Below are 144,179 nucleotides of genomic sequence, written 5' to 3'. Positions count from 1 at the left end.
CTTCTGATCTAAAAATTACATCTCATGATGATGACTGAGGATTTTTTTTATTAACTTGAGTATTTATTATTTACATTTCAAGTGTTATTCCCTTTCCTGGTTTCCGGGCAAACCTCCCCCTAATCCCTCCCCTTCCCCTTCTTTATGGGTGCTCCCCTCCCCATCCTCCCCCCATTGCCACCCTTCTCCCAACAATCAGGTTCACTAGGGGTTCAGTCTTAGCAGGACAAAGGGCTTCCCCTTCAACTGGTGATCTTACTAGGATATTCATTGCTACCTATGATGTCAGAGTCCAGGGTCAGTCCATGTATAGTCTTTAGGTAGTGGCTTAGTCCCTGGAAGCTCCGGTTGCTTGGCATTGTTGTTCATAAGGGGTCTCAAGATCCTTCAAGCACTTCCAGTTGTTTCTCTGATTCCTTCAACATGGGTCCCATTCTCAGTTCAGTGGTTTGCTGCTGGCATACGCCTCGGTGTTTGCTGTATTCTGGCTGTGTCTCTCGGGAGAGATCTACATCCGGCTCCTGTCGGCCTGTACTTCTTTGTTTCATCCATCTTGTCTAATTGGATGGCTGTATATGTATGGGCCACATGTGGGGCAGGCTCTGAATGGGTGTTCCTTCTGTGACTGTTTTAATCTTTTCCTCTCTATTCCCTGCCAAGGGTATTCTTGTTCCCCTTTTAAAGAAGGAGTGAAGCATTCACATTTTGATCATCCGTCTTGAGTTTCATGTGTTCTAGGCATCTAGGGTAATTCAAGCATTTGGGCTAATAGCCACTTATCAATGAGTGCATACCATGTGTGTTTTGCTGTGATTGGGTTACCTCACTCAGGATGATATTTTCCAGTTCCAACCATTTCCTACAAATTTCATAAAGTCATTGTTTTTGATAGCTGAGTAATATTCCATTGTATAGATGTACCATATTTTCTGTATCCATTCCCTGTTGAAGGGCATCTGTGTTCTTTCCAGCTTCTGGCTATTATAAATAAGGCTGCGATGAACATAGTGGAGCACGTGTCTTTTTTATGTGTTGGGGCATCTTTTGATTATATACCCAAGAGAGGTATAGCTGGATCCTCAGGCAGTTCAATGTCCAATTTTCTGAGGAACCTCCAGACTGATTTCCAGAATGGTTGTACCAGTCTGCAATCCCACCAACAATGGAGGAGTGTTCCTCTTTCTCTGCATCCTCGCCAGCATCTGCTGTCACCTGAGTTTTTGATCTTAGCCATTCTCACTGGTGTGAGGTGAAATCTCAGGGTTGTTTTGATTTGCATTTCCCTTATGACTAAAGATTTTGAACATTTCTTTAGGTGTTTCTCAGCCATTCAGCATTCCTCAGCTGTGAATTCTTTGTTTAGCTCTGAACCTCATTTTTAATAGGGTTATTTGTCTCCCTGCAGTCTAACTTCTTGAGTTCTTCTTATATTTTGGATATAAGGTCTCTATCTGTTGTACGATTGGTAAAGATCTTTTCCCAATCTGTTGCTTGTCGTTTTCTCCTAACCACAGTGTCCTTTGCCTTACAGAAGTTTTGCAGTTTCATGAGATCCCATTTGTCGATTCTTGATCTTAGAGCATAAGCCATTGGTGTTTCGTTCAGGAAATTTTTTTCCAGTGCCAGATGCTTCCCTAGTTTTTCTTCTATTAGTTAGAGTGTATCTGGTTTGATGTGGAGGTCCTAGATCCACTTGGACTTAAGCTTGGTACAGGGTGATAAGCATGGATCGATCTGCATTCTTCTACATGTTGACATCCAGTGGAACCAGCACCATTTGCTGAAAATGCTATCTTTTTTCCATTGGATGGTTTTGGCTCCTTTGTCAAAAATCAAGTGCCCATAGGTGTGTGGGTTCATTTCTGGGTCTTCAATTCTCTTCCACTGGTCTATCTGTATGTCTCTGTACCAATACCATGCAGTTTTTATGACTATTGCTCTGTAATACTGCTTGAGTTCAGGGATAGTGATTCCCCCTGAAGTCCTTTGATTGTTGAGGATAGTTTTAGCTATCCTGGGTTTTTTGTTATTCCTGATGAATTTGCAAATTGTTCTGTCTAACTCTTTGAAGAACTGGATTGGTATTTTGATGGGACTTGCATTGAATTTGTAGATTGCTTTTGGTGGAATGGCCATTTTTACTATATTAATCCTGCCAATCCATGAGCATGGGAGATCTTTCCATTTTCTGAGGTCTTCTTCAATTTCTTTCTTCAAAGTCTTGAAGTTCTTATTGTAAAGATCTTTTACTTGCTTGGTTAAAGTCACACCGAGGTACTTTATATTATTTAGTTATATTATGAAGGGTGTCGTTTCCCTAATTTCTTTCTCGGCTTGTTTCTCTTTTGTGTAGTGGAAGGCTACTGATTTATTTGAGTTAATTTTATACCCAGCCACTTTGCTGAAGTTGTTTATCAGCTTTGGTAGTTCTCTGGTGGAACTTTTGGGATCACTTAAATATACTATCATATCATCTGCAAATACTGATATTTTGACTTCTTCTTTTCCGATCTGTATCCCCTTGACCTCCTTTTGTTGACTGATTGCTCTGGCTAGAACTTCAAGAACTATATAGAATAAGTAGGGAGAGAGTGGGCAGCCTTGTCTAGTCCCTGATTTTAGTGGGATTGCTTCGAGTTTCTCTCCATTTAGTTTAATGTTAGCAACTGGCTTGCTCTATATGGCTTTTACTATGTTAAGGTATGGGCCTCTAATTCCTATTCTTTCCAGGACTTTTATCATGAAGTGGTGTTGAATTTTGTCAAATGCTTTCTCAGCATCTAATGAAATGATCACGTGGTTTTGTTCTTTCAGTTTGTTTATATAATGGATCACGTTGATGGTTTTCTGTATATTAAACCATCCCTGCATGCCTGGGATGAAGCCTACTTGATCATGGTGGATGATTGTTTTGATGTGCTCTTGGATTCGGTTTGCCAGAATTTTATTGAGTATTTTTGCATCGATATTCATAAGGGAAATTGGTCTGAAGTTCTCTTTCTTTGTTGGGTCTTTGTGTGGTTTAGGTATAAGAGTAATTGTGGCTTCATAGAAGGAATTCGGTAGTGCTCCATGTGTTTCAATTTTGTGGAATAGTTTGGAAAATATTGGTATGAGGTCTTCTATGAAGCTCTGATAGAATTCTGCACTAAACCCGTCTGGACCTGGCCTCTTTTTGGTTGGGAGACCTTTAATGACTGCTTCTATTTCCTTAGGAGTTATGGGGTTTTTTAACTGGTTTATCTGTTCCTGATTTAACTTCGGTACCTGGTATCTGTCTAGGAAATTGTTCATTCCCTCCAGATTTTCAAGTTTTGTTGAATATAGGCTTTTATAGTAAGATCTGATGAATTTTTGAATTTCCTCTGAATCTGTAGTTATGTCTCCCTTTTCTTTTCTGATTTTGTTAATTTAGACACACTCTCTGTGTCCTCTCATTAGTCTGGCTAAGGGTTTCTCTATCATGTTGATTTTCTCGAAGAACCAACTTTTGGTTCTGTTGATTCTTTCTATGGTCCTTTTTGTTTCTACTTGGTTGATTTCCGCTCTGAGTTTGATTATTTCCTGCCTTCTACTCCTCCTGGGTCTATTTGTTTCTTTTTGTTCTAGAGCTTTTAGGTGTGTTGTCAAGCTGCTGACATATGCTCTTTCCTGTTTCTTTCTGCAGACACTCAGACCTATGAGTTTTCCTCTTAGCACAGCTTTCATTGTGTCCCATAAGTTTGGGTATGTTTTACCTTCATTTTCATTAAATTCTAAAAAGTCTTTAATTTCTTTCTTTATTTCTTCCTGACCAGGTTATCATTGAGTAGAGCATTGTTCAATTTCCACGTATAGGTGGGCATTCTTCCCTTATTGTTATTGAAGACCAGCCTTAGGCCGTGATGGTCTGATAGCACGCATGGGATTATTTCTATCTTTCTGTACCTGTTGAGGCCCTTTTTGACCAATTATATGGTCAATTTTGGAGAAAGTACCTTGAGGAGCTGAGAAGAAGGTATATCCTTTTGCTTTAGGATAGAATGTACTATAAATATCTGTTAAGTCCATTTGGCTCATGACTTCTCTTAGTCTGTCTACATCTCTGTTTAATTTCTGTTTCCATGATCTGTCTATTGATGAGAGTGGGGTGTTGAAATCTCCTACTATTATTGTGTGAGGTGCAATATGTGTTTTGAGCTTTAGTAAGGTTTCTTTTACGGATGTAGGTGCCCTTGTATTTGGGGCATAGATATTTAGGATTGAGAGTTCATCTTGGTGGATTTTTCCTTTGAGGAATATGCAGTGTCTTTCCTTATCTTTTTTGATGACTTTTAGTTGAAAATTGATTTTATTTGATATTAGAATGGCTACTCCATCTTTCTACTTCCGACCATTTGTTTGGAAAGTTGTTTACCAGCCTTTCACTCTGAGGTAGTGTCTTTCTTTGTCTCTGAGGTGTGTTTCCTGTAGGCAGCAGAATGCAGGGTCCTTGTTGCATATCCAGGTTGTTAATCTATGTCCTTTTGTTGGGGAGTTGAGACCATTGATATTGAGAGATATTAAGGAGTAGTGATTATTGCTTCCTGTTTTATTCATATTTGGATGTGAGGTTATGTTTGTGTGCTTTTCTTCTCTTTGTTTTGTTGCCAAAACGATTAGTTTCTTGCTTCTTCTAGGGTATAGCTTGCCTCCTTATGTTGGGCTTTACCATTTATTATCCTTTGTAGTGCTGGATTTGTAGAAAGATATTGTGTAAATTTGGTTTTGTCATGGAATATCTTGGTTTCTCCATCTACGTTAATTGAGAGTTTTGCAGGTACAGTAACCTGGGCTGGCATTTGTGTTCTCTTAGGGTCTGTATGACATTTGTCCAGGATCTTCTGACTTTCATAGTTTCTGGCAAAAAGTCTGGTGTGATTCTGATAGGTCTGCCTTTATATGTTACTTGACCTTTTTCCCTTACTGTTTTTAATATTCTTTATTTTGTGCATTTGGTGTTTTGACTATTATGTGATGGGAGGAGTTTCTTTTCTGGTCCAATCTATTTGGAGTTCTGTAGGCTTCTTTTATGCTTATGGATATCTCTTTCCTTATGTTAGGGAAGTTTTCTTCTATGATTTTGTTGAAGATATTTACTGGTTCTTTGAGCTGGGAGTCTTCACTCTCTTCTATACCTATTATCCTTAGGTTTATTCTTCTCATTGAGTCCTGGATTTCCTGTATGTTTTGGACCAGTAGCTTTTTCCACTTTACATTATCTTTGACAGTTGAGTCCATGATTTCTATGGAATCTTCTGCTCCTGAGATTCTCTCTTCCATCTCTTGTATTCTGTTGGTGAAGCTCGTATCTACAGCTCCTTGTCTCTTCTTTTGGCTTTCTATATCAAGGGTTGTTTCCATGTGTTCTTTCTTGATGGCTTCTATTTCCATTTTTTAATTCCTTCAACTGTTTGATTGTGTTTTCCTGGAATTCTTCCAGGGATTTTTGTGACTCCTCTCTATGTGCTTCTACTTATTTATTTATGTTTTCCTGGAATTCTTTTTGGGATTTTTGTGATTCCTCTCTGTAGGCTTCTACTTGTTCTCTAAGGGAGTTCTTCTCGTCTTTCTTTAAGTTTTTCAGGATCATGATCAAATATGATTTTGAAACTAGATCTTGTTTTTCTGGTGTGTTTGGCTATTCCATGTTTGCATTGGTTGGAGAATTGGGCTCCGATGATGCCATGTAGTCTTCGTTTCTGTTGCTTTGGTTCCTGCGCTTCCATCTCGCCATCAGATTATCTCTTGTGTTACTTTGTTCTGCTATTTCTGACAGTGGCTAGACTGTCCTATAATCCTGCGTTTCAGGAGTGCTGTAGACCTGTTTTCCTGTTTCCTTTCAGCCAGTTATGGGGACAGAGTGTTCTGCTTTCGGGCGTGTAGTTTTTCCTATCTACAGGTCTTCAGCTGTTCCTGTGGGCCTGTGTCTTGAGTTCACCAGGCAGGTCGCTTGTAGCAGAAAAGTTGGTCTTACTTGTGGTCCGGAGGCTCAGGTTTGCCCATGGGGTGTTGCTTATAAGCTCTCTGCGGCCGCAGCAACCAGGAAGATCTGCGCCGCCCTGTCCGGGAGCTTCTGTGCACCAGGGTTCCAGATGGTGTTTGGTGTTTTCCTTTGGAATCAGTACAGTCTCTTCTGGTTTCCCAGGTGCGTCTGCCTCTCTGAAGGTTTAGTTCTCCCTCCCATGGGATTTGGGTACAGAGAACTGTTTATCTGGTCGTTCCCTTCAAGTTCCGGTGGTGTCTCAGGTGCAGTGGACCTGCTGCTCCTGGGCCCTCCTGTACGGGAACCCAGAGGCCGTATACAGTTTCCTCTTGGGCCAGGGATGTGGGCAGGGGTGGGCAGTGTTTGTGGTCTCTTCCGCTCTGCAGTCTCAGGAGTGCCCACCTGACCAGGCGGTGAGGGCTCTCTCCCATGGGGTTTGGGAGCAGACAGCTGCTGCGGGCAGGGATCCGCAGGTTTGGGACTCCTGCTAAATACTGGAAGTGTCCGGTCCTAGAGGAATTTTGCCTCTGTGTGTCCTGAGTTCACCAGGCAGGTCGCTCGCAGCAGAAAAGTTGGTCTTACCTGTGGTCCCGAGGCTCAAGTTTGCTCATGGTGTGTTGCTTGCTTCATGATTGAGGATTTAAAAATGACACAAATACTCCCTTTAAAGAATATATGAGAACACAGGTAGACAGATAGAATCCCTAAATAGCTTAAAGAAATACAGGAAAACACAAGCAAACAGGTGAAGGAATTGAATAAAATCATCCAGATTTAAAAATGAAAATAGAATCAATAAAGAAATCACAAAGGGGGAAACGCTGGAGATAGAAAACCAAGGAAACAGATTAGGAGTCACAGACACAAGCATCACCAACAGAATACAAGATATAGAACAGAGAATCTCAGGGGCAGAAGACACCATAAAAAACTTTGTCAGAGCCCTCATTGATAATGTAAAGCACAAAAAGCTCCTAGAACAAACATCCAGGGAATCCAGAACAATATAAAAAAACCAAACCTCAGAATACTAGTTATAGTGGAAAGCGAAGGTTCTCAACTCAAAAGGCCAGTAACTATCTCCAACAAAAGTATAGAAGAAAACTTCTGGAACCTAAAGAAAGAGATGCCCATCAAGATAAAGAAGCCTATACAACCCCAAATAGATTGGACCATGAAAGAAATTCCTCTACATAATAATTAAAACAACTGATACACAGTACAAAGAAAGAATATTAGAAGTGCTAAGGGAAAATGGTGAAGTAACATATGAAGGCAGACCGATCACGTCTGAACTAAGAATAAAGGCTAGAAGATTTGTGCAAATGTCATGTCATACCTGACAGAACAAAAATGGCAGCCAAGGCTACTTACAATACACTGCAAAACTCTCCAATAACATAGATGTAGAAACCAAGATATTCCATGAAAAAAATATTTACAGACTATCTTTCCAAAATCCAATTCTACAATAGATAAAAAATGGACAACTTCAACACAAGGAGGGAAACTATACAGAAGAAAAAGCAAAAAATTAATCTTCTTAAATGAAACCCAAAAGAAGATAATCACACAAACATAATTCTACCTCTCACAGTAAAAACATCAAGAAGCACAATAACTGGTCACTTCTATTTCTTAATGTCAATGGAATTATGTTCCTTATAAAAAGACTTACACTAACACAATGAATATGTAAACAGGACCCAGAATTTGCTGCATAGAGGAAACATACCTCAGTGACAAACACTAACTCAGAGTAAAGGGCTAGAAACAAATTCCAAGTAAATGTTTGCAAGAAACAAGCTAGAGTAGCCATTCTAATACTGAGTAAAGTTGACTTTCAACCTAAAGTTATCAAGAAAGATGAGGAAGGATTCTTTATACTCTTCAAAGGAAAAATCTTCCAAGTTGAATGCTCGGTTCTGAACATCTATGCACCAAATGCAAAAACAACCATGTTTGTTAAAAAACAATGGCTTTAAGACTCAAAGCACACATTGAACCTAACAGAACAATAGTGGGAAACATCCACAGCATATTATCACAAATGAACAGACACAGCAAAACTAAAAGAAGAAATGAACCAAATAGATATAACATATATATATATATATATATATATATATATATATATATATATACAATAAAATAAAAGAATATACCTCCTTTTCAATACCTCATGCAATGTTCTCCAAAATTGAACATATAATTGGTCACTAAACAGCTCTCAGTGAAACAAGAAGATTGAAAAATCCCTTGTACCCTGTCACGTCACCACAGATTAAGACTGATCTTCAATTAAAAAAAGAAAAACAACTGGGCTGGAGAGATGGCTCAGCGGTTAAGAGCACTGACTGCCCTTCCAGAGGCCCTGAGTTCGAATCCCAGCAACCACATGGTGGCTCACAACCATCTGTAATGAGATCTGATGCCTTCTTCTGGTGTGTCTGAAGACAGCTGCAGTGTACTCACATGCAATAAATCTCTTTAAAAAAAGAAAAAGTAGTTTCTTTCTTTCTAAAAAACAAAAGAAAGAAAAACATCAATAGAAAACAAATACACATGGAAGCTGAACAACTCTCTACTCAATGATAACTTGGTCAAGTAAAAAATAAAAAAAAGTTAAAGACTTCTTAGAATTTAATGAAAATGAAGATACAACATACCCAAATTTATATTACATGAGGGCTGCTAAGAGGAAAATTCATAGCTCTGGTTGCCTGCAGAAAATTGGAGAGAGCATACACTAGCAACTTAACAGCACATCTAAAATCTCTAGAAAAAAAAGAAGCAAAAATATCAATGAGGAGTAGATGGCAGGAAATAATCAACCAAGGTTGATACCAACCAAGTAGAAGAATTATACGAAGAATCAACAAAACCATGAGCTAGTTCTTTGAGAAAATCCACAAGATAGATAAACCCTTAGTCGGACTAACCAGAGGCCACAAAGACAGTAGCAAAATTATCAAAATTACAAATGCAAAGGGAGACTAAACCACAGAAACTGAAGAAATTTTAAAAAATCATCAAATCCTACTACAAAAGCTTATACTCAAAAAACCTGGAAACTCTTTATGAAATGGACAATTTTCTAGACAAATGCAAGGTACAAAAGTTGAACCATCTAAACAGTTTCATAATGCCTAAAGTAATAGAACCTGTCATTAAAAGTCTCCCACCCACCTACCCACCCCCCCAAAAAAAATCAGTGCCTAGACAAGGCTACCTACTCATTCCCTAGGTATTCAATGTAATACTTGAAGTTCTGGCCAGAGCAATTAGACAACAAAAGGTGGTCAAGGGGAAATAAATTGAAAATGAAGATGTAAAGTTATCATTATTTGCCAATGATATAATGGTTTACTTCTGTGATCACAACGATTCTACCAAAGAACTCCTGTAGCTGAAAAAAATCTCAGCAAAATGGCTTGAAATAAATAGGATGACAATAGCCTTCACAATAGTAACAAATAATATAAAGTATTTTGGTTTGACTCTAACAAAACAAGTGAAAGATCTGTATGTCAAGAACTATGTGTTCCTGAAGAAAGCAATAGAAGAAAACCTCAGAAGATGGAATGTTCTCCCATGCTCATGGATCAGCAGAATTAACATAGTAAAAATGCCTATCTTACCAAAAGCAATCTACAGAGTCAATGCAATCCCTATCCAAATTCTAAGTCAATTCTTCACACAGAGAGAAAAAACAATTATCAAATTTATTTGGAACAACGAAAAACCCAGGATACCAAAAAGTATTCTCAGTAATAAGAGAACTTCTGGGGGAATCACCATCCATGACCTCAAGCTGTATTACAGAGCAATACTGATAAATACTGAATGGTATTGGTAATGAGACAAGCATGGAAGATCAAAGTAATAGAATTGGAGACTCAGAATTAAACCCATACACCTATGGTCACCTTATCTTTGGCAAAGAAGCCAAAGCCCTCCAATGGAAAAAGGAGAGCATATTCAAGAAATGGTGCTACCTTAAGTGGTTGTTGGCATGGAGAAGAATGTAAATTGAACCATTTTTGACATTGTCAATGTTCAAGTCTAAGTGTATCAAAGACTTCCAAATAGATCCAGATACACTGAAAAGAAGAGGAAATAGTAAAGAGCCTTCAACACATTGGCACAGGGGAAAATTCCCTGAATAGAACAACAATGGCCCAGATTCTATGATCAAATATAGACAAATGAGATTTTATAAAATTGAAATTTTTTCTGTAAGCCAAAGGATACTGTCATCAGGACAAATTGGCAAACTACAAATTGGAAAAGTTCTTTACCAATTCTACATCTGAGAGAAGGCTAATATCCAATATATACAAAGAACTCAGGAAGTTAAACTCCAGAGAATTAAATAAACCTATTTAAAAATGGTAGATGGTGCTAACAAAAAATTCTCAACTACTGAATCTCAAATGGCCGAATAGTACCTAAGGAAATGTTCATCACTCTTACTCATCAGAGAAAGGCAAGTCAAATCGACCCTGAGGTTCCACCTCATAACAGTCAGAATGGCTAAGTTAAAAGCTCAGGTGAGCACAGATGTTGGGGAGGATGTGGAGAAAGAGGACCACTCCTCCATTGCTGTTGTGATTGCAAGTTGATGCAACTGTTCTGGAAATCAGTCTGGTGGTTCCTCAGAAAATTGGACATAGTACTACCTGAAGACCCAGCTACCCCACTTCTGGGTGTATACACAAAAGATGATCCAACATAAATCAAGGACACACGCCTCACTATGTTCATAGTAGCCTTATTCATAATAGCCAGAAACTGGAAACAATCCCAATGTCTCTCAACAAAAGAATGCATACAGAATATGTGGTACATTTACACAATGGAGTACTACTCAGCTATTAAAAATTGACTACATAAATTTCTTAGGCAAATTGATGGGACTAGAAAATAGCCTGAGTGAAGTAACCAAGTCACAAAAGAACACATAGGACAAAGTCACTGATAAGTGAATACTATGCATAAAGCTTGGAATACCCACCATACAACTCACAGCTCATATAAAGCTCAAGAAGAAGGAAGGCCAACATTTAGATGCTTCTTCAGTCCTTCTTAGAATGGAGAAGAAAATAATGCTGGGAGGCAGAGGAAGGGAGGTACTTGGGAGGGAGCGAGGTAGGGGATAGTAAATGGGGTAGGACATTGTGTGGGAGGAGCCACGGGAGATGCACAGAAGATCTGGAAATTGAAAAGTGCTGAATAACATTGGGTTGGGGAACTGGGTGCAGCTACCAGAAACTCCCATAAACCAGGAAAACAAGGACCCAATGGGGATAACATTAGCTGAAATATTCAAGAAAGAGGAGAGAGAACCTGTAGAGACCCTACCAGAAGTTAGGTATTGACCTCAGTTGAGGATTGGGGCCACCCACCCATTTCAAAAATGTTAATATAGACTTGTTAATAGTAATACATGGACAAAGAATAGAGAAGAGACTGAAGGAAAGGTCATCCAGAGACTTCCCCACCTTGAGATTTACTCCTTTGCAGACATCATTCCCAGATACTATTGCTGATGGCAAGAAGTTCTTGATTACAGGCACTCGATAAACTGTCTCCCAGGAGGTTCTACCAGAGCCTGACAAAAAAAGATATGGATCCTTGAACCCACACATCAGACTGAGCATGGGAACCCCAATGGAGGAGCTAGGATAAGGACTGAAGGAAGTGAAGGGGTTTGCATCCCCATAAGGAAGAACTACAATATCAACAAACCAGACACCCTAGAGCACCCAAAGACTAAACCACCAACCAAAGAGTACACATGAAGGGACCTATGGCTCCAGTTGCATCTGTAGAAGAGGATTGCCTTATCTCGAATCAATGGGAGGGTAGGCCATTGGTTCTGTAAAGGCTCATTGCTCCAGCATATGGGAATGCTAGAACAGTGAGGTAGGAGTGGATGGATGAGAGAGCACCCTCATAGTAGCAGGTTGATGAATGAGGTGATGAGGGTGCTGGAAAGAAACTGGGAAGCAGGATAACCTTTGATATGTAAATAAATAAAATATCCATTAAAAAGGGAAAAATAAAGAAGAAATGTATTGTTGGAAACAGGTCATCCAGTTAAATCAAAAGAAAACTGTTGAAGACAAATGACATCATAAGTCAAATGAACCTAGCAGATATCCACAAACATTTCAACTAAATACCAAAGCATGTACTTCATTGTCAGAAGTTCATGGAACTTTCTCATAAGTGAAGACTTAAGTGGAAACAAAGCATGTCTCAATAAATACAGAAAAAACAAGACAAAATCTGATTTCCATGGATTTCTTCATGAATACTAAAAACAACAGAAACCACAGGTTTACAAAATTAATAGAAATTTAAGTAGGCAATACCGAGGGGAAAAAAAACATGTTAAGCAAGAAATGTAAAAAATTAAATGATAATGAAAACTGAAACCAATGGCACATAATAAAGTCATTCCTAAGAGGCAAAGTCATAGACCTGTTTATTAAAACAAGGAGAGAAGGAGAGATGAACAGAGGTGGGAGAGTGGCAGGACTCATATTAACTTAATTTTATATATGAAAGCTCTATGCATAAATGAAAAAATAACATTCAGAAGATGTAAGTGGTAAGAAACAAATAAAGGTCTGAATTCAACAAATTGAAAAAAAACAGCAAAACAGTACAAGAATCAATAAAAGAAAGTGTTGATTCTTTGAGAAAACAAGATTGATAAACCATTGACAAAACTATCTAAATGATGAATAGATAAAATGGTAGTAAATAAAATTAGAGTTGAAAATTAGACATGAGAATAGAGTGAAGAAATCCAGAGAATTATAAAGGAATGCTATGAGGTGCTGTAGGGCACAGAAGAGAGGTACAGAGGATCAGGAAATCGAATTAAAATAAGTAGTGGTGGGGGGATGAGGAACTGGGGATAGCCACTGGAGTGTCCCAGATGCCAAGGAAATGAGAGGCTCCCAGGAACCAACACGGATGACTATAGCTGAAATGTGCAGAGATGGTGGGATAGAACCTGTTGAGATCACCACCAGTAGATAGGCATGGGCCCCAGTTGAGGGATGGGGAAATCCATCCATCTCAAAGTTTTTATCCCAGAAACCTTCCTGTCTAAAGGAAAGACAGGGACAAAAATGGAGCAGAGAACTAAAGGAAGGGCCATTCAGGGACTGTCCCACATGGGGATCCACCTTGTCTACAGACACCCACACAACACTGTTGCCTTTGCAAAGAATAGCCTACTTACAGGAACCTGGTGTGGCTGTTCCTTTGGAGGTTTGCATAGCAACTGACAAATGCATATGTGGATGCTTGGAGCTAACCATCAGACTGAGCCCAGGGACTCTAGTAGAGCAGTTGGCATGAGGACTGGAGGAGCTAAGGGGGACTGCAACATCATAGGAAGAACAACATCAGCTGGCCAGACCAACCAATGCTCTGAGGAACTAGACCACCAGCCAAGGTGTATACAGAAAGGGATCCATGGCTCAAGATACATATGTAACAGAGGATGGCCTTGACTGACCACAATGGGAAGGGAGGCCCTTGGTCCTGTGGAGTTTGATGCCCCAGCAGAGGAGAATGCTGGAGTGGTGGAGGAAAAGAGGGAGGGTGGGTCGAAGAGCACTCTCGTATAGGCAAAGAGGAGAGGGGAGATATGGGATGGGAGTAGTCACGGGGTAACTGTGAAGTGGAATAACATTTGAGATATAGATGAATGGAATGATTAATTTAAAAAATTATAAACCCTATCAAATTGTAAAAACTAAGAGAAAGTTATAAGATATATATACAAAAAGTTAAATCAAGCTTCCAATTTATTACTCAGAGTTAAAGAGGAGCAGTAATTTAAAGTCTGTGGTCAGAAGGATTCAGCAAGAAATTGTACCAGTTTCAAAGAAAATTAAAGGCAACAATAACAAAATTATTCTTCAAAATAGATACAAAAGAAACTTCCTAATTCATGTTACAAGGTCACAATTACCCAGATAATTAAACCACGTAAAGACCGAAATATAAAAGAGAATTATAAACCAAATTGTCTTACAATCATAGATGTAACAATTCTCAGTACAAATACTTCATAATAAAATACTAGAATACCCAAAAAGATTATCAAGTTGGCTTCATCCTAGAGATGAACAGATGGTTTGACATATATAAATCAATGTGATCCACAATTTAAGCATATTAAAAGACAAAAATATGATTTTCTCATTAGAAGAGGATTTTGCTGAAACACAGCATTCCTTCATGAGAAAAGTATGGAAAGATTATAAGCCGAAGGAACCTTATTCAAGATAACACAAGTTATTTTAGAGAAAACCTATACCTGAAATCAAATTAAACAGAATGTCTTAAAGCATTTTTACTAACAGAAACAAGAAAAGGATTTCCATTATCTCCATACTTATTCAATATAGTACTTGAATCTACATTACAGTAATGTGACAAGTGAAGGAGATTGAGGTAATACAAGTAGGAAAGAAATATTTCAAAATATTCTTAATTGTAGATAATAAAATTATATCTATAAAACCCTAAAATCTCTTCTAGGTAACTTCAGCAGTTGATACTTCTCTAAGGAAAGTATCATTATACAAAATTAACACAAAATAAACAGGCTTTCTATGTACAAATGACAACTGTACTGAGAGAGATGTCAGAGCAACAACGACTTCCACTTTTTTAACAACAAAAAAAATCTTAGGGTAACTCTGAAAAAGTAAGTGAAAGACTTAAAAGACAAAAAATTAAAATATTGAAGAAGAAATCAGAAGATGCAAAGAGATCATCAATGCTCATGGATCAGCAGGATTAACAGAGTGAAAAATGGTTAGTCTACCAAAAGCACTATAGAGATTCAGCACCATCCTTGTTGAAATTCCAACGTAATGAAGAATTTTCAGTTTAATATAAAATAAACACAAAATGCCATGATAGAACAAACAATTCTGAATGATTACAAAATGGACAGTGATGTAACTGTCACTGACCTTAAATTGTAATACAGTGCTATAGTAATAGGATCAGGATGGTATTGACACAAAATCAAACAGGATGAAAGAGTCAAGTTATGAGTTTTTTATCAAACTCAATTGATGACTGAACATGAATCCATCACCAGAACCTAAACTAACACTGTAGGTAAGGAGATGTGATACTCATAAAATATCCTCATTGATGGAGCAGTAGGGAAGCCCATGATCCAAGCCTAGTCTCCTGTCACAATTACAAGGTCTCAATGACCTTATTGGGACCTAGAAGTTTCTAATATCTAGACCTAGAAAGTATTGTATAACTGTGTTTCATTAACTTATTTATATAAATAAATGTGTATAGTGTTTGCATGTGTTGGTGAGTGAATGTCAAAGTTAGCTATTTAAGGGAGTTTAGAAGACTTCTCAAGGTCTACAGGAGGAGGAAATGCAGGTGGTCCTTAGCACCCAAGATAGGTGCTAGGCATTCAACTCAGGTTTATAGCAAGAGCTGCATGTTCTCTTAATTGCTGAGCCATCTATTAAGCCATTTATTAGCTTTGTCAGAATGTCAAACACCAGCCAAATTTCCAGTAATTGCTGGGAATGTACTCACAAATCCTAAATTCTAATGAAAAGTTACTGGTAACTGCAGGCTACTAAGAGAGGGAAAGACAGTTTTACTAATCTTAGGCCATTTGTGGGTTATTATTCTCCAGAGATGGTTAATAAACAAATGAACATATAAAAGTACAGCCTTCTGTACACGTACAAAGCTAAAACAATAAAAAAATGAGACCTTAAAATATTCTTTTATTTCCTTTTGTCTATCACTTATGTTCTTTGTGGCAGGTAGAAAATTCTCAATTATAATGTTGATTCACGTTTCCATTTTGATTTTGACATACTAAAGAGGAAAAATTATGGAGGATTTTATCAAGCAGCCTGCTTGTTCAGTGATATGTAATTCTCTCCAACCACAAGTCCAACTATATCAGCCCATTTGCTCATTGACTTCCCTCCATGAATATTATGCCTATTGAAGGTTTTTGGTCATTTTCTCTTATTTGTTTTATTTCAACTTTTTAATTTTTATGTATAGCTGAGCCTGAAGGAGAGAGACACAAAAAATTATGGTTGATTCTTTATCTTAATGGTGGTTGATCAAAGGCTAGTGGCACTTATTCTCTAGGATAATGTCTTTCCCTCCCCAAAATGTACATTAAGGAAAATTGCAAGTGTATAACCACTAGGATGGCTTGGAAAGAATGAACAAATTGAATTCTTAATGTTTGATTCAGTCATGGAGAAAGAGTCATTATTATCGATGACAAGGACACTGGAAGTAATGGTTCTGATCATGCACAAATTACAAGTCCACCAACAGTTGGGAGTCACTATAAACTTTCCCAGAGGACCTCACTCATGTAACTGGAGCCCTTGGAATGAGTTTCTATTACCTGCTGAGAAAGGCATGAAGTACTCACTTTTCTTAAAGTTTCCATTCTCATCTAGGAAGTGACGTGAGTCTAACATCTCTGGGTTTGGGAATTCCTTGCTGTCATGCAGCACTGATGTCAGTTATGTTATTACTATTGTTTGCTGCAAACTACACACAATAAAGGAAGCAATGAACAAATATAACAGAGTGCTAAAAGATAAGGGAACTAATATTGTTCACCTTCTCCTCCTTAGAGGAAGTACAAAGAATAAAAGGGTCATTTGAACACAGAACATGCAAGGAACAGGGAGGAGTCTGAGATTAGCCACAGTGGTGTGAGTAGGTGCCTTCAGTGACATTTGTAGTCAGCATTGGGGATTTGGTGACAATGCTGGTGACTCTTTTCTCTTTCCCTGCAGGTTTGTTTCATCACCTGCCACTCTTGTTTGTCAATGCTTTTCATAAGTCACATCAGTCATGATTTCAAATGAAGACTTGTTTTCTATGTGAGGCAAATAGGAATCATTCGTGCTGGCAAAAAACGTCTACTAAGAAAATTTCTTCTTATTTTTTCTCACACACATAATTAAGATCTTATATGTATGGATGGAAGAGTTTACTTTCACAAACAGAATTTATGTATATAAAGACAGATGCAAATATACAAATAGAAGGAAGACTGTGAAAGGAAAGAAAGTAATTAGAGGAAACAATAGGACCCATTTTACTATTTTTTCCTCGTATTTATTCTTTCATACAATAAATTCTGTCAGTATCCTCCCTCCTTCTACTCTTCCCATTCTACTCACTATCCTCCTCTTTACCCAAGGCCACTGCCCTGCTCTTTACCTTCACTAAATAAAGAAATATAAATAAATAAATGCAAACAATGCTCTACCAGTGAAATAAACTGAGCATGTCACAACAAGATCTATTAAGACAAGGCATAAGCCCTCATATCAAAGCAGGAAACTTAGTAAGAAGAAGTATTCATTTTACTAAGAAGAACAGGGAAAAGTGAGACACATCCCAGTCCCACTGTTAGAGGTCCCACTAGAACTCCAATCCAATCAACCATAATGTATTTTCAGAATACCTAGTCCAGACCCATTCTCGTTCTCAGGTTGTATCTATCTTTGTAAGTACCTATCAGCCCAGTTAGTTGATTCTGTGTGTCATGTTCTTCTGGTGTCTTCATTTCCTCTGTTTCCAACAATCTTATCTCACCTTCTTTTGTGGTGTTTCCCAAGCTGTACTTTAATTTTGGCTGTGGGTCTCTGTATCTGCCCCTAGTCACTGCCTTAATAATCATCTCTGATGACAACTAGTCTAGGTACTAACATAGCAGAATATAATTACAACTAATTTAATTGATTTATTTGCTGCAAATTGTGTTCATCTCTACTGTAGATACCCGAGATGTGCAACATTCAGTTTGGGCCATCTACACCGAGACAGTGTCCAGCCTATGCCCCCTGACTTGGCATGAGACTTAATTTACACCAGTCAGTGATTGGTTATTCTCACAAGTTCTGAGACTTGCCATTACTTCAGAACATTTCCAGGAAGGACAAATTTTAGATTGAAAGTCTTATAACTGGGTTGATTTCCTAATCCCACATGAACTGTCACTTATGCAATTGATCTTATGTACTCTGAGAGGTATAATGGAATCTCATAGTAGTTTTGATTTTTACTTTCATGATGGATAAGGATGATGAACATTTTTTACTCTTTGTTTCTCAGCCATTTAAGATTCCTCAACTGACAACTCTTCATTTAGATATGTACATTTTTAAATAATTTCATTCTTTGGTTTGTTAATGTCTAGTCTTTGCTTATATACTTTAGGTATTAGTATGCTGTCAGATGTGAAGTTGGTGAAAATCTTTTTCCCATTTGGAAGGCTGCCATTGTGTTATATTGACCATGTCTTTTGCCTTAAAGAATCTTTTTACTTTCACGAGATCTCATTTATTAATTGTCAGTATTAAGAACTGCAATATCAATATTCTGTTTAGGAAATTGTCTCTCATGCCAAGGCATACAGAGCTATTTCCTATTTCTTCTTCTATCAGGTTTACTGTGTCTGGTTGTGTGGTGATGTGAGTCCACATCTACCCTGTTGCTAGTCACAGCCTCTTGCGTAGGTGGAACATAGGCAGCTTGTCTGTGCTTGTCCCACACCACTGGTAGGTTATGTGCTGTGCTGTAGGGAAGCACCAAGACACTGCTCAATGGTGGAAAGCAGTCTGAGATGTGACAAACCTGGGGCCAAGGGGATTCTCTGACTCTTAGACTTCCAGGTGCAGCTAGGAGTTGCAGAGGAGCTGAGAACAGAGTCAGAGTCCACAGTCTGTGGACAGTGTCTATCCTTGGGACTGAGGAAAGAAGAGCTCTGACTTGTTCCAGTGTTGCCTATTCTTCGCCTGGTGGCAGTTATTGCTAGGAACACAGAGGAGCCTTCTCCTGGGGAATTAAGTTGAGGTTCTATAAGCAAATGCCTTCTCCAAGGCTGCCTGAGGAGGAACTTGATGAAAGAGACAGTCCATGGTTGTCAACTGATTATTGACTGTTCATTGTGTAGAATCCATGTATGCTGTTTGGTACCAACTGCTTAGAGTGGACCTGAGATTAAATAACTTTTGCAGGGAGGAAAGTTTATTGGATAAGCCCTCTGGACCACTAGGTACCTCACTAGCATGGAGAACTCTGTTCTGGACTATGTGACCATAGGTCACATTTCCTTCTGTGAGGAATATGGCATCTGTTACATGCCAAGAATCTGGCAGGGTGTAGGGATAAGCTAAGTCTCTGGTGTGTGCCCATTGAGACTCCAGGTCTCAACTTGCTCTAAAATATCAAGGTTCCTGGCATTTAGTTATCAGAGGCATTTTTCCTATATGAAGTTGATCATTGTACTTTTAAGGTCTGAGAAGAATAGAGTTAGAATTTTGATGGAGATTACATTGAATTTGTAGATTGATGTTTTTTTGTACACTGGGCATTTTTACTGTGTTAATTCTAGCAATCTGAAGGATGGAAGAAGATCTTTTCAACTTCTTATAGCTTCTATTCCTTTCTTCAAAGGCATGAAGTTTATCATAGAAAATTTATTTACTTGGTTACAGTTAGCCCAACGTTTTAATATTGTTGATAGCAATAGTAATAGATATTGCTTCCCTATTCTCTTTGTCGTTCAATTTACATTTGTATGAAGGAGGGTTACTGATTTTTCAAGTTAATCTCATATCACTTCTCTGAAGGATTATATTAGATGTAGGAGTTTCCTCATAGAATATCTAATGTTGCTTATGCATGCTATCGTATTAGCTTCAAATAAATGTAAACTGATTTCTTTTCCAAAATACACCCACTTGATTTCCTTCACTTATATTATTGTGCCTAAATCTAGTTCCTGATTCTAGTGGGATTTTTTTCCATTCTATTATTCTGGCTACTTTATCAAAAGTAAGTTAGCTATAGGTATGTAAATTTATGTCTGGCTTTTCAATTTTATTCCAATAATTAACATGTCTGTTATATATAATTACCATCAGTACTAATAATATTACTCTGTATTATAGGTTGAAGTAAGGAATGGTGATACCATTAGAACTTCTCTTTTTCAGGATTACTTTAGCTAATGGAGGCTTTTTGTTTTTCCATATGTAGGTGTTGATAATTGTACATTTAAGGACTGAGAAGAATTGAGTTGAAATTTTAATGGAGAGTGCATTAAATTTGTAGATATTTTGGTACATTGGGCGTTTTTACTATGTTAATTTTAGCAGTCTGTAAGCATGAGAGATCTTTTCTTCTTTTGATATCTTCTATTTCTTTCTTCAAAGACATGAATTTCATTATAGAAGATTTTCTATTCACTTGGTTAGGGTTAGCCCAAAGATTAATATTGTTAATAGCTATAGTGATGAATATTGTTTCCCTCTTTCCTTTCTCACTCCATTTTTATTTGTATGAAGGAGGGTTGCTGATTTTTTTTATCAAGTTAATCTCATATCACATCTCTGAAGGAATTTATTGGATGTAGGTGTTTCCTTGTAAAATATCTGGTGTTTCTTATGCATACTATCATATTAATGGCAAATAAATATAAATATAAACAGACTTCTTCTTTTTCAATATATACCAATTTCATTTCTTTCACTTCTTTTATTGTTGTGCCTATATCCATTTTCTGATTCTAGTGGTATTTCTTTGACACCCCTCCACTTTAATTTGAGAATAGCTATAGGCTTGAAATGAATTTCATTTATTTTTAAGTATGTGCCTTTGAAGTCTAATCTCTCCAAGACTTTAATATGGAAGGGGGTTCTTTTTTGTCAAAGGTTTTTCTAGTTTCAAATGGGATGATCATGGGATTTTGTCTTTCTATATGTAGGGTGGGTAATTTGTATGTTGGACCATGTTTACATCTCTAGTATGTAGCCATTCATAAAGGATTTTTTATTTGATTTTTAATATTTTGCAAAAACCTTTTTGAGTACTATTACATCTATGTTAAATTTTCATATAAAATTCTTTGTTGATTTTTCTGTGGATTTAATAACATTGTGATTGTGGCCTTATAACATGAACTTTTTGATGTTCCTTCTGTTTCATTTTTCTGAATAATTTGAGTATTATTGGCATTAATTCTTCTTTAAAAGACTTGTAAAATTCTGTGCTAAAAACAATTTTAATGACAGCCTCTATTACCTTTTTGCCATCTTATTTTCCTTGGATAATTTATGTATTTACATTTCAAATGTTTTCTTACTTCACCCCTCTCTATCCTCCCTTCCTCCGCCCCTGGAATCAATGAGGATGCTCCCACTTCCACCCTTCCACTCATAACTCAACACCTTGGCATTCCCTACATTGGGGAAATGACCCTTCATAGGACCAAGGGCTTTTCTTCCTTTTAATGTTGGATAATACCATCCTCTGCTACATATGTGGCTGGAGCCATGGGTCTCTCCACATTTACTCATTAGTTGTTAGTTTAGTTTCTGAGAGCTCTCGTGGGGTCCGATGATTTGATGACATTTTTCTTCCTATGGGCTTGCAAACCCTGTCAGGTCCTTTAGTCTGTCCTTGTGTTGTCAAATTATTAGTGGGAGATTACTCTTTTTTGTTAACTTTAGTCACTTAGTGCTATGAATTTTCCTTTTAGACTTCATTGTATCCAATACATTTAGGTATGTTGTGCATGCATCTTCACTGATATATAGAAAGACTTTAATTTTTATTTCTTTCCTTCATTTTTCCTTTCTTTCGTTTTTGTCTTGACACGGTTTTCAATCATGAGAGAGTTCCTCAGTTTTCATGAGTTTGTAGGTTTCTATTGTTTGTGCTGTTGTTGAAACCAAGTTTTAATTTGTAGTGGTCTCCATTAATTTAAATTGTTTGGTATCTTTTAAGACTTGCTGTAGGAAACAGTGTATGCTCAATTTTGGAGAATTTTCTATGGGTTTCTCAGAAGAAGAAATATTCTTTTGTGTTTTGGGTAAATGTTCTGTAGATATTTGTGATGATTGTTATTTGATAATATCTCTTAGCTTCACAATTTTCTGTTTAGTTTTCATCTGGATGGTCTGTTAGTTGGTAGAAGTTTAATATTAAACTCTCCTACTACCAATGTGTGAGTGTTGATGTGTTATTTAAACTTTAGTAATTTTCTGTTACAATAAAAGGTGCACTGGTGTTAGGGGCATAAAAGTTAAGAAGTAAAATACCATCTTGGTCCATTACTCCTTAATTGAATATGAAGTGTCCTTCCTCATTTTCATTGGAAGTCTAATTAATAGCTATTACAATGTCTGTAAGAGGTTGCTTCTTAGGTCCCTTTGCTTGGAAAACATTTTTCTGACCATTAACTCTGAAGCAATGCCCATCTTTGATGACAAAGTTTATTTATTGTTTGCCCCTACAGGATAGATACTGCTCTTTATTCATTCTGTTAGTTTCAGTCTTTTGCGGGAGGGTTGCATCCACTAATACTGAGAGATATCAGTGAACAATTCTTGTTATTGTATTGATTCATGTGGTGGTGGTGGTGGTAGTGATGGTGATGTGTGTGTGTGTGTGTGTGTGTGTATGTGTGTGTGTATGTGTGTAAGAGAGAGAGAGAGACATAGAGACAGAGATAGAGACAGAGACAGAGAGATGGGTGGTAGAAGTCTTTATTTTGATTTTGTTGATGTGAGTTTATATATTTTCTGTGTGTCCATAGGTATATTTAACCTTCTTGGCCTCAGGTTTTCTTTCTAATATCATCTGTAAGACTGGATTTGTATTTAGATTGTGTTTGAGTTCAAATTTATCATATAATAACTTGTTTTCTTTATGGTGACTGAAATATTTCCTGAATCTAGTAGTTTTGACTGATACCTTTGTTGCCTAAGCTCTGCAGTACATCTCCCCAGCCACTTCCTTTTTAGAATCTCCATTAAGAAGTCAGGTACAATTCTAATATATCTATATTTATAAGTAACTTGATTTCCCCCCTGCACCTCTTAATATTATTTCTTTGTTCTGCATGTTTAGTATTTCAATGATTATGTTGAGAATGAACTTTTATTTCTGGTGCAATGTTTCATGTCTGATTCCTTTTTATATTCTTATAAGCATCTTCTTTTTTAAGTTAGGAAAAATTTCCTGTATGATTTAGTAAAAAATAATTTGGGGTGTTATCTTTGCATTAATTTCCTCTCTTGTTCCTATTATTATTATTTAGTTAATTATATTTGGTCCCTTCATACTACTGCATAGTTCCTGAATATTTTATTTCAGGGTTTTTAATATTTAAAATTTAATATTTAAAAAATATTTACCTTTCTTTGACTGATGTATATATTTCTTCTATTGTATTGCCAATTCCTGAAGTTCATTTTCCTATCGTTGTTGGTGAGAACATCAAGAGCACAGAAGTATAGCAGAGAGAAAGAATCTTAATTTGGGTATGAAGTAGTCTCTTGGGTATTTAGTGTCACAGTTCACTTCACACACCACCCCATTTGGGGCAAGATCAATATATCTCTGAACCTCATGAACCATGGCATTTGTGTAGATCATATGGCTCCAGTCTAACATACTGGGGCTGTGGTGTCTCCAGATCACTTGGCCAATCTCTTCATTTATCCGGATATAAGAAATGGCAAATTTTGGACTAGGAAAAATGTAGCCTGTATCTCCCATTAATGCATGTATACCTATATCATGAAGAAAGTAGCCAATAAAGTTTTGAACATACATTTCATACTGAGGAGTAAACTTAGATACATAGAATGATTCTAATATAAATTTATAGCATTGTCCTATCACTTAGCTAATATGATTCATTACTATATGCTATTTGTTTTTATCCATTTTATCAAATAATATGAGTTATAATTAAATATTGATAACCATAAAACAGAGTTCAAATAATTTGACATTATACACATCAATAAAATATATCAGAAATCAATTATTAAATTAGAGAATATAGTATTGATCTTAAAATAATGTATGTGAAAGTCTTTGTGCAATTTTATTCTACCTGTCTTATTTTTAATTACAAGTGTGAGGGTCCATCACTAACAATTATTTAAAATATTATTGTATTCTAAACAATCCTATTTATGTACTTGATTGTTTATAATATATTTGACATATTGGTAGTAGAGCATAACAGTTATGCCCATATTTTATTTACAAATATGTATCCAAAAGTAAATAATGACCATACATACATAACATTTACACGTAAATGTACACACAATATTTACCATATTTAATAATATAGACAAGTTGTGTAATGAGTTGCAGATATATAAATATGACTCCTATCTCTGATATGAGTTAGTTTACATTATTGATATACTTTTAATTTATTTATTTAATTAATTGAATTAATGCATGCTGTTCATTTTAGTAATTTTCCTTTACATGATTTAGAATTCCCCCTATTCAAGTGTATGGTTCAGAGACTAAAATAAATGTGCATTTAATGAAGACATCAGAAGACACACTAATTCTGTGCTTTTCCTCATTCTCTATTTATTCCTGCAGTAACCCCAGGTAAGTATCAAATATGGGGATTTCTAATTCTAGTGTCCAGAAAACTCCTTGAAAATATCAGCTTCTGTTATAAATTATACAGGTATCTAGATTTAATTGCTTGCCAGAAATTTACTCTAGACAATTGGGTGGAAAACCTCCTACAGGGATTCATAAAAGAAGCAAATTTGGGAACAACATTTAAAATTGAAGATTGATCTTTACAATCTTGCCTTTTTCATGTATAATGCAATGACCACCTGCTCTTGAGAATTTTGGTGTAGTGTCTATATTTTAAACGAGATTGTCAGAGAACCTGAATATTTTTGTGGTCTCATTCCATTGTATACATCCTGGTATTTATATGGTTATATTTGAAGGCTATTTGGAAAAATGTCTATGCAAAATACAGAGCTGTTTTTACTGCATTACAGTCTGGGTGTTATACCAAGCATTTTATATTCATTTTTGTATTATTTTTATTGTTATTTATTTATATTTTATGTATTTACATTTCCCGCATTTCCCAGGCCTCTTACTGCCTCCCCCTACTTAAAGGAGGATGCTCCCACTCCCACCTACCCAATCCTACTTCAACACCTTGGAATTCCCCTACACTGGGGAAATAAGCCTTCACAGGACCAAGGAAATTTCCTTCTATTGATACTGGACAATGCCATCCTCTGCTACATATGTGGCTGGAGTGTTGGGTTCTTCCATGTGTACATATTGGATTTTGGTTTAGTTTCTGGAAACTCTGGTGAGATCTTGTTAGATGATATTGTTGTTCTTCTGTGGGGTGGCAAACCCCTTCAACTCCTTCAATCTTTTCTCTAATTCTGACATTGATGTTCGCTTGTTAATTCCAATGGTCAAGCATCCTCATCTGTATCAGTAGGGCTCTGACAGAGCCTCTAAAAAGAACCCCATCTGGCTCCTGTCAGCAAGCATTTCTTGGCATCAGCAATAGTGAATGAGTTTGCTGGCTGCATATGGGATGGATCCCCAGGTGGTACAGTCTATGGATGACCTTCTCTTCTGTCCCTAATCCACTCTTTGTCCCTGTCTTTCTTCTGGTTATTATTTTGTTCTTCCTACTAAGAAGGACTGAAGCATCTACATTTTGGTCTTCCTTCTTCTAGAGCTTCATATGATCTGTGAATTTATTCTTAAGTATTGCAATTTTGGGGCTAATATCCAAATTAACAAAATCAAAAATGAATGAGAGATATAACAACAAAAATCAAGGGTACCTAATAAAAACAAAACAAAACTGAACAAAAAATAAAAAATGCCCAAAACCATCAGAAGACCATCAGACCCTACTATAAAAGCCTATACCAGGTACAAAACTTAAATCAGGATCAGATAAATCATCTACACAGTTCCATAACACCTAAAAAAATAGGAGCAGCCATTAAAAGTCTCCCAATGGGGAAAAAATGGTCTTGCTATTCATGAAAGAGTGGAGTAAAGGGCTCTGAGACTCTCTATTCAACATTGCCCATACTCTACTTTCACCTTCTACATAATCCTTTCCCTGTCAAGACTTCAGTGCTCTTTTACATATGGATTTGTGGTTATTTTTTAAAGTAATTCTATTGGTATTTTGTTCAGGAAATTTCGCCCAGTGTCCATGTGATCAAGACTCTTTCCCACTTTTTCTTCTATTAGTTTGAGTATATCTGGTTTGATGTGGAGGTACTTGATCACTTGCATTAAAGCTTTGTAGAGGGCAATAAGAATGAGTCGATTTGCATTTTTCTACATGCTGGCCTCCAGTTGAACCAGCACCATTTGTTTAAAATGCTATCTTTTTTTCATTGGATGGATTTAACATTTGAAATGTAAATAAGGAAATACCCATTAAAAAAAGGAGCTATCTCTAACATTCATGTTGTTGCCTGTAAAAGAATTCATCTTTTTCTATTGATGTACATTATATTAAGCACAATATCATTTATATATCCTTTTAACTGTTGAGTAGCATCTGATTATATTATGAATATATAAATACTAATTCACTTGTGTATGACCAACAGTGATGTGGCTTGGTTACACATATATTGAGAAGGAGATTCTTAGCAATTTTTAAAAGGTTGTTATACAATTTTAAATTAATATCAATGATATATAATATACTTGTTCATATGTTGATCAACATTGTTTTTTGTCAGTCTTTTGTTTAAGCCATGTGGTAGAGATGGATCCCGTGTAACCAAGCACAAGATAGAAGCCAGGTCTCCATCTTACTTTTGGCTCTATATCCATTGTTTATTTTGCTTCTTATTACTGTTAATTATTTGTCTCTTTTCTCTTCTCCTTTTGTCTTTTCTGGGTCTTCCTAAATTTCCATTTTGAAAATAATTAAGTATGAAAAAACATAGAGTTAAAAAATTTGGGGCTTGTATATCATGAAAATTAAAATAATTCTGTTTTTTGTTTTAGAAACTCTCATCTGAAGGATAAAGTAATTACAGGATCAGTGAGCAGAGCATACACCAGTTCCAACCTGGTTCTATGTAAATTTGTAAGATAAAAGGAAAACCAGACACATTCAAACTAATAGAAGAAAAAGTGGGGAAGATTCTCAGACACATGGACATTGGGGAAAATTTCATGAACAAAACACCAACGGCTCATGCTCTAAGATCAAGAATCAACAAATGGGACCTCATAAAACTTCAAAGCTTTTATAAAGCAAAAGACACTGTCATTAGCGCAAAACAGCAACCAACAGATTGGGAAAAATCTTTTCCAATCCCACCTCTAACAGAGGGCTAATATCCAAAATACACAAAGAACTCAAGAAGTTAGACTCCAGAGAGCCAAATAACCCTATTAAAAATGGGGTACAGAGCTAAAAAAACATTCTCAGCTGAGGATTATCAAATGGCCAAAAAGAACCTAAAGAAATGTTCAAGACCCTTAGTCATCAGGGAAATGCAAATCCAAACAACCCTGAGATTCCACCTCAAACCAGTCTGAATGGCTAAGATAAAAACTCCTGTAACATCAGATGCTGGAGAATATGTGGAGAAAGAGGAACACTCCTCCATTGTTGTGAGACTGCAAACTGGTACAACCACTCTGGAAATCAGTCTGTCTAGAGGCTCCTCAGAAAATTGGACATTGAACTACCTGAGAACCCAGCTATACCTCTCTTGGGCATATACCCAAAAGATGCCCCAACATATAACAAAGACATATGCTCCACTATGTTCATAGAAGCCTTATTTATAATAGCCAGAAACTGGAAAGAGCCTAGATGCCCTTCAACAAAGGAATGGATTAAAAAATATGGTAAATCTACACAATGGAGTACTACTCAGCTATCAAAACAATGACTTCATGAAATTCATAGGCAAATCGAAGTAACTAGAAAATATCGTCCTCAGTGAGGTAACTCAGTCACAGAAAAACACACTTGGTATGCACTCCTTGATAAGTGGATACTAGCCAAAAAGCTTGAAGTACACATCCCTGGAAACTCAAGAAGAAGGAAGACCAAAATGCAGAAGTTCCCACTCTTTCTTAAAAGGGGAAAAATATCCATATGAGGGGATATGAGGGGATATGAGCAGTGACTCAAGGAACGGCCATTCAGTGCCTGCCCCACATGTGGCCCATATATGTGCAGCCACTAAAGTAGATAAGATTGATGAAGCTAAAAAATGGATGCTGAAAGTGACCAGATATAGATCTCTCATGAGAGACACATCCAGAGTATGTCCAACACAGAAGTCAATGCCCGCAGCAAACCACTGAACTGAGAACTGAGAACCACTACATTGAGAATTCGTTGTGGGGAATTAGAGGAAGTATTGAAGGAGCTGAAAGAGCTTGAAACCCCATAAAAACAAAAATGCCAACCAGCCAGATCTCCCAGGGACTGAAACATTCCTGAAAGACTATACATGAACTGATCCAGGGCTCCAACTGCATATGTAGCAGAGATTAGCCTTGTTGGGGCACCAGTCAGAGGGGAAGCCCTTGGTCCTGCCATGGTTAGTCCCCCCCAGTACAGGGAAATATGGGGGGCAGTAAGGGGGTGTATGGGGGAATACCTGTATGGGGGGGGGAGAAGAAAGGATGTGAGTTTATGGACATGAAACCGGGAAGGGGAATAACATTTGAAATTTTAGTAAGGAAATATATCTAATAAAATATTTTTATAAAGAGGGATTCTTAGGAAGACCGGTGAGGCACAGTATGCTTTTCCTATTATATAACATTTCTTCAAGCATATGTTACCCTATCATCTTCCACGACCTTTCCCCACTCACTCTTCACTACCACTACTACATTATTATAGTTATATTATGAAGGATTCTGCTGTTTATTGTTTTCTTCATTTGCTAGCCTAAATGAACTAATTCTGTTTCAAAATTTCTGCTATTGTGATTTCAGCAGATATTGACACAGGGTAAAATGTATGTTTAATGTTGAACACCTGTTTCTGTTTAAAAATAAAATTTTGCAATAATTATATTTGTAAAATGAAACTTTGTCACATATTTGGAAAAATATTACTCATGAGAATTTTTATTAGAAATGACAAAACTCTGTCTTTTATAAATTTGACATCATAACCTTGACCTTTAGTGCAATACAATTATGATGAACCAAACAATTTAAAATCCTTCACAGAAAAAAAAATTCCCACAAAAACACATTAAAAACTCGACTTTATTTTATGCTTTAATGAGCTGAGTATTCTTTTATCTAAACCAGAATTAAATTTATCACAGTGATTAAAGTAACTGCAAGAATTCATCTGCTCTGAAGGCCTGATTTAGGGGAAGACAACACTATGCAATCATGAACGAATGTATGCTCAAGGTACAGAGAACTCTGGCAAAGGACTACCCTTGATGCCTTTTTCAAAATCTAATGTCTCCTCAGTTAATTCAGTCATCATTCTCATTAAAGACAATGGAACAGAAAGATAAATATTGATATTTTGATTAACAACCTGCAGGCTATAAGCTGCATCTTCCCAGCAACCTCCATGTATGCTGTGCTTCAACACTGATGTCCTTACCTGTGGTGTATGGGTACTTCATCAAAAACAGAAACGCAAATCTCATCGTTGAGTTTAATGTCTCTCTTCCACCAAAATAACAGATCAGTCACCATGGTTGCCAGATGTTCTTGTGTATAGTTCATCTGCTGATTGCCATTTTCCTAAGAATGGATTGATACTATTTCCTGATAAATATTGTCCTTGAATAATCAACTATAATTGAATAGAAAAGACTGGACAAATCTATATTGTTGACAGCACAGAATCTAGAATCATCAGAGCCAAAACCTATTATAGCATTTTAGAGACTGGGGTGTGTATGATCTAAACTTCATTTTCCACACTCATTTTTTCTGTTTGTCAAACAGCATGCCCAAGGTCATGTTTAATGTTCTTGTGTGTGTGTGTGTGTGTGTGTGTGTGTGTGTGTGTGTGTACAATGCATAATAAGTCTACAAAAATATGAAGAGATGCTAATATTTTGTTGTTTCTTTCTATTAAAACACATATAAGGAAAGATTGAGGTTTCATCTTATCTAGGCATAAGGAGATGCATTTATTCAAAGAAAGCTTACACACTAAACATAGTAAGAATATTGAAAGGCACTTGACTCTAATGCTTTATATCTCCTTGTGGGTTATCAGTGGGTTACAATGAGTTTCTTTGTCCACTGATCCTTTATATTTTTAAGGCATCCATAGCTAGACTTCCCTTTATTTGTTAGGAAGCACAATTTGATTTAGTACAAATAAGAAGTTGGAGACATTATGCTAGCTGCACCAAGTTTGTATAAAGAGTTCGCTTTAAACATAATCTCAAAGTTTTTATCTACTAACAATAGCTAGCTGCACACTCTGAACAAAGTTCAAATTTTATAAATGAAGTGATGAATCAGTCCTAGCAAGATTAGATAGATTCACAGTCAGTGCAAACATGCTCCACTTTATGTGAACAACAATTAGGAATATAATCTATATAATTTGAAAGGTTTGATAATATAAATGACAAGATACTAAGTTGTGAAGACAAAACAAGACACATTTGTAACCTTCACAACATAAAGCAGAGAACAAGAGAAATACAGGTGACAAAGTTGCAAAGATCATGTGCTACAGAATTGTTAATAAGATTATAGATTTAAATGTTGATGCAGGATTATAAACAAAATATAGTTTCTTTTCTAATAGTCATCTTGATATCATCATAATCTCCAGAGTGTCTTCAGTCCCTCTAATATTGTATGACCAACACTATCAAAAGCACTAGCATTCTCTATTGATACCAACCAGAAAAAGATACTCAACTCCCTTTGTAATCCTTTGTGATGCAGCTTCATGGTTTTTTTTCTCTAACCATAAATGATGCAATTATGTCTTTAAGACATATTCAATAAATGGTGCTGATCTAACTATAGACCTGTATGTAGGAGGATGAATATAGATCCATATATATCACCTTGCACAAAGTCCAAATGGATCAAGCACCTCAACATAAAACCAGATATATTGAATCATTTTTATTAATAATTTCATTAATTAATAACATTTTAAATGTTATCACCACTTCTAGTCTTTTATTCACAAATTCTTCATGTCATTCCCCTGTACTTTGTCTTCATGAGTGTGTTCCCCAACCCATCCACTCACTCTTATCTCACCCCTCTGACATGCCCCTTCTCTGGGGGATCAAGTTTCCACAAGTCCAAGTGCCTCCTCTCCCACTGATGCCAGATGAGGCAGTCCTTAGGTACAAATGTAGTGGGAGCAATGGACCAGCTCATGTATACAGTTTGATTAATGGTTTAGTCCTTTAGAGCTCTGAGAGGTCCAGGTATTCGATACTGTTCCTTTTCTAATGACTTTGCAATTCCATTCATCTCCTTCTTCCCTCACTGAGACTCTTCCATTCTGGACCCAAGGCAAGGTACCATGATTGGCTATGAGCAACTGCTTTTGTTTTAGTAGGGTGATGGCAGAGCCTCTCAGAGGACAGCCATACCTGGTTCCTGTCTGTAAGCACATTTTGCACCCTCAGTAGTATTGGGGTTTGGTGTCTATAGATGGAATGATTGCTATGGTGAAGCAGTCTCTGAATGGTCTTTCCTGCAGTTTCTGCTCCATTTCTATCCATGCATTCCTTTCATACAGGAACAATTCTGGGTTGAAAAATTTGAGATAGGTGGTGGCCACATTCCTCAGCTGGGTACCATGTCTATCTAATGGAAGTAGTCTCTTCAACATCTATTTCTCTGTTGTTGGTATTTTGGTTAATATCATCCCCAATGGGTCCTAGGAGTCTCTTGCAACTCTAGCATCTTGGACTTTTTAATCTTCCCCAAGCTCCATGTTCCCACCCCAACATATTTCTATTTCTTCTCCTGGCACTCTGAACTTCTCTCCTGTCTCTTCCCATAACTGGTCCTGTCCCCAACCCATCCCCATTTTTTATTCCTCTTCCCTCTTCCAGCCAGCTCTGCCTTCTGTGATTATTTTATTCCCAATTTTAAATGGGTTTGAAGTATCTAAACTGTGGCCTTTGATTTTATTAAGCTTTATATGGTCTTGGAGTTGTATGATGAAAAATTTGAGTTTTGGGACTAATGTGCGCTTATCAGTGACTACAAACTATGTATGTCCTTTGAGGTCTGGGCTATCACACTCAAGGTGGTATTTTTAATAGATGTACTCTATTGATATATTTTATGGAATTGTACCCCACTTTCTGTATCAATTCTTCTGTGAAGAGACATCTGGGTTGATTCAAGCTTTTGGCTTCTTTGAACAAAGTGAAGCATGTATAATTGTTATATGTTGGAACATCAGTTGGCTATATACCCAGTACTGGGATATAGCTGTGTCTCCAGGAGAAACTATTTCTAATTTTCTGTGGAACCACCAGATTGTTTCACAAAGTGCTTTTACAAGCTTGCAATACTACCAAAATGAAAAAAAATGTACCTCTCTCTTTCTCCAAATCCTGATCTGCAGGTGTCGTCACCATCCCTTCTGATTGGTGTAAGGTGGAACCTCAGGGTCATATTAACTTGAATTTCTCCGATGACTAGGGACTTTGAACATTTCTTTTTTTTCTTTATTAACTTGAGTATTTCTTAATAACATTTCGATTGTTATTCCCTTTCCTGGTTTCTGGGACAACATCCCCCTAAATCCTCCCACTCCCCTTCTACATGGGTGTTCCCCTCACCCATTACCGCACTCCCACCGACAATCACGTTCACTGGGGGTTCAGTCTTAGCAGGACCAAGGGCTTCCCCTTCCACTGGTGCTCTTACTAAGCTATTCATTGCTACCTATGAGGTTGGAGCCCAGGGTCAGTTCATGTATAGTCTTTGGGTAGTGTCTTAGTCCCTGGAAGTTCTGGTTGGTTGGCATTGTTGTTCGTATGGGGTCTCGAGCCCCTTATATCTCTTCCAGTTCTTTCTGTGATTCCTTCAACGGGGGTCCCGTTCTCAGTTCAGTGGTTTCCTGCTGGCATTTGCTATATATTTGCTGTATTCTGGGTGTGTCTCTCAGGAGAGATCTACATCCAGTTCCTGTCTGGCTGCACTCATTTGCTTCATCCGTCTTGTCTAATTGGGTGGCTGTATATATATGGGCCACATGTGGGGCAGGCTCTGATTGGCTGTTCCTTCTGCCTCTGTTTTAATCTTTGAATCCCTATTCCCTGATAAGGGTATTCTTCTTCCCCTTTTAAAGAAGGAGTGAAGCATTCACATTTTGTTCATCCATCTTGAGTTTCATGTGTTCTGTGCATCTACGTCAATTCAAGCATTTGGGCTAATAGCCACTTATCAATAAGGGCATACCATGTGTGTTTTTTCTGTGATTGGGTTACCTCACTCAGGATGATATTTTCCAGTTCCGACCATTTGCCTATGAATTTCATAAGTCATGGTTTTGATAGCTGAGAAATATTCCATTGTGTAGATGTAAGACATTTTCTGTGTCCATTCATCTGTTAAAGGGCATCTGGGTTCTTTCCAGCTTCTGGCTATTATAAATAAGGCTGCTATGAACATAGTGGAGCATGTGTCTTTCTTATATGTTCGGCCATCTTTTGGGTATATGGCCAAGACAGGTATAGCTGGGTTCTCAGGTAGTTCAATGTCCAATTTTCTGAGGAACCTCCAGTCTGATTTCCAGAATGGTTGTACCAGTCTGCAATCCCACCAACAATGGAGGAGTGTTCCTCTTTCTCCACATCCTCACCAGCATTTGCTGTCACCTGAGTTTTTGATCTTAGCCATTCTCACTAGTGTGAGGTGAAATCTCAGGTTTGTTTTGATTTGCATTTCCCTTATGACTAAAGATGTTGAACATTTCTTTTGGTGTTTCTCAGCCATTCGGCATTCCTTTGCTGTGAATTCTTTGTTTAGCTCTGAACCCCATTTTTAATAGGGCTATTTGTCTCCCTGCGGTCTGACTTCTTGAGTTCTTTCTATATTTTGGATATAAGCCCTCCATCAGTTGAACAATTGCTAAAGATCTTTTCCCAATCTGTTGGTTGCCGTTTGGTCCTTAACACAGTGTCCTTTGTCTTACAGAAACTTTGCAGTTTTATGAGATCCCATTTGTCGTTTCTTGATCTTAAAGCATAAGCCATTGGTTTTTTATACAAAAAATTTTATCAAGTGCCCATGTGTTTGAGATATTTCCCCACCTTTTCTTCTATTAGTTTGAGTGTATCTGGCTTGATGTGGAGGTCCTTGATCCACTTAGACTTAAGCTTTGTACGGGGTGATAAGCATGGATCAATCTACATTCTTCTACCTGTTGACCTCCAGTTGAACCAGCACCATTTGCTGAAAATGCTCTTTTTTCCATTTGAAGATTTTGGATCCTTTGTCAAAAATCAAGTGACCATAGGTGTGTGGGTGAATTTCTGGGTCTTCAATTCTATTCCCCTGGTCTATCTGTATGTCTCTGTACCAATACCATGCAGTATTTATCACTATTGCTCTGTAATACTGCTTGAGTTCAGGGATAGTGATTCCCCCAGAAGTCCTTTTATTGTTGAGAATAGTTTTAGCTTCCTGGATTTTTTGTTATTCCAGATGAATTTGCAAATTGCTCTGTCTAACTCTTTGAAGAATTGGATTGGTTTTTTAATGGGGATTGCATTGAATCTGTAGATTGCTTTTGCTAAAATGGCCATTTTTACTATATTAATCCTGCCAATCCATGAGCATGGGAGATCTTTCCATCTTCTGAGGTCTCCTTCAGTTTTTTTCTTCAGAGTCTTGAAGTTCTTATTGTACAGATCTTTTACTTGCTTGGTTAATGTCACACAGAGGTACTTTATATTATTTGGGTATATTATGAAGGGTGTTGTTTCCCTAATTTCTTTCTCAGCTTGTTTCGCTTTTGTGTAGAACAAGGCTACTGATTTATTTGCATTAATTTTATAGCCTGCCATTTTGCTGAAGTTGTTTATCAGCTGTAGTAGTTCTCTGGTGGAACTTTTGGGATCACTTAAATATACTACCATATCATCTGCAAATAGTGATATTTTAACTTCTTTTCCAATCTGTATCCACTTGATCTCCTTTTGTTGTCTGATTGCTCTGGCTAGAACTTCAAGAACTATATTGAATAAGTAGGGAGATAGTGGGCAGCCTTGTCTAGTCCCTGATTTTACTGGGATTGCTTCAAGTTTCTCTCCATTTAGTTTAATGTTAGCAACTGGTTTGCTGTATATGGCTTTTACTATATTTAGGTATGGGCCTTGAATTCCTATTCTTTCCAGGACTTTTATCATGAAGGGGTGTTGAGTGTTTTCAAAGGATTTCTCGGCATCTAATGAAATGATCACGTAGTTTTGTTCTTTCAGTTTGTTTATATAATGGATCACGTTGATGGTTTTCTGTATATTAAACCATCCCTGCGTGCTTCGGATGAAGCCTACTTGATCATGCTGGATGACTGTTTTGATGTGCTCTTGGAATCGGTTTGCCAGAATTTTATTGAGTATTTTTGTGTCGATATTCATAAGGGTAATTGGACTGAACTTCTCTTTCTTTGTTGGGTTTTTGTGTGGCTTATGTATAAGTGTAATTGTGTCTTCATAAAAGGAATTCGGTAGTGCTCCGTCTGTTTCAATTTTGTGGAATAGTTTGGATAGTATTGATATAAGATCTTCTATGAAGGTCTTATAGAATTCTGCACTAAACCCATCTAGACCTGGTCTCTTTTTGGTTGAGAGACCTTTAATGACTACTTCTATTTCGTTAGGAATTATGTGGTTGTTTACCTGGTTTATCTGTTCCTGATTTAACTTCGGTACCTGGTATCTGTCTAGGTAATTGTCCATTTCCTGCAGATTTTCAAGTTTTGTTGAGTATACGCTTTTGTAGTCGGTTCTGATGTTTTTTTGATTTTCCTCTGATTCTGTAGTTATGTATCCCTTTTTATTTCTGATATTCTTAATTTGGACACACTCTCTGTGTCCTCTCGTTAGTCTGGCTAAGGGTTTATCTATCTTGCTGATTTTCTCAAAATCAACTTTTGGTTCTGTTGATTCTTTCTATGGTCTTTTTTGTTTCTACTTGGTTGATTTCAGCTCTGAGTTTGATTATTTCCTGCCTTCTACTCCTGTGTGTATTTGCTTCTTTTTGTTCTAGAGCTTTCAGGTGTGCTGTCAAGCTGCTGACATATGCTCTCTCCTGTTTCTTTCTGCAGGCACTCAGAGCTATGAGTTTTCCTCTTAGCACAGCTTTCATTGTGTTCCATAAGTTTGGGTACATTGTACCTTCATTTTCATTAAATTCTAAGAAGTCTTTAATTTTTGTCTTTATTTCTTCCTAGACCAGGTTATCATTGAGTAGAGCATTGTTCAACTTCCGTGTATATGTGGGCTTTCTTCACTTATTTTTATTGAAGACCAGCTTTAGCCTGTGGTGGTCAGATAGGACGCATGGGATTATTTCTATCTTTCTGTATCTGTTCAGGCCTGTTTTATGGCCAATTATATGGTCAGTTTTGGAGAAAGTACCATGAGGTGCTGAGAAGAATGTATATGCTTTTGCTGTAGGATAGAATGTTCTATAAATATCTGTTAAGGGCATTTGGCTCATGACTTCTCTTAGTCTATCTATGTCTCTGTTTAATTTCTGTTTCCATGACCTGTCCATTGATAAGAGTGGGGTGTTGAAATCTCCTACTATTATTGTTTGAGGTGCAATGTGTGTTCTGAAGTTTAGTAAGGTTTCTTTTATGTATGTAGGTTCCCTTGTATTTGAAGCATAGACATTTAGGATTGAGAGTTCATCTTGGTGGATTTTTCTTTTGCTGAATATGAAGTGTCCTTCCTTATCTTTTTTGATGATGTTTACTTGAAAATCGACTTTATTATATTAGAATGGCTACTCCAGCTTCCTTCTTCCAACCATTTGCTTGAAAAGTTGTTTTCCAGCCTTTCAATCTGAGGTAGTGTCTGTCTTTGTCTCTGAGGTGTGTTTCCTGTAGGCAGCAGAATGCAGGCTCCTCATTGCCTATCCAGTTTGTTAATCTATGTCTTTTTGTTGGTGAGTTGAGACCATTGATGTTGAGAGATATTAAGGAATAGTGATTATTGCTTCCTGTTATATTCCTATCTGGATGTGAGGTATGTATGTGTGCTTTTCTTCTCTTTGTTTTGTTGCGGAGATGATTAGTTTCTTCCTTTTTCTAGGGTGTAGCTTACCTCCTTAAGTTGGGCTTTACCATTTATTATCCTTTGTAGCACTGGATTTGTAGAAATATATTGTTAAATTTGGTTTTGTCATGGAATGTGTTGGTTTCTCCATCTATGTTAATGGAGAGTTTTGCAGGATACAGTAACCTGTGCTGGCATTTGAGTTCTCTTAGGGCCTGTATGACATCTGTCCAGGATCTTCTGGCTTTCATTGTCTCTGGCAAGAAGTCTGGTGTGATTCTGATAGGTCTGCCTCTATATGTTACTTTACCTTTTTCCCTTACTGCTTTTAATATTCATTCTTTATTTTGTGCATTTGGTGTTTTGAATATTATGTGACAGGAGGAGTTTCTTTTCTGGTCCAATCTATTTGGAGTTCTGTAGGCTTCTTCTATGTTATGGGCATCTCGTTCCTTAGGTTAGGGAAGTTTTCTTCTATGATTTTTTTGAAGATATTTACTGGTCCTTGGAGCTGGGAGTCTTCATTCTCTTCTATACCTGTTATCCTTAGGTTTCATCTTCTCCTGGATTTCTTGTATGTTTTTGACCAGTAGCTTTTTCTATTTTACATTATCTTTGGCAGATGTGTCGATGATTTCTATGGAATCTTCTTTTCCTGAGATTCTCTCTTCTATCTCTTGTATTATGTTGGTGATGCTTGTATCTACGGTTCCTTGTCTCTTCCTTTGGTTTTCTATATCCAGGGTTGTTTCCCTGCGTTCTTTCTTCATTGCTTCTGTTTCCCTTTTTAATTCCTTCACCTGTTTGTTTGTGTTTTCCTGGAATTCTTTCAGGGATTTCTGTGATTCCTCTCTATTGGCTTCTACTTTTTATTTATGTTTTCCTACATTTCACAAAGGGAGTTCTTCATGTCTTTCTTGAAGTCCTCCAGCATCATGATCAAATATGATTTTAAATCTAGATCTTACTTTTCTGGTGTGTTTGGATATTCAGTGTTTGGTTTGGTGGGAGAATTGTGCTCCGATGATGCCACGTAGTCTTGGTTTCTATTGCTTGAGTTCCTGTGCTTGCCTCTCGCCATCTCTGGTGTTACTTTGTTCTGCTATTTCTGACAGTGGCTAGACTGTCCTATAGGCCTGTGTGTCAGGAGTGCTGTTTTCCTGTTTTCTTTCAGCCAGTTATGGCAACAGAGTGTTCTGCTCTCGGGCGTGTAGTTTTTCCTGTCTACTTGTCTTCAGCTGTTCCTGTGGGCCTATGTCCTGAGTTCACCAGGCAGGTTGCTTGGAGCATTAAAGTTGTTCTTACCTGTGGTCCTACAACTCAAGTTTGCTTGTGAGGTGTTGCTTTTGAGCTCTCAGTGAGGGCAGCAACCAGGAGGGCCTGTGCTGCCTTTTCCGGGAGCCCCCATGCACAGGTATCCCAGATGGCACTAGGTGGTTTCCTCTGGAGTCAGAAATGTGGGCAGAGTGTAGTCTCTTCTAGCTTCCCAGGTGTGTCTGCCTTTCTGAAGGTTTAGCTCTCCCTCCCATGGGATTTGTGTACAGTGAACTGTTGATCTGGTCCCTTCAGGTCTGGGCAGTGTGTGGAGTGCTGGGGACCTGCAGTTCCAGTGCCCAAGAATTTGAACATTTCTTAAGGTGTTTCTTCCCCATTCGCAATTCCTCGGTAAATTATGTTTTGCTTACTTTTTTATTTATTTTTATTGAATATTCTATGTATTTACATTTCAAATGTTATCCTACTTTCTCTGTTTGTGTGTTCCACTCGCTCTCCTTCTGCTTCACTGAATATGCTCCCATTTCTACCTACCCACTCCCACATCAACAACCTGGGATTTTTCTACAGTAGTGAAATGTGCGTACACTGGATCAAGGACTTCTCACCCTACTGATTCCAGACAATGTCATCCTCTGCTATATAAGCAGCTGGAGCCATGGGTCCATCCTTTTGTACACTTTGGTTGGTGATTGAGTCCATGGGAGCTATGGGGGTCTAGTGGGTTGACATTGTTGTTCTTCCTATGGGATTGTAAACACCTCAGCTCCTTCAATCCTTTATCTAACTCCTCAATTGGGGTCCCCTTTATGAGTCTGATGTTTAGTTGCAAGCATAATCATCTGTATCAGTAAGGCTCTAGCAGACTCTCTCAAGAGATATCCACATTAGTCTATTTTCAGCAAGCACTTGTTGGCATCTGCATTAGTGACTGGTTTTGCTGGCTGCATATGCAATAGATCCCCAGATGGGGCAATCTCTAGATGACTTTTCTTCAGTGCCTAATCCACACTTTGTCTCTATCCTACTGTGAGCATTTTGTTCTCCCTTCTAAGATTGTCTGAAGTATCTACATTTTGGTCTTCTTTATTCTTGAGGTTTATATGATCTGTGCATTTTTTTCTGAAGTTTTCTAAGCTTTCTACTTATCACTGAGTGAATACTATGTGTATTCTTTTGTGATTGGGTTACCTCACTCAGGATGATATTTACTAGTTTCATCCATTTGCCTATGAATTTCATGAAATCATTGTTTATAATAGCTGAGTATTAATCCAGTGTGTTGATGTATTATATATTCTGTATCCATTCCTCTGTTGAGGACATTTGGGTTCTTTCCAGCTTTTGGCTTTTATAAATAAAGCTGCAATGAGCATAGTAGAGCATGTTTACTTGTTGTATATTAGAGATTACTTGAGTGTATGCCCAATAGTGGTATAGTGGGATTCTCAGGTAATATGGTGTCCAATTTTTTGAGGAATAACCAGACTGATTTCCAGAGTGGTCTGAGTACCATCTGAGTTTTTGATATTAGCCATTCTGAATGGTATGAAGAGGAATATCAGGGTTGTTTGGATTTGCATTTCCCTGATGACTAAGGATGTTGTACATTTCTTTAGGTGGCTCTTAGCCATTTGTTATTCCTCATTTATAATTCTTTGTTTAGCTCTGTAGCCCATTTTTTTATTAACTTGAGTATTTCTTATATATATTTCAAGTGTTATTCCCTTTCCCGGTTTCCGGACAAACATCCCCCTCCCCCCTCCCCTTCCTTATGGGTGTTCCCCTCCCAACCCTCCCCTCATTGCCGCCCTCCCCCCATAGTCTAGTTCACTGGGGGTTCAGTCTTAGCAGGACCCAGGGCTTCCCCTTCCACTGGTGCTCTTACTAGGATATTCATTGCTACCTATGGGGTCAGAGTCCAGGGTCAGTCCATGTATAGTCTTTAGGTAGTGGCTTAGTCCCTGGAAGCTCTGGTTGCTTGACATTGTTGTACTTTTGGGGTCTCGAGCCCCTTCAAGCTCTTCCAGTTCTTTCTCTGATTCCTTCAACGGGGGACCTATTCTCAGTTCAGTGGTTTGCTGCTGGCATTCGCCTCTGTATTTGCTGTATTCTGGCTGTGTCTCTCCGGAGCGATCAACATCCGGCTCCTGTCAGTCTGCACTTCTTTGCTTCATCCATCTTGTCTAATTGGGTGGCTGTATATGTATGGGCCATATGTGGGGCAGGCTCTGAATGGGTGTTCCTTCAGTCTCTGTTTTAATCTTTGCCTCTCCCTTCCCTGCCAAGGGTACTCTTTTTCCTCATTTAAAGAAGGAGTGAAGCATTCACATTTTGATCATCCGTCTTGAGTTTCGTTTGTTCTAGGGATCTCGGGTAATTCAAGCATTTGGGCTAATAGCCACTTATCAATGAGTGCATACCATGTATGTCTTTCTGTGATTGGGTTAGCTCACTCAGGATGATATTTTCCAGTTCCAACCATTTGCCTACGAATTTCATAAACTCGTTGTTTTTGATAGCTTAGTAATATTCCATTTTGTAGATGTACCACATTTTCTGTATCCATTCCTCTGTTGAAGGGGATCTGGGTTCTTTCCAGCTTCTGGCTATTATAAATAAGGCTACGATGAACATAGTGGAGCACGTGTCTCTTTTATATGTTGAGGCATCTTTTGGGTATATGCCCAAGAGAGGTATAGCTGGATCCTCAGGCAGTTCAATGTCCAATTTTCTGAGGAACCTCCAGACTGATTTCCAGAATGGTTTTACCAGTCTGCAATCCCACCAACAATGGAGGAGTGTTCCTCTTTCTCCACATCCTCGCCAGCATCTGCTGTCACCTGAGTTTTTGATCTTAGCCAATCGCACTGGTGTGAGGTGAAATCTCAGGGTTGTTTTGATTTGCATTTCCCTTATGACTAAAGATTTTGAACATTTCTTTAGGTATTTCTCAGCCATTCAGCATTCCTCAGCTGTGAATTCTTTGTTTAGCTCTGAACCCCATTTTTTAATAGGGTTATTTGTTTCCCTGTGGTCTAACTTCTTGAGTTCTTTGTATATTTTGGATAAAAGGCCTCTATCTGTTGTAGGATTGGTAAAGATCTTTTCCCAATCTGTTGGTTGCCGTTTTGTCCTAACCACAGTGTCCTTTGCCTTACAGAAGCTTTGCAGTTTTATGAGATCCCATTTGTCGATTCTTGATCTTAGAGCATAAGCCATTGGTGTTTTGTTCAGGAAATTTTTTCCAGTGCCCATGTGTTCCAGATGCTTCCCTAGTTTTTCTTCTATTAGTTTGAGGGTATATGGTTTGATGTGGAGGTCCTTGATCCACTTGGACTTAAGCTTTGTACAGGGTGATAAGGATGGATCGATCTGCATTCTTCTACATGTTGCCCTCCAGTTGAACCAGCACCATTTGCTGAAAATGCTATCTTTTTTCCATTGGATGGTTTTGGTTCCTTTGTCAAAAATCAAGTGACCATAGGTGTGTGGGTTCATTTCTGGGTCTTCAATTCTATTCCATTGGTCTATCTTTCTGTCTCTGTACCAATACCATGCAGTTTTTATCACTATTGCTCTGTAATACTGCTTGAGTTCAGGGATAGTGATTCCCCCTGAAGTCCTTTTATTGTTGAGGATAGCTTTAGCTATCCCGGGTCTTTTGTTATTCCAGATGAATTTGCAAATTGTTCTGTCTAACTCTTTGAAGAATTGGATTGGTATTTTGATTGGGATTGCATTGAATCTGTAGATTGCTTTTGATAAAATGGCCATTTTTACTATATTAATCCTGCCAATCCATGAGCATGGGAGATCTTTCCACCTTCTGAGGTCTTCTTCAATTTCTTTCCTCAGTGTCTTGAAGTTCTTATTGTACAGATCTTTTACTTGCTTGGTTAAAGTCACACCGAGGTACTTTATATTATTTGGCTCTATTATGAAGGGTGTCGTTTCCCTAATTTCTTTCTCGGCTTGTTTCTCTTTTGTATAGAGGAAGGCAACTGATTTATTTGAGTTAATTTTATACCCAGCCACTTTGCTGAAGTTGTTTATCAGCTTTAGTAGTTCTCTGGTGGAACTTTTGGGATCACTTAAATATACTATCATGTCGTCTGCAAATAGTGATATTTTGACCTCTTCTTTTCCGATCTGTATCCCCTTGATCTCCTTTTGTTGTCTGATTGCTCTGGCTAGAACTTCAAGAACTATATCGAATAAGTAGGGAGAGAGTGGGCAGCCTTGTCTAGTCCCTGATTTTAGTGGGATTGCTTCAAGTTTCTCTCCATTTAGTTTAATGTTAGCAACTGGTTTGCTGTATATGGCTTTTACTATGTTTAGGTATGGGCCTTAAATTCCTATTCTTTCCAGGACTTTTATCATGAAGGGGTGTTGAATTTTGTCAAATGCTTTCTCAGCATCTAATGAAATGATCATATGGTTCTGTTCTTTCAGTTTGTTTATATGATGGATCACATTGATGGTTTTCCGTATATTAAACCATCCCTGCATGCCTGGGATGAAGCCTACTTGATCATGGTGGATGATTGTTTTGATGTGCTCTTGAATTCGGTTTGCCAGAATTTTATTGAGTATTTTTGCGTCGATATTCATAAGGGAAATTGGTCTGAAGTTCTCTTTCTTTGTTGTGTCTTTGTGTGGTTTAGGTATAAGAGTAATTGTGGCTTCGTAGAAGGAATTCGGTAGGGCTCCATCTGTTTCAATTTTGTGGAATAGTTTGGATAATATTGGTATGAGGTCTTCTATGAAGGTTTGATAGAATTCTGCACTAAACCCGTCTGGACCTGGGCTCTTTTTGGTTGGGAGAACTTTAATGACTGCTTCTATTTCCTTAGGAGTTATGGGGTTGTTTAACTGGTTTATCTGTTCCTGATTTAACTTCGATACCTGGTATCTGTCTAGGATATTGTCCATTTCCTGAAGATTTTCAAGTTTTGTTGAATATAGGTTTTTATAGTAAGATCTGATGATTTTTTGAATTTCCTCTGAATCTGTAGTTATGTCTCCCTTTTCATTTCTGATTTTGTTAATTTGGACGCACTCTCTGTGTCCTCTCGTTAGTCTGGCTAAGGGTTTATCTATCTTGTTGATTTTCTCAAAGAACCAACTTTTGGTTCTGTTGATTCTTTCTATGGTCCTTTTTGTTTCTACTTGGTTGATTTCAGCTCTGAGTTTGATTATTTCCTGCCTTCTACTCCTCCTGGGTGTATTTGCTTCTTTTTGTTCTAGAGCTTTTAGGTGTGCTGTCAAGCTGCTGACATATGCTCTTTCCTGTTTTTTTCTGCAGGCACTCAGCGCTATGAGTTTTCCTCTTAGCACAGCTTTCATCGTGTCCCATAAGTTTGGGTATGTTGTACTTTCATTTTCATTAAATTCTAAAAAGTTTTTAATTTCTTTCTTTATTTCTTCCTTGACCAGGTTATCATTGAGTAGAGCATTGTTCAATTTCCACGTATATGTGGGCATTCTTCCCTTATTGTTATTGAAGACCAGTTTTAGGCCGTGGTGGTCCGATAGCACGCATGGGATTATTTCTATCTTTCTCTACCTGTTGAGGCCCTTTTTGACCAATTATATGGTCAATTTTGGAGAAAGTACCATGAGGAGCTGAGAAGAAGGTATATCCTTTTGGTTTAGGATAGAATGTTCTATAAATATCCGTTAAGTCCATTTGGCTCATGACTTCTCTTAGTCTGTCTACATCTCTGTTTAATTTCTGTTTCCATGATCTGTCCATTGATGAGAGTGGGGTGTTGAAATCTCCCACTAATATTGTGTGAGGTGCAATGTGTGTTTTGAGCTTTAGTAAGGTTTCTTTTACATATGTAGGTGCCCTTGTATTTGGGGCATAGATATTTAGGATTGAGACTTCATTCTGGTGGATTTTTCCTTTGATGAATATGAAGTGTCCTTCCTTATCTTTTTTGATGACTTTTAGTTGAAAATTGATTTTCTTTGATATTAGAATGGCTACTCCAGGTTGCTTCTTCTGACCATTTGCTTGGAAAGTGGTTTTCCAGCCTTTCACTCTGAGGTAGTGTCTTTCTTTGTCTCTGAGGTGTGTTTCCTGTAGGCAGCAGAATGCAGAGTCCTCGTTGCGTATCCAGTTTGTTAATCTATGTCTTTTTATTGGGGAGTTGAGGCCATTGATATTGAGAGATATTAAGGAATAGTGATTATTGCTTCCCGTTATATTCATATTTGGAACTGAGGTTATGTTTGTGTGCTTTCATTCTCTTTGTTTTGTTGCCAACACGATTAGTTTCTTGCTTCTTCTAGGGTATAGCTTGCCTCCTTATGTTGGGCTTTACCATTTATTATCCTTCGTAGTGCTGGATTTGTAGAAAGATATTGTATAAATTTGGTTTTGTCATGGAATATCTTGGTTTCTCCATCAATGTTAATTAAGAGTTTTGCTGGATACAGTAACCTGGGCTGGCATTTGTGTTCTCTTAGGGTCTGTATGACATCAGTCCAGGATCTTCTGGCCTTCATAGTTTCTGGCGAGAAGTCTGGTGTGATTCTGATAGGTCTGCCTTTATATGTTACTTGACCTTTTTCCCTTACTGCTTTTAATATTCTTTCTTTATTTTGTGCGTTTGGTGTTTTGACAATTATGTGACGGGAGGTGTTTCTTTTCTGGTCCAATCTATTTGGAGTTCTGTAGGCTTCTTGTATGTCTATGGGCATCTCTTTTTTTAGGTTAGGGGAGTTTTCTTCTATGATTTTGTTGAAGATATTTACTGGTCCTTTGAGCTGGGAGTCTTCACTCTTTTCTATTCCTATTATCCTTAGGTTTGATCTTCTCATTGAGTGCTGTATTTCCTGTATGTTTTGGACCAGTAGCTTTTTCCGCTTTACATTATCTTTGACAGTTGAGTCAATGATTTCTATGGAATCTTCTGCTCCTGAGATTCTCTCTTCCATCTCTTGTATTCTGTTGGTGAAGCTTGTATCTACAGCTCCTTGGATCTTCTTTTGGTTTTCTATATCCAGGGTTGTTTCCATGTGTTCTTTCTTGATTGCTTCTATTTCCATTTTTAATTCCTTCAACTGTTTGATTGTGTTTTCCTGGAATTCTTTCAGGGATTTTTGTGTCTCCTCTCTATGGCCTTCTACTTGTTTATTTATGTTTTCCTGGAATTCTTTCAGGCATTTTTGCGATTCCTCTCTGTAGGCTTCTACTTGTTCTCTAAGGGAGTTCTTCACGTCTTTCTTGAAGTCCTCCAGCATCATGATCAAAAATGATTTTGAAAATAGATCTTGCTTTTCTGGTGTGTTTGGATATTCCATGTTTGTTTTGATGGGAGAATTGGGCTCCGATGGTGCCATGTAGTCTTGGTTTCTGTTGCTTTGGTTCCTGCGCTTGCCTCTCGCCATCAGATTATCTCTAGTGTTACTTTGTTCTGCTATTTCTGACAGTGGCTAGACTGTCCTATAAGCCTGTGTGTCAGGAGTGCTGTAGACCTGTTTTCCTCTCTTTCAGTCAGTTATGGGGACAGAGTGTTCTGCTTTCGGGCGTGTAGTTTTTCCTCTCTACAGGTCTTCAGCTGCTCCTGTGGGCCTGTGTCTTGAGTTCACCAGGCAGCTTTCTTGCAGCAGAAAATTTGGTCTTACCTGTGGTCCCGAGGCTCAAGTTCGCTCGTGGGGTGCTGCCCACGGGCTCTCTGCAGCGGCAGCAACCAGGAAGACCTATGCCGCCCCTTCCGGGAGCTTCAGTGCACCAGGGTTGCAGATGGTCTTTGGCTTTTTCCTCTGGCGTCCGAGATGTGTGCGCAGAGTGCAGTCTCTTCTTGTTTCCCAGGCTTGTCTGCCTCTCTGAAGGTTTAGCTCTCCCTCCCACGGGATTTGGGTGCAGAGAACTGTTTATCCGGCCTGTTTCCTTCAATTCCGGCGGTGTCTCAGCTCTGTAGCCCATTTTTAATGGGATGCTTTTATTCTCTGGAGTCTAACTTCTTGAGTTTTTTGAATATATTAGATACTAGCTCTCTTTCCAAGGTAGGAATAGTAAAGATTTTTCTCCATTTTTGGTTGACATTTTGTCCTATTGACAGTGTCTTTTGCCTTACATAAGAAGCTTTTCTATTTTATGAGGTTCCATTTGTCATTTTTTTTATGTTAGAGCATAAGCCATTGGTGTTTTGTTCAGGAAATCTTCCTCTGAGCCTATGTGTTAAAGGCTCTTCCCCACTTTGTCTTCTGTAAGTTTCAGTGTATCTGGTGTTATGTGGAGGTCCTTGATTCACTTGTATTTGAGCTTTATATAAAGAGATAAGATTGTGTCAGTTTGCAATCTTCTACATGCTGTCTTCCACTTTAACTAGCACCATTTGTTGAAATTGCTTTTTTCCACAAGAAGGTTTTAGTTCCTTTGTCAAAAATCAAGCAATCATATGTTTGTATGTTTATTTCTGGTCATTCAATTCTATTCCATTGATCTACCTGCCTAAATCTATACCAACACCATGGAGCTTTTGTCATGATTACTCTGTAATACAGCTTGAAGTCAGGGATGGTGATTTCCCCTGAAGTTCTGTTATTGTTGAAGATAGTTTTCACTACCCTCAGCTATTTCTTATTCCTCATCAATTTGTAAATTGCTCTTTCTAACTCTATGAAGAATTTTGAAGGGGATTGCATTGAATCTTTAGACTGCTTTTGGCCAGAAGGCCATTTTTAGTATGCTAATCCTGGCAATCCATGAGCATGGGAGATTTTTTCATCTTCTGAGATCATCTTCAATTTCTTTCTTGAGAGACTTGAAGTTCTTGTCATACAGATCTTTCACTTGCTTGGTTAGAGTCACACCAAGGTATTTTATATTATCTGTGGCCATTATGAAGGGGTTTATTTCTCTCATTTCTTTTTCGGTCTGTTTATCCTTTGAGTAAAGGAAGGCTACTCATTATTTTTTTGTTTTAGTTAATTTTGTATCCAGCCACTTAGCTGTGTTATCAGCTGTAGAACTTCTCTGGTGGAATTTTTGGGTCACTTATGTATACTATTATATCATATGCAAAGGGGGATATTTTGACTTTTTCATTTCCAATTTGTGTACCTTTGACCTCTTTTTGTTGTTTAACTGCTCTGGCTAGGACCTCAAGTCCTATATTGAATAGGTAGAGAAACTTGTAAATTTGTGAAGCATCTTAGTCCTCTGGAAAATGCAAATCAAAGTGACCCTGAGATTCTACTTCACACCAGTCAGAATGGGTAAGATCAAAACTCAGATGCCAGATAATCATAATGACGATGTGGAGAAAGATGAAGATTCCTTCCTTATTGGTGGGATTGTGAGCTGGTACAACCACTCTGGAAATCATTCTGTCATATCATCAGAAAGGTGTAAATAGTTTTTTATCACTTAAAAAGCCAAGCCTGGAAGTTGGAATACTCTTTGTTTCCTATTGGTCTCCAAACAAATAGAAATATTCCCAAATATCTCTTTTTCCAGGAAACCCTCCATCCATGTTTCATTTGTTTGTTTCTGAAGAGGAATAAAACTCAGTTAATTAACATACCACTGTTTTTCTATTCATTTCATTGATCAATAGTCTTCCATGACACTACAATGCTCACCAAACCAAGGACATGTTCCTAACAATAGCAGTTCATTATAACTCCAGGTCATCTGATGATCCTGGATCCCTGAAAGCAGTCAGTATGAACCTAGGACTTGCTTACTACATTGCCACGTTCTTTATCTGAGAGAGCCTCCATCCAACACTGTTTCCTCCATGTATGATGACTTCATACATATCTCTACTCTTTCAAGTCATCCTTCTACTGACAGATGAATGGATAATTAATGGTATTACATAGAGACAATTGAATATGATTTCAGCTTTAAAAGGACAGAAAGGTCTAATGTGATGGTTCAGAGGGTAAGCCTGAGAACAAACCCCAGGCCCCATGTGGTAGAAGGGGAGAACCAAATTCCACAAATTGTCTTCTGACTTCTATATGTCAACTGTTGCATATAAGCACCCCAGAAACACACACACACACACACACACACACACACACACACACACACACACACACACAAAGACACACATACAAACACTAAATAAATAAATAAATGTGAATAAATAAATATAAGTGAATAAATAAATAAATAAATAAATCTGACTTAAATTTTTAAGGAAAGGTATTCTGAGGTATACTTCAGCATGAATAGATGAAGTACTAAGAGAAAAATCCCATCAAAAAAGAAGAAAGAGAAAATTAGCTTTCCAGTTTTCATCTGTGCCCAGACGATAGACCTTGGACACAAAGCCTGCCCCAAAGAGGGAGATGAGATAGCAGAACAAATAAAAGAGCAGTGCATGCTGACAGGAACCTGATATAACTGTCTCCTCAGAGTCTCTTCCTGTGCCTGACAAATACAGAGGTAGATGCTCACAGCCAACAATTAAGCTGAAAATGGGATCCCCAGTGGAGGCTTTAGAGTAATGGCTAAAGGATATGAAGGGTTTTGAAACCCCATAAGAAAAACAATAGTATACACACCCCTCCTCAAAGGTTCTAGGGACTAAACCACGATCCAAAGAATCAACAGGGATGGACCTATGGTTTCAGTCGCATATGTAGCAAATAACTGACTTGTTGAGTGTCAATAGGAGAGGATCTTGGCCTTGTTAAGGTTCCATGCCCCAGTGGAGGAGAATGTCAGGGCAGGTAAGGAGGAGGGATTCGGTGGGTAGGTGTGGGAGCACCCTCTTTGTGTAAGTCATGGTCTTCCCCTTTGGCTAGGAGGATTGGTGATAGACTATGTCGAATGAATACCATTTTAAAATTTCTGGCTCAGTACATTGCCTTGATTTTTTTAATGTTGGTTCTAATTTTGTGCTGAAACTTGGGTAACTGGAGTTAGCTGGATGTGTACAAATGTGGGCCTGTGAAAGCCCAAGAACCCTTGACCTGTCAGTTCCGTGAACTAAGCAGAGGACAGACATTTGGGCCAGGGACTGAGTTTCTAAGGACCTTTTACGTACCAGGGTTAGGTGATATGAAAACGGCAGAGGGCAGACTAGGGCCTCCAGTTATATAGAGCCTTTACCTTGGGGATTCTTGAAGCTAGGAGACCAAAGGAATTTAATTTTTTACATATCAGGCATGATTACTATGAAGAGTTCATATACTTCATCATAGTTTTAATCAGTTCTTACTTTATATGTTTGACACTATTATCTCAGCACACAAGCACACTGTATCTTGTGTTTAGGTTTGCCACAAGACGGGGCTTTGCCATGGAGTATTTTTACATCACCACTAGAGGGTGATAATCCAATAACACAGGTGGTGTGTTTTTAGCATGAACTGGATTACAGTGATAGAGCAGAGGGGCATCTTGGAAACTCAGGCTGTATGGCAATACAAGAAAAAAAAGAGCAAGGGTTGACTTTTTTATTAACTTGTTGAAAATGTGGCTTCTTCTTATGCATCTGATGTCATGTGGCCCAGGTGGGCAGAACAAGCCAGAGACAATCCCAAGCCCAGTGTCACTGGGCCTGGGCAGTCAGAACACCCCCAAGATTACCATGCCCAGTCCCATGAGGCTGCGTTTGTCAAAGCAAACCTTAGAGGATCCCTAGCCTGGCGATATGTGGCATGGGTGTGGCAGAGAACTGATGAGACATTCTTAGACACCCAGATACCATGGGTATCACTAAGTTGAGCAAGTAATTGGTGGAGAGATAGAAGAAAAAGAGAAGTAGAAGGATGTGTGCACAAGGAAGAGAGTTGTAACTGGACACTTGAGAGTAGTGAGGAGCATCCTGATATGAATAGACAGCAATGCTGCCTAAGGCCATTGTGAAGTCCTGGTCTATGCTGCCACCAAAGGCCATGTCTGGGTTCATGGCTCCAAGACAGTAGGAGTCTGTTGTAAGCACAGGATGTCCCTGGTCTCTTCTGCCATTTGGGTCCATGTTGATGTCTGAGGGCTGTGCAGAGATGGCTTCATTCTTTGCCTGTGCCTTGTGGAAGAGCTGGCTCCACAACTCTCCAGCTGCAGCACTCTAAGAGCAGGTTTTGTACCTCATCCAACAAGTACAGTAGAGCTGGTTCTGATTGCTTGTGTCAGCCCTCAATGTGTGAGATTGGGAAAGCTGGCCCTGCCATTTTCCTAACATGAGGAAATGGAGTGGGCACTGGAGAAATGCCCTCTCCACCTGCTACAGTTGAAGGAAATGGATGTATGATCATGGAAGAGCTAGTTCACCCAACCTTAGCTGCAGCACCAGTAGAGAGGCCCTGCATCTTACATAGGCAGCACAGTAGAGATAGCCCTGATGGCAATGACATGGATGAGCCAACTTTTACATTATGAAAGTGTGAGAGCTGGCCATGTCCCTTGTTGACTACAGCATTGGGTGAGCTAGCTGAGATGATGCTGAAGATCTTGCCCTGGTGGTGTGGTGCAGGAGATCTGATGGAATGACCAACTTACCTACCACCTAGTCCCAAAAACTGGGCTTTTAATTGGCCCACCCAAATATCTACCTTATGTATGAACTGCTGAAGTGAATGAAAAAGCAACCCCTGTAGAGAGAAAGATATAGGATCTCTATGAAAAATGACAAGAACAGGATATCTGAGAAGAGTTCCTGTGCATATCCCCTATTGATGGTGTAGCAGAAGCCATAGGGTTTCAACTAGACCAATGCCTCATTGCAGTAAGCATTTGTAAGTAAGGATATGTGGGAAAAAGGGGAGCACTGTGAGGCACATTGTGGGAAACTAGTTTCCATAATAGAATGTTTTATTTTAGTTTTTAATTTTTTACATATTCACTTTACATCCAACTCACTTTCCTGCTCCTGGTCACTCCTTTCCACAATCCTTCTCCATTACCCTCTTTTCTGAGTGGGTAGGAGATCCCTGGATTGCTCCTCAACCTGCCTTTTCAAGTCTCAGAGAGGATAGGTGCTTCCTTTCCCATTGAGGCCTGACAAGGCAGCCCAGCTGTAAGTCCATATCCCAACTGCTGGCAACAGTTTTTGGGATAGGTTCCTTTCTAGTTGTTCAGGACTCACATGAAGACCAAACTGCACATCTGCTACATATGAGGGAGGAGGCCTAGGTCCAGCCTGCATATATTCTTTGGTTGGTGGGTCCATCTCTGAGAACCTCAAGGGTCCAGATTAGTTGATTCTGTTTGACTTTCTTTGGAGTTCTAATCTCATTAAGAGCTACAATCCTGTCTCTTCTTCTTCCATAAGAGTTCCCAAGCTCCATCCACTGTTTGGCTGTGGGTGTCTGTTTCTGTCTGAGTCAGTTGGTGGATAGATCCTATCAGAGGACAGCCATGTTAGACTCCTGTCTGCAAGCATAACAAAGTATCAGTAATAGTATCAGGATTTGGTGACCATCCATGCAATAGTGCTAAAGTTTGGCTGTTATTGATTGGCTGTTTTCTCAGTCTCTGCTCCATTCACAATCCATACATTTTTTGTAGACAGGATAAGTTTTGAATCAAAAATTTTGTGAGTTTATTGGTCCCCCTATCTCTCAACCTAGGTTTCTGCCCGGCAACAGGAGGCAGATGCTCCAGGCTTAATATCCCTGAACCTGTGAGTCACAACTAAGGACACCTCCATTGATCCTTGGGTGCCTTCCCTATCTCAGGTCTTGCACAGACACAGTAACTGTGATGGGACCAGTTATAATTGTAATGGGCCCTCAGATATTAGCACAATTGACTTCATGATGGCTGTACCGCTGAGATTATAAAACTCAGCACATAGACAATACTACTTGTCAAAATGAGAACAAACAAACAAATCAACAACACATCTCCCAAAAACAAAAACAAAAACAAAAAAATAACCAACCAAACAAAAACCCGAAAACCCCTAAAAGAACTTAGTCATCAAAATATAGTTCTGAGAAAAATCTCTACATGTATTTACTTTGCTTATTTTTGCTTCTGCAATTCTGCTTCTGGCTAACCATTGTTAATTGAAGTATGCCAACATAAAAATGTCTCTTTGTGTGTGTGCTTAACACACAATATGAGAAAGGCATAGGGCTACACTGGTATCCAGAACACTAGTAATACCAGCTGGCTAATAGACTATTGGCTTACACATATGTCTGAGCAATCTTCCTTGGTGGGTACCCTTCAAAAATAATCTTTTATGTTACAACTTGTTACCCACATCCCATATTCTCCTCTCTTCTATAAAGACAATTACTCTCATGGACCTTCCTGATATTGAGGGAGCAATAATATGGACCTATGGAAATGAATACTTTAAGTTGGACCACATCCTAAATTCATAGTTCACACAAGTTCTGAGACCAGCTCAGCAAAGAGTAAGACCAAGGTCATACTGCTAATATACTGATACATCTGAGGGTGCTGTGTAGCTCAAGATTTTAACAGTCACCCACAATGATTCTGGTAGGAAATGCAACAGGTTAGGACATATGTCTCTAACTATTCCATAGACTCTGTCCTTCTCAGCTAGTACTCTGGGCATTGAGGCCCTTAGAATCTCACCAATTTAAGATTTAACCAACTTTAAATTTTAGTCTAGCTTTTGTCTAATAAATGGAATTTGTTTCTTTTAGATTTTACGTCAACATGAGCCAGGTAACAAATTCTGCTTACCTTGCAAAGACAACAGGGCAAGATGACTTTGGATTGCCAGATGTCTAAAAATAATTAAGGTCATACCCTTTCGATCTCCATGTCAGAAAATGATGATTGAATCATTAACTGGTTTCAAAGCATCATTAAGTTCAAACTTTTCTAATCTCTACGTCAAATATGATGATCTAATTATTAACTAAATTCATGTCTGTTTGGATAGGACTGAATAAGGTTGATATTGAATCAGAGTACACTGTCAGTAAAGGCTGGTGAATGCAATAGAACCAAATGTCTATCTGGAGGAAAAAAGGGCAAGGTAAGAACTCAAAACCTGGCTCAACTACCTATATTCTTTGTCTGCCTACCAAAGGACAGAATCTACAAGTCTCAGCTTTAATGCTCAGTAGAAATAGCTTTGGCTTAGACAAAGAAAGTAGAGAAAATCAGAAGAAATACTGAATTGAGAATTTTAAGAAAATCCACAGAATTTATGTAATATGATTTACGAAATACTGTAAAGCAGTATTTTTTTTAAAAGATGTTTTTTTGCTTGCTTTGGCAGCACATATACTAAAATTGGAATGATACAGAGAAGATTGGCATGACCCCTGTGCAAGGATGACATGCAAATTCGTGAAGCATTCCATATTTTAACAAGTAGAAGCCCATAAAGAGGAAACACAAAAAAATTCCTAAAAGAATTGCAGGAAAACACAACTAAACAGGTGAACAAATTGAACAAAACTGTCCAGAATTTAAAAAAGGAAATAGAAAGAATAAAGAAAGCACATAGTGAGACAACTCTGGAAAAAGAAAACCTGAGGAAGAGACAAGTCATAGATATAAGCATCACCAACAGAATACAAGAAATAGAAGAGAGAATCTCAGGGGCAGAAGATACTATAGAAAACATTTATACAATTGTCAGAGATAATGTAAAATGCAAAATACTCTTACCCCAAAAACATCCAGGAAATTCAGGATGTTATGAGAAGGTCAAACATGAGGATAATAGGTATGAAAGACAGTGAAGATTCCCAACTTAAAGGGCCAGTAATTATATTCGACAAAATTATAGAAGAAAACTTCCTTAACCTAAAGAAAGAGATGCGTGAAAACATACAAGAAGCCTATAGAAATCTCAATAGATTGGACCAGAAGAGAAATGCCTCCCGTCACATAATAGTTAAAATAACAAATGCGCAAACAAAGAAAGAATATTAAAAGAAGAAAGGGATACCTCGGCCCACATCCCTGTTCCAAGGGGAAACTGCACAGTGTCTCTGGACATGGGGACATAGGAACAGATGGTCAGTGGTAGCTGCAGTTCTGGTCTGCCTCCAGGACCAAACTGAACTGCCACACATCGCCCTGCACCCAAACCACATGGGGGAGAGAGCTGGACCCGCATAAGTGTGGATACACCTGAGAAGTCAGAGAAAACTATCCTCTGCCCATAGTCCAGACATGAGAGAGAATCACATAGTGCCAACTGTGCCCTCTGGGAGCAAGGAACTACATGAGCAATCAGGGGCAGGACCCTTTGATTCCTGCCCATGTCTAGAGCTGGAAGACAGTCTCCAGAAGTGCCAAAACACCTGAAATCAGAGCACCTATTCTCAGGAAAGGATGAAAGAAAACAGGAAAACAGTTCTACAGGAGTGCTGACACAAAGGCCTACAGAAGGGTCAAGTAACTCTCAGAAACAGCAAGACAAGCAAACACCAGAGACAACCCAATGGCTAGAGGCAAGCACAGGAACACAAGCAACAGAAACCAAGACGACTTGGCATCATCAGAGTCCAGATCTCTCACCAATGAAAATACTGTATATCCAAACACACAAGAAAAGCAAGATTTAGATTTAAAATCACATTTTTGATAATGATGAAGGAGGACTTTAAGGAAGAAATAAAGAACTTCCTTAGAGAAATGCAAAAAATACAAGTAAACAAGTAGAAGCCCTTAGAGAAGAAACACAAAAATCCCTGAAAGAATTACAGGAAAACACAACGAAACAGGTGAAGGAATTGAAAAAGGGAAATAGAAACAATAAAGAAAGCACAAAGGGAGACAACCCTGGATATAGAAAACCAAATGAAGAGGCAAGGATCCATAGATACAAGCATCACCAACAGAATACAAAAGATAGAAGAGAGAATCTCAGGAGCAGAAGATACTATAGAAAACATTGACACAATTGTCAAAGATAATGTAAAACGCAAAAAGATCCTAGCCCAAAACATAGAGGAAATCCAGGACACAATGAGAAGATCAAACCTAAGGATAATATGTATAGAAGAGAGGGAAAACTCCCAACATGAAGGGCCAGTAAATATATTCAACAAAATTATAGAAGAAAACTTCCCTAATTTAAAGAAAGAGATGCCCGTAAACGTACAAGAAGCTTACAGAACTCTAAATAGATTGAGCCAGAAGAGAAATTCCTCCTGTCACACCAAACACACAAATGCACAAAACAACAAAAAAGAATATTGAAAGCAGTAAGGGAAAAAGTTAAAGTGACAGAAAAAGTTAGAGCTATAACAATTACACCAGATTCTCACCAGAGACTATGAATGCAAAAAGATACTGTACACATGTCATACAGACCCTATGAGAACACAAGTGCCAGCCCAAGTTATTGTATCCAGCAAAACTTTCAATTAACATAGATGGAGAAACCAAGATATTCCATGACAAAAACAAATTTATGCAATATCTTTCTACAAATACCGACCTGCAAAGGATAATGGATGGAAAACTCCAGGAAAAGGAGAGAAACTACACTGTACAGAAAGCAAGAATATAATTTCCTTGCAATGAAACAAAAAGAGAGACAAACATAATTCCTCCTCTAACAATGAAAATAACAAGAAGTGACAATCACTATAACTTACTATCTCTCAACATCAATGGAATAAATTCCCCAATAAAAAGACATAGACTAACAGAATGGATACGTAAAGAGGACCCAGCATTTTACTGCATGCAGGAAAGACACCTCAGAAAAAAAGACAGACACTACCTCAGAGAAAATGGGTGGAAAACTACTTTTCAAGCATGTGGTCCAAAGAAACAAGCTGGAGTTGCCATTCTAATATGAAATAAAATTAACTTTCAACCAAAAGTCATTAAAAATATAAGGAAGGACACTTTATATTCATCAAAGGAAATATCCACCAAGATGAATTCACAATCCTAAATATCTATGCTCCAAATGCAAGGGCACCTACAATCATAAAAGAAACTTTATTAAAGCTCAAAGCATACATTGCACATCACGTGATAATACTATGAGTTTTCAACACCCCACTCATCACTGAACAGATCATGAAAACAGAGACATAGAGAAACTAACAGAATTTGTGAAACAAATGGATTTAACAGATATTTATAAAACATTCCATCCTAAAATAAAAGGATACACATACTTCTCAGCACCTCATGGAACCTTCTCTAAAATTGACCATATATTTGGTCACAAAACAGGCCTCCACAGATACAGTAAGATAGAAATAATCCAATGCATCCTATCAGATCACCAAGCATGAAGACTGGTCTTCAATAACAACAATAATGAGAGAAAGCCCACACATACGTGGAAAATGAACAATGTTCTACTGAATAACAACTTAGTCAAAGAAGAAAAAAAAAGAAATTAAAGACTTCTTAGAATTTAATGAAAATGAAGACACAACATTCCCAAGCTTATGGGACACAATATAAGAAGTACTAAGAGGAAAACTCATAGCCCTTAGTTCCTGTAAAAAGAAACAGGAGAGAGCATATGTCACCAGGTTGACAGCATACCTTAAAGCTCTAGAAAAAAAGAACTAAATAAACCCAAGAGGAGTAGAAGGAAGGAAATCAAATTCAGAGTTGAAATCAACCAAGTTGAAAAGAAAAGGACTATACAAAGAATAAACAAAGCCAGGAACTGGCTCTTTCAGAAAATCTACAAGATAGATATATCCTTAGCCAGACTAGCGAGGTGGCACAGAGAGTGTACCCAAATTAACAAAATCAGAAATGAAAAGGGAGACATAACAGCAGAATCTGAAGAAATTAAAAAAAATCAGATCCTAATACAAAAGCCTATATTCAAGAACACTGGAAAATCTGGAGGAAATGGACAATTTTCTAGACAGATACCAGGTACCTAAGTTATATCAAGAACAAATAAATCATCTAAACAACCCCATAACTCCTAAAGAAATAGAAGCAGTTATTAAAACTCTCCCAACCAAAAAGTGCCCATGTCCAGATTGGTCCAGTGCAGAATTCTTTCAGGCCTTCATAGAACCTCATATCAATACTGTCCAAACTATTCCACAAAATAGAAACAGACAGAGCACTACCAAATTCCTTCTATGAAGCCACAATTACTCTTATTCAGAAACCACACTCAGATTCAACAAAGAAAGGGAACTTCAGACCAATTTTCCTTATAAATATTGACACAAAAAATGAAATTCTTGCAAACCAAATCCAAGAACACATCAAAACAATCATCCATCATGATCAAGTAGGCTTCATCCCATGGATGCAGGGATTGTTTAATATACGAAAGTCCATCAATGTAATCCACTATATAAATAAACTTAAAGATAAGAACCACATGATCATTTTAATAGATGCTGAAGAAAGCATTTGACAAAATTCAACACCCCTTCATGATAAAAGTCCTGGAAAGATCAGTAATTCAAGGCCCATATTTAAACATAGTAGAAGCAATATACAGCAAACCAGTAGCTAATATTAAACTAAATGGAGAGAAACTTGAAGTAATCCCACTAAAATCAGGGACTAGACAAAGCTGCCCACTCTCTCCCTACTTATTCAATATAGTTCTTGAAGTTCTAGACAGAGCAATCAGACAACAAGGAGATCAAAGGGATACAGATTGGAAATGAAGAAGTCAAAATATCACTATTTGCAGATGATTTGATAGTGTACTTGAGTTACCCCAAACCTTCCACCAGAGAACTACTTAACCTGATAAACAACTTCACTAAAGTGTCGGGGTATAAAAGTAACTCAAACAAATCAGTAGCCTTCCTCTACTCAAAGGATAAACAGGCTGAGAAAGAAATTAATGAAATGACATCCTTCACAATAGCCCCAGATAATATAAAATATATTGGTGTGACTTTAACCAAGCAAGTGAAAGATCTGTATGACAAGAACTTCAAGTCTCTGTATAAAGAAATTGAGGAAGATCTCAGAAGATTGAAAGACCTTCCATGCTCATGGATTGGCAGGATTAATATAGTAACGACGGTCATTTTGCCAAAAGCAACCTACAGATTCAGAGCGTTTCTTTAGGTACTTCTCAGCCACTCTATATTCCTCAGAGGAGAATTTTTGTATCTCTGTACTCCATTTTTAATAGTATTAATTGATTCTCTGAAGTTGAACTTAATGAGTTCTCTGTATATATTGGATATTAGTCCTTTATTTGAGGTAGGATTGGTAAAGATCTTTTCCAAGTGTGTTGGTCGTTGTTTTGTCCTAATGAGAGTGTCCTTTGCCTTACATATGCTTTGCAGTTTTATGAGGTCCCATTTGTCAATTCTTGATCTTATAGCATAAGCCATTAGTGTTCTGTTTAGGAAATTTTCCACAGTGCATATGTGTTTGAGACTCTTTCCCAATTTTTATTCTATTACTTTGAGTATATTGGGTTTTATGAGGAGGTCCTAATTCTCTTGAACTTGAGATTTGGATAGGGGAAAAAGAATGGATCAACTTGCATTCTTGTACATGCTGACTTCCAGTTGAACAAGCACCATGTGTTAAAAATGCTATCTTTTTCCCACTGTATGTTTTTACCTCCTTTGTCAACGTTCAAGTGACCTTACCTGTGGGGGTTCATTTCTGGGTCTTCAGTTCCATTCCATTTTCAACCTTCCTGTCTATGTTCCAATATGATACAGTTTTTATCACAATTACCTGTAATATAGCTTGAGATGAGGGATGGTGATTCTGCAGGAAAATTTAAAATAATGAAGCAGAATAGCGTAAGATAAATGGCAGATAAAATGAAGCAATATTCAACATTCTTACAAATCATAAATAGTTCTGTATTAATATGAAAATTTTCACCACCATTACCCAGTGTGTGCATCACTTGTATTTCATGTGTATTTAAAAAGATATGGACATATTTGTACCAATAAGCCCTATAGAGGTTTTTAAACAGATAATTGTGTTGTACCATTAGAATGAGTAGGTGAATGAAAGATCTGAGAATAATTTTGATGAATTTGCCTTAGTTGGATTAAAGATAGGTGTTTATTAAATAAACTGTCAAGATTAACTATTGGCATTGTGTAATTTAGGAAAAACTGTTTTTCCACAATGTGACAATCTAATTTATAAAACATTTAATGAAATTGAGGTTAGTTGTTAGGAGTCAGTTCTGTTCCCTTTGTCTTTGTTTATATCCTTTACTAGTGGTGCAGTGTCCCAGTTCCCTATTAATGAAACATTCAAATCCTGTTTTAAAAGCCCAGACTGTATGTCCCTGGAATTTGCCACATATTTTCAAGACTGTTGATCATTCTACATCCTTAAACTTCCATATGAATTTAAAGATATGTTGTCAATTACTGTAAGGAGGCCAGTGAGGACTCACAGAGATTGGCCTTTTTTATGTATGTTGATTTTTACCCATTACTGTTGTTGTTGTTGTTGTTGTTGTTGTTTTTACTCCATTTTTACCATCTATTCTTTATGCCCCTCCCTGTCTGCCCACTGACTGATCTTCAATCTATACCTTGTCCCTTGTCTCGAACAAGATATCCCCAACCACAAACCCCAACACAATAGACTTCCCCACTCCCTGTGTTCTCAAGTCTCTCAAGGATTATGTGCATCTTCCCTCACTGAGGCCACTTTATATGTGTCAGGGGCCCCAGATTAGCTCGTGTATGCTACCTGATTGGTGGCTCATTGTCTTGAGAGATCTCAGGTGTTCAGGTTAGATAAGACTGGTGATTTTTCTATGGGGTCACCCTTCTCCAGAGCTTCTTCCAGCTTTTCCCTAATACAACCAAAGGGGCCCCTGGCTTCTGTACACTGATTGGGTTTAAGTATCTGTATCTGACTTTTTCAGCTCTTTGTTTGGCCTCTCAGAGGGCAGCCATGGTAGACTCCTTTTTGTAAGCACAGCGTGTCATCAGTAATAATGTCAGGCCTTGGAGCCTTCCCTTGAGCTAGATCCCAATTTGAGCCAGTCATTCTGCTTCCCTTCCCTCAGGCTCTTATCCATTTTTGTTCCTGCAGTTCTTTCAGACAGTAACAAATCTGGGTCAGAATTTTGTCTGTGGGATGGCAACATTATCACTTCACATGTTATCCTGTCGCTCTACCGGAGGTAGACTCTGAATTCTCCCTCTCTGAACTGTAGAACATTTCATCTAAGGTCCCTCTCTTTGAATCTTGAGAATCTCTCATCTACTTGGTCTCTGGAACATCATAAAGGATATGCCACATCCTACCTCCTGATGTTGCTTGTTTTCACTCTTTCTGCTGGCTCTGAGGGCTTCAGTCTTGCTTCCCACACCAATACCTCATCATGTTCACCTTTAACACATTCTGTGCCCTCTCCAAACTAGGTTCCTCCCTCTTTCTGCCCCCAACCCCCAATTGCTGTCTTTTCTCTCACCAGTGGAACTGAGGTATTCTCACTTGGGCCCTTCAGCTTGTTAACCTTCTTTAGTTCTGATGATTGTCCTGGGTAGTCTGTAAATTTTTGGCTAATAATCACTTGTTAATGAGGATATAGAATGAATGTACTTTTGGGTCTCAGTTACCTCACTCAGGATGACATTTTCTATTTCCATCCATTTGCCTAAAAACCTCAGGATGCCCTCATTCTTAATAGATGAGTAATATTATATTGCGTACCCGAACCATTTTTTCTGTATCCATTCTTCCTTTGTGGGACCTCTGGATTGTTTCAACATTCTCCCGATCAAAAATAAAGCTGATAAAAACATAGTGGAACAAGTGCCTTTGTGATATGGTAGGGCATCTTTAGGCATTACCCAATGGTGGTATAGCAAGTTCTTCAGGTAAGTCTATATCCGATTTTCTGTGGAACCTCCAGATTTATTTCCAGAATGGTTGTAATAATTTGCAGTTCCACGTCCAATGGAGAAGAGGCCCTCTTTAAACATATCCTTGCCAGCATGTGCTGTCACTTGAAATTGTGACCATAACCGTTCTGCTTGGTGTAAGGTGTCATTTTGATTTATATATCACTGATCACTAGTGACTTGAACATTTCTTTCAGTTCTTCTCAACCGTTTACAGTTCCTCTGTTGAGAATTCTCTATTTAGTTCTATACCACATTTTTGGATTGGGTTGTTTGCGTTTTTGGTGTTAAATTTCATGAGTTCTTTATACACTTTGGATTTAAGCCATCTATTGGAATATGGAGTTAATGAAATGTTTTTCACAATCTGTAAGTTGATTATTTGCAATATGGACCATATCCTTTTGCTTAAAGAAAATTTCCAGTTCCATGGGGTGCATTTTTTACTTTTATTACTTTTTATTAGATATATTTCTTTACTTATATTTCAAACATTATTCCTTTTCCCAGTTTCCTGTCCATAAGCCGACATTCTTTCACTTCCCCTTCCACCATAAGGGTATTCCCCCTATACAAGCCCCTTATTGCCCCCCCCATGTTCCTCTATACTAGGGGTCCAAACTTGGCAGATCCAATGGCTTCCTTCCCCTTCCTCTTGTGCCCCGAAAAGGCTATTCTCTGCTACATATGCAGTTGGAGTCCTGCATCAGTCCATATATAGACTTTCGGGAGTGGATTAGTCCCTGGAAGCTCCAGTTGGTTGGTATTGTTGTTTTAATGGGGTTGCAAGCTCCTTCATGTCTTTCAATACTTCCACTAATTCCCCCCAAGGTGGTCCTATTCTCAGTACAGTGGTTTGCTGCTAGCATTGACCTCTATATTGGAGATGCTCTGGATGTGTCTCTCAGGAGAGATCTATATCCAGTCTCTTTCAGCATGCATTTTCTAGCTTCATCAATCTTTTCTAGTTTTGGTGGCTGTATATATATGGGCCACATGTGGGTCAGGCCCCAAATGGCCATTCCTTGAGTCGCTGCTCTAAACTTTGCTTCCATATACCCTCCTATGCATGTTTTTCCTCTTTTAAGAAGGAGTGGGAGCATCTGCATTTTGTTCATTCTTCTTGAGCTTCCTGTGGATTTTATCTTGGGTAATTTGAGTTTTTGGGAAATATCCACTTATCCATAAGTGCATACCAAGTGTGTTTTTATGTGATTGAGTAACCTCACTCAGGGTGATATTTTCTAGTTCATTCCATCTGCCTATGAATTTCATGTACTCATTTTTTGAAAGCTGATTATACTCCATTGTGTAGATGTAAAACATTTTTTAAATCCATTCCTCTGTTGAAGGGCATCTGCGTTCTTCCAGCTTCTGGGTATTATATTTATATGTCTACAACTAACTCTTTCCCCAATTTGTCTATATTACTAAATATGGTAATCTAAGAATGATGCATGTGTGTACATTTACATGTATATGGTATGTAAGTTCATTATCTACTTGTAGATGTGTATTTATAAATAAACTATAGATATAATGGATACGTTCTCATTTGATACCAATATTTTAATAAAATATTGTATATGATTGAGTACATAAAAACAGTTATTGTTTAAAATACAAATATATTTCTCCATAGTTGTTGGTGATGAACCTTCACACAAATAGTTAAAAAAAGAACATAAAATGACACCAACAAGATCTTCACATATATAATTTTAAAATCAGTACTGCATTCAGCACTTTATAACTTATTTCTGATATGTTTTAATATTGTCTATAAATGTCAAATTAATTGTATTCTGTTTTATTATTACCAATATTGAATTACATATCATATTATTTGATACCATGAATAAAAACAATTGGCATATAATAATGAATCATATTATTTATGTGATAGAATAATAGTATAAATTTGTATTAAAATAATTCTATGTATCTAAGTTTACTCCTCAGTGTGAAATGTAAGTTCAAATGCTATTGGGTCACTTTCTTCGTGGCCTAGGTAGTTATGCATTAATGGGAAATACAGGCTGTATTTCTCATTTTACAATATTTTTCATTGCTAAGATCCAGTTAGAGTCCAAGAAGAGATTGACCAGGTGATTGGGAGAAACCCCAGCCCCTGTATGCAGGACAGGAATCACATGCCCTACACAAATGCCATGGTGCATGAGGTACAGAGATAGAGTAACATTGTCCCAAACAATATAGTGTATGAAGTGACCTGTGATACTAAATTCAGAAACTACTTCATACCCAAAGTAAGCTTCGTTCTCTCTGCTACACTTCTGTGCTCTTGATCTTCCCAGTTTCAGTTTGATTCAAGTACTCTCCATAACACTGTGCTTCCTATTACTTATGCAGGTTCACAATTGGGAAAGCAGTTCTAAGAAAGCAAGGACATGGGCATTTCCACATTTGTTTTGTCTTTCTTTTCCAAAGATTTTTGTATGAAAATTAGTTGTTTATAATTTCAGGTATATTTTCCAATTTGTGTTGAACACAAAAAAGATGTTTGGGAGTTTTTAATACTGAAAAAAACTACAAATAATTCAAAGTAGTTTATATGCATAATTCTTCAAGTTATGAAAAAGGCTATATCATACTTTGACTTATGTTTGGTGTATTTCAGTCATAATAAGTCACAATAATTTCCTTTTAATGCTATAACTCGTAAATAGTTTTGAGTTTTCTTGAATAATGAATATTCTTTTCTTATTACTTTTAAAGCTACTGTTTCAAAATGATTTAATCATTACATGATCTTATCTTACCTAATCTCATATATTTTGCTAGTTACAGATGTTTCTTCTAAAACTATATGCAAAATTAAAGGTGACTTCTGGTGAACATTTTATCTGTAAATTTATTTTCATATGTTTGTACTTCATTATCATTTAACTTATTATTGACCCAAATGATGAATTTCATTAATCAGTAATTTGAACTGCTGCTAATTTGTAAATTCATGAAAATAAGATGTTTATAGAAATATATCAGAACACTTGGAATATGTGTGTACCCAAATAATGGAAAGATCTTCAGAAACTCAAAATGTCGATTATACTATCAATTCATAATTCATCCAGACAATTGACAGGATTGGCATAAATATTATGAGGTAAATACGAGAGAATAGGTATGTCTAATACATAGGCATGTTCATGTCATTTTTGAACAATATAACTGTAACATTTCTCTGTCAAATTAAAAGAATTTATATGATTTGGAAAGTGTTTTTTTATTAAGTTGTAGCCAAATGAACTTTCTGACATATTTTTTTGTTTCTAAATATTGGGTTTATGTATAATGTGGCAACATTTAAGTTAAATCATTACAGATAAATAAATGCTAAAGAGACTGAAGAATGAGAGATGTCTTATGACACAGATCCCCTCAGCATGAGTTCAGTATAGTCAAGCTTTATATCAATTATCACATTTGATATATTCATAACCCTCCATCTAACCTGTAATGCATAATATGCTTGTACACTTTGGGTCTTATGAACTGAATCATATTCTTTTCATTCTTGGAATTACTTGGTAAAGAAATATCATGATTTTTATAACTGACTTTACACTCTTACTAACCATGAAAATAATAACTTCTTTAACAGATGGGGCAACTAATATCACTTCAGACAATAGATAAAGACAAGAGTAATAATTTGCTTACAGATGACTTTGTGAAAAACACTTTACACTTTACTTCACAAGCATTTGCTGATGCTTTTGAAATATGCAACTATAGTAGAAAAACAGTGATAGGCAATGTGCACATAAACGAGAATAGCAATATTCCAAAAATTTGAAACTAGCATTTAATTTTCAAATAATTCCATATGTCAAAAATAACTTTTTGTTTTTTAAATTTTAAATATGTTATTTAAATTAATATATTGCTACAAAATCCAATCTTGTAAAAGTTCTGAAGATCACGAGGACCCATTAGAAATTTAAAATGAATATGAATTCACTTCGATTATTAATTGAAGAGAGCCTAGAACCACTACCTCAAATCTCATGTGTTTTCAGAACTGTGTTTCTTTAGTTGCTACACGTAGATCATGACCACCAACCATAGCCACAAGTTTTATTATCTTCCATTTAAGCATTTTATTACAGCCTACTAGAAGACCAGTTCCTAAATTGACAGTGACCCCCAGTTTGACAAAAGATTATGCTGGCCACCAGTTATCTAGCCTCCAAACTCAGTGGAGACCTCTTACTTAACCTGATCATACAGGCCAGAAGGCCAGAGTAGAAACATAAAGCAAGGAACAAAACAGACATGTAGCAAAGAAAAACCTGAAAATCAGCACCTAGATGTATAATCTCACCAAACCCAGGTGCTTAGATGTCAAGATAAGAACAAAATCAATAGCCAAAGCATTATTTCACTATTACAGCACAGCTAGGCTACTGCAGGAAGCTTGGAATACTCTAACACAGTTAAAAGCACAAGGAAAAGACATCAGTATCAACATTATGAACAAGACAGAAGACCCTAATGAAGTGAGTGGATTCCTTAAAGAAATTGAGGAAAAGACAAACAAAAAATTGGAGGGAATAAATAAATTCCTCAAACAAGAAGAAAAATAAAAACTAACAAATGAACAGACAGTTGATGGAAAATGGAAGAAGAAGCAATGAATAAAACACAAAAAGAAAATTCTGAAAATGGAAAATCTAGGTATGTAAACAGAAGTTACAGATACCAACCTCAGCCAATTGCAAAATAATAGAAGAAATGTATACATCAGTCAAAGAAAAGGTTATATGTAAAAAAGCTTTCTGAAACAAAACATCCAAAAAATCTGCAGTACTATGAAAAGACCAACTCTAGTTGACTAAAAAAGAATAATAGCAATAGGAGAATAAAGGCTGAAATTAATAAAATGAAAACAAGAGAGCAATACAAAGAAGTAATAAAACAAAGTAGGTTCTTTGAGAAAATCATCAACATAGAAAAACCCTGATCCAAACTACCTAAAAAGGAGAAAATGAATGTCCAAATTAACAAAATCAGAAATGAAATGGGAGACATAACATCAGACAGCAAGGAAATTCAATGAATCATCAACTCATACTTTAAAGACATGTTCTCCATAAAATAAAAAACTATAAATGGATACTTTTCTTTATTAATTATATGTATATACATATGTATATATAATTTAAAAATATATATCATTTACTGATATATATATATATATATATATAAAATATACTGAAGTAAAGACAAGATCAGAAAAACAATTAAATAGCACATAAACAAGTATATAACACATAAATACAGGCAGTCGTTAGAAGAGTTTTAGAGTGAAATGTTCTGTAGATATCTGTTAAATCTATTTGGTTCAAAACCTCTATTAATTTCACTGTGTCTCTGCTTAGTCTGTTTCAATGACATGACCTTTAGTGAGAGTGACTGTTGAACTCTTCTACTATTGTTGTGTGAGGATCAATGTGCGTTTTGAGCTTTAGTAAAGTTTCTTTTATGAATGTTGTTGGCCTTGTATTTGGGGAATAGTGTTCTGAATTGGGACTTCCTCGTGGTGAATTTTTTCTTTCATGAATATGAAGTGTCCTTTCTTATTCCTCTTGATAGCTTTTGGTTGAGTCTATTTTATTGAATACTAGAATGGCAAGTACTGCTTGTTTCTTGGGACCAGTTTCTTGGAAGATATTTTTTCCAGCCTTTTACTCTGAGGTAATGTTTGTCTTTGTTATTTAGGTGCCTTGTATATGCAGAAAAACTCTGGACTCTGTTTACATATCCAGTCTGCCAGCCCGTGTCTCTTTATAGGTGAGATGAGTCCATTAACATCGAGAGATGATAAGGCAGATGGTGGTTAGCTTCTGTCATTTTTTTTATTTATTTTTTGTAGATGGCATTATGTGCATGTGTTTCTCTCATTTTGACTTTGTTGTGAGTACCCTCTTTATGTTGGAGTTTTCCTTCTAGAGTACTCTGTATGGCTTGATTTGCAGATAGGTACTGTTTGAATTTGGTTTTGTCCAGGAATATTTTTGTTTCTTAACCTATATTGTTTGAGAGTTATGCTGGGTATAGTAACCTGGCTGGTATTTGTGTTCTTTTAGAGTTTGCATGACCTTTAACCAGGTTCTTCTGAATTTTAGTGTCTCTGTTGAGAAGTTCCATCTAATTCTTCTTGTTTTTTTTCTTAGTGAATCAATGAATTTATTAGAACGTCTTAAAAGCCCATAGCTAAGGTCTTACTCATAGACATTTGGAACAACTTCATAAAGCTGAGTTAATTAGACATAACCTCTAGCAACTTTTCCTGCTTATATACCTTTGAAGGTGAATGTGTTTGGATTTTGTAAATTTTATGAGCATTCTGAGTCTTTATTGTGTAGATGTACTTTACCACATTTTCTGTATCCACTCCTCTGTTGAAGGGCATCTGGATTCTTTCCAGCTTTTGGCTATTAGAAATAAGACTGCTATGAACAGTGTGGAGCATGTGTCTTTATTGTATGCTGGAGTATCTTTTGGGTATATGCTCAGGAGAGGTATAGCTGGGTCCTCAGGTAGTGGAGTGTCTCAATTTCTGAGGAACATACAGAGTGATTTCCAGAGTTGTACCAGTTTACAATCCCACCAAAAATGGAGGAGTTTTCCCCTTTCTGCTGTCACCTGAGGTTTTTATCCTAGCCATTCTGACTCATGTGAGGTGAAATGTCAGGGTTGTTTTGATTTGCATTTCCCAGATGGCTAAGCATGTTGAGCATTTCTTTAGGTACTTTTCATTCGATATTCATCAGCTGAAGATTCTTCGTTTAGATCTATACCCCAGTTTCTGATAGTGTTATTTGGCTCTCTGGAGTCAAATAACCTTTTGGAATTCTTTGGATATTTTGGATTTTAGCCCTATATCAAATGCAGTATTGGTAAAGGTATTTTCCAATCTGTTGGTTGCTGTTTTGTCTTAATGACAGTGCCCTTAGACATACAGAAGCTTTGCAGTTTTATGAGGTCCCATTTGTCAATTCTGGATCTTTGAATCTTAAGCCATTTGTGTTTTGTTGAGGAAATGTTCCACAGTACCCACATGATTGAGACTCCTCCCCACTTTTTCTTCTATTAGTTTGAGAGTATCTGGTTTGATGTGGAGGTCCTTGATCTACTTTGACTTAAGATTTGTACAGGGTGTTAAGAATAGATCTATTTGCATGCTTCTACATGCTGATCTCCAGTTGAAACAGCACCATTTGTTGAAAAAGCTATCTTTTTTCCATTGGATGGTTTTAGCTCCTTTGTCAAAGATCATGTGACCATAGGTATGTGGGTTCATTTCTGGGTCTTCAATTCTAGTCCGCTGATCTATCTGACTGTCCCTGTGTCAATATATACACACGTGTGTGTGTGTGTGTGTGTGTGTGTGTGTGTGTGTGTGTGTGTGTGCTAGAGATTGTATACAGGTGAAAGCAGTTTAGAAAACAATATATATTCCCTAACAGTTTCTCTTGCATTCTCTATGCTTCTTTTGATGTAGACCTGAAGGATGTGTTAAGTTGCCAATTTATTACATAAATTTTAAGCAAGTCTTAGAGCAGGTACACAAATCAAGTATAAATATTATTGAAAATATGCAAAATAAAAAATAACTAGGAATTATGATAATTATTATTTTATAGTGAAGCTTTATTTTAACTCAGGAATGGATACACAATGACACAAGGGATCATAAATTGTTATATGAAAGAGATAATACAAGTGGATTTGTGCTATAACTCCAGAAACTGCATGTGCTTTCTGGATCTTAAGACAAGAGTCAGGATGGATGATAGAGGGAAGGGACTGGATAAAAACCTGAAGGGGATTGCAGAAGGCAACACAGTAGAAGCCAAAATGCCTGATCTATTCAGGAAGGAATGAAGCAGAGCTGGTAAGTGGGTGGCAGAGAGGCAAAACCATTCAGAACTGGCCTCGTATCAATGTCCTTTGGTTGAACCAGAGATTTCAGGTTAAAGTTCTGTAAAATGGTTGTCAAGAATAGAAACAACTGCATGCGGGCCAGGCCCTCTCCAACACAAGCTCGTTTTCCTAGAAAAAAGTCGAAGTAGAATACTAAATATCCCTAAATGTGCAATACACGATTCTTGTATCTGACCCATAAGATTATGAATGAATGGTGAGTCATTGTATTGGTAGTTAGCTGGGTGGCTAGGGGAAAGGACTAGATAAACAGTCAAAGATAGAACAAATTTGTTTTTCAACTAACATAATCTAGAGAATTGCAAATACTTTTTAGCAAAGTGTAACAGTTCACATTTATAATCAAACTGTCTGGGATATTTAAGAAGTATTCTATGTTTACTATCAAAAATCAAACCCAAGGAAAGAAACTGCATATCAGAAGTCAGACCCTACAAAATAAGTTTAGACTCAAAATCCATAACTCTCAGCTTGAATGGAGGAAAACAAGGTTCCCAGTGATTTCCCAAGGTTTCACTGTGGAAAATCATGGCATAAATACAAAGTCTCCATCATCTCATAATAATCTTGAAGTTTCTGTTATTCGACTCACATAGAAAGTTTCTGATCTAATGCTTCCTCATTGATATGCAGTTTCTTCTTATAATTCTCCATTACCCATATTCTGAAACAACTAAGAAGTCAATTATTAAGATGGTGATATGTTTTGCAGTTGTAAAATTTAAGGTTTGAGCAAGAAATTTGCTATTTTCTCAAAAACCCAGAGATCTTGGAGACTTTTTCATTATCCTCTCCAGCAGACGTTTAAAAAGTAGTAGTCATTCATGCGAATACTGAGTGTACTTGAGGATCCCTTGTGGTTTTCTATATTTTTGATACTTGATACTAGCTAACTGAGCATGGAGGTGAGTGACACAAGAAATATGAATTTAAATTATGATTCCCTCAATTCTGTAGTGAGATAGTAAATTGTAAATGAAGTTTGCCTTCTAGGATGACACTGAGACATGGATAAGTATGCTTTCAATTGTGCATAAATTGCAAGTCTCTCAGGAATTGGGAGCCACTGTGTAAGTCTCCACAGATCTTCATGTCACTGAAACCATAAAAATGAGTTTCTATTACCTGCTGAGAAAGGCAAAAAGTAGTCACTTTTCTTAAAGTTTCCATTCTCATCTAGAAAGTGGCCAGGGTCAAACATCTCTGGGTTGGGGAACTCCTTGCTGTCATGCAGCACTGATGTCAATGATGTTAACACCTTTGTTCCCTAGAACAATACATAGAAGCATCAAGTTACAAAGAAATCATAGGGCTAAAGTTACCAGGAAAATAACATAATTCACATCTTTTGCTATATAGAAGGAGTTGAATACAAAGAATGGCAGTGACATTTTAATGCACAAAGTATTGGAGGAGGGGGTGGAAATTTATCTGAGGCCAGTCATACTGATGTGGCCAAAGTGCCTTCCAGTAACATTTCACATGAGTTCTTGAATGAAAATTTCTGAGTTTCTTCTCCCTTTCCTGTAGATTGGACTCTTGCTTCTCGTAGCACTCACTGTTCTAGCTCATCACATCTGACTCCATACACATCACATGAATCAGAGTCCAAAAGGAATAATATGTTGAGAGTTCCAAATTCATTAAGCACATTAGGAAGTGTATAGAAAGACAAATACTACATTTCCCCTTCATGTACTCTATTTATTCATCCATCTGTCTATATATTTATATCATATAAATGTAAATGCGGGGATATGTGCCAGAGTAGAGGTGTGCTATCATATATATATATATATATATATATATATATATATAATTTATAGATCTTTATTAATGTGCAGATGCAAATTCTCAGATATACATATATATGTGTGTGTTTGTGTGTGTGTGTGTGTGTGTCTGTGTGTGTGTGTGTGTATGATTGTAAAGCAGGATGAGGGTTATGTGGGAAAAGTAAGGGAAGAAATAGAAGGAGTTGGAGAAGAAGAAAATAAAATAAAACAAAATAAGACACAGTGTAAGTCTTAATAGCCATAACCTGATGGAAGCTAAATCATAAAACTTCTGAAGATTCACAGAAATTTTGGGAACTTGTACTGAAAAATTCTCTTTAACTAAAGCACAAAGTAACCTCATATCATTGCAAATGTTCTAAGAATGTTCTGTTCACAGGTCTCACAAGCCTGTCACATGTGTTTGAATTCAGCTTAAATAAATATATTTAATATTTAAAATCCCGAAAGAATACATTGTTAAGTTGTGTGAAAATTAAGTCCAAGTCTCAGTAAGCATGGAACATATTATATTCATAGTCATTTGTTTACACACTGCCTGTGATTGCTTCTCTGCTACTCATGACAGAGCTTCTGAAGAAGAAGCATAATCCTAATGGTCAAGAAAGCCTGAAATCTACTATGCTTATTATGGCAAAGATGAATGGTTCTTCTTTATTCTATTAGTTCTACTAAGAGCAGTGGCTTGAGTTTTATCAAACAAATCAATTACCTCATTTTTCAGCTGTGAAGCGATGCTTATTTCTAAACCAGGTAAATTTGAAAAAGAAAATAATGGAATATTCTACTCCACTGGAGTACAGAGACCAATCATGTCATGAGCCAACAGCAGTAGAAAGGGTGGGAAATTTAACTGATGCAGCACTAGCCTCAAGCTAGGCATTAAATTCAAGAAATCTATCATGACACAAGTCATTCCTATCTTGTTTTTCATTCTATTTACCATTTAGATGGGTCTAAGGTCATACAACATAAACAAGTTTTGAAAATTAGCAATAGATCTCAACTATAATAAGTGAAAACAATATCTCAAAAATATCATTTGGCTAAAGAGAGCAAACTGGTATCCTAACACTTATACCAAGCCTGGCATTACACAGCAAGGCCCATTACCACCTGCAAAGTTAGTTCCATCAGCACCACATGATGTGAGTAGTGGGAACTCTACCTGTATCATTTTGGCTCAACTCACTAAAAATATGAAATTGCCCAAGAGATAGCATTGAACTCTTTCTGAATGGAGTTATCATTATAAAACTTTGGCATTTTTCATCTGTAATACCATATCCTCAATCAGAATTTTTTCAGTGTCTTGAAAGTAACATTAAGTAACTACAAAAAATTAAATATATAAAAACAGAACCACATCAGGGAACATTTTTCAACTTAGTTTTAAGCAGCCATCTCAGTTTTAGTATCAAAATTCTAACAAGTTTGAGGAAGCAAAAATAAGAACAGAGATTTCTTATGATAGAAGCCATAGGCAACGTAAAGCAGAAAATATCCAATGTACATCCATGTTTCTACAATATACAGTCAATAGTTTAAAAGAAAAGTAAACAAGGCATAGAATCATTAAAATGTTGCTGCGAAATATTTTGGAAATAATGTAGAGACTTTGGATAGAAATATCATTCCAAAGTATAGATAAGTATTCTTGGTCATACTCATACATAATTTGTTCCAAAATAAAGTGTCCTTTATATCTTTAAACAGAACAGACTTAAAAAATGTTCATCTGATCAACATGACTGTGTATTTCTAAAACATCAAATTTGATATGGAGATGTTAAAATTATGATTTTTCAGCCTAATGAGAAATGATACAAGTCATGCCTAAGGGAACCAGGTCTGCACATCAATTTGTCACAACGAAGAGAAACTAATAACACAGGATACAAAAAGTACATACAAAAGAATTAGCTCACATAACACTTTAAATTCCACATACATTTACATGCATATAAATATAAGTAAACATTTACATTGGGATAAATTTAAATTCAACAGAGTGAATAAATAATTAAGCAGATAGAAAGAATGTCAGAGGCACTTAGAGAAATGATAACAGAAGTATATTTACCATTCATGAAAACTCTAAGTAGATATGAATGGGCTGCTCTATGACAAAGAAACAAGGCATAGAGAAAATTAACATCCCCAATACATAAATGAATGGCATTGATAAATTAAAGTATTCAGCATTTCATTTTGTTTTCAAACTTGGAGATTTATTTCTCACAGTCATAAAAATTTCAGAAAAGACTTTTGGAAAATTGACAAAATAGTGAAACATTCACAGAGAAATACCTAACCTTTGCAAAACAGTATGTGGAAGGCTAAGCAAATGTGGCGGTGTCAATACAAAATATATCTGTGGCTGCAGTAGAGCTGCCCTTTGGATCATGAAGGCAGGCACAGATATATCAGAGGACTGGTACCACACTATGAAACTAGAAGCATCAAGAACTTGGAGGCTCAACAAAGAAAGGAGCTTACCTTCGGGATGAGGTAGTTCCTGAATTTAATGTCACAGGTCACTGCATGGGGCAGGTTGGTCGGGACAAAGTCAATGAATCTCTGTACCTCATGAATCATGGCATCTGTGTAGGGCATGTGTTTTCTATCCTGCATGCAGGGGCTGCGATGTCTGCCAATCACACGGTCAATCTCTTCCTGGACTTTAGCTGGTTGGTCATAGTAAAAAGCAGGAAAATGTGGGGAAAGTGACAGGTTTGTCATAATTTCAGGACATACAGAGTTCAATATAAGTATGCCAAAAGAAATATTTAGACAAAACAGCATATACTCATTATTTTGGAGTCATGAGAACAAAGAAAGTATAAGTAATTAAAATATCAAATAAAGCAGTATAATTAGTCAACATATTTTAGTCCTTGGTTAAAGTTATTAGTGTTAGGTTTTAAACCCAAAATTCATTCCAGACCTGTGCTATTTCCCTTTTGCCCCTGTGCTAGTATCAGAGGCTCTGCTCTGGATCCAAACAAACTCAACCCACACACAACCTGCAACTTCAATCACCAGGTATTCTGACACATCCACAATCACAGATGAGACTCCCAAACCCCAGCCCAATACCTGGTGGAACCAGATCCATGGACCCTGCATTGCAGATACCCTGCCCAGTGAGAGACCTGCATTCCTTGAGGTTTACACCTGTACCTGGAGTATAGCCTCTGCTCTGGATCCCAATCCACGTGGACCACACCCCAGTAAGCTCAAACCCCCAGGGATTCTGACTCATTCAGTCTCACAGAATCACAAGCTCAGAGGCTCACTGGAAGAACAGGCCAGGGACAGATAGGCCAGTTAACACCAGAGATAAGTAGATGGCAAGAGGCAAGCTTAAGAACATAAGCAACAGAAACCAATATTGCTCACAGCATGAAAACCCATTTCTCCCATTACAGAAAGCCCTGGATACCACAATACATCTATTAAGCAAGATTCAGATCTAAATTCTCATCGCATAGAGATGATAGAGGCCTTGAAGGACATAAATAACTCCATTAAAAGAAATACAGATAAACAAGTAGAAACCCATGAAGAGAGAGCACAAAAAAACCCTTAAAGAAATAGAGGAAAAGCCAATCAAACAAGTGACAGAATTGAACACAACCATCCAGGATCTAAAAATGTAAATAGAAACATTAAAGACAACACAAAGGGAGACAGCCCTGGAGATGGAAAACATAGGAAAGGGTGGGAGTTACAGATGCAAGCATCACCAGCAGGATACAAGAGATAGAGGAGATAATTTCAGGTATAGAAGATACCATAGAAGATATCAACACACAGTCAAGGAAAATACAAAGGGTAAAAAGCTCCTAACCTTAAACATTCAAAAAATGCAGATGCTTCAGTCATTCCTAAAATGGGGAAAAAAATATTCACAGGAGTAAATATGGAGACAAAGTTTGGAGCAAAGACTGAAGGAAAGACCATTTAGAAAGTGCCCAACAGGAATCCAGCCCATATACATACAGCTACAAAACCCAGACAATATTGCTGATTTCAAGAAGTGCATGCTGGTGGTAGCCTGATATAGCTGTCTTCTGAGAGGCTCTGCCATAACTTAACAAATGCAGAGGAGGATGCTTACAGACAACTATTGAACTGAGAAAGGGGTCCCAGTTGGAGGAGTTGGAGAAAGGATTGAAGGAGCTGAAGAGGTTTGCAGCCCCATAAGAACAACAATGCCAACCAACCAGAGTTCCCAGGGATTAAACAACCATCCAAAGAGTACACATGGACAGATGCATGATTCCAGCTGCATAATTAGCAGAGGATGGCCTTGTTGGGCACCACTGGGAGGAAAAGCCCTTGGTCCTGCCAAGGCTCGACCCTCCAGTGTAGGGGAATATCAGAATGGGGAGATGGGAAGGGGTTGGTTGATGGGTGGGAGAACATCTTCATAGAAGAAGGGAGAAAAGGATGGAATAGGGGGTTTCTGGCCAGGAAACTGGGGAAGGGGATAACATTTGAAATGCAAATAAAAATTATCCATTAAAAAAAACTCAGGGCGGATGCTGGTAGAGAAATAGGAACATTCCTCCATTCATACCAATACTATCCAAACTACTCCCTAAAATAGAAAAACAGAGCACTACAAAATTCCTTCTATGAAGCCACAATTATGTTTATACCTAAACCACAAAATCACCCAACAAAGAAAAAGAACTACAGACCAATTTCTGTTATGAATGTTGAGACAAGAATACTCAAGAAAATTCTTCAAACCGAATCCAAGAACACATCAAAATGATCATCCATCAGGATCAAGTAGGCTTCATCCTAGGGATGCAGGGATGATATGATGTACAGAAATGCACCAACTTAATCCACTCTATAAGGAAACTCAAAGATAAAAACCACATGATCTTTTCATTAGATGCTATGAAACATTTGACAAAATTCAACACCCCTTCATGATGCAAGTCCTGTAAAGACCAGATTTTCAAGGCCCATACCTAAATATAGTAAAACCAGTATAAAGCAAACCAGTACATAACATCAGACAAAATGGAGAGAAACATGAAACAATCCCATTAAAACCAGGAACGAGACATGACTGCACACTCTCTCCCTACTTATTCAATATTCGAAGTCCTAGCCAGAGCAATCAGACAATGAAAGGAGGTCAAAGGGATACATATTGGAAAGGAAGAAGTAAAAATATAACTATTTGCAGATGATATGATAGTAAACTTAAGAGAACTCAAAAGTTCCAACAGAGAACTACTAAGCCTGAAAAACAACTTCAGCAAAGTGGTTGGGTATAAATTTAACTCAAAAAAATCAGTAGCCTTCTTCTACTCAAAGGATAAACAGGCTGAGAAAGAAATTAAGGAAATGACAAAGTTCACAAGAGTTACAAATAATATAAAATACCTCGGTGTGGCTTTAAGCAAGTAAGGGAAAGATTTGTATGACAAGAACTTCAAGTCTGTGAAGAAAGAAATTGAATATCTCAGAAGATGGAAAGATCTCCCATGCTCATGGATTTGCAGAATTAATAGAGTAAAAATAGCCATTTTACCAAAAAAGTCAATGCAATCCACATCAAAATTCAAACCCAATTCTTCACAGAGATAGAAATAGCAATTTGCAAATTCATTTGGAATAACAAAAACCCAGGATAGTGAAAACTATGCTCAACAATAAAAGAACTTCTGGGGGAATCACCACCTCTGACTGCAAGCAGTATTACAGAGCAATAGTGATAAAACCTGTATGGTATTAGTATAGAAACAGGCAGGTAGATCTGCGGAATAGAATTGAAGAAAAGATTTTTTTCAGCAAATGGTGCTGGCTGAACTGGAGGTCAGCATGTAGAAGAATGCAAATCAATCCATTCTTATGGCCCTTACAAAACTTAAGTTCAAGTGGATCAAGGACCTCCATGTCAAACAAGATACACTGAAATTTATAGAAGAAAAAGTGAGGAAGAGTTTTGAATACATGGGCACTGGGGAAAATTTCCTGGAAAAAAAACCACCATGCTCTACGGTGAAGAATTGACAATGCGACCTCATAATACTGCAAAGCTTCTGCAAGGAAAAACACACTGTCATAAGGACAAAACAGCAAACAACAAATTGGGAAATTACCTTTACCAATCCTATATTCAGTAGAGGGCTAATATCTAAAATATACAAAGAATTCAAGAAGATAGAATCCTGACAGCCAAATAACCCCAGGAAAAATGGGGCACAGAGCTAAACAAAACATTTTCTCCTGAGGAATAGCAAGTGCCTGAGAAGTACCTAAAGAAATGCAAAACATCCTTAATCATCAGGGAAATGCAAATCAAAACAACCTAAGATTCCACCTCATACCAGTCAGAATGGCTATGATAAAAACTCAGGTGACAGCAGATTCTGGCGAGGATGTGGAGAAAGAGGAACACTAATTCCATTGTTGGTGGGATTACAAAACTTAAGTTCGAGTGGATCAAGGACCTCCATGTCAAACAAGATACACTGAAATTTATAGAAGAAAAAGTGAGGAAGAACACTTTGGATATCAGACTGGAAGGCCCTCAGAAAATTAGACATTGCATTACCTGAGGACCCACCTATACTTCTCTTGGGCATATACCCAAATGATGATCCAGCATACAACAAAGATGTATGCTCCACTATGTTCATGGCAGCCTTATTTATAATAGCCAGAAGCTGGAAAGAACCCAGATGCCTTTCACTGGAGGACTGGTTTCAAAAAATATGGTACATCTACACAATGGCCTACTACTCAGCTGTAAAAAAAAATGACTTCATGAAATTCATTGGAAAATAGAACGAACTAGAAAATATCATCATGAATGAAGTTACTCAATCACAGAAAAAACAAATGGTATGCAGTTATTGGTAAGTGGATATTCGCCAAGAAGCTCAAATTACTAAAGATGCAGTCCAGGGACCACATGAAGCTCAAGAAGAGGGATGACCAAAATGAAGATAGTTCGTTCACTCCTTCTTAAAAAGGGGAACAAAAATATTCATAGTAGGGGGTACAGAATCAAAGTTTAGACCAGAGACTGAAGGAATGGACATTCAGAGCCTGCCCCACATGTGGCCCATATATATACAGCCACCAAAACTAGATGAGATTGATGAAGCTAAGAAGTGCATGTTGACGGGAACCAGATATAGATTTCTCCTGAGAGACACATCAAGGGCATGTTAAATGCTAGCAGCAAACTACTGAACTGAAAACAGAACCCCCGTTGGAGAAATTAGAGAAAGGATTGAAAAAACTGAAGTGGCTTGCAGCCCCATAAGAATTTAATGAAGATGAAGGTACAACATACCCAAACTTATGGGACACAATGAAAGCTGTGCTAAGAGGAAAACTCATAGGTCTGAGTGCCTGCAGAAAGAAACAGGAAAGAACATATGTCATCAGCTTGACAGCACACCTAAAGCTCTAGAACAAAAAGAAACAAATACACCCAGGAGGAATAGAAGGCAGGAAATAATCAAACACAGAGCCAAAATCAACCAAGTAGAAACAAAAAGGACCATAGAAAGAATCAACAGAAACAAAAGTTGGTTCTTTGAGAAAATCAACGAGATAGATAAACCCTTAGCCAGACTAACGAGAGGACACAGAGAGTGTGTCCAAATTAACAAAATCAGAAAAGAAAAGGGATACATAACTACAGATTCAGAGGAAATTCAAAAAATCATCAGATCTTACTATAAAAGCCTATATTCAACAAATCTTGAAAATCTGGGGGAAATGGACAATTTCCTAGACAGATTCCAGGTACTGAAGTTAAATCAGGAACAGATAAACCAGTTAAACAACTCCATAACTCCTAAGGAAATAGAAGAAGTCATTAAAGGTCTCCCAATCAAAAAGAGTCCAGGTCCAGATGGGTTTCATGCAGAATTCTATCAGACCTTCATAGAAGACCTCATACCAATATTATCCAAACTATTCCACAAAATTGAAACACATGGAGCACTACCGAATTCCTTCTATGAAGCCACAATTACTCTTATACCTAAACCACAGAAAGACTCAACAAAGAAAGAGAACTTCAGACAAATTTCCCTTATGAATATCGACATAAAAATACTCAATAAAATTCTGGAAACTGAATCCAAGAGAACATCAAACAATCATCCACCATGATCAAGTAGGCTTCATCCCAGGCATGCAGGGATGGTTTAATATACGGAAAACCATCAACGTGATCCATTATATAAACAAACTGAAAGAACAGAACCACATGATCATTTCATTAGATGCTGAGAAAGCATTTGACAAAATTCAACACCCCTTCATGATAAAAGTCCTGGAAAGAATAGGAATTCAAGGCCCATACCTAAACATAGTAAAAGCCATATACAGCAAACCAGTTGCTAACATTAAACTAAATGGAGAGAAACTTGAAGCAATCCCACTAAAATCAGGGACTAGACAAGGCTGCCCACTCTCTCCCTACTTATTCAATATAGTTCTTGAAGTTCTAGCCAGAGCAATCAGACAACAAAAGGAGATCAAAGGGATACAGATCGGAAAAGAAGAGGTCAAAATATCACTATTTGCAGATGACATGATAGTATATTTAAGTGATCCCAAAAGTTCCACCAGAGAACTACTAAAGCTGATAAACAACTTCAGCAAAGTGGCTGGGTATAAAATTAACTCAAATAAATCAGTTGCCTTCCTCTATACAAAAGAGAAACAAGCCGAGAAAGAAATTAGGGAAACGACACCCTTCATAATAGAGCCAAATAATATAAAGTACCTCGGTGTGACTTTAACCAAGCAAGTAAAAGATCTGTACAATAAGAACTTCAAGACACTGAGGAAAGAAATTGAAGAAGACCTCAGAAGATGAAAAGATCTCCCATGCTCATGGATTGGCAGGATTAATATAGTAAAAATGGCCATTTTACCAAAAGCAATCTACAGATTCAATGCAATCCCCATCAAAATACCAATCCAATTCTTCAAAGAGTTAGACAGAACAATTTGCAAATTCATCTGGAATAACAAAAAACCCAGGATAGCTAAAGCTATCCTCAACAATAAAAGGACTTCAGGGGGAATCACTATCCCTGAACTCAAGCAGTATTACAGAGCAATAGTGATAAAAACTGCATGGTATTGGTACAGAGACAGACAGATAGACCAGTGGAAGAGAATTGAAGACCCAGAAATGAACCCACACACCTATGGTCACTTGAGTTTTGACAAAGGAGCCAAAACCATCCAATGGAAAAAAGATAGCATTTTCAGCAAATGGTGCTGGTTCAACTGGAGGGCAACATGTAGAAGAATGCAGATCGATCCATGCTTATCACCCTGTACAAAGCTTAAGTCCAAGTGGATCAAGGACCTCCACATCAAACCAGACACACTCAAACTAATAGAAGAAAAACTAGGGAAGCATCTGGAACACATGGGCACTGGAAAAAATTTCCTGAACAAAACACCAATGGCTTATGCTCTAAGATCAAGAATCGACAAATGGGATCTCATAAAACTGCAAAGCTTCTGTAAGGCAAAGGACACTGTGGTTAGGACAAAACGGCAACCAACAGATTGGGAAAAGATCGTTACCAATCCTACAACAGATAGAGGCCTTATATCCAAAATATACAAAGAACTCAAGAAGTTAGACCGCAGGGAATCAAATAACCCTATTAAAAATGGGGTTCAGAGCTAAACAAAGAATTCACAGCTGAGGAATGCCGAATGGCTGAGAAACACCTAAAGAAATGTTCAACATCTTTAGTCATAAGGGAAATGCAAATCAAAACAACCCTGAGATTTCACCTCACACCAGTGCGATTGGCTAAGATCAAAAACTCAGGTGACAGCAGATGCTGGCGAGGATGTGGAGAAAGAGGAACACTCCTCCATTGTTGGTGGGATTGTAGACTGGTAAAACCATTCTGGAAATCAGTCTGGAGGTTCCTCAGAAAATTGGACATTGAACTGCCTGAGGATCCAGCTATACCTCTCTTGGGCATATACCCAAAAGATGCCTCAACATATAAAAGAGACACGTGCTCCACTATGTTCATCGCAGCCTTATTTATAATAGCCAGAAAATGGAAAGAACCCATATGCCCTTCAACAGAGGAATGGATACAGAAAATGTGGTACATCTACACAATGGAATATTACTCAGCTATCAAAAACAACGAGTTTATGAAATTCGTATGCAAATGGTTGGAACTGGAAAATATCATCCTGAGTGAGCTAACCCAATCACAGAAAGACATACATGGTATGCACTCATTGATAAATGACTATTAGCCCAAATGCTTGAATTACCCTAGATCCCTAGAACAAACGAAACTCAAGACGGATGATCAAAATGTGAATGCTTCACTCCTTCTTTAAATGAGGAAAAAGAATACCCTTGGCAGGGAAGGGAGAGGCAAAGATTAAAACAGAGACTGAAGGAACACCCATTCAGAGCCTGCCCCACATGTGGCCCATACATATACAGCCACCCAATTAGACAAGATGGATGAAGCAAAGAAGTGCAGACCGACAGGAGCCGGATGTAGATCGCTCCTGAGAGACACAGCCAGAATACAGCAAATATAGAGGCGAATGCCAGCAGCAAACCACTGAACTGAGAATAGGTCCCCTATTGAAGGAATCAGAGAAAGAACTAGAAGAGCTTGAAGGGGCTCGAGACCCCAAAAGTACAACAATGCCAAGCAACCAGAGCTTCCAGGGACTAAGCCACTACCTAAAGACTATACATGGACTGACCCTGGACTCTGACCCCATAGGTAGCAATGAATATCCTAGTAAGAGCACCAGTGGAAGGGGAAACCCTGGGTCCTGCTAAGACTGAACCCCCAGTGAACTAGTCTATGGGGGGAGGGCAGCAATGGGGGGAGGGTTGGGAGGGGAACACCCATAAGGAAGGGGAAGGGGGAGGGGGATGTTTGCCCGGAAACCGGGAAAGGGAATAACACTCGAAATGTATATAAGAAATACTCAAGTTAATAAAAATAAATAAATAAATAAAATGTATTATAAATAAAAAAAATTCTGGAAACTGAATCCAAGAGAACATTAAAACAATCATCCACCATGATCAAGTAGGCTTCATCCTAGGCATGCAGGGATGGTTTAATATAGGGAAAACCATCAACGTGATCCATTATATAAACAAACTGAAAGAACAGAACCACATGATCATTTCATTAGATGCTGAGAAAGCATTTGACAAAATTCAACACCCCTTCATGATAAAAGTCCTGGAAAGAATAGGAATTAAAGGCCCATACCTAAACAGTAAAAGCCATATTCAGCAAACCAGTTGCTAACGTTAAACTAAATGGAGAGAAACTTGAAGCAATCCCACTAAAATCAGGGACTAGACAAGGCTGCCCATTCTCTCCCTACTTAATCAATATAGTTCTTGAAGTTCTAGCCAGAGCAATCAGACAACAAAAGTAGATCAAGGGGATACAGATCGGAAAAGAAGAAGTCAAAATATCACTATTTGCAGATGACATGATAGTATATTTAAGTGATCCCAAAAGTTCCACCAGATAACTACTAAAGCTGATAAACAACTTCAGCAATGTGGCTGGGTATAAAATTAACCCAAATAAATCAGTAGCCTTCTTCTACACAAAAGAGAAACAAGCCGAGAAAGAAATTAGGGAAATGACACCCTTCATAATATACCCAAATAATATAAAGTACCTTGGTGTGACATTAACCAAGCAAGTAAAAGATCTGTACAATAAGAACTTCAAGACTCTGAAGAAAGAAATTGAGGAAGACTCAGAAGATGGAAAGATCTCCCATGCTCATGGATTGGCAGGATTAATTTAGTAAAAATGGCCATTTTACCAAAAGCGATCTACAGATTCAATGCAATCCCCATCAAAATACCAATCCATTTCTTCCAAGAGTTAGACAGAAAAATTTGCAAATTCATCTGGAATAACAAAAAAATCCAGGATAGCTAAAACTATCCTCAACAATAAAAGACTTCAGGGGGAATCACTATCGCTGAACTCAAGCAGTATTACAGAGAAATAGTGATAAAAAACTGCATGGTATTGGTACGGAGACAGACAGATAGACCAATGGAACAGAATTGAAGACCCAGAAATGAACCCACACACCTATGGGCACTTGATTTTTGACAAAGGAGCCAAAACCATCAAATGGAAAAACGATAGCATTTTCAGCAAATGGTGCTGGTTCACCTGGAGGTCAACATGTAGAAGAATGCAGATCGATCCATGCTTTTCACCCTGTACAAAGCCTAAGTCCAAGTGGATGAAGGACATCCACATCAAACCAGATACACTCAAACTAATAGAAGAAAAACTAGGGCAGCATCTCAAACACATGGGCACTGGAAAAAAAATTCCTGAACAAAACACCAATGGCTTATGCTCTAAGATAAAGAATCGACAAATGGGATCTCATGAAACTGTAAAGCTTCTGTAAGGCAAAGGACACTGTGGTTAGAACAAAACAGCAACCAACAGATTGCGAAAAAATCTTTAGCAATCCTACAAGAGATAGAGGTCTTATATCCAAAATATACAAAGAACTCAAGAAGTTAGAACGCAGGGAGAAAAATACCCTTATTAAAAAATGGGGTTCAGAGCTAAACAAGAATTCACAGCTGAGGAATGCTGAATGGCTGAGAAAAACGTAAAGAAATGTTCAACATCTTTAGTCATAAGGAAAATGCAAATCAAAACAACACTGAGATTTCCCCTCACACCAGTGAGAATGGCTAAGCACAAAAACTCAGGTGACAGCAAATCCTGGCGAGGATGTGCAGAAAGAGGAACACTCCCCCATTGTTGGTAGGATTGCAGACCGGTACAACCATTCTGGAAACGAGTCTGGAGGTTCCTCAGAAAATTGGACATTGAACTACCTGAGGACCCAGCTATGCCTCTCCTGGGCATATACCCAAAAGATGCCCCAACATATAACAAAGAAACATGCTCCACTATGTTCATAGCAGCCTTATTTATAATAGTCAGAAGCTGGAAAGAACCCAGATGCCCTTCAGCAGAGGAATGGATACAGAAAATGTGGTACATCTACACAATGGAATATTACTCAGCTATCAAAAACAACGAGTTTATGAAATTCGTAGGCAAATGGTTGGAACTGGAAAATATCATCCTGAGTGAGCTAACCCAATCACAGAAAAACACACATGGTATGTATTCATTGATAAGTGGCTATTAGCCCAAATGCTTGAATTACCCTAGATGCCTAGAACACATAAAACTCAAGACGGATGATCAAAATGTGAATGCTTCACTCCTTCTTTAAAAGAGGAACAAGAATACCCTTGGCAGGGAATAGAGAGGCAAAGATTAAAACAGACACAGAAGGAACACCCATTCAGAGCCTGCCCCAAATGTGGCCCATACATATACAGCCACCCAATTAGACAAAATGGATGAAGCAAAGAAGTGCAGGCAGACAGGAGCTGGATGTAGATCTCTCCTGAGAGACCCAGCCAGAATACAGCAAATACAGAGGCGAATGCTAGCAGCAAACCACTGAACTGAAAACAGGACCCGCATTGAAGGAAACAGAGAAAGAACTGGAAGAGCTTGAAGGGGCTCGAGACCCCATATGAACAACAATGCCCAGTAACTAGAGCTTCCAGGGACTAAGCCACTACCTAAAGACTATACATGGACTGACACTGGACTCTGACCTCCTAGGTAGCAATGAATATCCTACTAAGATCACCAGTGGAAGGGGAAGCCCTGGGTCCTGCTAAAACTGAACCCCCCAGTGAACGTGATTGTTGGGGGGAGGGCTGCAATGGGGGGAGGATAGGGAGGAGAACACCCATAAAGAAGGGGAAGGGGAGGGGTTGGGGGATGTTGGCCTAGAAACCGGGAAAGGGAATAACACTCGAAATGTAAATAAGAAATACTCAAGTTAATAAAAAAAAAAAAAGAACAACAATGCAAACCAACCCGAGTTTCCAGGGACTAAACCACTCCCAAAGACTACATGGACTGACCTATGGCTCCAGCTGCATATGTAGCAGAGCTTGGCCTTTTTGGCCACCAGTGGAAAGAGAATCCCTTGATCTTGCCAAGGTTGGACCCCCAGTGTAAGGGGATATCTAGAGGGAGGAAAAGGGGGGGGGGCTGGATATGGAAGGGAGCACACTGATAGAAGAAGGGGAGGGTAGGGGATAGGTGGCTTATGGACTGGAAACCAGGAAAGGGAATAACATTTGAAATGTACATAAAGGAATGTCAAAAAATGTTTAAAAAAAAGAGAAAGAAATGTGTGGGTTGAATAGACAAAGAAGACATTAAAGTAGTGGCTTTTTGGGGAGCGTTCTGGGTAGAAGGGTTTTCAGTGGGGTGAGTGGTGATGTGACAAAGGATAATGGAGGAGAGAACAATGGGAATTCATTATATGTATGTGTGAGATGGTCAAAGAATAAATACATCAAAAATGGAAAGAAAATAAAAAAATAAAAGTATCACTATATAATCCAAACCCGGAAATTCAAATAAGCTACTATTTTTCCTTTTTTTAAAATTTTTTATTATATATTTCTTTACTTTTCTTTTTTTGAATTTTTTATTATATATTTCTTTACTTACATTTCAAATGTTAGTCCCTTTCCGGGTTTACTGTCCATAAGCCCCCATTCCCTCCTCTACCTCTCCCCCATATGGGTATTCCCCTGCACAAGGGCTTTCCCTTCCACTGGGCCCCAACAAGGCTATCTTCTGCTACATATACAGTTGGAGCCCTGGGTCAGTCCATGTGTAGTCTTTTGGTAGTGGTTTAGTTCACGTAACCTCTGGCTGGTTGGCATTGTTGTTTTTATGGGGTTGCAAACTCCTTCAACTGTTTTAATACTTCCTCTAATCCCCCCACCAAGGGGGTCCTATTCTCAGTTCGGTGGTCTGCAGCTAGCATTGACCTCTGTATTGGACGTGCTCTGGATATGTCTCTCAGGAGAGAACTATATACAGTCCCTTTCAGCATGCATTTTTTAGCTTCATCAATCTTATCTAGTTTCGGTGGCTGTATATATAAGGGCCACATGTGTGTCAGACTCTGATTGGCCATTCCTTGAGTCACTGCTCTAAACTATAATTCCATATCCTCTCCTATGAATATTTTTCCCCTTTTAAGAAGGAGTGTGAATATCTGCACTTTGATCATCCTTCTTCTTGAACTTTCTGTGGTCTGTAGATTGCATCATGGGTAATTCGGGCCTTTTGGCTAATATCCACTTATCAATGAGTGCATACCAAGTGTGTTTTTCTGTGTATTGAGTATTTTCAAAAGCTTTCTCAGCATCTGTGGATATCATGTCAGCTTTCCTTTAAGTTTCTTTACTAGTGGATTATGTTGATGGATTTCCATCTACTAAATCATCATTGCATCCCTGGGATGACTTCTACATGATCATGGTGAATGATCAGTTTGATGTATTCTTGGATTCAGTTTGTGAAAATTTTATTGAGTATTTTTGTATCGATATATGAGGGAAATTGGTCTGAAGTTCTCTTTCTTTGTATGGTTTTGATTATTTCTTGCCTTGTACTCTTCTTGGATGTATTTGCTTCTTTTTATTCTAGAGCTTTTAGGTATGTTGTCCAGCTGCTGATGTATGCTCTCTCCTGTTTCTTTTTGCAGGCACTCAGAGCTATGTGTTTTCCTCTTAGAACAGCTTTCACTGTTTCCCATAAGTTTTGGTATGTTGTGTCTTCATTTTCATTACATTCTAAAAAAACTTTAATTTCTTTATTTCTTCCTTGACCATGTTGTCATTGAGAAGAGCAATATTCAGCCTCCACGTGTATGTGGGCTTTCTCAAGTTTTTGTTGTTATTAAAGACCAGCCTCAGTCCATGGTGACCTGATAGAATGCATGGGATTATGTCAATATCCTTGTATCTATTAAGGCCTGTTTTGTGACCAAATATATAGTCAATTTCAGAGAAGGTATGATGAGGTATTGAGAAGAAGGTATATTCTTTTGTTTTAGGATGAAATGTTCTATAGATCCATTTGGTTCCAAGTTTCTGTTATTTTCACTGTGTCTACATTTATTTTCTGTTTCCATGATCTGTCCATTGATGAAAGTGGTATGTTGAAGTCTCCTACTATTATCGTGTGCAGTGTAATAAATGTTTTGAGCTTTAGAAATTTCTGTTGCTAAGATTCCTGTGCTTGCCTCTCGCTATCTGGTTATCTCTTATGTTAGTTGGACTTGCGGTCATTGACTGGAGCTTCTCTGTCCTGTGGATCTGTGAGCCTTTGAGCCTGTGATCTTTGGAGTGAGAGAGTTCCTGAAAGACCAGCTGTCTGTGGGCATGTTTTGGGTCAGAGAGCTATGGGGCAACCCCTGCTCTGGGCTTAGATGGAGACTGGAAGGGTCCTGTCCTAGGCTGTGCTACATCTCCTGTGCCCATGTGCTCCCAGAATATGTTTCCTTAGATAGTCAGTGGGGAGAAAGTGTGATATCTCCTGTGGGCTGTGGGTTTAGTAGGGAGAGTGCTCCTTGCAGACCAGCTCTCTGTGTACAGTTTTATTGTCCATAATGCTGTGGGGAAAAACCCAGCTCTGGCACAGATGGAGACTAGAAGGGTCCATTCCCAGACTGCACTGTGGCTCCTCAGCACTGTGCATTCTGTTGGATCTCTCCTTGGATAGACAATGCGGAAGGTAGTAGAGTCTCACCTGTCGGCTAAGGATTTAGAAGGGATAGTGCTACTGATGGACCAGTTGTCTGAGGGCAAGTTTGTGTGTGAGGGCTGTGAAACTGTCCTGGCTCTTAGCTGCCTGATTGTATTCTAATTAGAGGCAGAAAGGAAGTAGATCTGCAGGTTGTGGAAGGTGAGGAAAAATAGGGTTGAGAAGAAGGAGGAGAAACCATAATTATGATATAGTAGGTGAGAAAAAATAATTTTCAATTAACAGAAAAAAAACAGCAGATTAAATTATAATTCTTTGTTAAACCAATATCCATTGTTAGAGTAATTTTAATCACAAAATATTATTCATGATAATAAAGACCTTTCATTGTCATGAAAATAAATTGTGATTACCTTTCATTAGCACATTTTGATAATTGGATACATTTTTATTTGTAAATTTGCATTCCTTGATAAAGAATTATACTTAATATTGAGATAGATTTTTTTTAAGATGCTGGTAATTATACTCGAGTAATGGGAGCTTTAGGCTACAGAATGTTTCCTTTCATCTCCTTTTTCATTCACACCTGCAGCACCAATAATATAAATACTGACTTTGGGACTTAGCAAACCTGGGACCCAGGAACCTCATTGAAACCCTCATTCTCTTTGATTAGTTATTCAGACTCCTGGACTCCATGAATTCCTGTGACTTTGCTTTAGATCATAGAATAAAAAACAATCTCACAGATTCAAGTAGACCTGAAAAATGGGGGAAGCAAACAGAGGTCTCATTTGGATTTTAATTTATAAACTTACCAGAAATCCATTTCTCTTGAAAATTCTGATGTAGTCTCTAAGAGAATAGTTTACATTTGACTCAGGGATCTCCCTGAAGGGTTTCACACTTCTATTCATGAGTCCACATAAAGAGAAGACTCATGAAACTATGAACCTGTGTCTTTGGTGGATGTTTTTAATCCATTCTGATGAATACTTGGAAAGTCTTTTCTACTAGGATAGTAAAATATGGAACAGTATTAACACTCTGTGTCTAGAGGATTGAGCCTAAAGCTTACATTCATGGAACAAATCAGGGAAGAGGCACAGATAGAAGGAGAATTCAGGAATCAAATGTTGCCCGTCTCCCCTTTCATACCTATTCATTGCTCATTCCCTGTTAACAACTGATGTCTCAGGAAAAAGACCTCTTAGACAACCCTATACCCTTATTTAAGAATTCAGTGAATCTGGAAGGTAAGTCCTCTGATGATTCGAGTAGGAAGGCATTTTTAGCAAGATGAGCATGGTCTGTATAACCTTGTTTTCTACTTAAACTTTTATGACTGTTGAACAGTACTAGTCTTTTCTGGTTTGTAGATATACATCCTTAACATGTTTTGATTAATGCATGTGTGTCCTTATAACATTTAAATTTCAATATAATCTTGTTCTTTTTTTCTTAAACATCATATTTTGTTTTAGTAAATTTGAGAAGCCTTATTGTTATCTTCTCATACATTAAAAATATTAAATTTGTACTTTTTGGAGTAGGAAATGTTAGGCAAAGAAGTGAAGGTGTGTTTCATTTATGGTGAAGCACTCGATCTGATTTAAAGTACACTGTAAAAGAAAACATCATTGGTAGAGGTGAAAAACACCATTGTTCAACAGAAGGTTAAGTAAGTGGACTAACAGTGTGGTGTGATTATCTAAATATTCTGCATGAATAGAAACACGTCACTAGATAATCTAAATATTTTGATTTCTTGTCAGTGGGTACATTATCTCAATCATAATAAGTTCTTGACTTTCAGGTTATGCTTCAGTGAAGTAAGTTTTCTTTTTTCTATGCTAAAATTAAATTCATCAAAATAAGGACATGAGACCATAAGATTTTAGCTGACTTACAGAGATTTTAAAGAAAATTTAAAGAATTTTAAGAATGAAAGAATATGTATCTTCTAGTTACAAAAGGACATGAATGTTATGTACTTACTAATAAGTGGATATTAGCCAAAAAAGTACCAACTACCCATGATACAGTCCCCAGAAGTCATAAAGGTCAACAAACTAAAAGTCCCAAGTAACAACACCTCTGTACTACTTGATAGGTTGAAGAAAGCAACCATAAGGGGGAAGGGTAGGAGGGTACTGGGAGAGAAAGGGAATGGGATGGCTGGAGAAGGTAACATGATCTGGTATTGGGTGGGGAATTGAAGCCCTTAGGGCCAGCAGAAAGAATGGAAACAGGCAACCTCGGGATGTTGGAGGTTGGGTGTACCCTATAGAATGTATCAGAGACCTGGGAGGTGAGAAACTCTCAGGACTCAAATTGGGAGAACTAGATGAAATGCCCTACAGTGGGGAGAGGGAACTTGTAGAGCCCACCTCCAGCAGAAAGGCAGGGCATCAAGTGAGGGATGAGGTTGCTATCTCACAGTCAAAAACCCAAACCATTAGTCTTCCTGTCTGAAAGAACTGTAAGGATGGAAATGGAGAAAAACCTGAGGAAAAGAAGGGCCAATGACAGTCCCAAAGTGGGACCCATCTCAAGTGGAGGCCCCAAGACCTGATACCATTACTAAAGTATAGAACTCTGACAAAAAATTGGACCATTGTGGCTGCCCTCCGAAAGGCCAAGCAGCTGAATGAGTCAACTGTACATATTTGCACCCAACTGAGAAATAGACACTGCTGACCCCTTTGCTTGAATTAGAGAAATCTGGAGGTATCTGAGGGGGAGGGAAATCCTGTAGGAGGAACAACAGTCTCAATTTAACCTAGAACCTCAAGATCTCTCAGACACTGGATCACCAACTAGGGAGATACAGCAGCTGATATGAGCCCCTCAACATACATACAGAAGAATACTCTGGCTTCAGTCAGGGAAGATGTACTTAACTCTAAAGAGACTGGAGGCTCCAAAGAGTTTAGAGGTCTGATGGGGTGAGGTGTCAGGGTCAGACATTCTCCTAGAGATTAGGGATGAGGGGTATGGGGATGAAGTCTGTGATGTGGAATAGTTAGAGAGTGTACTGGGAGGGGAATAAAATCCAAAGTGTAAAAATAATAAAATAAAATAAAAAAGAAAGATATGTTTCTGTCAGGCAATATATTCTACCCAGGGAACCCAGATACTGACCAGCAGTTGATTGCTTTTCCTACAGCCAGAATCCATTCATCTCAGTCATGCTATTCATCATAGTCAGTAGCACAAAAAGTGAAGAACTGAGACTGCTCTAACTAAAACAACATGCTGAATCCTGGTATCATCTTTCCAGTATTGTTCCACTTTTGTTCACCACCTGTGCCCTTACCTGTGACATACCTGTGACATGTGGGTACTTCATCAGAAGCAGGAGAGCATATCTCAATGTTGTGCTCATTGTCTCTGTCCCTGCACCAATGAGATCCATGATACTGCATGTCAGATTTTCATGTGAATATTCTGATTGTTCGATGTTGTTTGCCTATAAATAATTTGATGCGGAAATCTAGTAAATTACTTACCAACACAACTTATTACAGTGAATCTACAGTTGTACATTTGAATGTTTGTACAATTTGTACAGTTGAATAGTTGATATTGAGGTTTTAAAATTCAAGAGAAAGTACATAGTTCAATGGCTATTCCAACTGAATAGAAATTCACCGAGTTGAATAGATTTTGGGTATAATTTTTCACATGATATATTTATTCATTTACAAGGTTACTTTATACTAAACCTTATATAGTTTTTAAAGTTTTATGGTGATGGTAACAAAGACCCTAGAATATAGAGTAGAGGAGAAATAAACATATCCTTTCGATTATGATATATATATATATATATGTATAAATAGATAGAGAGTTACAGGAAAACACAAGTAAACAGGTAAACAAATTGAAAATGGAAATAGAAACAATAAAGAAAGCACAAAGGGAGGCAACTCTGAATTTATAATACCTAAGGAAGATACAAGGAGTCATAGATACAAGCATCACCAACAGAATACAAGAGATAGAAGAGAGAATTTCAGGGGCAGAAAGTACCATAGAAAATATCGACACAACTGTCAAAGATAATGTAAAACACAAAAAGGTCCTAGCCCAAAGCATACAGGAAATCCAGGACACAATGCAAAGAGCAAACCTAAGGATAGTAGGTATAGAAGAAAGTGAAGACTCCCAACTCAAAGGGCCAGTAAATATATTCAACAAAATAATAGAGGAAAATTTTCCTAACCTAAAGAAAGATATGCCCATAAATATACAAGAAGCCTACACAACTCCAAATAGATTAGACCAGAAGAGAATTTCTTCTAATCACATAATAGTTAAAACACCAAATGCACAAAACAAAGAGAGAATATTAAAAGCAGTAAAAATTGTCAAAGTGACATATAAAGGCGGAACTACAAAAATTATACCAGACTTTTCACCAGAGACTATGAAATCCAGAAGATTCTGGACAGATATAACACAGACCCTAAGAGAACACAAATGCCAGCCCAAGTTACTGTATCCAGCAAAACTCTCAATTAACATAAATGCAGAAATTAAGATATTCCATGACAAAACCAAATTTGTGCAATATCTTTCTACAAATCCAGGTCTACAAAGGATAATGTATGGAAAACTCCAACACAAGGAGAGAAATTACACTGTACAGAAAGCAAGTATATAATTTACTTGCAATGAAACCAAAAGAAAAATAAACAAACATAATTCCACCTCTAACAATGAAAATAACAGGAAGTGACAATCCCTATTCCTTAATATCTCTCAACATCAACGGACTCAATTCCCTAATAAAAAGACATAGACTAACAGACTGGACAGGTAAGTAGGACCCAGGATGTTGCTGCATGCAAGAAACACATCTCAGAGACAAAGACAGACACTACCTCAGAGTAAATGGCTAGAAAACACCTTTTCAATCAAATGGCCCAAAGAAACAAGCAGGAGTTTCATTCTAATATCAAATAAAATTGACTTTCAACCAAAAGTCATTCAAGAAGATAAGAAGGAAACTTCATATTCATCAAAGAAAAAATCCACCAAGATGAACTCTCAATCCTAAATATCTATGTTCCAAATGGAAGGGCACCTACATTCATAAAAGAAACCTTACCTAAGCTCAAAGCACACATAGCACCTCACATGATAATAGTAAGTGATTTCAACACCCAACTGTCATCAATGGATAATATAAAATAGAGGAATCTCGAATGACTGAGAAGCACCTAAAGAAATGTTCAAAGTCCTTAATGGTCAGAGAAATGCAAATCAAAACAACCCTGAGATTCCACATCACACCAGTCAGAATGGCTAAGATCAAAACCTCAGGTGACAACACATGTTGGCAAGGATGTGGAAAAAGAGGAACACTCTTCCATTGCTAGTGGAATTGCAAACTGGTACAACTCTGGAAATCAATTTAATGTTTCCTCAAAAAATTGGAAATAGACCTAAAGACTCAGAAATACCCCACTTTGGAATATACCCCAAATATGCACCACTATGACATAGGGACACATGTTCCACTCTGTTTTAGTGGCCTTATTTGTGATAGCCAGAAACTGGCAACAATCCAGATGTCTCATGACAGAACAATGAATACAGAAAATGTGGTTCATTTACACAATGAAGTACTACTCAGCTATTAAGAATGAGGAAATCCTTAGTAAACGCAAGGCCCTGGGTTCGGTCCCCAGCTCCGAAAAAAAGAAAAAAAAAGAATGAGGAAATCCTGAGTTTTTGCAGGCAAACCCTCAAGAGACTGGAGGCCCCAGGATGTTTAAAGGTCTGGTGGGGTGGGTGAAGTAGGGACATCCTTGTGGAAACATAGCAAGGGGGAGTGAAGGGTGGGTGGGTAGGAGATATGGGATGTGGAATTCTATGGGGTAGATTGGGAGAGGAATAAAATATGGATTATTAAAATAAATTGATTGAGGTAGATAGATAGATAGATAGATAGATAGATAGATAGATAGATAGATAAATCAAAAGAGGCAATGATGTCTAATGGTGTGGACTCATACCATGTGAAACAAACTCTAAATAATTGGGCTACTCAAAATAGAATACCCCAAGACTGATGGGATTGGTAACAGCTGTACTAGATGCTGGCCCTGAATTGCAGTGGTTGTCATGGTTAAGAGAAGAAGCCAAAAATGTGGCACAACTCAATAGAACTAAGGAAATTAATAATGTAGTGAGGGATCAGTATATTACTGAAGGTTATTATGCTAATATACAAGAACAGGTATAATTTGAAGATGCAATCACAGAACTATGTTATTTAGAAGTTTTAAGAACTTGGAACAAATTTGAGAATCCAGATAAAAAACATTTCTAACTTTTTTACAAAATTTATATAAGGCTTAGGATAAGATTTCACTGTTTTTTGTTTTCTTTTTACAAAGATTGATCCCAGTGGCAAACATAATCATATCTAATCAGAATCAAGGTGTTGGTAGAGAACCTAAAATTCAATAATTGGAATTAAGAATGTGGAAAAGTTATTACACCACTAAAATCATAGAAAATGTTCAAGGATGAACAGAAAAAAAAAAGAATACAAATGCTATTGGTTCGAAAGTGTACTATCCTAGACACCCCAAGATCTCTCAGACACTAGCCCACCAACCAGGCAGCATACACCAGTTGATATGAGGCCCCCAACACATGTAAAGTGGAGGACTGCCAGGACCATATTCAGTCAGGAAAGATGCACCTAACGCTCAAGGATTGGAGGCCCCAGGGAGGAGCAGGATGTTGGGGTGGGGGAATGAAGACATCCTTGTGGAGTGGAGGGGAGGACATTTGGTATGTGAAACAATCTGAGGATGGACTGGGAGGGGATAAATTCTGGAGTTTAAAAAAAATAAAGAAAATATGCAATTAACATAGATGATGACATTGCTCAGCTGTTATTATTTTTCTATGTTAATGATAAAGCTGTTCCAGTTGAAAGATCAGAAGAGTTTGGAATTACAGGAAAACATGAATTCTTGCAGTTATTAATCACCAGAGTCCAATAATAAAGTCACAAGTGAATGATATTGAAATAGAAGATGTATTGCATACAGAAGCCAATGTAACTATTATTTCACACAAACCTTTGGTTTCATAATGGCCACTTCAAAAAAATATCTAGGTATTGAAAAGTCACCTCACATAAAACAAACTTGTGATACCTTACACGTGTGGGACTAGAAGGTTAAATAGGAAAGTTAAAACCTTATATGACTGACAAAGTCCTGGACTTATAGTGATGACTTTCAGTACAGCGCTGGGGAACTCATATTAATATTCTCTCGATACCAAATACAGTCCCTAAAATTAAGGGTGAAATGGAACATACTCCTTGGGAAATTACAGAAAAATAACATCCAAAACAACCATATACTTTGCAGTTTATCCAAACAGAACACAACAAGAACTGAGTTTTCAATTATATAAGAGAAAGTATTTTAGAAAAGATTTTCTTGGTACACAAAGTAAAAATATTCTATGTTTTGTGTAATCACTAAAAATTGTCAAAGAGCTTATAGAAACTATTTGGGGGAAATTAACAACAATATCTTAAAAGCAAGCATCTTTAGCTTATAAAAAGCACTAATTGAATTCTGTGTTTTGGAAAAGGAACATCAATTCTTTAACCACCTATAATCTATTCTGATGCAAAAATTTGGGAATGCCTAGTTATAAGTCAGAAACTGATAGAAGGCCCATATAATTCACTTCAAAAATCAGAGTGTTATGTAATTATCATTGAATTATTAGATTTTCCTGAAACTCTGAATATAATTACTGATTCTAAATATGTCGAGTTATTTTAAATATAGAAACAGATGAATTTTAATAGATAATTCAGAATTATCCTTGTTATTTAAGCAAATGCAATAAGCAATCATAAATGGAAACTATACATCATATTAACCATCTTCTATCTCATATATACAAGCTTGCAAAATACTTTGACAAAAGAAATGAAAACGCTGATCAATTGTTAGTAGGAAATATATTGGTAACCCCAAAATATCACATTTAATCTCAAGTTAACAGTAAATGTTTAAAGAAAAACTTTTCTATCTCCTGGAAACAAACTGAGGTAATTACAATAAAATGTTCTACTGGCCCTTTGTATAACCCAACTCCACTTCCTGCTGGAATCAACTTTAAGAGTACCAAAACAAATGAAAACTGGCAGGTGGACATGTTTCATCTCGCAGAACTAGAAAATTAAAGTTTATACGCCATACAAAAAAGGACAGCAGCTGAAATACATGGGGTTATAGAAAAAACTGGAATTAAATCATCCTGTGGACTATAAGAATGTGTTAACATCAGAGAATGTTTTGTCTTAAGGACATGGACTTGTTTATATTTTTTCAAAAAGAAACTATGAATACTAAAAAACTAATAAATCTCAGAGTTAAGCATGGGAGATATTCTGGAAACCTAGACCACTGATCCCAAAAGAGGAAAGAACAGAGCCTATCAAGTCACTGCTTTCTTCTGCAAGTAGGAAAAGCCTGAATGAGAAACATTTACCATATATTTCTGAAAGACCTATGAGCAGGGTTTTGATCTCCTGCAGTACAGAGCCATCCACAATGCTGAGCAACAATAGGACTGTGAACTGGACTTTAAAAAGACTCTTCTGAATACTACATCTTGAATTACCAAGTTGAGACAACCCAAAAGTTCACAAAGGTGTGGGCACAGACTAAAACACTGCAGCAAGGAACTCCAGAATAGAAGATTATAGAATATCAGATAGTCTCTACATATAAAAGGTTCAGGAAGCAGAATCCATGTTACAGAAAAGAAAAGCATCACTGCTAGGTTTTTATCTCAGTTGTGGATAGGATACTGAAAGGTCAACAGAAAGACCACATCAAACACCTAAGAACCCTGGAAAGGACATTGGGAAAAATGGAAAAGCAGCTTCAAAACTGCATAATCAGTAGCTAAAACAAATGACAGGAAATAGAAGGTGCTTTATTTTGCAAAGTTATCCCTTTAATGGATGACAGATGGCTAGTCAACTAACTCTTTTCGAATTATTATTCTCTAGAACTGCTTCATACTATGACCTTTAGTGTCAGTTGCCTCTTGGAATTCTGGGAATGGGAGAGGTTACAAAAACATAACAGAGGCTGAAAGTTGACTAGTAATATTGGACACTAGAAAACTGAACATGTCCCACAGATCCCTGAACCCAAATCCTGTGGGGGCGAAAGTGGGCCCTCAGAGTGTAGACACTCCTGAGAACTCAGAGGAGACAACCACTTTCTGCCCACACACCTGACCCAAGAGGAAATCACCTAGTGCCATCAGTGACCTCCGGGCAAAGGGACCTAGAAGCAGTCAGGGGCAGGACCCTTCAGGTTTCTGCCTGTTCCCAAGATTGCCTAAACACCGAAGAGTAGAGGTAAGACCATCTTTTTGCTCCAAGCAACCTGCCTGGTAAACTCAGGACACACAAAGGCAGAGGTACTCTGGAACAGTGCACTTCTAGTTTCTGACTGTTCCCAGAACTGAACTGAACCGATGCCACAACTGAAACCCCAGAAGCACAGATAATCCTGAGACCTCAGAACAGACCTCCACTTCTGCACACTTCTGTTCACATACCTGGACTCAGAGGAAACTGCATGGTACTTCTAGATACAAGAATATAGGCACAGTCAGCAGCAGGAACAGAGGTTTCTGCCTGTGCCAGGAACTGAACTTAACAGTTCACACAGTTCACTGCACCCAAATTCCCTAGGTAAGAGAGCAGGGTCCTCAGAAGTGTGGACACTCCTGAGAAATCAGAGGAAACAACTACTTTCTGCCCACATTTCTGACCCAAGAGGAAATTGCCTAGTGCCATCTGTGCCCACTGGGCACAGGAACCTGGGAGCAGTCAGAGGCAGGACCTTTTTGGATTCTGCCTGCATGGAGAGTAGAAAGCCAGTCATGAGGAGCACTTATACAATGGAGAGCAGAGCTCTATGTTCCCAGATCAGGATGAAAGAAAACAGGTCTACAGGAGTGCTGACACACAGGCCAACAGGGAGGTCAAGCCACTGTCAGAGACAGCAAGTCAAGCTAACACCAGGGACAAAATGATGGTGAGAGGCAAGCAAAGGAGATTAAGCAACAGAATCTAAGACTACCAGGCATCTTCAGAGCACAGTACTCCAAACAAAGCAAGTTGTGGATATCCAACCATACCAGAAAAGCAAGACTTAGATTTAAAACTAAATTTTATGATGATAATAAAGAACTTTAAGAAGGACATAAAGAATTCCCTTAAAGAAATGCAGGGCAAGACGAATAATAAGTAGAAGGAATTAAAGAGGAAACACAAAAATACCTTAAAGAATTTCAGGAAAGCACAACCAAACGGGTGAAGGAATTGAACAAACCATCCAGGGTTAAAAAAATGGAAATAAGAACAATAAAAAAGCACAAAGGGAGACATCACTGGAGATAGAAAATCTAGGGAAGAGATCAGGAGTCATAGGTGCAAGCATCACCAATAGAATACAAGAGAGAAAGGAGAGAATCTCAGGGGCAGAAAATACTATAGAAAACATTGGCAAGAAAATCAAAGATAATGTAAAATGCAAAATGTTCCTATCCCAAAACATCCAGGAAATCCAGGACACAATGAAAGCATCAAACCTAAGAATAATAGGTATAGAAGAGAGTGAAGACTCCCAAATTAAAGGGACAGTAAATATCTTCATCAAAATTATAGAAGAAAACATCCCTAACCTAAAGAATGAGATGCCAATAAAAATACCAGAAGCCTACAGAACTCCAAATAGATTGAAACAAAAGAGAAATTTCTCCCATCACATAATATTTAAACACAAAATGCACAAAGCAAAGAAATAATATTAAAAGGAGTAGGGGAAAAAGGTCAAGTAACATATAGAGGCAAACCTATAAGAATTATTTCAGACTTCTCGCCAGAGGCTATGAAAGCAAGAAAATCCTAGGCAGATGTCATACAGACCATAAGAAAACAGAGATGCCATGCTAGGCTAATATATCCAGCAAAACTCTCAATTAATGTAGGTGGAAAAACAAAAGCATTCCATGACAAAAATAGATTTACACAATATCTTTCTATACATCCAGCCCTACAAAAAGATAATAGACATAAAACCCCAATACAAGGAGGAAAACTGCACCCTAGAAAATATAAGAAATTAATCTTGCAATGAAACTGAAATAAGAGAGACACACAAAAATAATTTTTCCTCTAACAACAAAATAACAGGAAGCAACAATCACTATTCCTTAATATCTTGTAACATCAATGGACTCAATTCCCCAACAAAAAGATATAGACTAACAGACAAGACACAGCATTTTGCTACATAAAAGAAATACATCTCAGAGTCAAAGACAGACAATACCTCAGAGTAAGAGGTAAAATTCCAATAAAAATTGTTTGAAGAAATAGGCTGGAATAGCCATTCTAATATCAAATAAAATCAACTTTCAAACAAGAGATATCAAAAAAGTTAAGGAAGGACACTTCAGATTCCTCAATGGAAAAATCCACCAAGATGAACTCTCAATCCTATATATTTATGCTCCAAATTCAAGATTACCTACATCCATAAAAGAAATCACACATTATGCTTCACACAATAATACTAGAAGATTTCAACACACCACTCTCATCAATGGAGGAATCATGGAAACAGAATTAAACAGTGACACAGAGAAACTAACAGAAGTTATTAACCAAATGGAATTAACAGATATTTATAGAACATTTCATCCTAAAAAAAAAAAACGGATATACCACTTTCTCAGCATATCATGGTACCTTCTCCGAAATTGACCATATAATTGGCCACAAAACAGTCTTTAACAAATACAAGAAGGTAGAAATAATCCCATGCATCCTATGAGATCACCATGGACTAAGGCTGGTCTTCAATAACAACAAGACAAGAGAAAGCCCACATGTACATGGCAGTTGAACAACTCTCTAGTCAATGATAACATGGTCAAGGAAGAGATAAAGAAAGAAATTAAAGACTTTTTAGAATTTAATAAAAATGAAGGCACAACATACCCAAACTTATGAGACACAATGAAAGCACACCAAAAATTCTACGACAAAAAGAAGCAAATACACCCAGGAAGACAGGAAATACTCAAATTCAGGGCTGAAATCAAACAGAAAACAAGGACTATACAAAGAATCAAGAAAACCAGGAGCTGATTCTTTGAGAAAATCAACAAGATAGATAAACCCTTAGCCAGACTAACCAGAAGGCAAAGATAGCATATCGAAATTAACAAAATCAGAAATGTAAAGGGAGACAAAAACAACAGAATTGGAGGAAATCCAAAAAACCATCAGATCCTACTACAAAAGCCTATATTCAACAAAACTGGAAAATTTGACTGAAATGGACAATTTTCTAGACAGATACCAGCTACCAAAGTTAAATTAGGAACAGATAAACTACCTAAATAACCCCCATAACTCCTAAAGAAATAAAAGCAATTATCAAAAGTCTCCCAACCAAAAAGGGACCAGAACCAGATGGGTTCAGTGCACACATCTATTAGACCTCGTAGAAGACCTAATACCAATACTGTCAAAACTATTACAGAAAATAGAAACAGACTGAACACTATCAAATTCTTTCTATGAAGGCACAGTTATATTTATGCCTAAATCACACAAAGACCCAACAAAGAAAGAGAACTTCAGACAATTTTCCTTATGATTATTGACACAAAAATACTCAATAAAATTCTTGCAAAACGAATCCAAGAAAACATCAAAACTATCATTCATCACAATCTAGTAGGCTTCATCTAAGGGATGCAGGGATAGTTCAATATATGGAAATGCATCAACGTAATCCCCCACATAAACAAACTCAAAGATAAAAATCACATGATCATCTCATTAGATGCTGAGAAAGCATTTGTCAAAATTCAACACCCCTTCATGATAAAAGACCTGGGAAGTTCAGGAATTCAAGGAACATCAACGAAATGAGGTCAAAGGGATGAAAAATAGGAAAGAAAGAAGTCAAAATATCACTATTTGCAGATGATATGGTAGTATACTTAAGCTACCTCAAAAGTTCCACCAGAGAACTACTAATCCTGAAAAACAAAGTGGGTAGGTATAACATTAAATCAAACAAATCAGGACCCTTCTTCTACTCAAAGAATAAACAGACTGAGAAAGAAATTAGGGAATTGACACCCTTCACAATAGTCCCAAATACCATAATACCTCAGAGGGACTCCAACCGAGGAAATGAAAGATCTGTATGAGAAGACCTTCAAGTCTCTGAAGAAAGAAATTGAAGAAGATCTCAGAAGATGGAAGGACCTCCCATGCTCATGGATTTGCAGAATTAGTATAGTAAAAATGGCCCTTTTGACAAAAGCAATCTACAGATTCAATGCAATTCTCATCAAAATTCCAAACCAATTCACAAACACATGTTCCATTATGTTCATAGCAGCCTTATTTATAATAGCCAGAAGCTGGAAAGAACCCAGATGCCGTTAAACAGAAGAATAGATACAGAAAACGTGGTACATCTACAAAATGGAGTACTGTTCAGCTATCAAAAACAATGACTTCAAGTAATTCACCCGCCAATGGATTAAACTTGAAAATATCATCCTGAGTGAGGTAACGCAACCAAAAAAAATGCACATTATGTAAGTGGATATTAGCCCAAAAGCTCAAATTATCCAAGATACAATCCACAGGCCATATGAAGCTCAAGAAGAATGGTTACCAAAGTAGGGATATTTCACTCCTTAAAAGGAGGAACAAAAATATTCATAGGAGGGGATATGGAATCAAAGTTTGGTGGCCCATATATATACAGCCACCAAAACTAGAAAAGATTGATGAAGCTAAGAAGTGCATGCTGACAGGAACTGGATATAGATGTCTCCAGAGAGATACAGTAAGTGCATGGCAAATACAGAGGCAAATTCTAGCAGTAAACCTTTGAACTGAGAATAGGTCCCCCGTTGGAAGAATTAGAGAAAGGATTGAAAGAGGTGAAGGGACTTGCAACCCCAGAAGAACAACACTGCTAACCAACTAGAATTTCCAGGGACTAAACCACTACCCAAAGAACATATTCGGATTGACCCATGGCTCCAGCTGCATATTTAGCAGAGAATGCCCTTGTTGGGCACCAGTGGAAGGAGAAGCCCTTGATCCTGCCAAGCCCTTGACCCCCGGTGTAGGGAAATATCATGGGGTGGTGGGGGCTTGCATGAAGGGAGGGAGTGGATGGGGAGGGGAGCACTCTCATAGAAGAAGGGCAGGGGAATACTATTGGGGGCTTATATCTCTGAAACCAGGAAAAGGAATAACATTTGAAATGTAAATTAAAAACCCAGTAAAATAAAAATAAAAAATAGAAGATTGCAGACTAAACAGGAGAATAGACCAAGAGACAAAAGAGTAGGATCAGAGAGTAGAAGAGAAGACTGCTGCTGAGAGTTGTCCCAGGGGAATCTGAACTGTGCCACAGAAGTTACTGCCAAGAGACACTTAGAAGAACCTAAACGCAAAATAACAAAATAAGAAATAAAATAAAATCTACAAGACATCACAGGACATCAGGGGTTTTCATAAGTGGTTACATAGTGATAAGATGCTCTCCAAACAGCAGAAACTGGCACTTGTAGTGTTTTGTAGGCACATAAAATACCACCATAAAATAAAAGAAACAGGGTTATTGCCCTGAGGTACCAATTAAACATCCTGATCTGACTTTCTGAATTATAATCTTACAAGAATACAAATTTAAAGGACACAGATGAGACAAAATAGTCATTCAAGAGAAATCAAATTACAGCAGAATCAAAGACATTAAACACTTGGATAGTAAGTACTGCTATACAATTACAGGAGTGAAGAAATCATGGTGGTGGACTAGCAAAAGAAAGTTAAGATCAGTGGAGCAGAATCGATGTGCACAAACAACCCCAAAAATCTATTGTCAACACATTTATACAGAGTCTGAAGAAAATTCAGTTGAGAAATGTCTTTTGCGCAAACTGTATGGTGCGAACACAGTCCATGCTACCAGGATAAGCAACAGATACCACTCTTCAATCACTTCTGGTGAATATTAACTTGAGGTTATACTCAAAGTCTTGCTCTTTGATACACTAACTCTTCCCACAACATGCCTTTTCATATACCATTCAGTCGTTCAGAAATTAGCTTCTATACCTATCATTATAAAATAAACAATATAGCTAGATAAAGTTTAATCCGCTAGACATGCAGGAAATCTAGCCACACAATATGTGCATTTATGGTGCCAATATGCATACTTCCATGACAGTTGGTTGCTTTTTACTTGATTAGAATTTTTTTCATTTTATTGTTATTCTACCTATCTACATTGCAAATGTTATCCCCCTTCTCTGTTTCCCCTCCATAAGCCCCATATCCCGTCCTCCCACCTCCCTTCTTCCATAAGGGTCCTCCTCCACCTGCCCACCTACTCCTGCCTCAGCACCCTAGCATTCCATCACCATGAATCATCAGGCCTCTAGAGGGCCAAGAGGTTACCCTCCCAGTGATGCCAGATAAATCAATCAATCTTCTGCTACATATCTGGAGTCATAGGTACCCCCTGTATACTCTTTGGTTGGTGTTTTAGTCCTTGGGAACTCTTAGTCGGGTTGTTTGGTTGATATTCTTGTTGTTCTTATAAGGTTACAAACCCCTTCAGCTCCTATAGTCCTTGCCCTAACTTCTCCATTTGGGTCCCTATGTGTAGTCTAATATTTGACTGTATACATCTGCATCTGTATTTGTCTGGTTCTTGTAGAGCCTCTCAGGGGACAGCTATAACAGGCTTCTCTCAGGAAACACTTCTTGGCATCAGCAATAGTGTCTGGGTTTGGTGTCAGCCGATGGGATGGATCCCTAGGTAGGGCAGTCTCTGGATGGCCTTTCCTTCAGTTTCTGCTCCACCCTTTGTCCCTTCATTTCCTTTTGACAGGAGGAATTCTGGATTAATATTTTTGAGGTGGGTGGGTGGTCCCATCCCTCAACCTGGGGCCATACTTATCCACTGGATATGGTCTCTATAGGTTCTATCTCCCCTTTGTTGGGTATTTTGCCTAATGTCCTACCTGTAGGGTCCTGGAAACCTCTTGTGTCCCTGGCATCTGGGACTTTCAAGTGGCTACTCCCCAGTTCCCCCTCCCCCATTTCTACACATTTACCTTCAAATTTTGATTCTTTGTACTTCTTCCCAATCTCCTCCCTTATCTGAACTGCCCTCACTTTCCCCTCACCCTCCTCTCTCCCTCCCAGATACCTGTCTCCCTCTACTTCCCAGAGATTATTCTCTTCCCCTACTGAATAGGACTGTAGCATCCACACTTTTTTTACATTTTTCCAATCTTATCTGCCCTTTGGCTTGTTTTCTCCACAACTGCAGTGGAGTTAATGTGCTCTGATTAACAAATTCCCTTAATATCACAAGTATCTGTATGCTACATTCTAACATATAACATATACAGAAATCTTTTTCAAAGTATACTGACGTCAAACATCTCTGACAAACGTTTCAATGTTCAACAAACCAGAAAATGTTTGAAAAATAAAATAATCTTATATTAACATTTTACCTGTTTTTGTTTAATCAGGTAATAATCAACAAAATCACGAGGGTTTGTAACATCCAATGATTCCTGGTGTTCTTCTATTTTCTTCAACAAATAGCTTTTCATATAATCAATATTTTTTGCTATTTTGTGATGAGTTCCAGGAAAATAGTCAATGAGTGAAGGAAAACTATTGTAGACCTATAAAACCAGACCAATAATTTATTTTGTTAATATGTGTTGCTTTAATTTTATTTATGTGTGCGTGTATGTGTGTGAATATGTGTATGTATTTGTGTGCCTGTGTGTCATTGTTTGTGCTTGTGTATCTGTGTGTGTCTATACATACACATGCAAGTGTATGATATATGGATGGGTGCCTTTGAAGGCCAGATGTATTAGAGCCTCTGAAACTAGTGGTTGTGAACCACCTGGCATGGGTACTGAAGATTGGACTCAGATCCTTTGGAAGGTAACACACAACCTTAAGGACTGATGCATCTCTTCAGTCCCTGACTATAGGCATAATATATTGTGTACTGTGTAAAATGTATCCTTCTATCACTCAAATGCTGATTACCCTATCCTACTCTCTTGTTTCAATCTGAGACAGCGTTATACTGCTTATGTTAAGCAACTCTTGTATGAGGTTTGTGTAAACAAGGTTCATCATTTATTCTCTGACTTGTCCATAAAAGCTGGAAATAACTAGGCAATAGAAAGTATAGGGCAGGACTTTTACCAGCCAGGGGATAAGGAAGAGAAAGGAAGAGAGGATTCAGCATGAGGAAGGGATCTAGACAGACATAAAAAGCAATATACATTTGAATTCCAGATAGTCAAACCAATCCAAAAATTCAAATGGTTGGGGATTTTGCTGGTAGACAGACAGATTTGATTAGAGAATTACAATATAATTTTAATGCTAGATATTATGTTTTAACTTGGAAACTGTCTTGATCTATCTGTGTCATTGTTGGGCAACTAGCTAAGATAAAGAAAAGCACCCTCTGTGCTAATTTACTACACACATACAAAATGATATTCACTATACATTTGCCAAAGAATCCTTTTCAATGGATAGATTTGAAGAAATGCACATATCTAAAATATATACAATGTCCAGCATGGGTTTATGAATGCAGACATGAATAAAAATGGTGTCTAACATAAAGAAATGCATTTCATTTCAGGCATGGAATAATGTAATGCCCTCTGAGTATAGAAAGAATTGGGTGAAAAATTCCTGACCAATTGATCAAAGATCATAAGTTTCCACATTATTGAGTTTGAAATATGATATGTTAATTATTGCCATTTATAGTATTCAGATGATAGCAGAAGGGAAGTGTTAAGTGACTTGATTTACAGAACAAAAGGTATATTTAACTTCCTAAAACCAGTCTCAGCAAAGAGTGAATATTCAGAAGTGGTTGGGGTTCCTAAGAGCCTTGAATGCAAATGTACATCATACCACTTACAAGATTCTCTATGACCACAAAGTTATTATGCAGAATTCAGGAGATGCTAATTCGAGCTATGACAACCATGTAAGGACATTTGTGGTCTACACAGCATTGAACTATTCATATTCTATTTCTACCTGTCACCTCATCACTAGGATTGTGGCTCAAAAATCAAAGCATTGAAAATAAACATGCTTTCAAGGCAGATTTCATTGCCACTGATATTCTTTCTCCTTACGAGAATATTGATTCTAAACTAAGGTATTTCTGCCCAGAAATATGATGAGCATTGCTTAGTAGTTTAAAGACAACAAGAATGTTGCATTGAATAATGTCCTGTGATTTTTTGGGCACACTTTAAGTGTATTAAATGTTGTGCTTTATACCAACAGTTCTCTGTACATTCATGGGAAGATCAATGAATATTCTTTACATAATACATTGGTCAGAACCAAGGTGTCTTATCACATCACTTTTTGGGAAATATTGAATTAGATCTGTGCCAGTAAAGTATCATTTGTGTTCTCACAAGTTAAAAAAATATTGACATCACCTGCATCCATGGGGAGCTCATAATCTTGAGATTCTCATTCACTTTTTCCATGAACGTAAGCATTTCCTTATCTTTATAATCAAAATAATTCTGGAAAGTAATGGAGCAGATGACATTGCATGGAGCACAGTTCAGGATTAAGGAGGGGTCACAGGGTGAGCCTGAAGATTTAGAAAAAATTAGAAAAATACCATTAAAATAGACAAATAAGACACGTTGTTTCTGTTAAAAGGTAAATATTCTTTAGGAGTTTTAAATCATATCTTGCCTACAATTTTCCTAATAGCTAAGCATTTATTATATATAAAATTCACATATCTCTTTGATCTTAAACCTGAGGTGATTTTTCTAGGGAGAAGCAAAATTTATAGGTTTGTAAATATTTTCCAATATCATCAAATTTCTGTGCTGATATAGTGCTTACAATTTTGCATCATATTGAGGTATATGATCTTACAGGTTTAAAACTCTTAAGGAAAATCTATTATACCAATTCAACAGTTTTAACTCTCTTCTGTACTGAAAGGAAACAAAAACGTTATAATAAAATTTTCATGTATTCAGAGATTCAGAGCAGAATTTTATCTTACTTCACTGCCTATAGGCTATTTGATACTCAGAAGGAAATAGAAAAGTGTATACCTGGAAGTTGTGTATCCACAATCAATAAATCAAAAAAGCAACTATTGATCCAAAAAAGGAGGAGAGGACCACACTACAGGTGGTTTCCGTATGAGAGGAAAAACCATGATGAGAACTGCTCCTTGCTATACAAGAAGATGGTGCAACTCCAAGAACAGCCAGTTCTCTGTGGATTTGTTGATATGACTAAATTAAATATAAAATTTTACCGTACATATTCTAGGAGGGGAAAAACATGAAAGAATTGATAGAGACTTCTATATTCATTTTGTCACCTGAAAGCGATATATTTTGCTGAGTGCCATGTCTTGCATTCACAATTTTGTACCATAGGCCAAAGTTTCAGGGTGCTTAGGGCAAAGATTAAGAAATTTCACAAAGGAACTCAACAACACAAGGTGCTAGAAGATAAGACAGTCCATAGGTAGACATTTTTAGCTAATGGTACCCAAGTCATGGAAAAGAGAAGTGTCAGTACTAGGTCTTTATCTCAGCTGTAGACAGGATTCTGAGAGATAAACAGAAAGGATCGCATATAGATACCCGAGAACCCTCAGAAAGACATTGGAAAGAATGGAGAATTGGTTTCAAAACTGCATAGTTAGGGGGATCACCAGACACACTTTCCTTACTTCTGTGACCACCAAGCATGTTAGTGGTGCACTCCTATATTTGTAGGTAAGCATTTATATAAAGAAACTAAAAATAAACACAAATATTTAAGTAACAATTCTGGAGAAGGAAGGAATAGGAAAAACTGAAATAGAATTTACAGAAAGGTGATGGTATGTGAGCATGTTCAAAGCACATGGTACACTACAATAAGGATCTTTATGAAACCCTCACTATATATACTATTAGTATTGATCTTTTTTACAAGAGAACTAAATAACAAGCATGTTCAATCACACTTTACACAAAATGTCTGGGGGAAAACGAGATTTATACTTTTGTAAACATTTTCAAAAATCATCATCATCAAATTTCTGTGTAAATATAATGCTTAAAATTATGCATCACATTGATGTCAATAATATTACAGGTTCAAAATTCATAAGAAAATTCTTTTTTTTAGTTCTGTGAATACATCACAGAAGCGTTGTGTTGTGTTGTGTGTGTGTGTCTGTGTGTGTGTTGTGTTGTGTGTGTGTGTGTGTGTGTGTGTGTGTTTATACTTAGGGAGATCTGGAAAGCATGTCATATGTCATGGAGCTACCTTATATAGTTGCTGGGAACCCATTGCTTCTCCTCTGGAGAAACATACTCTCCTAGGTGATAAGCCATCTCTCAGGGAAGTTTCTTCTGATGTCCTTTCTATAGAGAATTTTTTTGATCAAATGATCAGTAGTCTTTATTTTCCAGGTGATCCTTAATTTAAGTCTGAAGACTTCACATAGGGATCATTAAATTACCACTTTTCTGAATAAATTAATGAACATTTAAATAAAATAAAATCCTTACAATTGCTGTTAGTATACTGGACTTTTAAAACATAATTATATTCTATATTGTCAAGTAATGTTTTAATTTACCAAAAAGGAGTGGAAGATAAACATTTGGGAATTTTCAAGAGTGTATACATGCTACCCACAGGTTAAATTTGATTTTTCGTTCTTTCCTTTCTCTTTATTTGGAAGACTAACTTAAAAATCATTAGAAATCAAATGGCTAATCAAATTTTTCCTTCAGAAACTTGTTGAGTAGTACCATCCACTGTAGTAGGAAAAGAAAAATCTTTTTTCAGACAAACACTCACAAAGAGTTAACTTGTGTAGAAATGGCAGGCAGCAGAGTTAGTTGAAATAGTTGAGATTTAATTTAAAAAATGATTTAGTTTGAAAATATTTCCACAGCTTCTCTATGCATTTTTAAAGATCTGGGATGTCATATGTATTTTATTAGAACATACGTCAGAATTCTGAGTATATAAAAGAAGAAATAATTAAATTGACTATATTTCTTGATTTTTATTAATTAAAATGTCCCTGAATCTCTGGAATGAATACGACTAGATCATAAAGGATGGAGAGGTGAGATGGCTCCAAAGTTCCACCAATAGTCAAGAATTACTGGCACTTCTTAGTTCTTAAGACAGAATTATTTGACTTTCTTTAAAAGTATGGCTGTCTATAATATGTCAATTGTACTCTAGAAGAATGCCACACATACATGACATTTCTTAACCACTGTCAGAGAAGCTTCTGTTTATAGTAGATGATGACCAACACAGAGACAACAAGAGAACACAGAGCAAAGAATAAGAGACTTCAAAATGTTCAGTCCTAAATATAACTTATGTATTATCCTCCTTCCTTGAAAGATTCAGGGACCATTGAGAAATAGGGAACAGAAAGGTGGTGGATAACCACAAGGAAAAAATGTCTTCTGGGCACAGCAGGACAGCTGCACATATGAAGTCACAGCAAATATAATAGGATGAGCAAGACCTGTGCAAGCCAAAGTCATAACATATCCTAAAACGGTAGCTGGGCATGATGTGCTGTACATAGTGAAGGGATTATTTGCAATTATTAGCTTCTGGAAGAGGAAGTGTCAAATTCCTCTAAAAGTATAGCTGCCACACCTTATAAAAGATATCTCTTCTTAGAGCATATGTGGGACCATCACAGAAAGGCACAATTGGATACAATGCAGATATCAACAGATTGTAGGGATATCAACTTCAACCAACACATCTAAGTCTCAACTTCTCCATTTGTAGATCAGGGAACATGCAGAAGAGGAGGCAGAAACATTGTAAGAACAAGAATAGCATGAAATCTATTGTGAAAACTTGTCCTGGAAATGGCTGCAAAAATAATTAGAAAAATGACTGAATCATTAGGAGTGTTAATGTGGGAAGATAAAAAGCTCAGACGCTACTCTTAGACAGAGAGCTATATATGACTGATGGGGTGAGGAAAATTAACCTCTGTAATGATAAGCCCACTTATTGGTTTCATAAGTTGTTAATTGCTAGTGACTGGCTTTGTCATCCACATGGTGGGTAAACTGAACCATTGGAGGTCAGTGCTTAAAGTCACTGACAAGGGTTGATCCAGATACCTACAGGGGCTGCTGCTAAAGGCAGATTAGAGAAGTTGCTCAGCAGACATATTTGCTGAAGGAAGGGAACTTAATTGACTGGGTCTGGCACTCTATATTGCCAGTCCTCCGCCCCCCAAAAAAACAGCCAAACAACAACAACAAAAAAAAAAAAAAAACCCTATGAACTCTTTTAACTCCTTGGGGTCAGAGAGAAAGAGGATGAAAGAGAAAGTTCATACACACACACACACACACACACACACACACACACACACACTCACAGACAGAATGGACAAATCAAAAAGCAGAGTCCAACTTCATACACACAAATATGCTTGCATATATACATACAAACATACACACATGCATACAGATGATCAGACAGACAAATAAATATTCACCTATTGAATGGTTAGAAAAAAGCTTCAGCATGCAAAGTCCAAGTATTACATACATACATATATACATATATACATAGACACACACATACATACATACATACATACATACATACATACATACATACATACACACAACTGGTGGATGGAAGGAACAATGTTCCAAGTCCCATTTGCACAAACTCTACACACACACTTACAGCTGATGGCTGTGAGAGGCAATGTCCCAGCCAAACCATTCACATACACATAGTTGATGCATGAGAGAAACAATGTTCTAGCCACACCCTATCTTAGTTTATTCTTTCTTCTACAGCTCATATATCCCAGCAAAATCTTTCAAGCAGTATATAATTATAATGTGATTACATGTTAGTTTTCTTCTGGTGAATGATTATGAAGAAACAGTATGTTTTCTCCTAACTTTAGGAAATATAATATTACATAGCGCATGTAAAGATCAAATTAATCTTAAAAAATCATATGCATTCATAAACAAGCAACATCTATAGTTTAACAAAATGTAAGCAAGCAAGAGAGTTTCTCACGGTTTTTTCTCTTACTGGAAGGCAGCAATTTGCTGTTATAAAGAAAGAAGTATTACAATACTATTTATCTTTAAAAGTAATCCTGTAAAATCATAATCACAAATCTAAACTTTTATATAAAAATCAGTCATATCTATCTTTTTTATTAGACATATTTCTTCATTTACATTTCAAATGTTATTCCCTTTCCCGGTTTCCTGTCCATAATCACCCTCCCATTCTCTCTCCACCATAAGGATGTTTCCCCAATCAACCACCCCTCATAACCCCCCCAACATTCCCCTGAACCAGGAGTCCACCCTTGGCAGGACCAAGGGCTTCCCCTTCCACTGGTGCCACAACAAAGCTATTCTTTGCTACTTATTCAGTCAGAGCCCTGGATCAGTATATGGATGGTCGTTTAATCCCTGGAATTGCTGGTTGGTTGGCATTGCTGTACTTATGGGTTTGAAGACCCTTCAGCTCTTTCAACCCTTAGTCTAATTCCCCCAAAGGGGGCACCATTCTCAGTTCAGTGGTTTGTTGCTAGCCTTCACCTCTGTAATTGAAATACTCTGGTTGTGTATCTCAGGAGAGATGTATATGCAATCACTTTCAACATGCTCTTCATAACATCATCAATCTTATCTAGCTTTGGTGGCTGTATACATATGGGTCACATATGGGGCAGGCACTGAATGGCCATTTTTCAGTCACTGCTGTGAACTTTGCCTTCATATCCCCTCCTATGGACATTTTTGCTACCCCTCTTAAGAAGGAGTGATAGCATCTGCATTTTGGTCATCCTTCTTCTTGAGCTTCCTGTGGTCTGTGGATTGCATCGTGGGTAATTCGAGATTTTTGGCTAATATCCACTTATCACTGAGTGCATACCATACGTGTTTTTCTGTGATTGGGGTACCTCACTCAGGATGATATTTTCTAGTTCATTCCATCTGCCTATGAACTTCATGAAGTCATTGATTTTGATTACTGAGTAATAGTCCATTGTGTAGATGTACCACAATTTCTTAATACATTCCTTTGAAGGGCATCTGGGTTCTTTCCAGCTTCTGTTAGAAATAAGGCTGCTGTAAACATAGTGGAGCATGTGTCTTTGTTGTATGTTGGAGCATCTTTTGGGTACATGCCCAGCAGAAGTATAGCTGGCTCCTCAGGAAGTGCCATGTCCAATTTTCTGAGAAACCTCCAGACTAATTTCAAGAGTGGTTGAACCAGATTGCAGTCCCACCAAAAATGGAGGAGTATTCCTCTTTCTCCACATTCTTGCCAGCATCTGCTATCACCTGAGTTTTTCATCTTAGACTGACTGGTGTGAGGTGGAATCTCAGGGTTGTTTGGATTTGGAATTCTGCCTCTGAGTGTCTCGAGTCTACCAGGCAGGTCACTTGGAGCAGAAAAATAGGTCTTATCTCTGCTCTCAGGTGTGTAGGTGCTCCTGGTTACTGTCTTTCAGCTCTCGATGAAGGCAAGAATCAGAAGGGTCCTGTCCCTGACTGCTCCTAGTTCCCTGCATCCAGCAGGCACAGCTGGCACTACGTGATTCCCTCTTGGTGGGGTATGTGGGCAGAGAGTAGTCTCCTCTGATTTCTCAGAAGTGTCTGCACTTCTGTAGGTCCAACTCTCTCCCCTGAGGGATTGGGTTCAGGGAATTGTTTGTCCAGTTCAGTTCAGTTCTGGGCAAAGACCAGAATGGCAGGTATATGCAGCTGATTGTTCCTATATTCCTGTGTCCAGAGGCACTATGAAGTTTCCTCTTGAACAAGCAATATTGGGAAAAGTGGGTAGAAGTGGCAGTCTGCTTTGAGGTCTCAGGATGGTCTGCACTTTGGGTGTTCAGCTCTCTTACTCACAGTCATATCTGTCTTAAATCCTCAAAATGTACATCTACTCATCAACAATAGTTAATAAATCATATCGGAAAGCTGAATGCAAAAAATGATATATGAAATCAGTTATCACCAGTCCATCCTCAATGAGATGTAATGACATCAGAGAATAATGACACTGTTCTTGTTCCCTGACCATAAAAGGTCCCTAGCTTAACTAAAAGTGTACCTTTCTGAACTTCACACTGTTCCCTAAGATTTTTTTACATCGGAGACAGTAGTAAAAATTATCTCAACCAAGCTTAACTGACTTATTTTTCCCAAAGTTTTCTAAGGGTGGTAGTCATTGTTCACAATCTAAATCTCTAAGTTCTTCTCTAAGGTGGTGTTCCAGTAGTAATGCCAAAAATAAATCAGGCACTAATATTGTGAATGCCACCAAGACTTCCCAGTGAGGGAATGGAAGCCTGCTTAAAGTTTTCATATAACTCTTAAACTAAGAGTGCAACAAACAGAGCAGAACTCCATAACAGCATAATGTCCACGGGACACATAGGTCTCAGGGCTGTGACACAAAAAGGCCCTCCCATAGTGCTATGGTAACCCATGGACTGAATTACATAAATTCTAAAGCCATTTGTCATTTCTCCTGCATGACCCTTGGCAGAGCTGTTTGGTTGTAAAATCATATATAATGTATCCAACAAGCCTGATAGCATACCTGAAAACTCTAGAAAAAAATAAGCAAATACACCCAGGAGAAGTTGAATGTAGAAAATATCAAACAGTGCTGAAATCAACCATGTTGAAACAAAAATAATTATACAAAGAATCAACAAAACCACAAGTTAGTTCTCTGAGAAAATCAACAAGATAGATAAATACTTAGCCAGGCTAACCAGAGGGCACAGACAGTGTATACAAATTAAAAAAATCAGAAATGGAAAGGGAGACATAACAGAAACTGAGGAAATTCAAAAAATTACCAGGTCCTACTACCAAAGACTATACTCAACAAAACTGGAAAATCTGGATGAAATGGACAATTCTATAGACAGATACCAGGTACCAAAGTTTAATCAGGGTCAGATAAACAATCCAAATAGTTCTGTAACCCCTAAGAAATCGAAGCAGTCATTAAATGTCTCCCAACACTTTGGTTGGTGGTTTAGTCCCTGAAGCTCTGAGAGGTCTAGTTAGTGTTAGTTGATATTGTTGTTCTTCCTATCAGGTTGCAAACCACTTCAACTTCTTCAGTGTTTACTCTAACTCCTCCATTGGAGTCCCTGTGCTCAGTCCAGTGGTTAGCTGCAAGCATCATCATCTGTATTAGTAAGGATATAGCAGAGCCTCTCAGGAGACCTCTATCAGACTCCTGTCAGCAAGCACTTCTTGGTATCAGCAGTAGTGACTGGGTTTGGTGGATGAAGAATTGACTTGGAATTTTGCTGGAGATTGAATGGAATCTGTAGATTGCTTTCAGAAAAATGGCCATTTTCATTATATTAACCCTGCCAATCCATGGGCATGAGATATGTTTTCATTTTCTGAGATCTTCAACTTTTTTCTTTAGAGACTTGAAGCTCTTGTTATACAGATGTTTCACTTCCTTGATTAGAGTCACACCAAGGTATTTCATATTATTTGTGAATATTGTAAAGGGTATCTTTTCCTTAATTTCTTTCTCAGCCTGTTTATCCTTTGAGTAGAGGAAGATTACTGATTTGTTTGAGTTAATTTTATACGTAACTCCTTTGCTGAAGTTGTTTATCAGTTTAGCATTCCTCTCATGGAAGTTTTGGGGTCACTTAATTTGTATTATCATATCATCTGCACATAATGATACTTTGACATCTTCTTTTCCAATTTGTATCCCTTTAACCTCTTTTAATTGTCTAATTGTTCTTGCTAGGACTCCAACTACTATATTGAAAATGTAGAGTGAGTGGGCAACCTTGGATAGTCCCTAATTTTAGTGGGATTTCTTCAAGTTTCCCTCCATTTAGTTTGATGTTGGAATGAATCTGTAGTTAATACAGTGTAATTTATCTGTAGTTCAAGAAAATGTAAGCAAATATCTTCTGCCACCTTTATCAGTAGCATTTATTCTTTGATGAAATGATACAAAATGGGGAAACCACATCTATTCTAATAAGACTACATAGTTCCACAACTCAGCATAAAATTACATGAAGCATATATTGTTATTTCTGATTAAAAACAATGAAATTGTTTTAGATAGAACATTATCAACATAACTTAGCCATGCATACCCTAACTAAGATGTAAATGTATAAATTTGTATTTACCTTTTGTTTTCCTCAGTTCTTCCACTAGGCACTGTGCTTCCTCTTGAACACGGTCCTCAATGTTCCTTTTTCCAATTCCCAAATTCCGAAAGGTCATGATTGTGAATCGTCTCATCTCTTTCCATCTGTTTCCATTGCTAAAAACAATGCCTAAAGAAATGAGAAGATACTAGAAATAGATGCTAGGAACAGATGAAAATGGAAGCCATAGAGACGTCCTACTGTGCTTAAGAAGGAAGTCCACCCCTTTCTTTCAAACTTATATCTTAATATAAACATGATACAACACACACATGAATATGTACACTTACTTACCAAAACCTTTAGTAACATTTTCAATCATTGGATAGCTTCCTCTACCAGAAAACTTCTCCCCGTTATCAATCAGAGCTTCCTTTATTGCTTCATATCCATGCAATATGACAGTGGGCTGTGAGCCCAAATACAGAGTGAACACAGGGCCATAGGTTTTTGAAAACTGGAAATAGGAAAGAAAATGCAAATACTAGCAAACATATGTTATCTTAATCTACACAGTGTAAACCTCATTCACACTAACATTGTCTTTGCATTTTAATGATGCAGACATAAATCAGCAAAATTAGGCCCAATTAATGTTTGAAGTGTAAATTTTTAAGACAACACCAATGATTCTATTGATCAGTCCAGATTTGGCTTACTGCTACCACAAACACAGAGAATGAACACTGCAGAAGCAGGTGTGAACACCACAGGTATACAGTATTTCCTGAAAAACTGGTCCCTTATATGGCAGTATTCTTAACACCAGATTTAGGCATGCATGAACCAAAAATGGATATGAATATCACTAAATATGCAGAATGATATTTTTGCATTTCTTGTGTTACTCCATGTCCATTGGTATTTAGATAAATTAGGTATTAGTTCTCTAGAGTCCAGTGTCAAGTAGATAACCTCAATAAAGATATATGTCTAAAAGTATACCTGACTTATTGAATAAAATGTTACTCACTATTGACTCCCAAACAAAACTAATCGGAAAAGCTGTTTTTTAAAAAGAAAACAAATATTCATAAATTTTCTAGTTTGAGTGGATTTTTATTTTTTATTTAAAAAATGTTTTGAGCTGGAGCGCCATTTACAACTTATAGCTCAGTTGTATTCCTGGAGGCCTGAAAGCACCAGGGATAAGCATTTGGACCCCTCCCTCACAAAGTGTGCCTTCCATGTCTCATATGCCCATCACCAACGATCTATGCCCTGTCTCCTGAGCTCTTCCAACTTTTCTGGAGACCTACATGGACCAAGGATAATTTGGTAAGAACCAGCCCCAGACTGCTTGCCTCCAGGGGCCACCAAGCAAAAGCAACCTGAACGTTACCCCCTGTGTTCCATTTTGTCCCTGTATCTCCATTCTCTGAGACTGCATGCAGTGGGGGAAACCAGGTAAAAATGCTCACCTCCAAGTTCCCTGCAAACCAGTACCCTCTAAATCATACCAAAGGGTCCTAAGCTGCACATGGTCTCTTGTGTTCCATTGTGCAGCTCAAAACTCTGCCTGCATTCCTGGAGGCCTGCCAGTAACTGGGACAGTCACTTTGGTAAAAGCAGCTTAAGAACAAAATCAAGAAAAACTTGGGCAAAATGGCACCACCAGAGCCTAGATATTCTACTCTAGCAAGCCGCATATATGCTAACATAGTTAAAACATGAAAAAATGACCTTAAATCCAATAAAGATGATAGAGGACTTTAAGAGGAAATGAATAAAACTGTTTAAGATCTCAAAATGGAAATAAAGCAATAAATAAGTAAATAAGTAAGCAAACAAATAAATACCAAACACCAACAAACACAAACAAAAAATACACAAATATAAAAATCCTGGAGATAAAACAATTAGGTAAAAGAACAGAAGCTACAAATTAAAAGATATCAAAGAAATAATCAAAAGCATAAAAAGGTATGATAGAATAAATAAATTCATCTGTAAAGAATATGATAAATATAAATAGTTTCTGACACAAAACATTAATAAAATCTGGGACAGTATGAAAGACCAAACCAAAGAATGATAGGAGTAAAAGAAGATTGCCAGCTACATGCCCAGAAAGTATTTTCAATCAAATCATAGAAGAAAATTTTCCCCAAGCTAAAGAAAAAACTGCCTATGAACATATGCAAAGCTTACAAAATTCCAACTAGATTGAGCCAGAAAAGAAAATATTTCCACCGTATATTAATGAAAACATAAAACCTAAAGAACAAACAAAGAATATTTAAAGATCCAAGGAAGAAATACCAAGTAACATGCAAAGGGAGATCTAACAGAATTATACTGAATTCTTAATAGAGACTCTAAAAATGAAATGATCCCAGACAAATGTCTTGTAGAATCTGTGAAACCATCAAAACCAACCTAAACTACTATACACTGCAAAATTCAAATTCACCATAGATGGAGAAAGTAGGATATTCCATGACAAAACCAAATTTAAAAGAATATCTTTCAACAATCTAGCCATATAGAAGATACTGGAAGGAAAACTTTAACTCAAGGATATTGACTATACCCATGAAAACACAAGAAATAAGTAATTCCTTACAAATAAAATCAAAAGAAGGTGTATGCGCGCGCACACACACACACACACACACACACACACACACACACACACTCCATTATCATGAGAATAACAGCAATTCATAATCATTGGTTATTAATATCAATCAAAATACAGTTTCTTACTGTGGCTGTAACTTTTCTGATCCTGGCCCACAGCTCCATGCTCCCAAATCCCATGGGAGAGAGAGCTGAACACCAAGAGGTGCGGGCAATCCTGAGACTGCAGGGCAGAACAGACTGCCACTTCTGCCTAGCCTTGTCCTCATCCCTGGCCCAAAAGGAAACTACATAGTGCCTCTGGACACAGGAATATAGGAGCAGTCATCTGCAGGAGCAAGGTGGAGATCTGTGCCCAGATCTGAACTGAACAGGTCAAACAGCTCCCAGCATCCAAAGCCCGTGGGGGTGGAGAATTAGACCCTCAGAAGTGTGGACACTCCTGAGATACGAGAGGAGACTACTCTCTACCCACCTTCTGGTCTAAAGAGGAAAATACCTAGTGCCATCTCTGCCCTGGGAACAGGGAACTAGGAGCAATAGAGGCAGGACCCTTCCAGTTGCTGCCCTCACCAAGAGCTGAAAGCCAGCTGTCAGGAGCAACTATATGCCTGAGAGCAGAGGTAAGGCCAACTGTTTTGCTCCAAGTGACCTGCCTGGTGGACTCAGGACACACAAAGATAGAAGTACTCTAGGAACGGGCACTTCTGGTTTCTGACTGTGGCCAGAACATATCTGATCCCAGCCCACAGCTCCCTGCTCCCAAACCCATGGGAGAGAGAACTGAACACTCAGAAGTGCAGGCAATCCTGAGACTGCAGGGCAGTACAGACTGCAACTTCTGCCCACATTTGCCTACATCACAGGCACAAGAGGAAACTGCGTAGTGACTCTGAGCATAGAAATATAGGAGAACGGCAAAAGATTTATACGATCTGAAGAGAAATCAGACAACAAAAGGAGGTCAAGGGGATACAGATCAGAAAAGAAGAAGTCAAAATATCACTATTTCCAGATGATATAATAGTATATTTAAGTGATCCCAAAAGTTCCACCAGAGAACTACTAAAGCTGATAAACAACTTCAGCAAAGTGGCTGGGTATAAAATTAACTCAAATAAATCAGTAGCCTTCCTCTACACAAAAGAGAAACAAGCCAAGAAAGAAATTAGGGAAACAACACCCTTCATAATAGACCCAAATAATATAAAGTACCTCGGTGTCACTTTAACCAAGCAAATAAAAGATCTGTACAATAAGAACTTCAAGACTCTGAAGAAAGAAATTGAAGAGGCCTCAGAAGATGGAAAGATGTCCCATGCTCATGGATTGGCAGGATTAATATAGTAAAAATGGCCATTTTACCAAAAGCGATCTACAGATTCAATGCAATCCCCATCAAAATACCAATCCAATTCTTCAAAGAGTTAGACAGAACAATTTGCAAATTCATCTGGAATAGCAAACCCCCAGGATAGCTAAAACTGTCCTCAACAATAAAAGGACTTCAGGGGGAATCACTATCCCTGAACTCAAGCAGTATTACAGAGCGATAGTGATAAAAACTGCATGGTATTGGTACAGAGACAGAAAGATAGACCAATGGAACAGAATTGAAGACCCAGAAATGAACCCACACACCTATGGGAACTTGATTTTTGACAAAGGAGCCAAAACCATCAAATGGAAAAAAGATAGCATTTTCAGCAAATGGTGCTTGTTCAACTAGAGGTCAACATGTAGAAGAATGCAGATTGATCCATGCTTATCACCCTGTACAAAGCTTAAGTCCAAGTGGATCAAGGACCTCCACATCAAACCAGATACACTCAAACTAATAGAAGAAAAACTAGGGCAGCATCTCGAACACATGGGCACTGGAAAAAACTTCCTGAACAAAACACCAATGGCTTATGCTCTAAGATCAAGAATCTACAAATGGGATCTCATAAAACTGCAAAGCTTCTGTAAGGCAAAGGACACTGTGGTTAGGACAAAACGGCAACCAACAGATTGGGAAAAGATCTTTACCAATCCTACAACAGATAGAGGGCTTATATCCAAAATATACAAAGAACTCAAGAAGTTAGACCGCAGGGAGACAAATAACCCTATTAAAAAATGGGGTTCAGAGCTAAACAAAGAATTCACAGCTGAGGAATGCCGAATGGCTGAGAAACACCTAAAGAAATGTTCAACATCTTTAGTCATAAGGGAAATGCAAATCAAAACAACCCTGAGATTTCACCTCACACCAGTGAGAATGGCTAAGATCAAAAACTCAGGGGACAACAGATACTGGCGAGGATGTGGAGAAAGAGGAACACTCCTCCATTGTTGGTGGGATTGCAGACTCTTACAACCATTCTGGAGATCAGTCTCTAGGTTTCTCAGAAAATTGGACATTGAACTGCCTGAGGATCCAGCTATACCTCTCTTTGGCATATACCCAAAAGATGCCCCAACATATAAAAAAGACACATGCTCCACTATGTTCATCACAACCTTATTTATAATAGCCATAAGCTGGAAAGAACCCAGATGCCCTTCAACAAAGGAATGGATACAGAAAATGTGGTACATCTACACAATGGAATATTACTCAGCTATCAAAAACAATGACTTTATGAAATTCGTAGGCAAATGTTTGGAACTGGAAAATATCATCCTGAGTGAGGTAACCCAATCACAGAAAAACACACATGGTATGCAGTCATTGATAAGCGACTATTAGCCCAAATGCTTGAATTACCCTAGATGCATAGAACACATGACACTCAGGACAGATGATCAAAATGTGAATGCTTCACTCCTTCTTTAAAAGGGGAACAAGAATACCCTTGGCAAGGAATAGAGAGGCAAAGATTAAAACAGACACAGAAGGAACACCCATTCAGAGCCTGCCCCACATGTGGCCAATACATATACAGCCATCCAATTAGACAAGATGGATGAAGCAAAGAAGTGCAGGCTGATAGGAGCCGGATGTATATCGCTCCTGAGAGACACAGCCAGAATACAGCAATCACAGAGGCGAATGCCAGCAGCAAACCACTGAACTGAGAATAGGACCCCCGTTGAAGGAATCAGAGAAAGAACTGGAAGAGCTTGAAGGGGCTCGAGACCCCTTATGAACAACAATGCCAAGCAACCAGATATTCCAGGGACTAAGCCACTACCTAAAGACTATACATGGACTGTCCCTGTACTCTTACCTCATAGGTAGCAATGAATATCCTAGTAAGAGCACCAGTGGAAGGGGAAGCCCTGGGTCCTGCTAAGACTGAACCCCCAGTGAACTAGATTGTTGAGGGGAGGGCAGCAATGGGGGGAGGATGGGGAGGGGAACACCGATAAGAAAGGGGAGGGGGAAGGGGGGAGGGGGATGTTTGCCCTGGAAACCGGGAAAGGGAATAACACTCGAAATGTATATAAGAAATACTCAAGTTAATAAAAAAAGATTTAAAATAAAAATTAAGTTTCAAAAAGTTAAAAAAATATATATATATAGCAGCAGTCAGCTGCAGGAGCCCCAAGATCCAGATCTGTGCCCAGATCTGAACTAACCAGTCAAACCGTTCCCTATACCCAAATCACTTACAGTGGGGGGAGATATACTCTGAGAAACAGGAGGAGAGTACTCTCTCCACATCTGACCAGATACATTCAAAGTAATAGAAAAAGTAGGGAAGAGTCTTGAACACATGGGCACTGGGGAAACTTTTCTGAACAGAGCACCAATGGCTTATAATCTAATATCAAGTATTGACAAATGGAACCTCAAAAAACTGCAAAGCTTCCGTAAGGCAAAGAACACTGTCATTAGAACAAACGGTAACCAACAGATTTGGAAAATATCTTTAACACTTGTACATCCGATGGAGGGCTAATATCCAAAATATACAAAAACTCAAGATGTTAGAATCCAGAGAGCCAAATAACACCATTAAGAAATGGGGTACAGCGCTAAACAAAGAATAAACAGTTAAGGAATATGAAATGGCTGCTAAGCTCCTAAAGAAATGTTAAACATCCTTAGTCATCAGGGAAATGCAAATCAAACAACCCTGAGATTCCACCTCAAATCAGTCAGAATGGCTAAAATCTAAAACTCAGGCACCAGCAGATGCTGATGAGGATGTGGAGAAAGAGGAACACTTTTCCATTGTTGGTGGGATTTCTAACTAGTACAACCTCTCTGGAAATCAGTCTGGAGGATCCTCAGAAAATTGGACATTGCACTACCTGAGGACCCAACTATACCTCTCCTGGACATATATTCAAAAGAAAAGGTGCTCTGTCATACAACAAAGGCACATGCTCCACTATGTTCATAGCAGCCTTATTTATAATAGCCAGAAGCTGGAGAGAACCCAGATGCCCTTCAATCAAGGAATGGATACAGAAAATGTATTACATGTTCACAATAGAGTACTACTGAGCTATGGAAACAATGACTTCATGAAATTCATAGGCAAATGAAAGGAACTAGAAAATATCATTTTGAGTGAAGTATCCCAATCACAAAAAACACACATGGTATTCACTCATTGATAAGTGTATATTAGCCCAAATGCTCGAATTACCCAAGATGCAATGCATGAATCACATGAAATTCAGGAAAGATGAACAAAATGTGGATGCTTCATTCCTTCTTAAAAAGGAAAATAAAAAATATCCATAGGAGGGGATATGGAAGCAAAATTTAGAGCAGAGACTGAAGGAATGGCCATTCAGAGCCGGTACCACATGTGGCCCATATACATACATACATACATATATATATATATATATATATATATATATATATACACATATATCCAGCAAAACAGATAAGATGCATGAAGCAAAGAAGTGAATGATGACAGGAACCAGATATAGATCTCTCCCAAGAGACACAACGGAACGTGTCAAATACAGAAGTGAATGCTAGCAGCAAACCACTGAACTGAGAATGGGACCCCTGTTGGAGGAATTAGATAAAGAATTGAAAGAGCTGAAGGGGCTTGCGACCCCAAAAGAATAACAATGACAGCCAACCAGCACTTCCAGGAATTAAACCACCACCCAAAGTCAATACATGGACTGACCTTGGGCTCCAACTACACATGTAGCTGTGAATAGCCTTGTTGGGGTACCAATGGAAGGGCAAGCCCTTGGTCCTGCCAAGGTTGGACTCCCAGTTCAGGGGATTGTTTACAGAGGTTAGGGGGAGATGGATGGGAAGGGGAACACTCTTACAGAAAGGGAGGAGGGGTTATGGGGCTGACGGACAGTAAACCTGGAAAGGGGGTAACATTTATATTTTTTAAGTATTCTTTTATTTTCCATCTTTATTAATTTGGGTATTTTTTATTTACATTTTATTGTTATTCCATTTCCCGGTTCTGGGCCACCATCCCCCTAACTCCTCCCCGTCGCTTTCTATATGGGTGTTCCCCTCCACATTCTCCCCCCATTACTGCCCTCCTCCCAACAATCACGTTCACTGGGGGTTCAGTCTGGCAGGACCAAGGGCTTCCCCTTCCACTGGTGCTCTTACTAGGCTATTCATTGCTACCTATGAGGTTGGAGCCCAGGGTCAGTCCATGTATAGTCTTTGGGTAGTGGCTTAGTCTCTGGAAGCTCTGGTTGGTTGGCATTGTTGTTCATGTAAGGTTGAGAGCCCCTTCAAGCTCTTCCAGTCCTTTCTCTGATTCCTTCAATGGGGGTACCGTTCTCAGTTCAGTGGTTTGCTGCTGGCATTCGCCTATGTATTTGCTGTATTCTGGCTGTTGCTCTCAGGAGAGGTCTACATCCGGTTCCTGTCGGCCTGCACTTCTTTGCTTCATCCATCTTGTATAATTTGGTGGCTCTATATGTATGGGCCACATGTGGGGCGGGCTCTGAATGGGTGTTCCTTCTGCCCCTGTTTTAATCTTTGGTTGGCAGACTTCTAATGACTGCTTCTTTTGCCTTGGGCTCGTGGGTCAGTTTAGATGATTTATCTGAGAGAACATGGAAAGGGCCTCAAACTCATTGATCCCCTGGGGTGTGTATTGAAAGACAGACAGACAGAAAGAAAGAAAGGAAGGAAGAAAGGAAGAAAGAAAGAAAGAAAGGGAGGGAGGAAGGAAGGGAGAAAGGAAGGGAGGAAGGGAGGGAGAAAGGAAGGAAGGAAGGAAGGAAGGGAAAGAAAAGAAAAGAAATCCTTCTTGAACAAGCTAGGAACCTAGTAAAATAGAAACTCCAGTAATCTATGAGGGTGACTGTAGCCATAACTGTTTCAGTAGGGGATGTAGACGCTAAAATAGCCACCTGCTAAGACCAGGCAAAACTTTAGTGGACAGGCAGGGACACCATCCCAGCCACAAAACCTTCAAGTCACAATTTTTCATGTCTACAAGTTGTGCATGGATAAAGCTGGAGCAAAATTTGAAGAAATTACCAAACAATGCCTGGCCCAACTTGAGAGACATTCCTTAAGAAAAAGCCTATCCATGACCCTATTAATGATATTCTGCTATACTTACAGACATGAGACTAGCATAACTGTCATCTGATAGGCTTCAACAATCAGCAGTTGGAAATAGATGGAAACTCACAACCAAATATTAGGAAGAGCTAAGAAGAAACTACAGTCAGGATTTGAGTTACTAAAATAATTAATAAATTAATGCCATGACCTAACTTTCTTCAACATGAAACCTTGTTCATTATTCAATTCCTGACAAGTGCCAGTTATAAAAGGCATAAGCTACACAATACTTGGTGAGAGGTATGACTTTATGATTATTTATAACATTACTGTCTTCAGTACTATATTTTCATTTAAAAGAAGTTCTAATTTATCTTCCTTATCAAGTTATTACAGGATCACCGACAATACTTACCTTGGTTAAGGATTGGCTGATGTTCTTCACATCTATCTGGAGGAAATTACCAATAATTGGGAGAGGAGTGGGGCCAGGAGGGAGCTTCCTTCTCCTAGAGCTCTGTCTCCAGAGTGAGAGGAGAATGAGAGAGGAGAGAGTAAGTACCAGGAAAGTGACCAGATCCATGGAGACCCTCCTTACTGATGCAGTTGTGATCAGGCAGCACAGAGATTTTATAACATGCTGAAACAACATGCACCTCTTTGAGCATCATTGATTAGTCCATTAGGGAATCTTTAATCCCACTTGCTCTCTATCAAGTGATCTTTGTCCCTTTGATAGAGATAAATATAAGATATCATTTACTTTGACCTTTATACAGTGCCCATTTGAATTTCTGGCTAATACTAAGGATTGGTGCCCAATTACTGATAATAAAAGTAAACAAATATTTTCTAAATTGTGTTGGTAATTCTTCAGAATTAATATATTAATTTTAAGATTCAAGAAAACTCCTCCATATATGACTTAAGACATATATTACTTATGATATTTATATACTCAATGAAATATGTTTATTTTTAACAAAATCATACTATATAACATAGGCAGGTCTCTAACTGACAGCTCTTCTGCTACATTGCCCCAATAACCAGAAATATATTTACATACCACAAAGATCATGCATACTTAAAATGTTTATTTTCTATACTAAACATTCCAACAGATTTTGTTCAATAACATATGCTTTATAGCTCCTTATTTTACTCTTGTCCAATACAAAACAAAGAACAGAAAACATACATGTCAGTCACACATCTTTACTCAATTATAAAAGACCATTATTCTTTTTCTAAGGGTGGTGAAACAAAAAGAACTGTCAGTATCTCACAGATCATAGTTGGAAGAATTTAAAATCCACTGTGAATATCTAACGAGCATGCTTATTACCCTGACTTTATTATAGATTCTTGAAGAAAAGTTTCATGATTCTCCATTTTCCACTAATGCACATATGAAACTGGTTAAGCATGATTCTGTACAGAGAAAATAACAATAACTGATACCAGCTAAGTGTTCCCAAACAGCAGTACCAACTGGGTACCTAGTGTTCAAATGTCTGAGGCTAAGGAGGACATTTCTACATAAACAAAAGCTCAATTCTGAACTATTATGTCCATAATTACTTGACTATTCATTATGTAAATATATTGATGATAACCACTATCACAAAAAATAAACATGACTCTAGTTAATAATTATATTCTTTAACCTTAGAGTCAAAAAGCTTTATTTATTTTATAATGTTCAGAACTTCAGTGGCCCAATGTCAGGGTTATTCTCATCATTTACAGCAGAGAAAGAAGAAGTTTGTTGTTATCATATTATATAACTCTAAAATCCCCCCCCAAAATAGATTATATGTATGCATACAATCAGATATCTTTTTATGCCTGGAGAGATATTGATTCTGGTACAATTTCACTTACTTATAAGACATTTTGGGCCTTTGGATCAACTTTTCCTTTATCAAATATAAGAATTAGAGAATACTTAGAGAGAGATGAGGCTCTGAGCTCAAGTAGACTACATTTTGCTTGATTTTTGAGGAAGGAGCTGTTAGTGATGCATGGCGTATCAGCAATCATTGCAACTCTATCTAAGATTAAAGATTTTGTGTAAACTTTTTCTTGACACTTTTCTTCATATCATTTCATTTATTGGCATGTATCTTCACCCATCAACACATATTTTGAAGCATTTCTATGTCATTTTGAAAAAAAATATTAGTGCATATTGATTACAAAATTGAATAGAATTCATAATACCATTTTATTAATATCAAGTCATTATGTAATGACTTGGAAATTATAAACACTTTTTTTACCAGTTGTTTCTTCCACATTAGGAATCCTAATAATATTTCTCTTCTAAAATGTCCTTCCATGTCATAGACTACACTCTTTGTTAATAAATATCTCAAAGGGGAGGCCCCAGGGAATCTATGGGAGTGACTCTAGCTGAGACTTCTAGCAGTGCGGGATGTGGCATCTGAAGTGACCATGGCCTGGAGCCAGGCAGGACTCAAAGTGGATAAATAAAGACACCAACTCACCCACAAAACTTTCTACCTAAAGTGTAGTCTGCCTACAAGATGTGCAGAGACAAAGAAGGAGCAAAGATGGAGGAAGAGCCAACCAAATCGAGATCCATCCCATAAGCAAAATCCAATCCTGGACACTATTAAGGATACTAGACATAATAGATTATGCTTGCAGACCAGAGCCTAGCATAACAGTCATCTGAGAGGCTCTACCCAGACGCCAATGGAAACAGATACAGATACACAAATCCAAACATTAAATAAAGCACAGAGAGTCTAGTGAAAGAGTTGGGGAAGGATTGAGAGACCACAAGAAGATAGGCACTCCAACAGAATCAACTAACTTGGACCCCTGGAGATTCCCAGAGATTGAACTACCAACCAAGAGCAAGTATGGACTGAACATACCCGTACACCTGTACATATGCAACATATGTGCATCTTGTCTTCATGTGGGTCCCCATGGCCTGGATTTCCTGAAAGTTTTGGGTTAGGAGATTTTTGCTTTTGAATTTTCTTTGACTATTATGTCAATGTTTTCTATGGTATCTTTTGTCCCTGAGATTCTCTCTTCAATCTCTTGTATCCTATTGGTGATGAATGCAGCTATGACTCATGATCTCTTTCCTATGTTTTCTATATCCAGTGTTATCCTGCTTTGTAAATTCTTTATTGTTTCTATTCCTATTTTTAGATCCTAGATGGCTTTGTTCAATTCCTTCACCCTTTTGGTTGGGTTTTCCTGTAATTCTTTAAGGTAGTTGTTTATGTCCTTCTTTAAAGTCCTCTAACAGCATCATGAGATGTGATTTTAAAGCCAAATCTTACTTTTCAGGTATGTTGGGATATCCAGTATTTACTGTGTTGGGAGACCTGGGTTCTGATTATGCCAAGTAGTCTTGGTTTCTTGTGCTTAGGTTCTTGCTCTTGCCTCTCACAATCTAGTTGTTTCCGATGTTACTTGGTCTTACAGTCTCTGAGTGGAGCGTGTCTCTAATGTGGGTCTGTGGGACTGTAAGCCTGTGACCCTGTGAGCCTATGAGCCCATGAGCCTGTGATCTTTGAAATAAGAGTGCTCCTGGGAGACCTGCTCTCTGCTGGCAGATTTTGGTTCAGAGAGATGTGGAACAGCCCCAGCTCTGGGCATAGATGGAGACTAGAAGTGTCCTGTTCCAGGCTACCTGGTGGCTTCTGAATCCTTCCACTAATGGTGGGTCTCTTTATGGGAGTCAGCTGAGAGAAAGTAAGGTCCTACCTCTGGGCTGTTGGTTTAGGAGGGAGAGTGTTCCTGTCATACCAGCTCTCTGAAGGCAGGTTTTGTGTCTGAGGACTGTGCTTACTCTTGAACATGGTCCTCAATGTTCCCTTTCCCCATTCTTAAATTCTGAAGGGTCATGAGTGTGAAGGTCTTGCCTCTTTCCCTTGCTTACATGGCTAAAAACTTTCCTAACAAATAATAACAGAAACAACAATGTGATCCCAGAAAGAGAAAGGGCATCTGAGAAGACATAACCATAGAGAGGCAGTGGATAAGCCAGAGGATCAAGTCTGGCTTTTCTTTCTATCTTGTTTCTCACTATGATTGCTACCCAGCCAACATATGAACATGCACACTTACTTACCAAGGCCTTTATTAATTTTTCAGCTAGTGGGATGCTTCTTCTTACAGCAAATTACTCCCCATGATCAATCAAGTCTTCGTTTACTGCTTCATCTACATGCAACACCACATTGGACTTCATCCAAAAGTACAGAGTGAGCACAGGGCCATGCACTTTTGATAACTGGAATTTGGAAAGCAAAATATTGGGTAATTGATGTCACAATGTACCTTGTGATGACCCAGGCAGGTGGTATTTGGATTATATTTAAATGTCACTTCAAAATAGTCAACAGGTCTCTTGATCATGTTCAACAAATAACTGAGGCAAGAGTTTTCCAGATTGATTTTAGGACTTAATTGTTCATGAATAAAAGACTCCATCCCATAGGCAGGACACCAAATGTTGACACTGTTACCAGTGTTATATTATGCTTGTAGACAGGAGCTGAGCATGTTTGTCCTTTGAAAGGTTTTTCCAGGAACTGACTGAAACAGATGCAGTTACTCACAGCCGAGCATTGGACTGAGGTCAGAGAACTTCTTACTAAAGAGTAGGGGAAGGATTAAAGGAACTGAAGGGTATAGTGACCCCATAGGAAGACCAACACTGTCACCTAACTTGGACACCTGGGGGCTCCCAAAGTCTATGCCACCAACCTAAAAGCATGTCTTGAAAAGTTTAAGCCCCCCCTTCCACAAATGTAGCAGAGAATTGCCTTGTCTTGCCTTAGTTAGAGAGGATGTTCCTAATCCTGTAGAAATTTGATATGTGAAGAAGGGGGAAATAGGTGGAAGGTACCCTCTCAGAATGACAGGAGAGAGATGATGGGGAAAGAACTCTGCAAGAGTGGATGAAGTGCAAAATTACAGATGTGAATGAATAATAATGATGATGATGGTGGTGGTGGTGATGATGATGATGATAAAAATGATAATTAACAATAATGATATTAACAACAATGCCATAGTTAAGGTTTCACAGTTATGAACAGACACCACAGCCAAAGCAAGTCTTATAAAGCGATCTACAGATTCAATGCAATCCCTATCAAATCCAATCCAATAACATTCCAATACCAATCCAATTCTTCAGAGAATTAGACAGAACAATTTGCAAATTCATCTGGAAAAATAAACAACCCAGAATAGCTAAAACTATCTTCAACAATAAAAGGATTTGTGGGGGAATCAGTATCCTTGAACTCAAGCAGTATTACAGAGCAATAGTGATAAAAAACTGCATGGTATTGGTACAAAGACAGACAGACAAGTGGAATAGAATTGAAGACCCAGAAATGAACCCACACACCTATGATCAGCTGATTTTTGACAAAGGAGCCAAAACCATCAAATGGAAAAAAGATAGCACTCTCAGCAAATAGTGCTGGTTCAACTGGAAGTCAGCATGTAGAAGAATGCAGATCGATCCATGCTTATCACCTGTATAAAGCTTAAGTCCAAGTGGATCAAGGACCTCCACAGCAAACCAGACACACTCAAACTAATAGAAGAAAAACTAGGGCAGCATCTTGAACACATGGGCACTGGAAAATTTTTCCTGAAAAAAACACCAATGGCTTATGCTCTAAGATCAAGAATCGACAAATGGAATCTCATAAATTGCAAAAGTTCTGTAAGGCAAAGGACACTGTGGTTAGGACAAAACGGCAACCAACAGATTGGGAAAAGATCTTTACCAATCCTACAACAGATAAGGGTTTATATCCAAAATATAAGAAGAACTCAAGAAGTTAGACCGCAGGGAGTCAAATAACCCTATTAAAAAATAGGGTTCAGAACTAAACAAAGAATTCACAGCTGAGGAATGCCCAATGGCTGAGAAACACCTAAAGAAATGTTCAACATCTTTAGTCATAAGGGAAATGCAAATCAAAACAACCCTGAGATTTCACCTCACACCAGTGAGAATGGCTAAGATGGAAAACTCTGGTGACAACAAATACTGGCGAGGATGTGGAAAAAGAGGAACACACCTCCATTGTTGGTGGGATTGCAGACTGGTACAACCATTCTGGAAATCAGTCTGGAGGTTCCTCAGAAAATTGGACATTGAACTACCTGAGGATCCAGCTATACCTCTCTTGGACATATACCCACAAGGTGCCCCAACATATAAAAAAGACATGTGCTCCACTATGTTCATAGCAGCCTTATTTATAATAGCCAGAAGCTGGAAAGAACCCAGATGCCCTTCAACAGAGGAATGGATACAGAAAATGTGGTACATCTGCACAATGGAATATTACTCAGCTATCAAAAACAATGATTTTATGAAATTCATAGGCAAATTGTTGGAACTGGAAAATATCATCCTGAGTGAGGTAACCCAATCACAGAAAAACACACATGGTATTCACTCAGTGATTAGTGGCTATTAGCCCAAATGCTTGAATTACCCTAGATGCATAGAACACATGAAACTCAGGACAGATGATCAAAATGTGAATGCTTCACTCCTTCTTTAAAAGGGGGAACAAGAATACCCTTGGCAGGGAATAGAGAAGCAAAGATTAAAACAGAGACAGAAGGAACACCCATTCAGAGCCTGCCCCACATGTGGCCCATACACATACAGCCACCCAATTAGACAAGATGGATGAAGCAAAGAAGTGCAGGCCGACAGGAGCCGGATGTATATCGCTCCTGAGAGACACAGCCAGAATACAGCAATCACAGAGGCGATTGCCAGCAGCAAACCACTGAACTGAGAATAGTACCCCCGTTGAAGGAATCAGAGAAAGAACTGGAAGAGCTTGAAGGGGCTCCAGACCCCTTATGAACAACAATGCCAAGCAACCAGAGCTTCCAGGGACTAAGCCACTACCTAAAGACTATACATGGACTGACCCTGGACTCTGACCTCATAGGTAGCAATGAATATCCTAGTAAGATCACCAGTTTAAGGGGATGCCCTTGGTCCTGCTAAGACTGAACCCCTAGTGAAAGTGATTGTTGGGGGAAGGGCGGAAATGGGGGGGAGGGTGGGGAAGGGAACACCCATAAAAAAGGGGAGGGGGAGGGATTTGGGGGATTTCCTGGGAAACCGGGAAAGGGAATAACATTCAAAATGTAAATAAGAAATACTCAAGTAAATAAAAAAGAAAAAAGAAAAAAAGAAAAAAATTGGGAAAAAAAAGAAATAAAATATCATTCACGCTCATGTGGTAATCCTGCTAAGACTGAATGAACCCCCAGTGAACATGATTGTTGGGGGGAGGGTGGTAATGGGGGAAGGATGGGGAGGGGAAGCCCATATAAAAGGGGAGGCGGAGGGGTTAGGGGGACGTTGACCTGGAAACCGGAAAGGGGAATAACAATCGAAATGTAAATAAGAAATGCTCAAGTTAATAAAGATAATGAAAAAAATAATAAAAAAAATAGAATGGGGAAACCTATCGCCCACAGCAGATGAGTGGACTGGAAAGGCATACAGGAGCATTCCTGGGCTGGTGTACGCTCTGTGTCTTCTGATTGTTTACACTGTCCCTGCCCTCTTGTTTCATGATAATGAAAGTCAAAACTAAGAGATTATCAGAGTAATATGTAAGATAGGACAAATAACATGGTCTTCTCATTTCAATTAAAAAAAAAACTTAAGAGATTAAAAAAAAAAAACAAGAAGAAGAAGCTGACAGGGCTTGCAACACTCTAAGAACAATAATACCAACCAACAACAGCTCCCAGGGATTCAACTACAACTCAAAATCTACACACCAACAGACCCATGGCTTCAGCTGCATATGTATCAGAGGATGACCTTGTTGAGCACCAATGAGAGGAGAAGCCCTTGGTCCTGCCAAGGCTGGACCCTGCCCCCAATGTTGTGGAATGTCAGGTCAGGGAGGCAAGAATGGTTTGGGACACCCTTATGGAAGAATGGGGAGGCGGTTTTGGATAGGGCATTATATATGGGAAACTGGGGAAGTGAATAATATTTGGAATGTAAATTAAAAAAATATCCAATTTAAAAAAACCCTCAACATTGGTATTCTTTTAACACTTGAGGCCTGGGCAATCTAATTCCACTTTGACTCAATACTAAAATAAGTATCAATGCTCAGATGATGGTTTCAGAAACACCTGTACAACTTTTCTTGTGAAGCTTAGCCCCTAGAAAAAGAGTGGAAATCCATAATGAGACTGAGGAAAGACCATCCAGAGACTGCCCCACCTGGGGATCCATCCTTTATACAGACACCAAACCCAGACACTATTGCTGATGCCAAGAAGTGCTTGCTGACAGGAGCTTGATATATCTCTCTCATGAGAGCCTGACAAATACAGATGAGGCTGACTGTAGACTACAATTGCACTGAGCACAGCAACCCCAGTGGAACAGTTTGGAAAAGGATTGAATGAGTTAAATGTATTTGAAACCCCCGAGGAAGAACGACAGTATTAACCAAGCCGACCTCCCACAGCTTCTACGGACTAAACCACCAACCAAAGAGTACACATGGAGTGACCCATGGCTTCAGCTACATATGTGGCAGAGGATGGCCTAATCTGGCACCAATGAGAGGAGAGGCCCTTGGTCCTGTGGAGGCTCCCTGTCCCAGTGTAATGTCAGGACTCTGGTGTGGGATTGGGTTGGTGGGATGGGGGAGCACCCTCATAGAAGTACTGGAAGGGTGATTAGATAGGGGGTTTGCAGAGGGGAAACCCAGATGGGAAGTAACATTTGAAATGTAAAGAAATAAAATATCCAGTAAGAGAAAAAGAAATCCGTAGTGAGAACACCAGGTTCATTCTGTCATTACTACACGCTGCACACAGCATGTGCATCTGCTAAGAGAACAGTTTCTTACACTGGGGCAGTCATGGTCCTGGACACAGAATAAAAATCAATTTAGATAGGATCATAAATGTTTAGTTCTCTTATTCCCTGTATTATGCCACATCTATAGATATTTTCTTTTAATAAAGCATGTTATTCAGGGAGCGTCAGTTATTCAAAGGCTACATCCAATAAAACTGCATCTCTAAAGTGCAGCCTCCCTTGGAAGTATTGTACCCTTTACCAGACACTTAAGAAAAAACTATGTTAAACAGCAATTAAATGAAGATCAAAAGACGTATACACAACTTCTGCAAGTTTGCAAATGTTATTACAATATGCAAAGACCCAAAAGTTCTCTAATTTAAAATAGAAATCACTTTTTCCTCGATTTCTGATGGGGACAAGAAATGCAACTTTACAGGTTTCTAACTTTATAATCGATGATTACATTATTGGTTTGACCAGTTCTGAAAATATGCACAAAATAACATTATACAGACTACAGAGGTTATATGTAGGAATTATATATATATATATATATATATATATATATATATATATATATATGGTACATATACACCTGTAATAACACTTAATAAAAAGAATAGGCCATGGATTTTTAAATAGAACAAGAAGTATATGGGACAGCTTGCAAAATTGCAAAAGCTTGTATACTTCTTCCCATTTTTGTCTTACTATCATTTCCAACAATTTTTGCTAAAGGTCTCTGGTAAAGAGCAAGTCACATCTTCCACCATGTTAGGAGAAAGTGTAATATATTATAATATCAAATAATACTAATGTAAATATAATATAAAATGAAAAATTTAAGAGAACAGTCCAATTTATCTTTCTTTGCAAGGTACTAAAGGAGCATAAGGTATACTTATACATACTTACATTGGCTAAATATTGAGTGACATTCTTTATATCTAGCTGGAGTAAATTGTCAATAATTGGAAGAGGGGTGGGGCCAGGAGGAATCTTCCCTCTCCCAGAACTCTGTCTTCAGAGTGAGAGGAGAATGAGAGAGAGCGTGTAAGTACCAGTAGTGTGATCCATTGAGTTCCTACTTACTGAACCAGCTCTGATCAGACAACACAGAACTTTTATCCTGTGGCTCAGAATCAAGATGTCCTCATAATTGACTAACTAGCTAGCTGATGCTCTTTCATCTATCCTTCATGTGGACATTATCCTAGTGATAAACACAAAATTACAAAAATGTGATCAATAAAACAATGTTCTTCATGTTTACAAAAGTCTCATGTTATAGCTCAGACTATCTACCAATCTTCTTTACTTTCCCAAGGTTAGAAGTGACCATGCCCAGGTTTAACTATATATTTAAAATATATATTTGTTACCATAAACATTTACACAAGCATTCTCAATAAGTGTAATTTCATACACTATGACAAACACAACTAAGTAAATAAGGTGTGTCTAGTGCTACTCAGATATCTTGAATAAAAGAAGATGCATTATCTTGTCCATGACCTCTATATGACACAATTCATATAAAATCAATTTGTCCTAATGGTGAAAAAACAAACAGAAGTACTGTCACTATGATACAGTTCATAGAAAAAGGAAGTTGAATACAATGAGATTTTCTTATGGCCATAGTTACTCACTGACGTTTTATTACAATTTTTTATTGAAAATTTATTCTTGTCTAATACCATACATCCAGGCCACTCCTCCCTCCACAATTCCTTCCAGCTCCTCCCATCTCTCTTCTTTCCCAAATTTACTCCCCCTCTTTTTCTCTTCAGAAAATTGCAGGTCTCCAAGGGATGACAGTCAAATTGGACAAATCAAGACATAGTAGTAAGGCAAGACAAGAGCCTTCATGTTGAGGCTAAAAAAGACAACACAATAAGGGAGAAGAGTTTCAAGATCAGGCAAAAGAACCACTCCCCCTGTTAGGAGTTCCACAAAAACACTATAGCTAGCAGCTATATGACTATGTAAGAAAAGTATTGGGATTGTCCCCTTCATATCACTCTTGGCTTTAATAAAACATTGTTGCTTAGGGATGTTGGAATTCATAGTATACAATGACCAGACTGTTCAAAATGGGATGGGAAGAAACAGATACTATAAAGAATCAAATAAGAATAAAATGATATGTGTTATTCTAATTATAATGACAAAGCACAAGCAAAGGCTTGATTTGTAGAGATGGCCTGATATTCTAAATTGACAACAGATATTGCTAAGCTCCCTTACAACAGAAAATTGTCTTTTAAGACTATGTTATGGGGCTAGGGAGATGACTCATTGGTTAAGAGCACTAATTGCTCTTTCAGATGTCCTGAGTTAATTCCCAGCAACGACAGAGTGGCTCACAACTATCTATAATGTGATCTGATGCCTACTTCTGGTGTGTCTGAAAATAGCTAAAGAGTACTCATATACAATAAAAAAATCTTTATTTTTATTATTTTATTTTATTTTTATTAAATATATTTCTTTATTTACATTTCAAATGTTATTCCTTTTCCAAGTTTTCTGTCCATAAGCAACCATCCTCTCCCCCTCCACCATATGTGTATTCCGCTCCATCTACTCCCCTACCAGCCCCCCACCAATATTCCCCTGCACTAGGGGTCAAACCTTGTCAGGGCCAAGGTCTTCCCCTTCCGCTGGTGCCCAAACAAGGCTATTCTCTGCTACATATGCAATTGGAGCCCTGGGTCAGTGTACGTATAGACTTTGGGTAGTGGTTTAGTTGCTGGAAGCTCTGCTTGGTTGGTATTGTTGCTCTTATGGGTTTGCAAGCTCCTTCAGCTCCTTCAATCCTTCCTCTAATTCCCTGAAAGGGGGTCCTGTTCTCTGTTCAATGGTTTGATTCTGGCATTGACCTCTGTATTTGACATGTTCTGGATGTATCTCTCAGGAGAGATCTATATCTGGTCCCTTTCAGCATGCATTTTTTTTATTTTCAAACATATATATATATATATATATATATATATATATATATATGTGTGTGTGTGTGTGTGTGTGTGTATATATACATATACATATACATATATATATATATATACATATATATATATATATACATATATATATATATATATATGCCACATGTGGTATAGGCTCTGAATAGCTGTTCCTTCAGGCTCTGTGGCTCTGTTCTAAACTTTGCCTCTGTATCCTCTCCTATGGATGTTTTTGTTACCCCTTTGATCAAGGGGTGGGAGAATCTGAATTTCCATCATGCTTCTTCTTGATTTTCCTTTGGCCTTTCGATTGCATCTTGGGTAATTCAAGCTCTTGGGCTAATATCCACTTATTAATGACTGAATACCATGTATGTTTTTCTGTGATTGTGTTACCTTGCTCAGGATTATGTTTTTGAGTTCATTCCATTTACCTATGAATTTTAGAGAGTCATTGTTTTTGATAGCTGAGTAGTACTCCATTGTGTAGATGTACCACATTTTTTAATTCAATCCTTTGTGAAAGGGCATCTGGGTTCTTACCAGCTTCTGGCTATAATAAATAAGGCTGCTATGAACATAGTGGAGAATGTGTCTTTGTTGTTATGTTTTAGCATCTTTTGGGTATATGCCCAGGAAAGGTACAGATGGCTCTTCAGGTAGTGCAATGTCCAATTTTCTGAGGAACCTCCAGACTAATTTTGGAGAGGCTTTACCAGTTTGCAATCCTAACAACAGTGAAGGAGTGTTCCTCTTTCTACACATCTTCTCCAGCATCTGCTGTCACCTGAGGTTCTCATCTTAGCTGTACTAACTGGTATGAGGAAGAATCTCAGGGTTGTTTAGATTTTCATTTCCCTGAGGACTAAGGATGTTGAACATTTCTTTAGGTGCTTTTCAGTCTTTCAATATTCCTCAGCTGAGAATGTTTCTTTCACCTCTATACACCATTTTAATAGGGTTATTTGGCTTTCTGGAGTCTAACTTCTTGAGTTCTTTGTATATTTTGGATATAGGTCCTCTATCAGATTGGTATAGATCTCTTCCCAATCTGTTGGTTGCCATTTTGTCCTAATGACAGTGTCTTTTGCATTACAAAAGTTTTGCAGTTTTATGATGTCCCATTGTTGATTCTTGATCTTAGAGCATAAGCCAGTGGTGTTTTGTTTAATAAATTTTCCCTAGTGACCATGTGTTCGATACTCATACACACTTAATTTTTCAATTAATTTGAGTGTATCTGGTTTGATATGGAAGTTCTTGATCCATTTGAACTTATGCTTTGTACATGGTGATAAGAATGGATCTGTTTGCATTCTTCTACATGCTGACTTCCAGTTGAACCAGCACCATTTGTTGAAAATGCTATCTTTTTTCCATTGGATGGTTTTAGCTGTTTTGTCAAAGATCAAGTGACCACAGGTGTCTGGGTTCATGTGGGGGTCTTCATTTCTACTGCACTGATCTATCTGCCTGTCTCTCTACCAATACCATACAGTTTTTATGACTATTGCTCTGTAATATAGCTTGAGGTCAGGTATGATAATTCCCAAAGAAGTTCTTTTATTTTTGAATATACTTTTGCTATTCTCACTTTTTCTTTTTATTCAAAATGAATTTGCAAATTGCTCTTTCTAATTCTATGAAGATTTGAGAAGGATTTTGAAGGGATTTGCATTAAATATGTAGATTGCTTTTGGCAAAATGTTCATTTATACTACATTAATCTTGCAAATCCATCATCATGGGAGACCCATCCATCTTCTGAGATCTTCAGTTTCTTTCTTCAGAGAGTTGAAGTTCTTGTCATACAGGTCTTTCACTTGTTGGTTAAAGTCACACCAAGATATTGTATAATATTTGGGATTATTGTGAAGAGTGTCATTTCTCTAATTTCTTTCCCAACCTGTTTATCCTTTGAGTAGAGGAAGGCCAGGGATTTGTTTGAGTTAATTTTATACCCTGAATATTTGCTTAAGTTGTTTATTAAGTTAAGTAGTTCTCTGGATGAAATTTTGGGGTCACTTAAGTTTACTATCATATCATCTACATATAGTGATATTTTGATTTTTCCCTTCCAATTTGTATCCCTTTGACCTCCTTTTGTTGTCTGATTGCTCTGGTTAGGACTTCGAGTACTGTATTACATAAGTAGGGAGAGGATGGGCAGCCTTGTCTAGTCCCTGATTCTAGTGGGATTGCTTCAAGTTTCTCTACATTTAGTTTGATGTTAGCTACTGGTTTGCTGTATATGGCTTTAAATATGTTTAGATATGGGCCTTGAATTCCTAATCTTTCCAGGACTTTTTATCATGAAGGGGTGTTGAATTTTGTCAAATGCTTTCTCAGCATCTGATGAAATGATCATGTGGTTCTTATCTTTGGGTTTGTTTATTTAGTGGATTATATTGATGGATTTTTATATATTAAATGATCCCTGCATCCTGAGATGAAGCCTACTTGATCATGATGGATGATCCTTTTGATGTGTTCTTGGATTCGGTTTGCAAGATTTATATTGAATATTTATGCATCAATATTCATAAGGAAAATTGGTCTGAAGTTCTCTTCCTTTGTTGGGTCTTTGTGTGGTTTAGGTATAAGAGTAATTGTGACTTCATAGAATAAATATGGTACTGCTCTTTCTGTTTCTATTTTGTGGAATAATTTGGACAATATTGGTATGAGGTCTTCTATGAAGGTCTGATAGAATTCTGCACTAAACCCATCTGGTCCTGGGCTCTTTTTGGTTGGGAAACTATTAGTAACTGCTTCTATTTAGGAATTATGAGTTGTTTAGATGGTTTATTTGTTACTGACTTAACTTTGGTACCTGGTATCTGTCTAGAAAATTGTGAATTTCCTCCAGACTTTTTTTGAATATAGGATTCTGCAGTAGGATCTGATGATTTTTTTAATTTCCTCAGATTCTGTTGTTGTGTCCCCCTTTTCATTTCTGATTTTGATAATTTGGATGCACTCTTTGTGACCTCTGGTTAGTCTGGTTAAGGATTTATCTATTTTTTTTTTTTGATTTTTCTCAAAGAAGCTACTCCTGGTTTTGTTGATTCTTTGTATAGTCATTTTCATTTCTACTTGTTTGATTTTGGCCCTGAGCTTGATTATTTCCTGCCTTCTACTTCTCTTGGGCTCACTTTTTTGTTCTAGAGCTTTTAGGTGTGCTGTCAAGCTGCTGACATACGCTCTCCCCTTTTTCTTTTCAGGCCCTCACAGGTATGAGTTTTCCTCTTAGCCCAGCTTTAATTATGTCCCATAAATTTGGTATGTTGCGTCTTCATTTTCATTAAATTGTAAGAAATCTTTAATTTCCTTATTTCTTACTTGACTAAGTTTTCATTGAATAGAGCATTGTTCAACTTCCAAGTGTCTGTTGGACTTTCTGTCATTATTGTTGTTATTGAAGACCAACTTCGTTCTGTGGTGATCTGATAGGCTTCATGGACGTTTTTGTATCTTCCTGTATCTGTTGAGGCCTGTTTGTGACCAATTATATGGTCAATTTTGGAAAAGGTACCATAAGGTGCTGGGAAGAATGTATATCATTTTGTTTTAGGATGGAACATTCTATAAATATCTGTTAAATTCATTTGGTTCATAACTTCTGTTAGTTCCTCTATGTCCCTTTTTAATTTCTGTTTCCATGATCTGTCCATTGATGAGAGTGGAGCGCTGAACCTATTATTGTAGGATGTGCAATGTGTGATTTGAGCGTTAGTTAAGGTTTCTTTTACGAATGTAGGTGCCGTTGCATTTGGAGTATAGATATTTATGATTGAGAATTCATCTTTGTGAATTTTTACTTTGATTAACATGAAGTGTCCTTCCTTATCCTTTAGATGACTTTTAGTTGAAAGTCAATTTTATTCAATATTAGAATGGCAACCCCAGCTTGTTTCTTCAGGCCATACGATTGGAAATTTTTTTCCAGCCATTTGCTCAGAGGTAGAGTCTGCCGTGGTCTCTGAGGTTTATTTCCTGTATGCAGCAAAATTCTGGGTCCTCTCTATGTATGCAGTCTGTTAGTTTATGACGTTTTATTGGGGAATTGATTCCATTGATGTTGACATATATTAAGAAATAGTGATTGTCGCTCCCTGTTGTTTTCATTGTTAGAGGTAGAAATACGTTTGTGTGTCTCTCTTTTAGTTTCATTGCAAGGAGATTATATTCTTGCTTTCTGCATGACATAGTTTCTCTCCGTGTGTTGGAGTTTTCCATCTTATATCCTTTAGAGGAAGACATTGTGTAAATTTGGTTTTGTCATGGAATATCTTGGTTTCTCCTTCTATGTTAATTGAGAATGTTGCTGGATATAATAGCATGGGCTGGCATTTTTATTCTCTTAGGGTCTTTATGACATCTGCCCAGGATCTTTTGGATTTCATAGTCTCTGGTGAGAAGTCTCATGTAATTCTGATAGGTCTGCCTTTATACGTCACTCGACGTTTTCCCTTGCTGCTTTTAATATTCTTCCTTTGTTTTGTGCACTTGGTGTTTTAACTATTATGTGATGGGAGTAATTTCTCTTCTGATCCAATCTATTCTGACTTCTGTAGGTTTCCTGTGTATTTCTGGGCATCGCTTTCTTTAGATTAGGGAAGTTTTCTTCTATAATTTTGTTGAATATATTTACTGGCCCTTTAAGCTGGGAGTCTTCACTCTCTTCTATACCTATTATCCTAATGATTACATCCAGAGTTGACTGGATGTTTTGGGCTAGGAGTTTTTTGTGTTTTACATTCTCTTTGATAGTTGTACAAATTTTCCTATGCTATCTTCTGCCCCTGAGATTCTCTCTTCTATCTCTTGTATTCTATTGGAGATGCTCGTATCTATGACTACTTGTCTCTTCCTTAGGTTTTCTATCTCCATGGTTGTCTCCCTTTGTGCTTTCTTTATTCTTTATAATTCCATTTTTAAATCCTGGACAGTTTTGTTCAATACCTTCACCTGTTTGGTTGTGTTTTCCTGTAATTCTTTTGGGATTTTTGTGTTTCTTCTTTATGGGCTTCTACTTGTTAAAAATATGGAATTCTTCACGAATTTGCATGTCATCTTGCACAGGGGTCATGCTAATCTTCTCTATATCATTCCAATTTTGGTATATGTACTGCCAAAACAAGCAAAAAGATTTTTTTTAAGAAAAGACTGTTATACAGTATTTCCTAAATGATATTACACAAATTCAGTGGATTTTCTTAAAATTCTCATTTCAGTATTTCTTCTGATTTTTCTCTACTTTCTTTGTCTAAGACAAAACTATTTCTACTGGCCATTAAGCTGAGCCTTGTACATTTTGTCCTTTGCCTAGTCAGACAGAGAATGTAGGTAGTTGAGCCAGGGTGTGAATCCTTATCTTGCCCTTTTTTTCTCCATATAGAAATTCAGCTCTATTGCATCCACCAACCTTTACTGACAGTGTACTCTGATTCAAAATCAACCTTATTCAGACCTATTCAAAACAAACATGAATTTAGTTACTAATTACATCATCATATTTGACACAGTGGTCAGAAAAGTTTGAACTTAATGATGTTTTGAAACCAGTTAATGATTAGCTCGTCATTTTCTGACATGGAGATTGAAAAGGTATGACCTTAATTATCTTTAGACATCCGGTGATCCAAAGTCATCTTGCCCTGTTGTCTTTGCAAGGTAAACAGAATTTGTTACCTGGCTCATGTTGACCTAAAATCTAAAAGAAACAAGTTCCATTTATTAGGCAGAAGCTAGACTAATATTTAAAGTTAGTCAAATCTTACATTGGTGAGATTCTAAGGGCCTCAATGCCTATAGTACTAGTTGAAGTAGACAGAGTCATATTTCCTAACCTGCTGCATTTCGCACCAGAATCATTGTGGGTGGCTGATAAAATCTTGAGCTACACAGCACCCTCAGAAGTATCAGTATATTAATAGTATGACCTTGGTCCTTCCTCTTTTCTGAGCTGGTCTCAGAACTTGTCTGAGCTATGGGTTTAAGATGGGGTCCAACATACAGCATTGGTTTCCATAGGCCTGCCCACATTATTGCTCTCTCAATATAAGGAAGGTCCATGAACAGTAATTGTCTTTAGAGAAAAAGAGAATATGGGAAGTGGATAACAAGTTGTGACAAAGAAGATTATTTTTGATGGGTACCCACCAACGAAGATTGCTTAGACATATGGTTAAGCCAATAGAGAGTCTATTAGCGAGCTGGTACTACAAGTGTTCAGGATACCAGTGTAGCCCTGTGCCTTTATCATAATGTGCTTTAAGAACACACACAAAAAGACATTTTTATGTTGGCATACTTCAGTTAACAATGGTTAGCCAAAACTAACAGAAGCCAAAGAAGCAAGGTTAATCCATGTAGAGACTTTATCGGAACTATACTTTTATTACTAAGGACTTATAGGGGTTTTGGGTTTTTTGTGTTTTCCTGTTTTTTGTTTTTGCTTTTGTGGGATTTGTTATTGTTCCTTTGTTTGTTTATTCTCTTTTGACAAGTAGTATTGACTATGTGCTGAGTTTTATGGTCTGAATAGTACATCCATCATGAAGTCAATTGTGTTAATATCTGAGGGCCCACTACAATTATAACTGTTCCCATCATAGTTTCTGTGTCTGTGCAAGACCTGAGATAGGGAAGGCACCCAAGGATCAATGGAGGTGTCCTTAGCTATGACTCACAGGTTTGGGGATATTGAGCTTTAAGAGTCTGCCTCCTGTTGCCAGACAGTAACCTAGGTTGAGAGACAGGGGGACCAATAAACTCACTAAATTTTTGATTCAAAACTTATCCTGTCTACAAAAAATGTACGGATTGTTAAAGGAGCATATACCAAGGAAACAGCCAATCGATAACAGCCGAATTTTAGTCCCATTGCATGGATGGTCACCAAATCCTGATACTATTACTGATACTTTGTTATGCTTGCAGACAGGAGTCTAGCATGGCTGTCCTCTGATAGAATCTATCCACCAACTGACTCAGACAGATACAGACACCCACAGCCAAACAGTGGATGGAGCTTGGGAACTCTTATATAAGAAGAAGAGGCAGAATTGCAACTCTTAAAGAGATTAGAACTCCAAAGAAAGACAAACAGAACCAACTAATCTGGACCCTTGGGGTTCTCAGAGATGGACCCACCAACTAAAGAGTATGCACAGGCTGGACCTAGACCTCCTCCATCATATGTAGCAGATGCGCAGCTTGGTCTTCATGTGGTTCCCGAACAACTAGAAAGGAACCTATCCCAAAAGCTGTTGCCAGCAGTTGGGATATAGACTTATAGCTTGTCTTGCCTTGACAGGCCTCAGTGGGAAAGAAAGCACCTATCCTCTCAGAGACTTGAAAAGGCAGGTTGAGTACATACCCAGGGAACTTCTATCCACTCAGAAGAGAGGGTATTGGAGAAGACCTGTGGGAAGGAGTGACAAGGAATGTGAAAGTGAGTTGAATGTAAAGTGAATACATAAAAAATTAAAAACTAAAATTAAAAACAAATCCTACTATGGAAACTCTAGTTTTCCACAATTGCCCCACAGTGCATCCTTTTTTCCCACACACCCTTATTGCTAATTTTCACTGCAGTGGGGCACTGGTCTAGCTGAAAGCCTGTGGCTTCTGCTACACCATCAATAGTGAATATGCACAGAAACTCTTCTCAGATATCCTGTTCTTGTCATTTTTCATAGAGAGACTATATCTTTCGATCTGCAGGGGCTGCTTTTTCGTTCACTTCAACAGTTCATAGATAATGTAGGTATTTGGGTGGGCCAATTAAAAGCACAGTATTTGGGACTAGGTGGTAGCTACATTGGTCATCACACCAGATCTCCTACACCACACCACCAGGCCCAGGTCTTCAGCATTGTCCCAGCTAGCTCACCCAATGGTATAGCCAACAAGGGACATGGCCAACTCTCACACTCTCTTAATGTACAAGCTGGCTCATCCATGTCATTGCCATCAGGGCCAGCTCTACTGTGCTGCCCAGGGTAAGATGCAAGGCCTCTCTCCCAGTGCTGCACCTAAGGTTGGGTGAGCTAGCTCTTCCATGATCATACATCCATCACCCCCAACCATGGCAGATGGAGACGGTATCTCTCCAGTACACACTCCATTTCCTAATGGTAGGAAAATGGCAGGGGCAGCTTTCCTGCTCTCATACATTCAGGGCTGACACACAATCAACCAG

The 144,179-nt window shown here is 37.8% G+C and overlaps 1 protein-coding gene, 1 long non-coding RNA gene and 2 other non-coding genes across 8 annotated transcripts; 1 reads left to right on the top strand and 3 right to left on the bottom strand.

Annotated features, from left to right (window-relative positions):
* Positions 1-51,205: 51,205 nt before the first annotated feature.
* On the bottom strand, positions 51,206-59,047 carry LOC148007907 (uncharacterized). The gene is made up of 2 exons (XR_015653291.1): positions 58,924-59,047; positions 51,206-51,784 (listed from the first exon to the last, which is right to left on the bottom strand). It is a non-coding gene; the product is annotated as an uncharacterized LOC148007907 (long non-coding RNA).
* Positions 53,606-53,712, top strand: LOC148007908 (U6 spliceosomal RNA). Its single transcript, XR_015656597.1, has one exon. It is a non-coding gene; the product is annotated as a U6 spliceosomal RNA (small nuclear RNA).
* A 9,779-nt stretch (positions 59,048-68,826) lies between the features above and the next one.
* Positions 68,827-124,832, bottom strand: LOC134483996 (cytochrome P450 2C7-like). 5 transcript variants are annotated; one of them, XR_015643116.1, is made up of 9 exons: positions 124,527-124,832; positions 115,366-115,528; positions 115,051-115,200; positions 106,277-106,437; positions 104,282-104,458; positions 90,942-91,094; positions 73,437-73,624; positions 70,267-70,408; positions 68,827-69,249 (listed from the first exon to the last, which is right to left on the bottom strand). XR_015643116.1 is itself a non-coding variant. In NM_001433010.1 (9 exons), exons 1-9 carry the CDS (start codon positions 124,761-124,763, stop codon positions 69,068-69,070), a joined length of 1,542 nt encoding a protein of 513 aa, NP_001419939.1. In that variant the 3' UTR covers positions 68,827-69,067. The 5 variants fall into 5 exon arrangements, 4 of the variants coding, with proteins under 4 accessions (NP_001419939.1, NP_001419940.1, XP_087449826.1 ...); NM_001433010.1 differs by having other exon boundaries at positions 90,953-91,094; positions 124,527-124,763; NM_001433011.1 differs by having other exon boundaries at positions 68,827-70,408; positions 90,953-91,094; positions 124,527-124,763.
* Positions 124,833-141,011: 16,179 nt separating this feature from the next.
* On the bottom strand, positions 141,012-141,117 carry LOC134485298 (U6 spliceosomal RNA). The gene has a single exon (XR_015655485.1). It is a non-coding gene; the product is annotated as a U6 spliceosomal RNA (small nuclear RNA).
* Between the last annotated feature and the right edge of the window lie 3,062 nt (positions 141,118-144,179).

The sequence above is a fragment of the Rattus norvegicus genome, chromosome 1 (genome assembly GCF_021556685.1).
Source record: "Rattus norvegicus strain SHRSP/BbbUtx chromosome 1, alternate assembly SHRSP_T2T, whole genome shotgun sequence".
In the NCBI taxonomy this organism is placed as follows: Eukaryota; Metazoa; Chordata; class Mammalia; order Rodentia; family Muridae; genus Rattus; species Rattus norvegicus.
This window is presented reverse-complemented; position numbering and strand designations above follow the sequence as displayed.

What these genes read in the sequence shown, in the direction of transcription:
- LOC134483996 (NM_001433010.1), bottom strand. Translation starts at nt 124,763, where the DNA reads ATGTTGTTTCAGCATGTTATAAAATCTCTGTGCTGCCTGATCACAACT. An exon ending in AAATGTTACTAAAGGTTTTG is followed by an intron (nt 115,201 to 115,365) that starts GTAAGTAAGTGT and finishes TCATTTCTTTAG; the next exon opens with GCATTGTTTTTAGCAATGGA. An exon ending in ACCTGATTAAACAAAAACAG is followed by an intron (nt 91,095 to 104,281) that starts GTAAAATGTTAA and finishes AATTATTTATAG; the next exon opens with GCAAACAACATCGAACAATC.